Source organism: Buteo buteo, chromosome 15, assembly GCF_964188355.1.
Source record: "Buteo buteo chromosome 15, bButBut1.hap1.1, whole genome shotgun sequence".
NCBI lineage: Eukaryota > Metazoa > Chordata > Aves > Accipitriformes > Accipitridae > Buteo > Buteo buteo.
This window is the reverse complement of record NC_134185.1, coordinates 16,218,246-16,362,424: the sequence shown is the minus strand read 5'-3', so window position 1 is coordinate 16,362,424 and position 144,179 is coordinate 16,218,246.

The window sequence follows — 144,179 nt, the reverse complement described above, 5'->3', positions numbered from 1 at the left end:
CATTGTCGTGAGGCTGGACTACTCAAGGGCAATTCGGTGGCTTTAGTGGTTTCTACCAGCCCTCAAATGTTTCTTGCAGGGCTTCTTCTACTCCTCCCCCATTATTTCTTTTCTTCCTTTTTCTTAAAGCCTTCTTTTACACTAAACCAACATATTTATCCAGTAAACATTCAGAAAAGTCTGGTCAACATCCAGTGCTCGTACATTATTTTGGAAGAGGTCCATATTCATGGCTGCTGAAAAAATAAATACATTTAAAAACCTGCATAGTTTGGTTTTAAGGGTAGGAGGAAAGACCTCACTCTTTTCAACGCCTCCTATCTGAAGGCATCCTGGTCATTACAGGTGGGAATGAGAGAGCTGCCTCTTGTTAAGGCTACCTGATACTCCCAGTTAAAAAATCCTGGTTATAATGTTGCTAGATTGTGTCAACAAGGCCAAAATATTCTGTTGTTCCCCAGAGCTTTGGGAATGAGAACAAACATCATCGCGTTCAAGTTCCAGGGTGCAAAGAAAAGCTGTTACACAAATTTGGTCAAGTTAAAAAGAGTTTGGAAACAAAACCCCAACCAAACAGGTTGTATGTATGCAGCAAAGCAGCAGCAGGCATCTTTGAAGGTTGTCCCCTCCCTGAAAAACCTTCATTCGCTCACCTCTCTGAGTGCATGCACGCACCTTCCGTGACGGAGCGCAACGCTGCCGGAGATGCACACAGGCTGCACCTTCCCCTCCCGGCTGCTCTGCGCTGCTTCCCGAGAGACTCGTTATTGTCAGGGACACGGGCCAGACAACAGGGCTCCCTGGCACGGAGGTGGAGGGGAAGGAATGGGGTGAAAAAGGAAGGAGAAGAGAAGATGGAGACACAGATTCGGGTTCACCTCTGGAAGTTGGAAGGGGGAGAGAAACTATGACTTGGCCTTCAGATTAGGAGTGAGAGCTGAAAATGAGAAAAGTGGCGTAGGAATGGTTTGGTGAAGAAATCAGAGCTGACTGAAGAAGGAACCTGGGTCTGAGGATTGGGAGGAGGATCCTGCTGTCTGAAAGACAAAAGGAAATCTTACTGAAGGCACTCCGAGTAGGCAAGAAGTTGTGTGGAGAGCTGGAGTACCTAGGGCTGGGTGGGTAAAAGAGTCTTGGACTTCTTGAGCCATGCAGGGAGGATTGGGACATGGTGTGAAAGCAGGCACAGGCAGAATTTTCATCTACGATGCAGCAACGAGAAAAGTCCAAGGAGTGGGGAACGGATTGAGAGGGACTGGCTTCAGATGGTGTAAGTACCATGGCAGAACTAGCTCTTCCAGACACAGCTGAGGTCTTTTAGCGTGATGCTGTATGTCCTGCAGACATGCTGAGGGTGGAAATTGGGGCCGTTTGGAAATTACATACCTCCAGATCATAAGTACATTGTCGACACAATGAATAGAAGTGATTGTTTCTTTTTTTTCTGGAAATGTAACTCTCCTGGACCTTGCATTGGACCATATTTATTGTCTTAGGTTAGACTGCAAAAGACAGGACCATAGATAGGGCTTTTTGATTTTGGTGTATTTAGTGCTATTATGTCCATAAAGAAAAAGGCACATGCTACGTACATATAAATATATTTATTTTTATTTATTCAGAGACATGCAAAGATGGTAGCTGCATGCCAGGTGTTAGATGTGGTGTGGTAAAAATACTAGTTGAATTGCTTAGGGTAGCCCTCGTGTTTGCTGAAGGTACAGAAAAGGGACTAGAAATGCAGTTTAGGCCAGATACCCAGAAGGGGGCTGAAAGCTCAGCGTTGCAATGCCTAATATTTAGATAACCCGCTTTCCAAGGGAATCCTCATCTTGGAACTGGACTTCAGGTTATTGTAATTACAAACGTGATAAGTGGGCACCTCAGAAGGGGCACACTGACTGGCCTCAACCTGCTGATAGAAAATGGTAAGCAGAGGCAGTTGCTCTTCTCTTCTTTCTCTTCTCTCTCTTTTCTCTTCTCTTCTCTTCTCTTCTCTTCTCTTCTCTTCTCTTCTCTTCTCTTCTCTTCTCTTCTCTTCTCTTCTCTTCTCTTCTCTTCTCTTCTCTTCTCTTCTCTTCTCTTCTCCTCTCCTCTCCTCTCCTCTCCTCTCCTCTCCTCTCCTCTCCTCTCCTCTCCTCTCCTCTCCTCTCGGGTGTTTTTGGAGAGAAGGACGCAGGCAGTGAGGGTGAGGATCATGTCCCCTAACTTCAGATGTCTGCAATGCAGGGGCCATTTGCAGCGGATGGGAGGCACAGCTCATCTGCTGTGTTTAAGTGTCTGCTCTGGGATGAAATGCAGTGCCTAGGGTAAGTAACTCAGATATAGCTGACTACACCATGGATGGTAAAATTTAGCAAAATTAATGTGACGCCCTAGTTAAAAAGCTAGGCATTTCCAGTGATAAATAACAAGCTTTGAGGATGTAAATTTTGAATGTGGTTGTCTCCAGGGACAATTCAGTGCCTAGCCATGTGTATCTAGAAAGTTGCAGCAGTGTAGTTTTCCTTCATATCTGGTTCTGTTGACGTAAAAGATCAGAGCTCCTATTTGTGTTTTCATTGTGTTTCTGCATGGGCTGCTCTTTCGACAACCTTGAAGCAGAAAGTGAGTCCAGTTATTTTTGAATTCAAGCACCAGAGCAAAGTGGCAGTTTTCTATGGGTTCATCTTTGGTGAGGCAGGAGGAAACTACCCCTCTTGCTATTAACTTATTTGAATGGGATCTTGCGAAATGTCTACTGAAAGGCAATGTTCACATGATTGGGATAGTTAAAGTGGATTTTGATGAGAGGTAAATGAAGGAATATGCATATACATAGGAATACGAGTCTCCCACACCTGAGGTATTTTTCTCTATTAGTTATGGGTGAGATGTCTTTTCTGCTTGACATTGCTGTCACTTCAGGACATTTTTGGGCAATGGGTCTGTGAGGCATACGGATAAAAAAAAAAGCCTTTTACAGCTAAATTAAGTGTTGGCATCTCTCACAGGACTTTATCACCATTTTTTTTCTCCTTAAATCTCCTACTCCTGGATTTATGTAATTAAATGACAATCTCAGCTCTTGTGAAAAATAAAAAATATGGTTTCTATACATCATGATTCTAGAGGGATGCTTTAAAAAGTGATTTGAAGGTACCCTGAATGTGCAGCAACCAAGAGAGAAATAAAATGAAAACCACATTTATTATTAGGAAAAATCTTGAAACTTTTAACCGTGCTTGTCATTTTCAAGTTGACTTATGATTTAGATTAGACATTAAGAACAGCTTTCTAACTTTCAGTTGGAAAGCACAAGAATAGATTGCCTAGAGTGGCAGTGGGAGGATTTTGAAAATAGATTGGACAAATGTCTGCCGGGAACGGTTCAGCTGCAGTCGATCCAGCCCGGTGCAAGAGGATGCGCGAGTGACCTCTAACTCCGCGCTGCCGCCCGCCAGGCTCCCTGGAAGCTGGCAGGGGTCCCCTCCGCCCGCGCCGGAGCCCGGCCGGGTTACGCCGAGGCGCGGTGGTCGGTGGTCGGCGGGCGCGGGCGGACGGGCTGCCGTCCTTCCCGGGACGCGTGCGGCGGCCGGAGTGCCAGCGCTGACGGGAGGGCTGTCACGGCTGGGGTTCGCCCCCCGCCCCGCCTGACCTTTCCGCTTGACTCCTCCGAGCATATTTTTGGTTCTAAGCAGTTCCTCTGGGCAGCCAGGAGCGAGGTAGGGAGTCACCTTCTCTGCAGACGTTATACATGAATAAACACCTTCCTAGGCTTACTTAACCCCGGTCCGCTGTGTGTCTGTTTCCCTGCTGACACACCATTAGCATCTGAAGCATCTATATTTCCTGAATCGCAACAGAGATAACTTATCATTCCAGCTGCTTATCTCGGACCTGCCCTGTGGATCTGGTGGAAAGATTTCCCCTTTGGCACGTAACAACAGGTGCCTGATACTCGCTTTGAAATGTTCCCCTTTTTTAAAAAAAAGAAGATTTGGGATTCTTCCCTCTACATTTTGCATCTCTCTTTTCATCTCTATGCCCATATAGCTCAGTTTATTATTATTGGACCGCTGGCCCCTATCTTTCTGGCAGTGATATCAGTTCCATGCAATATACGCCCCGGGAAGTTTCGGATGCGTTAGGAGCATCCTTGCATTGCAGTTGCCAAAGTTGGTGTGCCGTTTAGAAAGTGGGCCGGGAGGGGATTAGGTACATATTCAGGAAACTCTTCTGGAAGCTGCAGGAATATAGGAGTACAGGAACAAGTGTCTGTCTAGTTGTTTTTTCATGTCTCTTTTTTCTCTTAACAACTCCTCTGGGTATCAAGCCAGCACATACTATGTTACGCATAGGTTCAGTTCCTGGGAAAAGAGTCAGCAGAGGCAAAAGTGCCCCTAGCAGCTACTGTGACGGCCCTGGAGAGCAGGAGGGTGGGACTGGAGAGGAGCGTACTCAGGAGACATCCCTTCACAGTCCCTCTTCCAGGGAGTTTAACTCGGCTCCCCGGGGCAGCCGGGTGCAGCACGGCTGGAAGCAGCTCGTCGGGCGAGCTCCTCGGCACCCCGTCTTGTAAACGTGGTAGGCTGGGGCGTGCTTCTTGTCCCCGCTGCAGCCTGGAGCTGCCAGCGAGCCCCCGGCGCGCTTGGGGCTGCACACGGGTGCGCTTGCTGGTGTATGCGTCTCTGCAGAGCCTGCTCCCCGAAAGGTGTGACACCGCTCGGGGGTTGCTCCTGTAAACTGCTGGCTCAGCCTCGATGCCCGTGTTTATGCGCACCCCTATAGACTTCAGTGGGACGTGTTAGGGGAGCTGCTGGTTTAGAAATGTTACGATGTTTTTATCGTACCTTTAGGTAAGAAATTAGACACACTCTAAGGGAGGAAGAAGATCAGAGCAAGAAGCAGAACTTTATTCTTGCTATACTGAGTATCGCTACCCCTAAATCACATGTTTTGTCATGCCATGAAATCTTATCTGAAGCGGTGGAAAGGAGCACATAACTAACCACAGATTCGAGATTCATTGGCTGGAATTTTATCATAAGAGATACGAGGAGCATGATAGACACACTGGTGCTATCACCTATAGATGCGTTCCTTGGTGCTTTTCATCATAAGATGCTGCTTCCTCTTGCTTATATAGTTTTGCCATCTGTCTTGATTTGAGTGTTTCTGTGCTTGATGTTTTCATCCAGATCAAGATCCAGGAGACAAGTGAAAATATAAGCAGCCTATCTTTCATTTCAAATGAAAAGCTTCTTGAGTTTGCAAAGTTGCAAAGTTTGCAGGGGAAGTCTTGCAAATGCAATGAGAAAGTTAAACCACCTTAACTGCAGGTACCTGCTTTTACTGCTATTTGAAAAAATCATGGTATCACAGCTAATCTATGAGGCTTTTTGTGCATGGCCTGATTTGTAGTTACTTAATGCCTGGGTCTGGTGGTATTGTTTATAGCTTTGCCAAACTTATAACAATGAAAGAGCTTTTTTCCAGCTAGTCTCTGACTCAAGGCAAACTATCCTGGAAGCAGTCAGTTTCATGGTTCAATCATTTCAGTGAATGAAATTAAAGGAAAACGATATATTTGAACATCCTAAAAATGTATCACAATTATTTTATTGGGAAGATCTAGCACAACATGCTTAGGTACAGAAACTCAGAATTTTGTAGTGCAGGGAAGAGCCTTTAACCAAACTCTGATATTTCTGAAAATGTCAGTTTACAGCTGCTTGTTTAGTGTGGGCCAGATACAGTCCTTGTGGGCTCTGTATGCATTTAACATGCTTCAGCCTCTCCCCTCAGCCGATCATGACCAGATCATGGATGGAGAAAGAGATCCCAAGTGAGTGGCTTGGAGGAGGATTTCCCTGCAACCTCTCTGTGGTTACTTTATATTTCTGTGTTTCTGGGTAGGGGAACTGCCAGTAAGGGTCACCCTCTAGTGACCTGACATGTTTCATCTTATGGGGTGAGGCTGGAGTACAGAGAGGGGGAATTACCAGACGGGTGGAAAGATGGAGGGAGGATGGGGCCTCAGACAAGGGAAAAGAGGAGAAAGGGGACAGAAGAGACTGTCTGGGTGAGAAACTGGGTGAGATTAAGATGACAAGGGAAGTAGCAAGGCCCAAAGTAGGAGGGCATACGAGGCTGAAAGGTGTTAGAGGGAGAGAGGCCAAAGGGCTCGCAGCTCCCTAAGGGACCCGGGGTAGGATCCAAGAGTGCCACCTCTCAGCATTCGTGTTCTGACTTGCAAGTAACAACGGACATGCTAGCCTTGCACGTGGTCCCATATGCCTCTGGTCAGCACCACGTAAAAGACAACAGCCTGTTACTGCCATTATTTCAAGCAAGGAATGGTGCCACAGAGCTAATTGTGAGTGGAGGACTTAATTCTTCCACCCAGTGATACATTTATTTTAAAACAAGTAATAAAGATTTCCTCCTCCTGAATTCCATCTGTCTGAGGGGTATGAAGGTTGAATAATTGAGCCTTCAAAAGTTACAGCATGCCAGAATTAAGTTTCTTCTCTTGTGTATATAAATTAAAATGTGCTTGTGTGATCACATATCTGGCCCCAGTTGACTAAGACTGGACATCCAAAGTTGAGTGATTCCATGTGAAGAGTTTGATCAAATGACCAAATGCTTTTTAAAAGGTTTTGATTGCATATGGCAACGATAGATAAAAACCACACGTTGTCTGTACATTATTTTCATCCCAAAGCCTCCCTCATAACGTGGGTGGAACACTTCGTTCATCATTGAAAATTAGCCCTCACCAGGGTAGAACATCTGACCTGTTATTTGCTGGAGCACAAGCTCATTACACTCAGTCTTCTGGTGGGAAGCGAAAGAAACCATCACCTTTTTATTTTGTTGGGGAGAATAGAGAAGAGCATTGTGTAATGCAACATTGAGCTATCCTCACCTGGTGTCCCAAAACTTCTCAGTGTAGATGAGCCACGGACTCCAGTTAATGTTATATTTTTCCCTGTCAGGATGGCTGGTGCTCACCCTGACCTTCCCGGCCCTCCAAGAGGTGAGGTTGCTGGAATAGGCTGGAATAGGAGAAGTTTCCGATGGCCCAGCTTGTCTGTGCGAATGGGCACAGAGCAGCGAGAGCAGCCTTATAGCCAGGGCCCTGGTCTGGCTGCTGGTTTTCCTCTTCTTTCTCAATCGCTTTTCAATCATTCTCCAAAGTGACAATTTGAGGTGGGTAAAGCGAGAGTAACTCTTGGGAACAGAAGTTTATTATTTTTCTGGCCTTATATGCTTCATAATTTTCAGTGAGGGCACAGCAAAGGCAGAAGTCTTGGTTGCACACTGAATATTCAAGAGACCGTTCTGCATCTACTAATTCTTAAGTAGAGACGAGCCATTGCTGCACTGAGGAAAATTAGGTTTGTCAGTTCATTCACATATTAAAAATAATCTTACAAATCTGCATTCTTTCCATCCTACCTATAGCTCCTCTATCTCCATCTTTGCACAGCATAAGCCCCAGGTTACCCGGGTTCCTGCAGTACAAGCAGAACGCACGGCTATCTGTTCAATTTTAATGAAGAGCATTTCCAAAATTAATTACCGAGAAACAAATATTAAATGACTGTTCTGTATAACATAGGAAGAAGAATTATTGTGGAGGAATGAAGGCTGCTATGAATGTGCCGTTGTGCTCTGGAATGCAGCCCCCACGTCCTCCCCCGGCCCCCCGCCCCAATGGAAATGTAATAGCGACGAAAGCTCCGCTCCTCTCACGATTTAGATATGTGCCTGATTTCCAGCAGGTGGATGATGCCGGTGATCTGATGTGCCCTGAATTAAGCACGTCTGGAAGTTTTTTCTTCTGAACTGAGACCTCCAGTTGCGTTATAGTGAGGCTGGCAGTCACTCCAATTAGCTCTGGATGTGACTGCGGGACCCGGGTCTCCCCAGCGCTCCGGCCCCGCGCCCCCGCACAGGCTTTGCAGAACCGCCGCCTGAATCTGATTGCTCTCGCGCTGGGAGAGCTCTTGTTCCTCTCCAGTAATTCTTCAGCATGCTGTTTAGGATTTGAAGTTATAAAAAGCTAAATAGTAAGTCAGTGTTAAACATAACATTTTAACTGTTTCCAGTGTCTTTTCTTTTAGTAAAAAGATACCCCTATAAAATAAGAAACAGTTCACTTTAAAATGCTTATGCAGGCAAAACAAGTTTATTATCTTTCACCCTGATGTTTTATACATCAGTTAGGGTGGGGATTGTATGTGTGAATCTGAAAAAAAAAAAAAAAGGAAAGAAAGAAATGACAAGAAAAGAAAAATTGAAAGCTGTATGCTGACAGGTGTAGATGGGCTTAGATAACAAGGCTTATATTGCAAAATCTAATATGAAGATGGGTTATATCTAGCCCTTGCCAAAATTAAAAAAAGGAAATCTGATCAGCACGGTAGGCAGCTGAGTCTGACCCAAAGACTTATGGAATAAAGTGCCATTTGCATCCTTTTTCTTTTCTGCAGCCTCAAAGCAGTAATAAATAGTGCAATAGAAAAGAAGTGGCAATGAAATGCCTCATTTTAAAACTTTTTTATATTAATCTCTTTTCAAAAGGAATAAAATAAGAAACTGAAGGTAAACAGTTCTGTTTAATATATAAAAAGCATATAAAATGTGCTTTAAGATTTATGTTTTTATGTATATGTGTTTATACTTCTTTGATGACAGTAAAAACCATGAGAATGAAAAAGAGATCTTCATTTTTTCCCCCTACGCATTTTATATGCATCTTTTTTTCTAAGGTATCCTGGTGTCAGAAATCACTTGCAATATACATGATACAGGGGTTTACTGTGATACACAGTTTTACCAAATAGCAGAGTAAATAGGAGACTGTACGTACAGTAAATGGAACCTAACTATTATATTATGTAGTAGAAGGAAAAAATAAGACAGCCTGTCTCCTTCTGGCTGCGGTGTTTGCCTTCCACAGCAAAACTCCTGGTTACTTTTCTGCCTGCCACACAGACCGCAGCGAAGCGGTGGGCGGCCGGGATGGCGGTGCTGTGCCAGCTCCCCCTGCCCCAGCACCCAGCACGGCCACCCAGGACAGCCGTTCAGAAGGGTTTGGCCAGCCTCTCGGGGCTGATGTTTTAAAAGAATTTGACTTTTACGTATATACCTCACCCAGGGGCTGGATTTTCAGAAGAGCTTAGCTACTGGATGCTGAGCTGCTTGGAAATGCAGATGTTTCCTGTGGGTGCCCATGCAGACAGGGGCAGGTCCGCGGAGGGCTGCAGCCCACGAAGCCATCTCCATCCCCAGGGGACACTTCCAGCGCAGCAGTCCCAGCCAGGAGGGTGGACACACATGGATGGGGCTGCCTGTCCTGCTGGCTCAGCCTCCTCTGGGCACCGCTGAGGAATGCCGGAGGTTGTCAGATACAGACCCACCCTTAGCGAAGGCCATGGGGTTTTTCCTGCTGATTTGAAGGAAGGAGAGACTTCTTCTGACCAAAAGAGTCAATACTCATTACTGAAGCCTTTGAATAAATCTTTGAATGAAGCCTAGTATGTCCACAGCTACGAGCTAGTACATCCGTCTACATACCATACTGCTGTTCATATGTGAAATGATGAAAAAAGTGTGTTCTTAAGGGCACTCGTAGGTTGTACAATGCTGCGGTGAAGCTTTTATTACATTGATTCAACTACTTTCTGCAGGTTATGTAAAGTAATCTTTCTGTATCTCATGGAATTTGCATCCTGGGAGTGATTGATACTCTAGGTGTGATGAAGCTGACTTCCATTCCCTACCACACAGGTGTGTGATGAATCCCGGTTTGAGGTGTGCTATTATTTACTGCCAAGGTTATTTCATAAATTCAGTTTCACACTTCTAATTCAGACCTGCATGCTTTCTGTGAGGAGGGCTCTTATTAAGTCATCATTTCTCAAGCAAACTAAACCAAACTAAAAGGCACCAGTAATAGATTGTTTTTATTCCACTCCATAACTGTGTGAAGTATTGTTTTATTATACATTACAAGTGTGATTATGTGCGATGGTGTCTTTGGATCATGTCAATGGATGAGTGCCACTTTTCATTGCTAGCTTTAATCTGGGTGTAGATCACTTTTAGTTTTCTAGGAGATTTGTTAATGGGATTGTGAAAACTAACACACAAACTGGAAGGGGGAAAAACAATCTCTAAAACTGCCTGAGAGGTTAGTACTAATTTTCAGACTATCTGAATATTGGTGGATGTATATCACTTGCCATTAAAAAGCCAAGCCTGCCATGCAGCAATTATTTTCCATTCTAGGGACAGGGAAACGACAAAGTTTCTTGGAGAGCATGCACTATTACTGCTGGCTATTCAACAGTAACCACTGGATCTCCTGCCTTTGCTTTACAGCAGAAAAAGTATTTGCAGTTGGTCAGGTAGTTGCAGAATTCAGCCTCTCTTACCTCTGCTAAGCATGAAAACAGGGCAGAACTTTCAGAAGCAGGAAGGATGTCTGGTCTTTTTTTAGCCTAGAAGCAGGTTAGAAAGGATGAGAACACGCTTGTTGGGTAGACTCAGTCATGAAACAGCTCTTTTTGCACATTACCCTTCAAGCTCAGCTTGGAATAGCCTGCCTACTTATTTGTTCTTGATTGATTTGGAGTCTTTCAGGCATCTGAAGAACATCAGAATCATCCCCATCTTTTTGTTCTCTGAGGTATAAATTATACAGTATAGTAATTTTTTCTTTTAAAGCTTTATTTAGAGCACTCAGAATGGTTTGTGCCCTGAATCTGTGCTCTGCAACAATTTTGTTCTTGTGTTCTTGTTCCTCGTGAGGCTGTCTCTGTCTACATGGGAGACAGCTGGGCAGCTGCATGGCTCTGGCTGTGCCTTGTGAGCTGAGCAGGCACTGCATCGGCTGGATGCTCAACACAGGAATGGACATGAAGTTCATAGGTGCGTTTGTCTTTCTGCTAAGTCTGGCCTCATCCAGCGTATTTTATCCCTTGCTAAACTGTATTACATGCAGGGTTGTCAGCACTGGAACAGGCTGCCCAGGGAAGTGGTGGAGTCACCATCCCTGGAGGTATTTAAAAGACGTGTAGATGTGGCGCTTGGCGACGTGGTTTAGTGGTGGACTTGGCAGTGCTGGGTTAACGGTTGGACTTAATGATCTTAAAGGTCTTTTCCAACCTAAATGATTCTATAATTCTATGATTCTATGCACCGACTCCTAGGTATCTCCTCCAGAGAGTTTATTTGGTAGATTAAGGCCCTTCTATAAGTCATTGTCCCACAACTTTCCATGAAAAATATTACTTCACTGCTTTAAAAGATAAGACCAATTAAAATTTCAGTCAGTCTCTCTCTTCCTCTTTTCCTACACACTGCTTCAGGTATACCTCCCTTTGAATGCATCTTACCTGGTTTCCATACCACAGTCACACTGGTTTCTTTCTGTACAAATACAGGAAAAGTGTATTTCCAACAGCTATGGCTCACTGAGCACCTCTTCTCCAGAGTCAACTTTGTTACAAGTTTCTTTCTTTCACCCTTAGTTCTGTCCTGGCCCTCTTCAGTTTGGCTTTTGTCTTGTCTTTTCCAATTAACTAGGTAAGCCATTTGTCCCCTTCCTTCTAACAGCCAGATGGGACACCTCTGTACTCTTCTTGATACTCATCTTTGATGTGAGCCTCTGTGGCCCAATTCTGTTGTTATGCTTGGCTGCTGTGGAAAACGCCACCATGGAGCTTGGAGCCTGGTCTGCATCGTCCCACACAGAGACCAGGAGTACCATATGCAGTGGTCCTTTATGTCTGAAGGAGAAGCTGTAACATGATGTGGATGAGAGGCCAAGCAAGGAATTTGTGGGGAGAAAAAATATCATGACTGCATAGGTGGGATAGCACTGCTACTTCTCCTTTTCTCTGGTCTCCTCCTTCTTTATAGCCTCAGGTGCACGTTTGCTCTTGCTCTGTCCACGAAATACTGCTGTGATTTGTAGTGTCCCTTGCACGCCGCCTTCTTCTGTAGAAAGGTAACCCAGAAAGTGATATGGTCAGGGACACAAAGGCATACCTTACCTGGAGCTGGTAATTGGCCATCTGAATTGTGCTGGGGGCTGCCCCTAAGTGCTGTGCAACGAACTCAACAATTTTTTTTTTTTTAATTATTATACTTGGTTTGGAGGGGTGGTAGTGGTAGAGCAGGCAAAGTAAGAACTTGGCTGGTGCTGGGTGTGTAATCCACTGGTCCCTGCTGCACAGAATTGGTGATAAGGTGTGACAAGCAAGGAAGCCACAGAGAAGGGAAAAATCTCAGCAGGAGCTAATCGGCTCACCTCTGCCACTGTTTCTTTTCCACTGTGGGAAACAAAATGAGACTTCTAAAATGACTTTGCCATGGTTCTCTAAGACCTGTATAATTAACTTTCCAGCTGATGTGCAAACCATATTTTCTTTTCTTGGCCTTTACTTTTGTAGATTATTATCTCACAGTGTGCACTTCTCACTTCAGTTTCTGCCTTCTGGAGAAGGAGTCTACCGGCATCCGAACGCCCATTTGTCCTGATGGCAGGGACATTCAGTGCAGCTCTCCAAACTAATCTGTTTGCAGCACAGAAGCCTGAAGTGTGGAAATGTTTGTGGTGTGAATCCAAACCAGCTTCTATTACAATAAAGTATCATGTTCTACGTAGGTTAAGAAGTAGTTTATTTTTCTCCTGGTTTGATGCAGATCTTGAACAGTTCTTCCACATCTCTCTTCAGAAAAGATAATTCATATGGGTAATGAAGTAAGAAGCGGGGTCAGATGCAGACATGCATTTTCTGTACAGATAGTGGGAAACCACATAGAAAAATCAGTGCAAAACCCACTCATTATGAAGATGTGAACATAGCTGATTTGCTATGTATTTTACCACTTTTAAAAAGAGAATATGTGTGGCACTTGCTTAGAATGGATGTTTGGCATTGCTGTCAGAGTAAATCCATATACTTCCTTTATATTAGATCACTGTTTTATTTCAAGAGTTACATGCATACAGGATGACAGCAAGCTGATTTTCCAAATTGCTCTGCTTTGTTACCGTTAGCTTCTGGCATTAGGCCATCCAGATACTCTGTTTTTGAGATGTGCTCTGCCAGTTCCAGAGTTGTCCCTCCAACTATATCACCTTTCCGAAGGTCAGTTATGCTCCTACAGTAAGTAAGTGGTACATACAATTTTTTTTCCTGTTTTCTTTTTCATAAATAATAATTCTGTAGCAGTATAAAGAAATAAAACCACGCTGTCTCCCAACATAGTGCTCTGTTGAGAAACCATTGAAAACAACCTATAAAGGACATGGGGTTTATAATTGCCTCCAGTTTCTTGACTCCTGTGAATATTCTCTACTGCAAGGATCCTATGAAATAAAAGGTTTTTTGAATAAAATACTTCTCAAAATCTTTGGTTCTCAGCGTGAGCTGCCTGGCATACCAGGAATCACCTATCAGGGTAAGTGTTTTCCAAGCAACAGAGTGGGAGGATTGGACAGGCTGAGGAGGCAGAAGTACCAGGGAGGGGAAAACTTGGCTTTCTGTTTTGCCAATACTTTCTCAGCTGCCAATTTCCACACAGAGCTGCAGATGCTACACAGGAGTGGAAACTTTCAGATAGTGTCACACAACTCTTGAGATTCACTGCCACTGAAAATATAATTAGAGATCTGGTTATCCAGCTAGAGGTCAGGAAGCTAGAGTTAATTGCTAACCTGTTTATCCTACTCAAGGGATAAAGCACATAAATACAGTTAGAAACTGCTTAAAGCCTAAGAGACCTCTGCTGAAAGCCTGCTGCAGGCTTAAGGTAACTGTTTTGAAAGTGCCTGAGGGAATGAAAAATGTGGGATAGCGTGCGGGCCCCGGCACAGCACCCGCCAGCTCCGCACCAGCAGCCTGCAGAGGTCCTGCTTTGGCCACAGCCCCCTTACAGACGGTGTCCCTCGTCCCTCTCCCTGCTAGCCCAGGCAAAGTCCCTCTATTAGCCAAGGCTCTGCTGGAAAGGGGTAGATATATTCTAAGCAACTTAAGGGGGGAAGGTCCTTTAGAAAACCAGACTCGGGTACTCTTGAAAAAGGTGCCCCAGACTTTTGTTTAAGCGGCTGCAGTTTACAAGCCCAGTCCTCCAAAGCCTTACTTGTGTGAATAGTCCTCACCCTTCAGCCTAGCGTGGCTGAAATCAATGCCTCTTCATGCGCCCCTTTCATGCTTAAATGGCAGGAACCACAAGTCGTTTGTTTCCTATCCTTTCAGCACCTGATTTCATACATTAAAACCCCCACATCTATTTATTCTGAGTAGGCAATGGAATCCCTTATGCCTGTACAGTGCAGCCCACTTTCAACCAGAAGATTTTTTGTTACCCCTTGTTCTTATTAAAATAACTCCTGTGCATATAAAGACTTTGATTATCAGACCCACGTAATGCAGCCAAACTTGAACAGGACTTCCACGGGGCTGGGGAAAGTCACTCCACCACTCCCCAAAGGCAATCTTCTTCCCGTGTCTCTCCTCTCTCCTCTGGAATATTTTTGGGCTACAGCACTTGAAAGAAGCCAGAAGAATTATTTTTAGATCAGGGAAATGTCATTTTATTTTTACTCTCCTCACACTGGAAAAACCATCCCTTTTTTTAATCAAAGTTTTCAGAAATGTTTTCCTCCAGCACAGGTTGAGCGTGGTGTTTCTCTCCCCTCATTCTCACCATGAAAAGCCAGCAGCCCTGTTCGAGCCGCTCGCCTGGGCTGCCTCAGCAGCTCTTAGGTATTCTGGGAGGGAAGCGCACTCTCTGCTGGGAGAGGTGTTCCAGCGGGGGTCCCAGCACTCTGCTGCACGGTGGATGACGGGTCAGCCCACCGGTGAGACGAGTCTCCCCCAAACCGCGAGGGTTAGGAGCGATTGCAAAGCGGAAAGGTTTTGGTGGCTTAAATGGTGGCCCTCAGCTGGGGCAATGCTTCTGCCTCTGCATTCAGGGTGATACTTCGGTATATGCCAAACTTTTAAGTATGTGCCCACTGACTCCAGAGAAAATTAAGAATGTGCTTTGGCCTTGTCCTCTTACTGGCACACCCACCCTAATACACTGTCGGGGAGCGTATTATTGCCTGTTGCTTAATACAAACATGATGGAGTAGTTGATTCATATTATTTAATAAGAAGATGACTGACTGTTCTGCATTGTCTGTTTGTGTCTTAGGAGCAGTAAAATGAATCCATTAACTTATTAACTTTTATTTTGAAATCTTTCATGGAACTGTCATGTTATTTTGATTTGAGTAAGCGATTCATCTTTTTTAACAACTATTTTTTTGGTCCAGGGAGACTCATGTACTTCTGTTAATAGGTCAGAATTATGAGACGTATCACTCATGTTCAGAATCTTTTTGTAGCGTATAGCTTATTAATAATAGATTTGAATATCAAAAATAATGGTATGCTGTTTCAGCATTTAATTTTGGGGAAACATTCAGAAGATTTCCCCCTTGTACTGGCACAGTCAGTGATGAAGATAGAGGGAGAGGAACTGTACTGTAGGTGGGAGCAGAGACACTGCAGCAGCTAATGTGAGGTTGAGCTTTAAATTTTTATGACAATTCATAAACCATTTTTCTAGCCGAGACCCTGGCTAATCGCAGCCTCTCCCTGACAATTTCCTTGTTCTGATTCTCATGGATTTAATAGTGTTCGTGGGGGGTGAGCTGGGTGAGATAGCTCGCTCTTGTAAGCTGCTTACGCTTGTGTACATTTTTCTTCGGGAATGTCATGTCTTCAGCAAGCTGTTTGCTTGCGAATGATTTCTCTCCTCTTAATTCTTGTCTGTCTAATGGTTTTACTAGTGGAGGGTGGACATGTGGATTCAAAGTGATGGTTCAGAAGCCTTTGTTCTTGGCAAAATTGTACTGGGTTGTTATCTTTTACATCTGGTATCTCTCCATGCCTCTTCCCTCATCTCTTTTTCACCCCGGCCCCACTGCCTTGGGGCTCTCTCCAACGCTTGCCATATCTTCCTTTTCAGATTTACTCTGTGGGCACTGCCAAAACTCCTCTCATCTCCCATCTTGACTAATGCCATCTTCTCCTGCGTACGTCCACGTAGCAACTCTCAACACCTGGCATCTCCTCACCTTGCCCTCCACCTAACTTTCCCACCAGGCAGGGAGAAAGATAAGACACAACAAATATGGTTTAACTAGTCTGAAACTTTAATTTCCTCAGCTATAAGCTTGCCAGCAATAGCTCTTACATGGCAGGTGAGGACTCCTTTTCTAACCCCTTTCACTGGTGGGCAGCTATTGGCAGCCTCCTAAGTCACTGCTCTTCCCTTTGGAGGGCAGAAGGGCCCTTGCTCCTCACTGCTGGAGCAGGGTTGGGTGACTCAAGGGCTTGTCTCTTCCAGTGTTAGACAGTTTGCTTAGTAATTTTTGGCTCAATTTTTCCACTTCCAGCTCTGCTTTATGCCAGAACTGGTGCCCTGTGTGAGGGGGTTTGATGTTGCTTTCTATACTATGTGCCAGGAAGGTGGAGAAGATGGTGGAGCAGAACCTAATTTTACAATCAACAGAGCTTTTTCCCCTTGTGTGGCGATGGTGACCTCTGCCTTTGGCAATGTATCCCAGTTACCCCTGTTAGGATCATCCTCCTGGCTGGTCGTTCACATCAGGGTTCTCCCTTTTAGCTCGTACCATGAATCTCTCTGCCAAAGCCCCACTCTCCACCTTATTGAATACAACTTTCCTCTCCTCCTCAGTAAGATATAGAGCAGCTCCACTCTTCCTGACTGCTGTTGTATCTTAGTGTCTGTGCCATCTTTGCCAGTGTCAGCAGTCTGACGGTCCTGTCTCTGTGCACGGGCTGTCCTTTCTGAACCGGCTAGTTCACGCATTACCACCTCGCCCCTACAATTCCCTCTCAATGCCATTTCAGCTGAAAAGTCTGCAAAAATTGGCTAGGTACAGGACCAATAAATACTTCAAAAAATCTCTTTTCGTTGGAGATGCCTTTTGAAGATGTTTGGCAGCGCCAGGGCGAGGGAGAGCACGTTCACCCCAGGGTGCTGGCAGGGGCGGCCATCGAACTTGCGCAGCCAAATAATTGTGTCCCCAGTGAACGTCAGCAGTCCTGGGACTCCAGTGCGCCCACTTTGACAGGAGTCATTTGCAATTTAAAATGCCTTTTGCTTGGAGCACAGGATTTTGGCATGGACAGGAGTTTAGTTAGGAGCGAAACACTTTAGTGCAGGGACTTTTCTTTTAGTGAATTTATGCTCTGCTCCCACTGTGGAGCTTCACGTTTGATTGCTGTGTTGACTACGTAGTATAAAACACACAAGAACAAAAACTTGATGTATGTATAAAGCCCATATAATAAATGCTGCTGGCCCTGAGGTAGCAAAGTGAATTTAAAGGCAGAGCAGAACTTGTCCTTACAGCTTTTTCCCCACCTGCTGCCCCTTTTTTCCCCACTGTAATTCTGCCCCGCGCAGGCACTGTGCCCAAATATTCTCAGTGCTTTCCCTCCCCGTGGTTTACATATATTACACATATGCCTTACAGTAGCGAGCAGCTAAAATTTTTGTGTGGCTTACCTCACCCTCTCAACCAGGAATTTCATAAATAAATCACTGTCTTTCAAACCCTTTTTGCATGTTGCATCTGTCTAAAGCGTGTGCGCTTCAATAAGTGTGCCTGACAGAGAAATTAAAAAGAAAAATCATCTCCCAAACAGAAACTATAAGAGGCATGTTGAGCTAAACACTTGCTGCACATTATTACAAGGGGAATGTGATTTGAGAAAGAGTGTTTAGAAAGTAAAGGTGACATTTTGTTTCCCTGAGCTCAGTGGGCCAGAACTTCACCTGGGGTAAATTGACATAGGTTCATTGAAATCAATAGCTGATTTGCACTCGCTGGGACCAGTCCTGCTGAGTTTTAGCCATTGGTTATTGAAGGGCTTATTTTTTTCCTAAGGAACTAAATATTTCTTCATAGTATGTCTTGCTGTTGGGATTTATTCAGTTTTGCTGTGAGTAATTCAAAGAGATTGTCCATTGAGACTCTTTTTCAGTAGAAATGTGGATTATTAACTAAACAGGTTTTTTGAAGTAAAACATATACGCTTTTCCTGGAAAAATTTGTCATGTAAATAGATGCTTATAAAAAAAAGGTGGTTTTTTTGGTTAAAATTGAAAAATTTCAGCTGAAAGCGACCCCACATTTGATCTGGAAATGCTGTGCCAGTGCCTGATGGGAAGTGTAGTTTGGGGATGTAAAGCCTGTATTTCCCCCTGTACACCGTATTTCCCCGCTTTGCAGCTGCACCATGACCAGGACGGGAGCCTGTGCAGCTCCGTCGGAGATCGTGGTCTGCGAGGCCAGCCCGTGGGGGAGCGGGGGTGCGTGAGGCACTGCCATGCCCGTGAGGCTTTGCAGTGATATGCTTACTTTGGAGGTTTTGGCCATTTTCCCTTTAGCTGAAGACTCACTGACTTGAGAAAGCCCGGGAAAAAAATCCCACCGCAGCCCATCTTCTTTTTCATCAGCAGTCTGAGGCGTGGGGAGTGGTGGGAGGAAGAAGGAGGCAATCCCTTCCCCATCTCTCAACCATTCTCAGAGGCATCCTCCTCGCTCTTCTCTTGAGCGCTCTCCTCCTGAGGGCATTTGGGCAACGATTAAGGGTCCTGGTGGAGACCCTGCTTCTTCACAACCTCTCTGAGCCAGGCAGGGCTGCTCCCTCCCACCCTGCCTCGCCGGCAGCCTCTGCGCCTGGGAGAGGAGGGAGCAGAGCCTCTTCCAGAGGGACTCTGTGCTTTTAGGGTCAGGCAGTGCCCCAGCACCCACCGCCAGCCTCTGTGTCAGGGGGAATGGGCAGGTCTTCTTCTCACTTCAAAGTTGCCACCTTTGATTCATACAGCTGAGCAGCGTACGTGAGCGAAAGGGCAGGTTTCGTGTATCTTCTGGTGAATAATAAGCCTTTACGCCATTCCTGTTTTCATTCGAAAGCACTGCGGATAATCTGAGTGATGCTTATTTGCAGCAAGACCACTTTACACCAGGACCTTAAAATGGCAAACGCTAAATTTGCCCTCTCTTTAAGACCTTTGTTTATTGCCAGAAGGGGTTAAAGTCACCCTTGTGGAAAGGAAAGGAGAGTTTATTTATTCCAAAGGCAGTTTTACTTAAATCCTTCAGGAAGGTTGATTTTTCTATATATAGTTTTATGTTTGGATTGTGCTCAGAAATAGCAGTATAAATACTAAATGCATTCCTAAAATGTACGTACAGCCTTCTCTTTGGTTTTTTTAGGAGACAAAACACGGGATGGCCCTACCCGCTTCCCGCTGGACTCAGCATCCCTCTCTGCCTCTCACCTTGCTTCAGCTGTGTGTAAAAAACTATTCACTGCAATGGCCTCAGGATCACCAGAAAAACAGCGCCGTTTAAAGAGGGCATGTTCATACTTAGATGGAGCTTTACTGCATTCTAATCGCTACATCCTTAAACCTATAAATATACTCTAACACTAAAATCAATTTTGAACTTTTTAACTTGATTTTAAGGCCATCTTTTTTTCCCTTTCCTTAACTGAATTGGGAAAAAAATACCCAAGCAAAAGTCTGCATAGTGATTGTGCACTGTAAGTTGCTGTGCTCTTTTGCATAAAAGATTTTCCATATTACAGCAGGGGGCCTTCCCCTGGTATGTCAGTAAGAAGAAGAAAATTCATTTCTTACACCCGCCTGTCATTTGCCCTTTTATGATTGAACCGTATACCGTCAGACAACCACAAAAATGACAAAAGCTTTTGCAACTGAATACATCTGATAATTGCAGTGTTTGGCTAAATTTAGGACTACAGTGGTTGATACCGCAGTGTCCGATAGAGGAAAAAAAACCAGAAACAGTGTGTAATCCTATTTTACAGTCTGAGAGACTTTAGTGATTACCTTACATGATCCATCATCTTAAACAGTGTTTCTATTTTGTTAATCTTCTAGATTTTAAGGATTTTTTTTTTTTTAAATACAAACCAAGCCTCTAAACACTTCAAAGAAGCAGGTACACATGGGGTTGCCTTTTCAGTTTATGAATTTTGAGGTTAAAGTGAATCACCTTTGCAGAGTGCCTGCAAAGCGTGTACAACCCCTGGGGTTTGTGCATGCTCTGAGGCATGAGAGCTATGAGATCTTCCTGAGAAGCAAATTTGCTGTACTGGTACTGCAGAAAGTTATGAGAAAGTTATAAGAAAGGGAGGTTTTGCAAATGGACCCTCCCCCCCATTTTTCCTTTATACAAGGGAGACGATGATTATGTGCTGCCTTTGGAAGCGTCCTGTGCAAGCAGGTTCCAGGTGTTTGTGTTAACCAAGAATATTGCATTTATTCAAACAAACCAGACTCAGCAATTGGTGAGTTTTAAAATTTAGGTGGGAGCCATATGGTCTAGATGACCTTTAAAGGTCCCTTCCAACCCAAACAATTCTATGATTCTATTTTCTGTTCCAAAGCTTATTGGGAAGATTCGACCAAGACTCTTTTTTAAAGGGTACCAGTTAAAAGCAGGTTCTGTTTTTGACTTTGGCCAAATTGTGTTGAAATTTGCATTTCTAAGAATATGAGAATAGCATGAGAAATACAATTGTAGAATAGCTCAAGGAAACATGCTCAAGATGTTGATGTATCCGTAAAACTATTTCAACAGATCGAGACAATTTAAAGCAATATAACCACTCCCTGTTAATCTATAGTAATCATTACATGACTTGATTAAACATAATCTGGCAAAATATACACCACTTGGGGGACCCTGCTCTGCACCTTGCCCAGGCAAAAGCTCCAGTGAGAGGCTTTCATCAGCTGTGCAATGTTAAGGCTTTGAAAACTTCACCAGTCTATAGTCTAACACGAATCGATATAACTAATAGTATTAGACTGATATTACAAACAAATCATTTTCTTCCAGAGCAGAAAAATCTTTCCATCAGATCATGAGAGGATACTGAAGTGAGAAATTATTTTATATGAAGTTCTTTCCAATGGTTATCATTCGTATATGTAGCTATTTAGGGTTTTCTGAGTGTAGTTTGAAGTTCTTGTTATTGATTTGATGTGTTTTTATGTATTTTCATGACCTTTCAAAACACATTGTTAAAAATTCTATATTTACTTTGTTGCTGTATAAAGACATTGATATAATTAATATTTAACCCGCATACCTCCAGCATAAATCCTCCCTTCCTCATCCACGTCGTACACATAGCAGTCGGGAGCACTGTCCCCTTCCTTTCCTGCTGGACTAGACAGAACAACCACGATCAAAGAGGGGAGCAGTAAATAAAGAAAGGAGTGACGGAGGTGGCAGGCACCAGTCATGTTGGAGGAAGGTACTTAAAAATATTTGTCAAGTTCCAGATGTATCTCAGTCTCATGATTATTAAACTATCAGGAAACTTGGGTCTGGAGGACAATGAAAAGATATGTGTATTTGTGTAGGATGGGGGAGAAGAAACTGAATCCAGAGCCTGGTGGGTGAGCGATGGGATTTGTCTGGGCCTGATTCAGTGGCACCAGGAAGGGACCAGGGATGTCTTCAGGGCATTTGTGCCAGTGGGACCCGGTGGGATGTTGAGGTTTTCACCCCCCCTTCTAGCACTTTCAGCTTTTAGTTTCCTGTGAAAAGAAATGATGAAGTGGACCACAATGTTAGCTGAAGAAAATAGAGATCTTCAGTGCATTTGTCAGGATAAAGCTATTAACGGGACTGTACTGTGATGAAAACTCAAGTCTTTGACTTTAATAACGGCTGATGATAATATTATTAATACGGACGTTTCACACTTCATTTTTATTTCAGATTATATTTTTAAATATTTAAAATGGGCTTTAAAATATGGCTATTATTAGGACTTATCTGATGTTATGCTAGATTGCCATGTCCTTTGGATATAGTACATACACACAGGAGCTGTGGCATACACTCCATCAAATATCCTCCCTGGAATTCAAAATGCAAATTATGGGACACTAAGATTTGAAGTACGATGTTTTTAATGTAGAGTATGTAAAAATTATTGTTTGGGCTGTTACACAGCCTTAATGAAGGATGGATGATATTTACTATTCCCATGTTAGGATTTTGCTGCCTTGGTACTGGAAGGCTGGGGTGCCTCTGGTTTCTAACGGGGCTTAGTCATCCTCTGCACACTGAGGGTTGTCCTACCCAGTGTGCTATCAGGCACAGTGCTGCGGCACAGGATGAGTCCCCATGACCAAATGCCCAAGGGCTTTGCTGAACTGAAGTTTTAACCTTGCCGGAGGTGACATAGGTTACGGAGCCGATTGATTCCCTCCCTCGGTTGCATGAAAGCGTTTGTAGGAAGGAGCTATAGGCAAGGACGGAGCGTGCAGTCCCAGCAGCAGCTGGAGGACTGGGCTATGGAGCTGGGGGAAGGGGTGCAATGGGGCCCAGGGGGTCCCAGCTCATCCTCGCAGCAGTCGTGCTGTGATTTTGCGTTCCTTGTGTTCACGGGCTCGGGAAGCTGTTGGGAGCCTCACGGCCAGTTTGGATTTGCGGGAGGAGAAGACCTAGCTACTATGAGCTGGCTGAAATGGGCCTTGAGGTAGCTTGTCGGCATCAGAGGGGTGACCAGCTGCTGCGGCTTTGACAAGCTAAACTCAAACTCGGCGTCTCTGCACCAGAGTCACTTCTGCTTGTCTCGCAGCCAGGCTGAGCAGGGCAGATGGAGGGCATGTGTCTTGCTGGAGGTCAGACAGTAAGTCAATAGCTTTACCCAGCTGAGATACCGGCACCTTTTATTTTCTCAGAACCATATGCTCCTCTCTTTTACATCTTCTGGGGGTGGCAGATGGGTAGAAGCCACCTCCTTTCAGAGCAAAGGTGGCTGGCGACAGGGTAAATGCCACTACACCTTCCCAGAGGGTGCTGTGCTGTCTGTGCCCCTTATGTGGTAGAGAGGGGTCTGGGGAAGATGAGAGTCATTAGGAACATCCATTTATCTTCTCTTCTAACCTTGCTGGCACTGCTTAGCCTAGCGCAACACAAACTCCTGCTTTTCACATGGTGAGGTTTTCTCAAGGGCTGGTTTAAGTCCATGGGTCAGTAAAACTAGTGGTCACCCGCCACTCTTCTGGAGATCCTGGGGGATATTCAGGGGGTAACCAGAAGATTTTGTACTGTCAGATCAACAAATGTCCCAAATGTCTGTCTGCATGGACATAGTCTCTGCCCTTCTCTGGCTGACACTTAGTCCTCTTGCCGTAGCCATGGGATGAGGCAGCACTGGCAGATAGTCAGGCAGAAGTTCTGCCTGACTGAGGAGAGGAGTTTTCCCTTTGAACCAAAACTTTGTGCCTCAATGGGCCCAGCTCCCCCATCCCTTCACCTCCTTCAGGATCCTGCTGGCTGCCCTGCTTCTGTTCTCTTCCCCAAATGCCGGCTCTGCTGCTACCACCCCTGTGCCCTCTGCAGCCTCTTCGGTGCTGCCACCACCCCTGGGCTTGCAAAGGCACTGGAGCCCCGTGGGCTGACAGAGCTGGTGTAGTGACTGTCCCCAGCAGAGTGTTCGGAGACACCCGAGGTGGCTGAATCAGGGTCTGGAGGGGGCCCTGGGTTTGCTCAGAATCCCCCCACTAACGAGCGTCCCCCCGGCATGCCCTGGCCCGGGTGGCAGGCACAAGTCGTTGGCAGAGACACCAGCAAGGATTTGGTGTTGTGCTACAACAGGGCATCACAGCTCTGAAGAAGCAGGAACCCTCTTGCCTCCTGAAAACTAACAGCAACTTTCCCTGAGAGGTTCGTATTTTACAGGAGGCATGTCAACTTGCTGTCCTGATTATACAGCTGCTAGCCTAGTTCTGGGAAACGAGTGCATGAAAATGAGTGCAGAAAATGAGCCTTCTAATAAGGCTCAAAGACTTTGAACTTCCCCTATTGTCACCGTAGGTCTTCCCCTACTTGCTTAGCAGAGGGAGAACTATTCAGCTACAATCAAATAATGCAAATGACCTGAAGGAAATTCATCCTAGAGACACTTGCTGGATACACTGCTAATATGGTTTCCTCTCTTTCACTATTCAACCAGAATCTAGGATGACCTTTCCAATGAAACATAAAACCTACAATGTGCACCCTTACTAATGTATTCTAATGCAATTAGTTCATACAAAAGGCTTGTTAAATTTGCAGTATCTGCTTTCACCTTTACAATAATTGCTAGTGATCCCAAACCATAAGTGTGTGTCATTCTGCAAGGCTCCTGAACTGTAAATAAAATGGAAAGTTTATTTGATAACTCTCCTGCCTGCCTCCTCAACAGTCCTGCTTTTCTCACAGAGGTGTTTGCCTGAAGTCTACCAGAGGCTTAAATCTGGCCCGAGAGAGGGTCAAAAGAAAAGACAGAAGCTCTAGTGAGGTATTAGGGCAGAAGCAACACTGCCAGTCTACATCATTGTGCTTTTTGGGGGGCAAGAAAGGAAATGCTAAGGTTAATGAGAAATACGGAGGCTTACGATATTGCTGGGTAGCAGCTCAATTTTGCTGGGGAGATGAAGGAGGGCGCTCCTCCTGTGGTCGCGCTCATCGCGCTGCAATCCCTTCTAAATAGTTTTGTCACACACAGAAACCCATGAATAATTACCTCCTTATATCTCTTGAATCGTGCAGGAAAGTTGCCATCCCAAATAAATGTCCACTGTGCCATTAAGCTGCCGTGTGACCGAGCTCTAAGGGTTTCTGGAGGAATGTGACACTTGGGTGGGTGGGATGGTGCCATCAGCAAGTCTGGTCCATTAACCAAAGTCAACTCATCGAGCTCACCGGGATAAAGCCAGCATCACTGGCTGAGGCAGCGCTGGCTGGCTTCTCCCTGGTGGCGCAAAATCCACCTGGAGTGGAATGACAGTACCGCAAAGTACCCTGAGCATCTGGGTGCTTCAGAAGGGTTTGAGACAATAATTTTGGCCTGTAAAATGAATAAAGGCGACATTAGTTCAGTGATTCTGCTCCACAGTTTCTCTTGTTGGTGAATGTTGCCCAAAGTGTCAGAGACAGAAACAGGTATGATCTTGCACTTTTGCTCTGAATTGTTACTATTATGTGAATTGCTGCTATTGTTTTGGTAAACCTTACTTACCCCAAAGTCTTTTTTCTCCTCGGAATAACTTTGCTACAAGCAGAGAGTCACTGCAATGCACTGAAACAACGCTGCATTTCCATTCTCCCATTCTGGCATGTAAAGTCACAGGAAATAAGCTTTTCTAAGGGACTGAGATGAGGTCAGGGAGAAATAATACTTTTTTCAATTCAGTAGCTTTACGTGCTCAGATAGGGTGGAACCAGGGTCTCCCACCACCCTCCTGTGAGACCGAGCTAGAGGATCCACAAACCCGGCTGGGAAATTCTTTGGCCCTTTTTGGAGCTAGGAAATCTGAGAGGAGGTACCTAACTCCGGGAGAGGACTCCCACAAAGGATGTAAGGTCACACAAAGATGGTTACTCTGTGGTTGGTTCTCTTCCCCTACCTAGAAAACTTCTCAAGGAGGAATCTGGAGATTTTTTACATTTGCCTAGGGTTTCCAGCCACGCGGCAGCCCCACCACTGCTAGCCCTGCAGGCAGGCTGTGGGCACGTACACCTGTACATAAGCATCCTCTGTGGCACAGGCTTGGGGAATCCAACACCAGAGTGAGTGAGGGCCCTGCAGAGTCCGAGTCCTGCCGCGTGCACTGGAGACAGGCTTAGGTCCTTCTTGCGGAGCTGTTTTTTCTCCAGATACTAAAACTACCTCGTACATGCCGCTGGCGGCAGGCGTGCTCTGCAGCCAAAGATCAACCCCACACGCAGCAGGATGCCCAGGAATTTCATCGAGGCAGGGCTTGGTATTGCTGCCGGTATCGCCATAAAGGGATTCACCCAGAGTGAATCACAGTCTCAAGTGAAGTCTGGGGCTGAGCGAGGAGCTGGGCTGAAATACTGCTAGACCCAGGCAAGTGGTTTTGTTAGGGCTAGACTGGTGCTACTGCAAGGAGCTGAGGAGCAGTTTTGTTGAGACAAGAGCTGACTCGGTGTGCCCATTGTGTAAATCTTGCCCCTTTCCTTTGCGTTCCAGTAGGTTTGGTTGAAGAACCAGCAGATTACAGATGATATCAAGGTATACGTCGGCTTTTTATCACATTTATTTGTATAGGTTCTCAGTTACAGAGAAATAAATGAATCCAGTAAGCACACAAAGGCAGTTTATCCTTCTTTGTTACAAGCTTTTTACTATTCACATTCTCATGTGTCCTGTGTTTTTCAGTGCAAAGCCTTCTCCTTACTGTCTAAACAGGGAAAAGCTGGTATTTATTTATTTTTTAACATCAATATTTAATTGTGGGCAGTTCCTAATTATCTACTGCTAATTTAAAATGGGAAGATGGAGTCCTTAATTTGACAAACTGCTGTCTGAAGCCAAGGGGAAATGCTGCTGTGCAAGAACTGTGACCTGCACATGATAAGCAATAGGTTTTCTTTGGATTTTCCTTAAGCGTAGTATCTGCAATGGCTGACTTGAAAATCCCTCCTCAAACAGCAGTAACGCCAAAGTATTTGACTTGGCTTTCTTTGGTTGTTGTTATAAAAAGGGAAGGAGGAGCAGGTAAAATGGGCAGGTATAAATGGGTGAAATCAATGCAGCTACACAGCTGGGGATCTGGTCCTTTTGTGTCTGATAAGGAAGAAAATAACTCTTTACTTTTTATCCCTGAGGCAGGTCAAGCGCTGCCTGTTGCTACAACCTAAGCGGCTTTGACGAGTTGTACTGTTAGTTCAGGCTCTACTTTCCCGAACCGCGCGTGCCCGTGCCAGCGGTGGGAACTGTGGCACGCCGTGCCCAGCCTCGTGCCTGAGTTTCCACGCTTGGCACTTTGATCAGCTCGCCCCAAATTAGAGCAGAGGCGTTAGCCAAAATGCAAGCAACCCGGGAATTTGAGCTTGAATACAAGTCAGAGCTCGCAGGACTGTGTTGGTCATGAAAGCATCTTTATTCTTGATCTGCAGGAAAGATTTCCTCGTGCTGTTTTCTGTGCAGAACTGATGGGATCGGGATTACTGTCTATCAGGCGACAAGGGAACCCGCCAGCTCACAGAAGGTATGTGATTAGAGGGGACCCTAGGGTAAGGCGATTCCCAATGGGGCTTATAAGGGAACGCGTACTGCTGAAGCAGCACACATTACTGGCTTCCACTGCCGGGAAGCCGGGGCTGGCATCACTGCAGACACTCCCCACCAGTGGATGTTGCTGCAGGCACATCAGAATTTCTTAATGTAGTGAAGAAGAAAGGGGGAAGAGGACAGCAGGGAAGAGAAATCAGGGGAAAAATGTATAAAAAATTCACTACATAAATTAGCTGCGCTTCTTGCAGCAAAACTAACAGTTTCTTTTGAATGTGAATTCTGTTGCTTCTCTTAACTAAATGCCTAAAGGAATTGTATCACATAATATACAAGGGTAATTATTAAAAATGCATAAATAGTCTTGTAGGTACAAAAAGTTGCAACTTGTCTCCAGCAAAACATTAAAAGGTTTGCATATGTCAATGAATTACAGGCTGTTTGCTTTTAATCGCTGCTATTTTGGGAGTTCCTGTAAGGATGTTTTTAGAAGAAACACATTTGGTAATTGGAGGAGGCCGCCCCATTGTAATGGGCAGTTGAAACCCAAAGGAGGCCTAGTGAGGATTATTCAGGGTGTCTAACGGTTTTGGCTCTGGCTTTGGGTGTTAAGTATCGGCTAACATGTTTATGCCTGGCCTTCAGATGTCCAAACACAAAGGCTCTTTTCTTCTGCTCCTGGCAAGAATCCAGGCCAATCTTAGAATATTTGCCCATCCTCCTCTTCTGTATCCGACCCATCATTGAGGACAGTGTTTCTCTTGGAGTTTCATCTGAAAAACACTACAGCAAAGGAATGCTCACTGACCCAGAAGCCCAGTGACAAGAAGAGGGAATTATATGTGTATGAATGTCTGCCTTTGGGAAAAAAAGCTCACGGAAAGAGAACTACAACAAATCCAAAGTTTCTTTCCAAATTAAGCAACCTGGATTTTTTCTTTTAAAAAGTCAGATCTGGTGGGACATGCTTGGATAATTTTTTTTAAGGCAAAATATTATGTTAAGACAGCCTGCTTACTATTACACCTCTGAGATTCAAGAAAATGAAAATGTACGTTTGTGCTCAAGAGCACAGGCATCAGTTCAGATTGATACTTGGAGATTACCCTGAGCTAGAATAATGTATTTATGACTAGGGTCAAAGGGATTACCCACATGAATAAGGCCTAGCAGGATCAGGCTCTGCTGCTTACAGCCAGCCAGGAATGGATAATGTGATATGAAAACAGACCTTTTTGGATTGTTTTCTTCAAGCTTATACATCTAATTTCTGTCTCTGTGTTTGAAGCTATTCAAAGCATTTGATGCAGTCCTTAATACTGGTCAATATTTTCTTTTTGATTCTATATTTTTGACCCCAGCCCTATAGTTCCAGCTGATGGAAAAAGAGATGAATGCTTCTTGCAAGCAGCTAGAAGCCAGTTTTTAAGGACTTGAGTTATTTGTAAGAGAAAGGATTACCAATATGAACATTGCAGGATCAGTCCCAGGGTTTGTCATCCTCCCATGTTTATGTTAGAAAAGGTCAGACAGAGAAAACCTGCATTCAGCTAAGTCCTCGTGTTTCTCAGTTTCCACAGATACACACAGTATCTGTAACATACCTTCTCAGTTTAAAGTCTGATGCGCTACCATGAATGGCAATGATAGAATACAATAAATGCATTTTACTGACTAACAAGGTGGGAAAGCAAATGAAAGGTATTCTTAAGTCTTAATCATTGGCTTCTGTATTCAGGCTTTGTTTCAATAAGTGTAATTTATCAACTGCTTACAAGAAGTATTTAGTTATTGAGAGTGTTTGCATGCTGTGTTGATGTCCTTCTAGCATAGTTAATGTGTTTGTTTTTATGACTCATAGAAGAACCCCGAATCTTTTGATGTTCACACAACTCTGTCTCTGCTGAAAGAGCCTCTCCTTTCCTTAACCCAGATCACCAGTCAATGCACCCACCTCCAGATTTTCAGCAAGGAAGAGCAACGGAAGCAAAGTTAACTGGCAGAAAAGAGCTGGAAGGCAGGTCGCTCTAATTATGCAGGTAGTGTTTCCAGTGCTGCTGTGTCTGCCTTCTCCAGTTAAAGAGTGATTTGGATGGAAAGACTGAAGGACCAGCCATCGTTAATGCCCTTACAAAAGTTGCTCCCTCTCCCTCTGCTGCTGAAGCAAAGGCAAAAACTCCAACCGATTTCAAGAGGAGCAGGATTGGGCCCTTAGGCTGTACATAAGTGTCTGTGTTGGAAAAGAGAATGTACAATGTTGGATGCTTCTTATAATATAAGATTAGATCAAATCCTTTCAGTGCCCTGAAGCTTTATACCTTAATGCTGGGCTACCTGTGGCAGATAGCGAGTGAATGCCTGTCAGCATGGATCATCCTCTCAGCGTTCACTAAAATTGTACAATTCTCGTTTTGCAGCATTTGAGATCTTCTAAAAAATAGAGTCTAGTGGGAATAGAATGTAACATCAAGACAAGTAGCTTCAATTTTTACCTGATCATTGGCATATTCAAGGTATTTTATATATAGTGATGCCTGACAAGCAATCAATGGACAGCCAGAAAATCAGTTAGTTGTTAGACTTCTCATAGAGGCGCATGAAAATTATACGTAGCTAGTCTGAGAGAACAGTTCGCTAGGCAAGTAAACTGGTATTTTCAACAAAGGCAAAAATATGCTGATGCTTATCAGGTGAAAGACATTTCCTCCATCCCAGCTCTAATCTGCCCATGAAGGAAGCGTTCTCTCTGGAGTGTGACCTTATCTTACGAGCACTCACTCGGTGCCCACAGCTGCATGGAGCTCCATAGCGTGTCCCCTTGCCGTTGGTCTTCAGGCTGGATGACCGACTCTAGTGCCCGGGCTCCTGGGTGGTGGTGAGCACCCGTGGCCTGTCCCAACCCCAGTGAGGGCAGAGTCATGGTGGGAAACTGGGAAATATGGTGATTAGACCTGATTAGAACAAAGGAGAGCACAGCAAAATAACTACACCTTAGTGTGTTTTGTAGGAGCCTCCCTGGAGTGTTTGGATGCCCAAATCCTTCTGACTTTGGACAGCTGGCTGGACCTTCCCCAGGTGCACTTGTGCGTTCGAGGACAGACCTCTGCCTTTGCGTTTCACACACTATCTCACCTGAAAGGCCACACTGTAGGGACCTGAGGCTTCCCAGAAGGCAGGCATGCCTTCACGCCAAACCTACTGGGTTACGAGTGCGACGGGCTGGAGCAGGTGGCACAGGGTGGCTGAAGAGAGCTGCCCAAACCAGCGCGCCTTCTGCCGTCTTGCCTTCGCACCCCAGGCTGCCCCAGGCAAGAGGGTCAAGAGGGTGCTGCTACCTGCGGAGCTGGCCGGTGGCCTGGGCCAGCAGCACTTGGGCTTTGCCCTGCCTGATTTGCGGGTGTAGGCACTTCACTGTGCCCAGATGTTCTCACCAGCCCTTCACCTTCCAGCAGAGGACAAACCTGCACGAGGCTGACGGCTCACAGGCTGAGGTTACGGAGGTGAACTCTGAAGACCTCTGGCTTTCTCTCTGCCCTGCACTTTACATAGGAGTTGGGACAGAGCCGAAATGGGGCAAAGTGTTTCCACCCCACACTTTCATGACTGGAATTTTGAGCCATTCATTTTTTTTGGAATTAAAAGCTGCTTTTTACATAAGTAATATACAATAAGTCGGTGAATACCAATTAAAAGCATATTTCACAAAATTAGACTTTCAGTTGCCTGTTCTGTTGAATATCAGTCGGTAATAAGCTTTCCTCATTTCCCTGAGCATGTAATTTTTCCCTTGAATTCTTGAGTCACTGCTTTGATCACTTCTTGATTGCTTAAAGGCTGTGAGTCAGTAATATTTCCCAGTTTTGTTGTCACATCAAAGATCTTTGAGGGGCTTTCTCCAATAGAAGGCAGCCAAGATTCCTGGTTGACATAGTTCATCACCATGCCAAAGCTATGCTGCACAAATGAAAATAGGGAATAATGCATCACCTTTAGCCATTCGTGTAATCATTTGAATAATATGTATCACCTCCTTAAATGGGCCAGCTGCTACACAGCATTTTTTTTTCTCGAATTTTTACACTTGAAAATATGGAGGGCACACATTAAACAGGAAAGGTGATTTTTACCCAGACGTGCTGATGAATGGAAGCAAAGGCAGTTGCTTTCCTCTGTTTACAGATTTTTGCTGTTGCTTTATTCAGGCATTTATGACATGAACAATTCTGGCATTGAAAAGCCTCACATTTTTACAGAAACATCATTTAATGTGATAATATGCAAAGCATGACAAAAGCCTCGAACAATATAAACAATTTGCACAGGATTCAGACTTTCAGTTTGGTACAGCAATTCATATCCCACAGTGGCAGTTTCGATCGACTTAAATCGTTGATGTGCCTCACCACAGCACGCCAGATCCTGACCTCCTCCCTCCGCTTTGGCTCGGGCTCCTCTTTGGCAAAACTCAGGCAGATTTCCAAAGAAGCTGGATGTGAGCAAAATGAGAGCCAAATTATCATTGAGACCGACAGAGGGACAGGGTTTTCCTCTGCTTGTGGGAAGGGGGAAAGTCTATTTCCCCACCCGCTGCGGTGACCCAGGTGGCCCGTGGGGGCTCTGTCACCGAAGCCTCTGGGCTTTCATCTTTGGATGCAAAACCCTACAACGCTGAAGGGCAGGCTTCGTGCCCAGCCCTACCTGAGCTGCCTGAATCTTCATTTTCCTTCCCTGGTGGGAGAGCCGGGGCGTGCCTGAGCAGCCCTTTGGGATGCATTGGGGGTCCCTTCTGCCACAGAGGGAGAAACGGGTGGGGGAAGAGACTTGCTTTGGTATTACCTGAAAGCAAAAGGTCTCTCCGAAGAAGGATGTGAAGCTTGTGGCAAATTTAACTTCTACAGGAGCTGCGAGTATTTCCAGTGTGAACTTCGCTGCCATCATTCCTGGAGCAAATAAATTACAACGGGAAGGTATTTAAAGGAACACTGTCACCTTACAGCTCCTACGTTGCAAACAAACAAATGCCTTTCCTTGTGTTACAAATCCCACCTTAACATTATTAAAAGTGAAAGAATTTTTAAAAATCCAATTTACTTGTCACTCTTTCTGCTCTGTTTACTGGTTATGTTTTCTCACTGTGGACAATAGAAATCAATGAAGTCAGGTTTGCCTGCGTTTGAGTCACTTTCACTTTTAGGTTTTTAGGTTTAGGGCGGAAAGTTCAGGGGAATGGTTATTTCATCAAATACGACTGTTTTCACTTGCAATTAAAAAAATCAATGGCAACGTTTCTATTCAGACATATGTTTTGTAAAAGTCTGCTTCTGTGAGATTTAAACTTTGGACCAACCTTGGCAGTGTCCTTTGAAAGATGGAGCTAAGTAAAAGCTAGTGGTAATAAAAATAATACTTTTCATTATCATGGCAGATGGGAGACCAGTTATGCAGCAGGACCCCATTTTTATAGGTATTGCATAAATAAGGGATAAAATATGGTCACAGCCTCTGAAACAAGGGGTAGATACATCCCTAACGAGAACAAGGATAATGAGATACTAATATTCAGCAGTATGAGCCATGATTTCAGCAGCCCAAGAAACCACAGTTCTTGTAGATAACATGGCAAAGGCTGTTCTGCAGAGGAATATGAAAGCAGATAAAGGAGTAAGTTTGCAGATATTTACATGAGATTCTCATAAGCACAAGGGGCAGCTTTTGATCAAAGGATATAAATCTGGGTGAATCTAAATGTGTTTTTTTCCTGCGCTGGAGTTCCCTATTCTGTGCTGCTGCAGGAGGGCTCAATTTAGGTCCTCATAATGGTATGCAAAACTTGCAAAATGTATCCCAGCTGGGGCATGCTCTCTAGGTAAGGCTTCCTTCTTGCTCCAGCAGGACTTCAATTCAGGGAGTTACTAAAAGAGTGAAACACAGAATAGCAAGTGCTGTTTGCATTCTGAAAAGTAGCCCTAACCTTCTGCTGCCACCCATGTCAGGAAGGATTTCAGGATTGGGCCTTGAGCTTCTATTTATTTCAGGCTAGCATGTTCCAAAGAGATATTGCCAGTAAAATCTAAATTTTAGTAAAAGTACATAATTTGAATAATTAAGAATTGGTTTATTTATTTAAAAATGTACAGTCGATTCAAAGAATTTCCAATCTAAAGTATTTTTTTTGTTCATAACATTGTAGTGGAAATGTCATTGATTCCAAGGAATAGGTTTTGTGGTTTACTATTGACTGAGATGACTAGTCAGAGTGCCCCTAGTGACCTAAAAGACTCGCCCTTCTTCCTTGCTGAAGTGTGAGAAGTGGTTGGACACAGAAGTCTCTTCTAGGCGTGACTAGGCACTGTTAATAGGCTGGCCAGTAATTCACGTATATGGACTACTCATTTATACTGTGTTTGGTGTATACTGCATAATCCCGCAAAAGGCAAAACAGCAAAAGTAGTTGGTCAGGGATCGATTGGTTCCTTGTCTACTTAGAGAAGTGATGAAACTCCCAAATCCAGGCCCCAGACAATAGAAAATTGTAGCTCCAAGTTTCAGATACCAAGCATCGGAAGATGCCTGGATCAGAGTCCTGCATTGTGCTCCTTCTGGACCGAGCGCTAAAGGTCTCACCCCAGAGGAGCTGGCTCTTGTTTAAAAATGCTGAGAGTACAGATTTCGTCAAGTGAACACCGTTTCATCAAGTAGCTGTCTGCATGCCTTTCACTCACTGCTCCTCCTGACGAGCTCATGTTCTTACAGGCAGCATCTAATTGCTATAAATACCTGCAATGTATCATTCACTTCTCCTCCTTAACATAAAACTTTGGTTTTAGAGGAAAACGGCATCTGTTATTCCTGACATTTCTAAATCTCCCGCTGTCGCTAGATGACACCAGGCAGGGTGGCAGGAGGAGGAGATCAGGTTGCTCCCAGGTAAGCTGGCAAACTGCTCTGCAGACCCCGCGGGGCCACCAGGTCCCCTCTAAGGCTATAGGTATCATGGGCAGGAAACTCCCAGACAGTGAACCCTCTTGTACTGGCAGACTGGGAGTTGTATTTAAAGGGGGGAGAAATGGGGGATAAGAAAAGAAGACCTTGTAGAAAATTCCAGTCTCTATTCATAAGACTTGTGACAAAAATGACCTCATGTGTTTCATAGTGCAGCAAACAGAGTTGAAGAATGCAGTCTTGTGGCCAAGAGGAGGGTGTTTCAGTGACCACTTAGGAATATTTGAATCATACAGTGGCTTATTTCACTGTTCTTTCTTATTCCTGACAGCACAGGGTTTAGAGAGCCTCTTTGAGTGGGATGGAGACACTGAAGTTTTAGTACAGATAACTCAGCTGCACTCTTTCATTTGTACACAGCTTTGCAGAAGGAGGGACCAGATTTTTGGCCTTCCAAGACATCTCATAATCTGTCTGTGTCAGTCTGTCATAGATTTAATCCTTTGAGCTATGATCCCAAAAGCCCTCAGGGACCAAATTTCTTGGGGAATGAAACACTTAACACAAACAGAGTCTTCTGCAATTGATACTAGAAATGCTTTTAAAATTATTTTATTTCCTTAAAAGAAAAAAGAACCTGTAGAGATGAAACCTACTCACTCCCAACATTGCTGCTATTGTATGCAGTTGCTACAAAGCTTAGAGTGACCGATGACTCTTCTCTTTGGCCAACATGTTTGGAAACTTCCCCGTTGTCCCATTTTCACCACACAACACCAGTTACTTTGTCTTTCCAACACATCCTAAAAGCGAATGGGCATGTAAGTACTGCCTGGATTGCCCATTTTCTCAACCCAGCTCCCATCCGAACCTCTCCTAGGAAAACAAGCCTACGGGTTCTTATGGCCAGTTTCAGGCTCTGAGGCATGAGATGACCATTTCCTTGGCTTCTTATGACTCTGGAGATCCAAAACCTCTACCAACAGTGGTACTCTTAGGACATAACAAACATATTTTTTGGCCCTGACGTCGTCAGCTTCTCAGTCCTCAGGGATGTTTCCAACTCCTGTATTTTTGACTTTTTCCCCACTTGCAACTTTGCAGAGGTCTACATTGGGATGGAAGCGAGCGGGAACTGCAAAGCTCCTCTCCCATAATGAAAGCTCTCGTAACTGCCTGCTTCTGGCTCTTTGTCTGCTTTTTGGAGAGGCCCTACCCTCCTGTGTAGACACAAGAGATTTCAGCTGAAACACAGGTCTCCCCTTTGCTGTCTCCCCCCTCTTCCTGAGACTTAAGAGGAAATCGAATGCTGCAATATAAGCATGCAGGTTACACTTGTATTTAGTTCAATGGCCTCTTCTTTCTAACAGTTTACTTTGTCTCTTCTAATTCAAGCATGTCAGTAGCAAGTATCATATCTGTGACATCGATAATAAAAATCCCATTGTAAATGCCAGGGTGTCATTTTCCATTCTGCCTAAACAATCCCGAGCTTTGTACTTTCTGGAGTGGCCTCTGTCTTTCACAGGTGACATTTGCAAATGGGGATCCGCATGTGTAAACCATGCAGCTAACCGTCTCATTTCCATACGTACAGGTCGGCATAAGCGCACTTTGTGTCGATGAAGAGGCTGGTCTGCGGCAGGCGGAAATTTGGCTATATCGGATTTACCGTGAGGGAGCAGGTCCTTCTCCCTTCACAGGGGTGTAAGCCTGGTAGAGGTGGTGGAGGCATGCTGTGTGGCACCCGACGACTTCAAGGACAACTCCGTGCTCTTTGTTTAGAATGGAAAATTGGAAAACCATCCACAAGCTTGTGTGCTTTGACTCTGAAATGCTTTTCAAGACATGCTTTGGCCCGGGGTGCCAAGGGAAGTTGCTACCTGACTTGTGTGGCAAGTAGCTGATGGTGGCACTTCCAGAGCTCTGGAGCAGCTGGACCTCTCTTCAGGCTCTTAGAGATGTGGAAGATGCAGCTCCCAGTTGGGCAGGGCTGGTTTTGAGCCAGCCAGGACCTTTTCTGCATCACCACCGTGGCTGCTTCTGGGGGTCTGCCAACGTTGCAGTGGCAACGTGGAAGGGACTGTGCTCCCTTCTCAGAAGAAAAGAAGTGATTCATTTTCAGAAAATGGAGCCCTTGGGAAGGCTTAGTTTACTGAATAGGGGGTCAAAATTGTGTATTTTTGTGATCTTATCCTTCTTAGAATTACACCATCATTTATATACTTTCATAAAGCACACCAATTACTCTAAATATGAACCAACATATACCAAAGTATCTAAAAAGGAACAATTACGAGACTATTTGGCATGGTTACAGCATCTGTGAAAAAGACATCTTTTATGTGTAACACAATTTGTCCAGAATTAATGAAAATATCCAGGGCTGTTTTTATGAAGTAATTTGTCACATTAAACTAAAAAAACCTAAGGTTATGTTGGACATGAAAAGAAACTCCCCGAAGGTCAAAGCAATTAAATATTGGAACAACCCATCAACCCAGAGGTCACTGAGGCCTCATCTAATGAGAACGTTCAAACGGGAGGAAATCCTGCAATCGTCTGTACTCATTTTTTCGCCAGGTTAAATACCCATTTGAAGTCCTGGCACAGCACAGCCAATGGAAAAATTCCCATGGGCTTGTTTGGGACTGCTTTTTTTTTTCCCCTGGAATTTAATAAAACCTTTGTATTTCAAACAGATCTGGAGTAGTTTGCATCTTCTATGAATTCCTGTAAACCAAAAGACCTGCAAGGAACCTAGCAGTAGCATCTTCAGTAGTTTTTTCTTTCTTCCTCTGTATTAATATTAATAGCTAACATTTGGCTGTTGTGAACAGATTCACATTTAATTGTTTCTGAGGGAATGTGTGTGTTCACAATCAAAAAAGAACTACTGCAGAAAGCAACTTTAGAAGAGAATGGTCCAACAAGAAGAGAGTTTTTAAACAAATCTGGCAAGACCATAGCACGCTTTTAGCATTCAGTCAAATCTTTTCATAGTTTGGAAATCTCGGTAATAAAAAGGACTTGTCACTAACAATCTGAGAATTTGTGTGCTGCCCTAACCTTCTGGAAGTAGATATAATAAGATTTATAAATACCTCTCTTTTAAAAGTGATTTAGAAAAATGCCAGGTAAGCTCACACAGATTTGTGGAAAGAACTAAGTGGGTTAAGTGTTACAAATTTTTTTGTGAGCCTCAAATGGGCAAACTGTTTTAGAGCTGGTAAGGTTAGCACAGCACAGAACAGTTCCTTGCTGTTTCTTCCCTTCTGTGCTTTAATGCCTTGGTGTTTTCATTAACACTGCTCCCTCTTGTTTTCCACTTCTCCCTTCTTTTTTTTTTTGGGGGGGGTGTGTGTGTGTATGGATATCTGATAAGTGTTGTGCAATACCAGGTTGTCAGAAAATTATGTTCTATAGGTTATAATTTCCATCAGCATTTCCCTGCTTTAGACCAGGTGTTTTTACTATAAAGAAAGCCCAAGAAAAATGGAACCAGTGTCTTTGTGAAAGATTGATGTATTCAATATATTTTTATATTAGACAGAAGGATACAAGACAAAATAATTGCTTGGGAGTATGTACCATCGTCTGTCCATGTACTGAGGTCCATGTGATTCTGTGCAGGGACTGGGGGTAAAACCAATGAAACAGGTTGGAGTTCATTATGTAGTGATGAAACATGATAGCTTTTCGTTTGGAGCAGCTTAAGTCTTGATCCAGTTAGATTAGGAACATGCATTGTTTATAAGACAAAATTTGGTATTTTGTGCTTATTGGCTAAGTGGGATATAGTGCATTCCTGTTTTCTACACTTGACTGCTTGTCAACTTTTAATTCAGATTGAACAATAATGGTATTCTGTAGTGTGGAGATGGTGTTGCAAGTAAGGATTGCAGTAATCACTGATGCTGATGTTTTATCAGCAATCACCATATACAAATGGGAAATGGCTCAAAACACACACTTCATAATGATTCATCCATAACCTCACTGGTAAATAATGATATCGTTGCTCTAACCATGTCAGACATCATTTGTGTCTTGCTTTCCTTCCACAGTTGTTGAGTCTGAGGGTTCATTTTAACGTGCTTTCTCCAGCAGAACAGCAGACACATGGAGCTGGCAGTGATGATAGGGCTGAGTTGAAAGTTTTCCTTTTCTTCCCCTGCAAAAATGCACCTTGAAATAGTATTCGTGCCACAAAGAGGAGAAAAAGCATTTGGTGTTCTGAAATGTAGTGGTACTAGGACATGGAAGAACATTTAGGAGAAGGAAAATTAAAAATCTACATTCAGTGTTTTCCCCACTGTCAGAAGCTCCACAGAAAATCGGCTTGAGACACCGATTTTCTTAAAGGAATGAGGATTTAGACATGACACAATCATTAATATTGTCAATGCATTAAACAGCTCAGCAGCATTTTATGTCTGAGAAGTTTTTTTATGTCCTGCCAGTGCTTTTACATGATACGAGTACGTGGTTCAGCCAGGTTTCAGGCAGTGTCTGCAGGGGAAGCGAGAATTTGGGGCAGCTCTGGACAATTGCTCAGGTGTTTAGCTTTAAAAAGAGTATTTTTTAGGGCTAAATTGGTGCCCTTCAAAAAAGAATAAATCAGAAGGTCCCAGCAGATTAAACCCAGCATTTTGAACACTACTTTAAAAATTATTTTAAAAGATACTAATCAACAGTTTCCAGAACATGAGCAAAGGCTGAATTCGTATTCTCTCTACCAGGCAAGTTCAGAGCCCCGTGGAGCAGGGCAGCGTGGAGCGGGTATATCCATCGCATAGCCTTAACCTCACTGTACCAGGGTGAATGGGACCATATCAATGCCAAAAGGGCTCCTGCCTGGGGACAGGGAAAGACAATCAGGGAAGGTTTCTTTCCCCCAAGAGTTGTTTTCTGCCCCAGATATTGCTTCTTGGAAACGTGCGTCAAGAGCAGGCATCGCAGTGACATCTCCCCCTTCGATGTCTGCAAGGTACGCATTTTCCTCCGAGCTAGTTTTCATTGCCTGCTTCTCCTGGCAGAAAAATATGCACTTTTAGGGCACAATTACCCTTTTCGACTGCTACTTGAGGAGCAGCATTGCTTTTTGCTTAGGTAAGTCCTACCCCAAAGGCTTTGTGGAGATCTATGTTTTCTGGGGTTCCTTCTATTGATCCATAAGGCCTTCTCCTTTTCCTCTTTCAAATCTTTCCTTCAGACCTTCTTGTCTAAGACTGCAAGGCCATGCAAACTGAAAGGACAAGTTTTAAATGAACACACAGCAACAGCTAATGGAAACCTGACCCAGGTTCTGTGACCAGGTGGTGGTTCTGCGTGAACCAGAGTGGAGGAGATGCCTCATGAGCTCAACCTCAGCCACACAGTCCCAGAGGGAAGCATCATGTTCTGGCTTTCATTTCCAGTGGTTGGCTATGGAAATGGGAGTGATTTTTAAGAACTTATTCTACCCCACCAGCACAGCCCCGTTTCTTCCAGCTCTTATATTTTTTTCCACATGGTTGGTAAAGTCCTGTGTAAAGGGTATTGAATTTTTCAGGTGTTTGTAGAAAGGGCTAATAACAATCTTGGACCCAGGCAGAACAAGAGTGTAACCCATGCATTGAATAATGACAGACACCAGGGAGTGGTGGCACCGAGCTCTCAGGGGTTTCCAGGAGTAACTGGGGAACCTGCCTGCTTTTGAAGCTCTTCCCCTCCAATCAGTAAATGGAGGAAAAAGAATGAGTTTTTGTAATAGGCATGGGACTGCTAATAAAAGTTTGTCTTGTTGACATCCCTTTATTGAAATTTTTACATGTGCCTTTTCATGTGGAAGCAAGATTAAAAAAACCTTAGCACACTAGTGTTTTATTGGAGCCAGGAATCTACACCGTGCCAGGAGAAAGATAAAAATCTAACCCAAATTCTCATCCACAAGTTGGAGGTGAAGACTCAATCATCTTTTGCAACAGATACCATCAGACAAAAGTGATCTTTTAAGAAGAAGCTGACTTTCTGTTGACAGAGATGGACACAGACATTGAATGATCTAAGGGCCAAAACTAAAAGAAGAATGTAGCAGGATCAGCAAAATGTCATGGTTAATAGTATCAAAAGCAACCAAAATAATTAAAAAGCAATAGGTCAGTCACATTGCCACACTCTGATGACTGTAATAAATAATTAAAAATTCAGAACAATGCAGCCTCAGTATTATGGAAATCAAACTGGACTTTAGGGAAATTTTTTGTGACTGGATGGTCAAACACACAATCATCTTTCCCTTCACGTGTGCACAGCCCCCCCCCCCCATCCTTTTCCAAGGTCTTAGGGATGGGAGGTGAAAGAGAAGGTGATAATTCAAGATGATTAGGAGACAATGGTAACTTACTTATGATAACTGAATAATAGCAGCACAATTCAAAACAGATAAAACATAATCACAAACAAGCTGTAGGATTACCCATGTTGAAATAAAAGGATCAAACACTCACAGAGGCATTGATTGCACTTCAGGGTATTTTGGATCTGGATCATGTAAAGCTTTTGCATGAACTTAATTTATTCCCATTAGCTCTGAGAATGTCAATGGAGCAACTCCAGCACATCAAATTATATGTCTGCCTAGACTGTTGCAGTATCAGATTGTAGGGTGAATCTGACCAAGACAAGTCAAAATAATCAGCTAAGAGATGGTCAGAGAAGAGAGATGGGATATACAAATAATTAGAAAGCGGCAGAAAAAGGCAGCAAAAATTACTGCAGAAGCTTCAAAAAGGATTTTTTGAACAACTTGAAACAGCTTAATAGGACTTGAAAGCTAGCTAGAATTTTGCTTTCTTAAAGTGACACTGTCAAACAGTTTGAGTGCATTGATATCTTATTATATTTTATATAACAAAATTGAAATTTGGTTTTGATTTCTTTTCCCTTATTCAGTTCTGGAAACACAGAAATACAAGTATCCCGGGAAGATGAAATACTGAGTCACTAACATCAAAGACAATGTTCCCATTGACTTGACTTCCCAGCCCCCCGGCCCCCGCGGGCAGGAGCAGCCCTGACTGTCCTACGGGGCAGAGGCGCTGTTGGGGCAGTGCGTGCTGCGTCAACAGGGTGCCCTGCCTCCCGTGGGGCCCTAAGTCAGATGGGCATCCCTGGCCATTTTGCTATCCACGGTTAATTTTACATGGTCAGATGGAACAGCAAACCAAAATACAGAGAGAAACACATATTATAAGTCCTTACTCCAGTAAGGAGATTGTAGCTCACAACTGGCCTTATCGACAATTAGCAGGTATGAAAGAAAGCAAAAGATGCATTTTGACGTGTACCTGAGTTTCTCCCACTAAGATTGTCAAAGGAAAATATATCAAAATCCTTTCTGATCTAGATGGCACATTAATCAGTACTTTTCTTGACAAATCAACCATTAAACAGAATGATCCATTTCAAGCTTGGTGCATAAATCCAATTTAACAATTTGTCAGTAGAATGGAGGAGTTCAAAAATCTTTTAACCAAAATCATGAGTTATACTACTATTAGTTTTGAATTAAAGTTTAAACGTGCTAGAATACAGCAAGACATAAGACCAGATTTCATGTTTGTTGCAATGGCATCCATTCCAGTTATTCCACTGAACTCCATTGAGTTCCTGACAATTCATACTTCCTGCTGAAGCTGAATTCAGTTAATAATCTGATTGCTGGTAGATAGCACAACATATTATTCTTACTGAAATCTTGTACATCGCTTTTCAGCTATAGATCTCAAAATGCATACGTGACGCTGAAGATCCTGGTTGTGACTTTGCTGTCAGCAAATCTGTAAAGATATCAAGACTCCTACAAAGATTTTGAGATGTTAGTAGAAATACATATGTCTCAAAGCCATAAGGGACAGGAGTAACAATAAACACAGTGGGTCAAGTTCACTGCTGATATTGATGATGGTATAAATAGCAGTGCAGATAAGACCTCATATTGGTATAAGTGGTTAAAAAGATAACATACTGGTTCTGAGTTAAAGAATCCTGTGAAGCTGAAACTAACAACTATCAGTGGAAGAGGACAATGCACAGATATCAACTAACCAAAACATTTCCTTCACCAACATCTTTTTGTGTTACAACCTTTAAATGCCACCACTGGTGCAGGAAGACTGCAGAAGCTAGCATCTATTAATATCAAATATAAAAAGTTGTTGCTGGATTTTCTGCTGCAAAACAGAAAAAGCCCAGTGGAGAAGCAGGATGTTGTTAGCATTAAAACATCTGGCGAGGTCATGATTCTGCTCTTCTGCATGCATCCCTTGGTCCTGTAGTCTTCTGTAAGCTACTCACTTATATAACTTACTCATTTTGGCAGCTATAAAATGACTTATCAATTATGCCTATCTAGCCAGTTTACAGCTGCTGAAGAAATTACTCTGGACCTTAGATTTTGTTCAGCTGCTCATTTTTTTTTTTAAATTTTTGCCCAAGAAATTGATTCATAGGAAAATATCTCCACACCTTTTCCCCCAGTCTAGCAATCTTATCCACAAATCAATTCTACTAACCTGTGATTGCATTTTATTTAAAGCAAAATGATTGGTTGGAGTTTTGATTCAGGGAAAAGTAGCAAGATAGGGAGAAATCTGATGTCTTGTCAATATACATCAATTAATGTTGCAACGATACAAATAGAATCAGAAAAGAGTGGTACTACTGCTCCAGTTTGTCCCGAAACAGTGTAGCAAGATACAGTCACCCTCAAAAAAAAATTGGTTTTACAACTTTTTTTTTTTTTTCAGAAAAGGATTTCAGAAAAGATACTTGCTGCAAGCAAAGCTAATAAGTTGCTCTGTTAGCACTGAGATTTACAAAAATTGATTTTCTATTGCACTGTGTCTTCTGGCTGGATCCTCTGGTGTCTAGCAGGGCTCAAGTAATGAGCAGAGTGTATGCAGGGGTTGGGTTTTTTTGCCCTTGCAGCTAACTTCTCTGGCATCTCTTGGTGGGTACATGCAGCCTGTAGCCACCTTCTCAGCTAGGGCACCAGAAAGACCTCTCTCTTCCACCATTTGCTTCATGAAACATTTAGGAAGAAGGATGGCTTTGAACATTGTGCATTTCTGTTGCGTTGAGCTGAAAGTGCCAATGAGTTCAGAAGGAAGGTGGGGTAGAGGGGAAATAGTATCTCTCTCATTCATGCACACATGCACACACATACACACCAGTACGTGCAAAACTAGCATGACCATGCAAGCTTTATTTTCTTAAGAAAGCAAGATTCAGAAATTCCCATTGGCTTTGCAGCGCTCTAAGCCAGGAGCATTGCTAGATATCACTGATGGGTCAACTGGGTTGATACTAGAATTACATTGAGAGTTATGCTAAATGTGTTGAGGCCCATCTTACACAGGGTATTATCTATGTGAATTATAATGAGTATTTCCTGGCTATGCAGGGCAAACCCGCAGGGCATTGCAGGGATGCACGAGGTAGTGGGGCCAGGGGAGTTGGGATGCATAAGCCTGGTGTAGCGGAGAGCATCCCAGTTGTAGTTTTGATGTCACATTACTTCCAGTTGACACCAGGACCAGGGAGAAAAGAATCCAGCAGAGAAAAAGTCTGTGGCTCAACGGGTTAAGTAACAGGCCAGCCAGCGCTAACCCTGCCCAGAGGGTGGTGAATGAAAGAGCGTCATCCCCCTCTCTGTTCCAGCAGTGACCAGGATTCCTTTCCCAGACCGCCCCCAGGATTCCTCCCGCAGAAGGAAAAGGGAGAAAAGCAAATCCTTTCTCTCTGCCGGGCGCAGCGGGGGCATGGAACAGCAATCCCCCGCCCGCGCTTCCCCTCCTCATCCTCGTCCTGGCATGTGGCTGCTCCAGAAGTTGTGAGCTGCTGTAACGAAATGCAAATGTATTTGCAAGACTTCTACTTCCATTGAGGAGAAACACAGCATCCAAGTGAGGGAAGGCACGCGAATGAGATTTGCTGTTTAACAGTGTCTGTCCAAACAGAAAGACAAATTAAGATCCCTTTGAAAATGTGATCCTTCTCGTTCTTTGAGCAGAATAAATAAGAAGGTGACTGCAGCTAATAATACTTTTCTAACCCTGCCACCTGGGGATTTCAGCATGTTTTGTGAACTTTCCTTACTTACCTCTCTTAAAACCCATCCCAGCAGATGGCGAGTACTACTCTTCTCATTTTGGAGGGGGGAAGACTAAGTGCTGGTGAAGGGTTTTGCCCAAATCCTCCAGGAAACCTGTAGCAGAGAGATATGATCAATTATTCTGCCCTTTCACGTTTGTGTCATTGTTTCCTTTTACTCCAAGTAACTTCAGAGATTTGCACTATAACAAACATTTTCTAGGGCAGTTTCTAATACCCTGAGCCCACTGAAGTGTACCATATCTACTGAAGTCAAAAGACCATCGTCAGACTAAGGTGCTGTGTGAAGCTGTCCTCATTTGGCTTATGATCAATAGCCCACAATAACATTTGGGCTAAGAGATTATAGACATTAATTTTGCCTCAGAGTTACTTAGGATCATTAACCAACCCAACAGAAAGTCAGTGTATGTCTCTGTAAATTGAAACCAACTTAAAACCATCATCTTCTTTTTGACATCTTAAAAAAATCTCCTTTACTCTTTCCTGGGGCTTAGCACAGAAGACATGGTTGGAAATGCATTTCTCTCTAGTGTATTCCATCTTCTTGGTCAGTAAATCCTACTGGTGCACACAATTCCTGTGAAAACAGAACTTGGTTTGCTTTTTTTTTTTTGTTTGGAAGACCTTAGTAGACACTGGTGATTGACAGAGTGGCATGCTGGCCAACAGCCAGTCGCACAAAACATACTGTACTGGTTGCAGCCTTGTTTCGTGGGTACCCACTGATAGACAGTTCTGACACAAACTAGAGGGGTAAGTATGAGCAGACTCCCAGGTTTGGTCTTTGTCGATCCAACAGTGGAAGTGCAGCTGTAAGTGACCATTTGTGATTTTCTCAAGAGTTTTCATTTAAACCTAGGTCGTAGACCAATATCTTCTCAGAGGCATACCCAGGTCTTATCTGGAGATGCATTTGTGTCCCTCAGCTGAGATCAGGCGCGCAGGTTTACAAGAGATCATTTTGGGTCAAAATGTTCCAAAAGACCAGCTTGGACTTGCTTCTGCCTGTCAGCCAGAGAACAATCTTCTTTTTTCTGCTTTTTCCCCCTTTCCCTTTCCCTTCCCCCTTCCCATAGCATATTCTGGATAAAATTGATGCCAAGGCTTATGGGGTAAAAAAGAAAGAAAAAGGGTAAAAATAGTAATCTGGGTAACAACTGGGTAGTAGCTCCTCCTGCTGCAGGCATCCCGGTATATTGGCTGGGATAGATATCACTTTCTCTTCAGCTGGTTCTGGTGAAGAAGCAGGTGTTACCAGACTTGCAGAAAACTTATTTGGGACTGCCGAGATGCCTTCTTCCCCCCATGTGGGACACCATCCTGTCAGGCACATGACTGTACTGGTCGACATGAACCAGTGAGGGAGGTGAGGGACCCAAGTGCTGGGGCACAGTGTCACGGCTCACCTTCTGGTTTGCTCCTCGCACCAGCAAACAGGATCACTGCAGAGGCCAAGGGAGAAGAGACCCTGGCACTGAGCTGCAGGTATGGAAGGAAGGAGGTAATTGTGGGGGATGAATTCCCAAATTATCTGGCTTGGCGCATCTGGCTGTATAGGTGCAGCATCAGGGAAGATGAGAAAGCTGCACCTGCTTACACCAGAGATGGATTTAGACTAAAAGACACAAAGAAGCAAATCTCAGAGAGGCAGAAATCTAGAGACAGAATTATAGATACCTCTGAATCCCCAATGTATTTTTAAACTTCATTTTAAAGGGAAAACAATGGGAAAAAAGCCTCAAAGGCACATATTTAAGTGTTAGTTTCACAGTAATACCTCCTTAGAGATCTGACTTTATCACTACTGAAAGGAGAAAGCAGAAAATGGAATTGTTTTTGTTGTTCTATCATGTTTGTGACATGACAAAAACGTGGAGTTCTTCTGCCTTTTGCTTTTCACCTTGTTGAACTGCTGTCAGACTTCTGTAAATCGTTTGCACCATAAACAAGCTTTGTAAGTGAAAGGGCAAGTGCTGAGAAAAGCCAAAGGCAGAGATTTTATATTGAATCTTTTCCTACAGAGATAACTGGCTTCACTGTGGACCAGCTTCACCTAGATCCAGGAAGCAGAGCCAAGCATCATTGAAGACAATAGTCTAATGAAGCTGAAACAACAACGAATGGCCAAGACTCTGAATGTGTTGGCTTTGTTTTCAGGCAAAGAGTAAGATAATTGCTGCTGAGGGGATTTGGTTTTGAGCAAGAGCTACTGCCTTATTTCTCCATAGCATTTCAGCCACAGATGCGTTGCAGACAAACTCCTGGAAAGACAGACATCCCTTACATAGGAGTACTACCTGGAAACTGCCTGCTGTTGTGAAGCGACGACTGTTCCTAATTGCAATGTAAAGTTTGCACCAGTGATGGGATATCAAAACAGGAAGAGAAGAGAAGAGGATGCTTTTTGCTTGCACATGTGGCAATTACAGCATCAGTACCCAGCACAGCAGGCAGTTCTGCTCCTTTGGCCGGGAGCCAGCATGCAAGAAAAAGGCATTGGCATGGTATCGAGCATGGCAATGACAGGCTGGGATAACCCCGTACCTGTGGGGAGCGCTGCTTGTGTGACTGTAAGGTGAGAGGCTTAACGAGGGAACCCGCTCCTGGTTTATCTTGCTAGGTGTTGCTGTAGAAGCACAGGAAGAAGGCAGAAGAGGTAGGGCCACACAAATAAATGCATCTTTAACTCACTGAAGATCGCATGAATTCAGGTACACACAGTTTGTGCCCACAGTGTCCTCTTTGCAAACGTGGTACACCTGATAGATGGGGAATAGTATCTAAGGAGCTTGAGCACCGTTACCGATCTCATGTTTGTGCATAAACCCAAATCCACTTGTGCTGGAGCCCACTAAGTCCAGGCAGCCTGACATATCTCACGCAAATACCTGCAGACTAAGGCCAACTCGTAACTCCAAGGGAGAAATTTGTGTGATTCAGTAGTTCATGGTGCACAAGCCTTTCTGTCTTACACACTTAGTTCTACTTTGGTGGTTACATCTGGGACCTTTTAAAAAGTCATGTGACACAGTCCAGTGCTAACTACTTTCCTTTAAACCTCTTTTTTTTTTTTTTCTTCCATTTTACTATTACCCTTTCACCACTGCTTTTGTATCTCTACATGATTTATGCAACTGGGGTTTTAATACAACAATGAACTCTTAAAAATGTTACAGACTTCAAAAATGGACAATAAAAAGCACAAATCCATATCTTAGAAAAGAATAAAAAAAGACACCGAGACTATAGGTAGTATAAACCCTTCCATGAACTTGCCCTGGTACCCCAACATGCTTTTGACCGCACCTGATTTGCAAACATGAGATTCATGAGAAACACAGAGCCCTGTTGAGCCCTGTCCACAGTGGATGGACACAGAGTCATCCAGAGCAGGTGTAGCTGTAATTGTGATGCACTGAAAAAACAGGGAATGTTCAGGAGCTGTTGAACTTCATGCTTGCTGTGTGGTTGTGGCGCAGGGCAAGGAAGGAAAAGAGCAATTTAAAGGAGAGCTGCATGACTTCTTTCCTGCTAATAAGTTTCCAAGCAGTACTTCCTGGGTAAAATTCCAGTGTACATATATTAATTAGTAAATGTTAGCAAGTTGTACAAAAAGATAATTTACGTTATGTTTTGAATTAACTCAGCTAAGGATCTTATTTTGCCATATAGCTCAGCAGGTATTTGAAATTAGTAGGACTGAACCTCTAGGTCCTGTTGAGAAGGTGGGAAGCAAAGCTGTGTGTAATATCCTGCAGCTTGAGTTAAATATTTCTGAATCCTTTAATCAGGTTGTTTGGAAATGGCTAAATCTACTCTTGGTTTTCCTTGTAACATCCAAGAAAGTGGTTAAGTAAGTATCTTGGCCATTCACTTTGGTGCCCACAGGTGAAGAAGAGGCACATATAAAGAGTTATTTGGAGAAGCCTGAGTTTAACCGGTGCTATGAAGCCCCAGAACGCCATGCACTGCTGGGCACTCTTGACGGGGAATTCTGCCTATGGAGAGCTTAACATTTTGACACTAGGGATTCTTCATATAAATCCATTTTGAATATGGAACATGAATGAATTATCTGGTGGTTTTTTCCATCTTTACTGAGGAAGAAGCTAAGGAAGTGCCAGGAGAAGCTCATCCACCTGAGCCCAGCTAATGATAGGAACTCATTATCTTCTGCTGATGGGGCATTCAGATGAAGTCTGCTGGGGCAAAAGGATGGATTCTGCTTAAAACAAAGCCATTTTTTCCTATCTAGCCCAGAAAGGGGAGATAAATGAATAATAGATGATCTGGAAGGTGTCATGTGCAGGAACAGAGAGAAGGGCCAAAAGGATCAAGTTTGTAGCAGAATGTCTCCTCAAACCAATGGACAAGTTGAGGAGGAAAGAAACCAGAAGGAGAGAGAGATCATAAAGATTTGTTTTCTTTAGATCTGTACATTTCTATATCACTAAAGATAAGACAGTGTGATTTTGAAACTCCTGATTATTTCATCCCAGATGGCTATCTAAGGTAAGTGACATGAATTCCTCTGTGGAGATGTCTGCTTCTTGCCATGGACTATATATGGACTCTAGGTATACTTAGACAATTAAAGCTTGGCAGGAGGAACCTCTCCCTCAATACTCCTAATTTTTCCCTCTGACTAACAAGCCTGTGGTTTTCCTAAGTGAAACTGGCAGTCTGAATCTTGTCCCCAATGTGTTTCTTAATTACACCATAGCTGTTAAGCTGTAGTAATGTTTCTTGAAGAATGGTCTGAAATTAAAGCTAAGAATAAACTCAGATGGCCTGCTGAAGCAGAGCCTAAGTACTACTTTTTAAGGGCAAAAACCCCAAACACCTTTATCTGAGGCTCTAACTGGTTATGGAGTGTGTAATGATGATGAGATAGAAATAATATGCATTTATAGGATAAGGAGTTAAATTATGATTGGCAATAGTGATCTTTGGATCCCATGTGACTTGAAGATGCTCTGATGCAGTGCACTGATGTCCACTTCATTCAAACAGGCATTAGAAGTGCCATTACATCTTGTTTCCAGAAGTTGCAACTGACCCCAAAGGGAGAGCTTGGCTCCAGCCCGGGGTCAATTCTGCAGCCACCGGTAATGCTAAGGTGGCAGGAGATTAGATAGAAATGTACGTTCAATAAAATCAAAAGGATTTTGTCTCTCTAAAGGTTTGGAAGAAATGAGTTTATAGATAACTTGACAACTGTTTGCCCTATGGACATCATTCTTTAACTTTCATGGAAGCGGCGCATGATGTTATCCTGTAGCTGTCCAATGAAGCAGACGAGAAGGAATAGGTGATTTTCCTGGCCAACTCTGTAGCACATTTAATAATTTTTTTAGGATAGATCTTCTACGAAATTCGTATCAACTTCAAGGTTATTTTTAATGGTGGCTTTACAGTTTGCCAGCTACTAATGGTATTTCTTTGGAAGCCTCCAAACCCATCCCAAACCACCACTTTCAGCCATTCATTTAATTGTCTGTCTAAGAGATTGTAGCTTTGAAGACAAACTCCCACAGCTTCGAATCTTCTTGATCCTTCTTCGACTCAGCTTGACATTTGGATTTTTCTGTCTCAACATTACACAGCTGAATTACATGCATTTTCTTTTAGAATCAATATCTTTTTGATAATTTTCTACATGGCTTAAAACTCAGAAATAAATTGATTACATAGTCTTTTTAAAGCCAAATTAAAGTTAAAGATTAAAAGCTAGAAAGATTCTTAGTGAGGAATAGAGTAATTTCTAAAATATTTTTCCTTTCCTTGCATAGCCTTGCCTTGCCTTCTTCCCTTGCCTCTCCCTCTCCTAGACAAGGTGTTTCCTTAACAGAAAGCTATCACACCAGCAACTAGGTGTTTTCAATTATTTTTTTCTCAGATATTTTTGGGGACTTCAACTTGAAAGTTGATCTGCAAATTGTATTTTGGGTTAGAAATGCTGAACAGACTTTCTGAAAATCCCCATTTATCATTACTGAGATATTATTAGTTAACCATCTTTTGAAAAGACATTTCTTGCCCTAGAACTCTGATACTCTGCATTACTTTCAGGAATAGATTTCATGCTCACTTTGCTGTCTGAATATCATCTTCTTTGCAGGAAGGACAGAATAAAAGACCTGCAATAAACAGCGTATTTGGTGAATTTAGACCTTTTTTTTTTTTTTTTTTCCTCCTGTTGGGACTACCTGCAAACAAAGCTGTCAGAAATGAAAAGATAAATAGCTTATTACTGGTCACCAGAGTACGTGGCACCACATCTCATGGGGCCACCAGTACAAACCAGCTGTTGCTTTACAGCATGTTTCTAAAGGGAACATTGGGCGATTACCCCAGGTGGATCTATTTTTCATGCAGCTGAGGGGCTGCAGGGAGTCCTCACCTCTGAGGGTGTTCGGCATGGAGGGACCAGGCAAGGCTGCTCCGAGAGTCCCTGTCACAGGTCTGTGCGTACGCTGAACTTTGCGAACTTGTCTTCTTGCTGCTGCCCACGGTCACGACGGGACAGGTCATGGAAATCTTGTGTGAGCTATTTCTTTGTTAAGGGCGACATGTTGACACAGTGGAGCGGCATTTGTACAGAGGAGCGTCCTATGGTTGGCACTTGGGGAGCGTTTCCTGAGACACAGGCGTCAGCAGGACGTAGGTGATTGATTTATGGCAGACTTGGACTGACATGATGAAATATCGCGGCTGCTGCTTCTTGGTGGAGGCAGAGAAAATAATAGGGCGAGGTTAATTCATATCATCACACAGAACTGGAATAGGAGCCCAGGATTTGCAAGCAAGGACCGGGACCTTCGTGGCACTGCCTGGCATGCAGAGCTTGCCCCGAGTCTGTCCCCACAACAGCTGGCTGAGGAAATGGATACAGCAAGATATTGGCACTTGCTTTCATATTTGGGATCCTTACATTGCTTATCAGCTGTATTTCAAATGTCTCTCTGCTGCCAGGAGGAAGGTTGGGCTACAAGCACTAGCAGTCTTTGAGGAGGAGAAGGTGCTGAAAACAAGATGGTGGTGGTGGCGGCAGCCATCTAACGTGGCCAGTGACGTATCCGTGCTTTTGATGTGCCCTGTATGTTTGCTAGGTTCAAGCAGAGTATTTTTATTTGGCACGGTCTCTGAACACTGTAAGTTATTGATTTGCAGGTCTGGTACAGGTAAGCAGAACTTGTCTCCCTCCATCACTGTGGGAGTGTATGGAGAGGCAAGGAAAACAAAGGGCTCCTTGCAAGTCAGGGTAGTGTAAACACCATGTGATGCATTAAGGCGAGACCTACATAGTTTGAACTGTTTTAATCAATTTTTAATCAGCTTTTACTACACAACAGCAATTTATTATAGGTTTTATGTGATTATAGGCTTACTGTGATTTTACTTGCTCGCTTACCAAAGTTTTTATGGGCTTATGGTGATTTTAGGTTTTATGTGCTAATGACATTTTGCAACTTTGCTAAAAGCTTATCTGTACAGCTTCCCCATTCCTCCTGCCTTGGCAGAAGAGAATGTTGCTACAGGCTGTCCCATTTATTAACAAAACTGTTCAAATCAGAGAAAAAAATAATGTAAGTGATCCATTACAGACTTGTTATAATAAGCGATGTGGGTTACAAACACTGTGCAAATGCATGCACCTGTTAGCCATGTGTGCTTGCATAAAATATTCAACACTGTGAAAGGACAGGGCACCGATGGAAGCTCTAAGCCCTGAGCGGCAGTGCTTCATCTCCAAAGTGCTCTTGTTCCTGGAAAAGTTGCCAGGCCAGGGAGGCTCGTGCAGTGGTGGAGCCATCCCTAGGGGCCAGGGTTGCCTCCAGCCATTCTGAAGTTTTCCACCTCTGCCACTGAACAGAAGGAGCTTCTCCAGCCCAAAGGGTGGGGGAGAAGAGGATCCCACTTGCTCAGGGACACTTTCTGAGGTTTTGGCAACTGGACAGCCTACTGGGGACTTCACAGCTCCTGGGGTGTCACCAATGTGGTCCTGGCAAGAGGGAACTGCTCAAGAACTTCATTGACAACCTGCTGATACCATTGGGCTCAGAGATTTGGAAGGCTTACTTCAGTAGCAGAGCAAAACTGAAGGAAAAGTGGAGCTGTCTTAAAGGTGTGGACATTTCTGGAGATCTTGCTATAATTGCAGGACCAGTAGTACCTCCATCCCAGCGTCTTGAATTCCAGTGTGCTCCTATAGCGAGCTAACGGTGGTGAAACCGCAAGCACCTTCCATTCTGGCTGGAGTTGATCAGGGTCTGGCGCTGGTAGGGGCAGGGTGAAGGGATACAAGGCAGCAAGTAGCATGGGGGACACGGTATGGTACAGAGAACTGCAGGTATGGTCATTAGGGACTTTATAGACCAGAGTCTAATCACCCCTACTGACACTCTCTGAAGTTTGTTCACGGTTTAGCATGTGGGCACTTCCTTGCCCACAAAGCAAGCCCACTGGTTTGGGTACACCTGTCTCCTCCCTGCACCCTCCAGAGCATGTTTAAAAGTTTTGAAGGGAGGTTGGAGGCCCCTCGGCGTGCCACCACTCTTGGAGAACTGAAACTTCCATTTCAAAATGAACTTTATAAAGGGACCAATCTAATCTACCTACAGCATAAAGCCCTCCACTGCCCAAGAAGAGTGTCAGCAGGAGGATGGCACAGTATGTCTGAGGACAGTTTGGAGTGACCTCGCAGTTCAGGACTTTATCTGTTCCAGGCTTCCCTTGTGCTTGTCTAGATACAGGCAAAAGATGCTGAGGGCTGTCGTGAGCAGCAGGGTTATCCTGGCTTTGTTGCTTGCTTTGCCTGTGTTGCAGCCCAAGAGAAGTCAGCAGGCTGCTGCTGAGCGCGAGATCAAATAGCGATGGCCACGGCGGGGGACAGCAGCCGCCAGCTCGGCTCTGCAGAACTTCCCCCAGGCTTCTTGTCCCGGCTCCATCCCTTCTTCCTTCCCTCCCTGTCCTGGGGCAAGAGCTGCCCCAGATGTCCTCTGCCTGGTAGGGAAACTCCACTGTGCCAGCAGTGCTGCGACCCTTTGGGCTGGCTTTGGCTCTGGGTTTCTCTCCACTTTGCTGGGTGGAAGGCTCCCAAAAAGCAGTTCAAAGACCTTGTAAATAACCTCAAACAACCAAATCTACTTTAGTGGTTAGCACTGCGTTTTTGTCTTCTGTTTCTCTGTTCAGTGTTATAAGGAAATAAAACGTGAATTAATCTTGTAAGCCAGCATTAATATGAACTCCATTATCTGTTTCAGTCACTCAGACTACTAAGGTTGGCTTTTAGGCTGATTCTTGTGTCAGAGACGAGAAAGTTACACAATAGACATTAGAGAATCACTTTAAAAAACGTCCACAATCCTGCATTGAAATCCCATCCAGCAAGGGAGAGAACCAGCCCTCGCCTGGCTGAGATGCAGTCACATGAGTGTCCAAAACAATGAACACACAGTGTCGAAAGCTGAGGCCATTGAACTTTATGTCACTTCCCAACTGCAGCATTACTCATAATTTATGGCTATACTCGCCTTTCAACCTTTAAAACCTTTTCCCAAGTATTTGCAGCATTCTCACATAAATATTGCTACAATAAGTAACATCAACATTTAGTAGCTGTTTTTCAAGAATAACCGTGTGACACTATTATGGCATTCCATTAAACCAGCTGCAATGTGGGGAAGGTCTAAATCAAATCATGCCAGCTAAAGGTAACGTTTACACATATACAAGAGAACAATGGATGGGAAAAGTTTATTCTGTGTTTCAAGACTTAAATGACAGTTTTGTCTCCTTTCATGGTTATGCAAGATGTTTCTCTCTGGTGAAATGACCCAGAGTGGACACAGACAGCCGCTTACATTCCAGTGCTATTTGTTACCTTCTCGAAAAAAATTGCAATTACAAAATCCAAGCTTTAGTTTATTTATTTATTTATTTATTTTCTTTAGGGAGAAAACCTTATTTCAAAGGAACAGGGAATGTTGTCTTTTCATTGAAGCTATCAAATACTGTGAAATGATTAGTAAAAAATTCCTTGCCAGAATTGTTCACTGTCCAAAATGCATTAAAATGACTAAACGTAAATGACAGATAGTTAGCTTGCATATAGATACGTGCTTAATTGCCCTCATCCTTCCTGTCTGAAGAATGCACTTAAGCATATGCTCATTTAAACACATATGCTTCATTTCTGTTTAGGTCAATAGGATTTGAGCATGTGCTTAAACATAAGCAAATGCTTAAGTGCTCCTCTTGAATAGGAATGCTTTTCTGAGACAAAGCCAAAGAAGTACTCTCTCGGAATATTTCTTCTTACCCTGGCCCACCTCTTGCTCCAGCTTCACTGATGGAGCACTCCTTCTCCTCCTTCCCAAAAACCAGCTTGCCCCCCTCTCCTCATCCTCTGCCACGCTGCCCGTAGTGGAGAGAGATGGAGGGGAGGGAGGCAGAGCTCTGGGGAGGAAGAGAAGAAGGGCAGCTACGCCGAGGAATTTGCAGCCTTCTCTGAACAGGGCAAACGTTGGCAGTGCGTGATTCTGCTGGGAGGGCGCGAGAAGCCAGCAGCACCTTGCTCGCGCCCAGCCTGCCGTCCCGCAGGCGCAGGGGATGGGCGCAGTGCCCGTCTGACTCCCAGCAGAGCCGGCTGCTTTCAGATTGCTTTGCTGTAACTTTTTCTTATGTCCTGCCCCAATTCCTTCTCCCTGCTTGGCGCCGTCCCCCTGGCAGCCTTCCCGGCTCTCCCCGGGCCGCCGCGGTGCCTGGTCGTGCCGGTGTGCCCCGATGGAGGTGTACGTGGGTGCTTCGCTGCTGACAGCAGAGGCTCAGCTGCGTGGCTGGGTGGGTTTCTTGTGGGAGAAGCATCAAACCGCACAGCAGTGTGGAAACCTTCCCAGCAAACCACAGAGCAAGGCAGGGCTTGATTTCTGCTCTCTGGCCGGGCTGCAGAGCCTGCCCGTCTGCCCAGCCGCTGCTGCGGGTGACCTCTGGCTGGGCGGTGAAAACCTCGTACAAACGCGTGCTTGCAAGAGAGCCGGCGGTGTTCAGTGCTGTTTTCAGATGCACTTGGGAGCTGTATCTGTTGTGCGTTATCAGTTTAATTAAGATAAGGATAAGGAGTTTATGCTATATTCCCATAAATGACAGGGCAGGGATATGAATGATTTATATGGTATTAATTGTACTTGCGAAGCATAGGTCTGTCAATATGCATAAATAAAACCATCATCTGAATCTAAGTAAGGGAGTGAAAGCACAGGATTTTTTTTCCTTAACAACTTTCCAAAATTCCCACTGTTTGCAAAAAACCAACATGTGCTGGGCAAAAAGTTGGAAGGGGCAGAGGCTGGACCGCCTGGGTGCTAATTAATAAATACATGTCCAAAGGCAACTTTGGGGAGTGAATTTGATTCAGTGAAAGAAGCCTGGCTCCTCTCCCTGCCCTGCAGGTAATGTGTTTGCCTGTGACGGCAGCAGATTATTTGTTCTTTTTTTTTTTTTTTCCCTGACATCGAACTAAAGAATGCATTGTGGGAAAACTGTCCTGACACATGACACTCTGCAAAGGAGGATCACAGCGTGAGGCAGCATCAAGGGGCTTACTTGGCCTTGATGCACTCTTGCACAGCATGGGGTTCCAGAGATGAGTGTCTCTTCCAACTGAAGCACTGGTGCAATTTGCACAACTCTCATGAGAGCGCACGGTGAAGCTGCTCTCAAAGCCCTCATGTAAACAGGGCTGGGGAAAGAAAAGGGAGAGTAAAAGAGCCTGCACCATGCACGGGAAAAGCACAAAAGGAGATGGTTCAAAAGAGGCTGAGCTAAGGAGGAGGGGACTTGGGAGGGAAGCGGGGTGGAAAGGGGCAGAAAATTAAATCCAAATATTAGAAGCAGAAGGGAAAGTCTTAGCAATGTAATCGGATGCTTAGCACCACTGCGACAGGAGCGGTCAGAAGAAATGAAGTGTGGGAAGACACTGGATGGCAATGCGCAACTAGAGGTTCAGCTTTCAAGGCAAAACTGCAGCTGAGATGCGCTCTGAAGACTCTGTGCCTCAGATATGCAGCCCTTAAACTTCTTCAAAACCCCCTAAGTTCAGATAATAAGTTTGCATAAAGAGAGGGAGGGAGGGGAAGGGAAAAAATAAAGCTGGCTGTAAGTGTTCCTCGCTAGCCTGTCTCTGAGCAACAGGCCCTCCTGTACTCACTCTCCCTTGTTGCTCCTGCTTATCATAATATGCCACTTTTGCGCATCAAATTTACATTTCAAAAAATGCTGTATCGCTGCTCTAAAATTAATTATTAATCTTTCATCAGTCCCTTCCATAGATACATTTTTAACTTTGATTTTGCTACCCGTTCGGGGGAGGGAAGGGAGAGGAATGGGAGAGGGGGGCGGGGGAGAGAAGATCCTTTAATCTTGTCACTTTTCTGTGGGGTTCTCCTCTTGTGTGCTGCTACTTCCAGCCCTGCGCGTCCCCTAAGCGCTCTGGAGGTACAACTTCAACTTTTCTGCTCGCTCGGAAAAGAAGTTTCCCACATTTTGAGAGCAGGAAATTTTCACCCTGCAGGATGCAACGCAGAGAAGCGACTACTCCTCTTGTTTGACCTGGCATTTCAGCCTCAGTAAATTGAAGCTGTACTGATAAATTGAGCCTCAGGCTAAATAGCGAGGTGTATTATATGCCTGTGCTGGAGAAAGAGATCTGGCTGGGATTTATATGGCCTACCCAGAGTGCAGTATGGGCTTATTCATCAATCAGCTCATCACAGTGACTTGTAGGGTATGGTCCGAATACGGGCTATTTACTGGCAAAGGTAATCAAGCACTGGAAATGCAGCCATTTGCTATTAGTCTGTCAAAGAATAAGTCCTTCTCTTGCCTGCAGTGGAAAAGAAAGTGGAGCAAGGAGAGAACTGTGTGTCAGATGAATACTGGAGAGATGGGAACTGCTGGCAAACTCTGTACCTGTCCCCACCCCTGGTCAGGGTTGTGCCAAATGCTATAATCTACCTGAAGGAGGGGCAAAGGGCTCGGACAAGATGCAAGTAGGATAAGAGATGCTTTTACGGATTACAGAATAAACACATTCCTTTTTACCTCTATGCTGCAAGCCCACTGATCACTGCCTTCATAGCCAAATGCACGTGTGTGTAGGCGTACACGCACACGCACACACGTGTGTGTGTGTACTCACCCCCTTCCTCCAGAAATGTACAATCTGGACGTTCATGAAACTGAAGTGCTGTGTGTAGGCTGCTTCCTTGAATTAAGGTGGGAAAACTTGCTGGACTCCATCATATGCGCTGTATTCTGCTCAAAAGGGACAAAAAATTATGTCGTTGGAAGACAGATGTCATCACAACATGGCATCTAGTTAAAGGCCAAAGTCTCCCAATTATAAAGAATCACACTTTACATTGCACTTTTTATCTTTCTATTCACATGTACAGTCTAAGAAATATGTACTCTTTTCAGCAGCTCCTTTGTTGTTATTTGCTGGGTGTATGTGTGGGTGAATGTCTTTCAGGATGTTGAACTTAATCAGAGGTGAATTTGGATCAATAGACTATCACTTACTAGAAAATCAGATAAAGTACAAGCAAAAAATAAAGCTGAAAATGCAGAGCAAACCAGACCATGCTTGTTTTCCAAACCCACCCCTGCTGCATGTTTCTTCCCAAAATTGTACTTGCCTGGTTTATTAATTTATCCCTGTGGTCATTCCCTCTGGACTGTGCCTGGGTTATGCAGCCCTCTCTTTTATCTAGTGCCAATCAGCAGGTGCACTGCAAATGGTGCATACTGTAGCACCTTCATCTAGGCTGTACTTCATCACCAATAAATTAGCATTTGCCTGGACACAGCCAATAGCTCTCACAGCACACCTCTACATAAACATTATTGTGTCTGCCTTTCACAGCTGGAGAAACTGAGCCAGCAAAGTTGCTGGAGGTGAGAGGGAGTCAGCAGCAGCCCCGGATCAAAACTGAAGCCTTGCTCAATCACAGCTTTCTTCTCCATCTTCCAGACAGCAACCTGAATACAGCTGCACATCTATTCTCTGTGATTTATTCTGTGTAACAACACTGATTTTTTTCAAAGCAGACTTTGATTTCAGTTTGTTGACACTAGTTCTGCATGTATGTGTAATTAGGTAGGATTGTCAATGTGCTACAGAAAGCCCACTTTGTATATTGTGCCTCCACAAACCACCGGAAATGAAGTGCAATGATTCTCCTTGCACATTCTTGTTTCGAGGATGCAAAGCAAGAGTGAGTAACTCTAAACGTAGGTCTTGTTTCATAAAAATAAACAATGCTTATGTGGATGTGTGACAGATGTTACACCCTGTTGAGTGCATTGAATTCCTTATAGCCAAATAAAAATAGCTAGATCACGTAGGCTTCAGAGTAAGTGTGGTTTCAGCAGGAATGCAGCTCATGCAAAAATCCAATATTGGCCTTGGGAAATGTCCCTTTTTGTCCACATAAGAGCTGAATAATGTTCACAGCTGAAAATGCTATGGATTCTTAATCATGCACAGGCTCTCCTCAATCAAAATACAGGCACCACTTTTCAATGAGTTGCCCTATCTGCCTGCCCAGCTCACCAGCCCAGCGGAGGAGCTGGATGTGTCAGAAGAAGATGGTAGAAAGACTTTTCTTGCCTCTCAGAGTATTCTCTTTTCTTTTGCAATGCTACAGTAATTTTTTTTTTTTTTTCATCCCAGAACCTTTCTGAGGGTTAGTCTTAAGCAATTTTTTTCAACAGGCCTAGGGTATTCCTTTGATTTTTTTTCTGCTTTGTTGCTTGGGGCAGGTCTTTTCAGTAGAGTGGAGCCATAAAAACATTCCCTGATGAAAAGAGGTATGGCTGGGGTGGACAGGAGAAATGAGTGAAGGCATTAGGTCTTCAGCATTTGAGACATGATTCTCCTGAGAAAACAAAAACAGCCCAGTAGCACTTATCCCATATGTCCTAGCTACACAACACCCCTCTCACTAGCTCACTCACCCTTATCCTTCCCCACCTGCATTCCCCTTCATGCACCACGGGCCTGTGTAAAGACTTTTGAGCAGTTCTACGTTCCCCCCCGCACTGCTCTTCCCTCCAATGTGTGCTGCAAAGAGACCTTTTAACTCCTCGTTCCTGCTCCTGGCTTTGCTGTGGGGTGAGGACCAGGGCTGCAAGTGGCTTTTCCCACCTATGGGAGGGTCTGTGGCCGACCCTGAGCCCCACTCCTTGGGTGAAGGAGACCCTGACCTCAGGCTCGCTGAGCCCAAACTCCACCGGTGGTTGTTAACCAGTCCCACAACTGCTGAGCAATTGTTATCGAGGGCTTGGTGTCGGGGAGCTACCAATTTTTTACGTGCAGGAAAGGACAGTCGCCCAAAGCCGGCTGCCTGAAGCACCCAAACGTGCTGCCCTGCTCCGGGCCCCGCTGCGTGGGGAGCGGAGCAGCTGCAGAAAGCCTCGTGGTGTCAGCAGCTGCCTCTCTGCAGGGGAGCAGGTAGTCAAAGGCGGCATCCTTCCGCAGCTTCTTGCTGTTTCATCCTCCCCATCCTTCATCACACACTGAGCTATGCTCCGCAGCACTTCTCGTTACAAAGTGAAGTGATGACAAAAAAACCCCGGACTGAAACAGAGCCGTGGAAGTTGCAGCAGCTGGATGTGCAAGGGCAACCGGCTTAGGAAAGGCAGAGGCGCAGGGGTAAGCTCTTGGAAGTTGGAATGCAAAATTGCAGTGTGCCTCTCTTCCCGGTGACTACGAACATGCGCTCCCAGCCAAGCGTTTCCTCCATGATGGACACCGGATAGCTTAAATGAAAGCCCAGTAAGTTACCTAGGAGGTTTCTCTGTGGAAATATTTTCAATATAGCTGACACATTGCAAGTTCACATCCTAGCTGATAAGGTCAGCATCTTCTTTGGCTCACACGCTTGCCAAGCTATTTGTAAAGGTGGGCCCATACGCTGAGGTTAAAAGGATGTATTAATTAGAGGGCCAAATCTTAAAGCCTGAGGACGAAAGAGCATTGTCAATCTCACATGCCCCCTTTGGTGCAATCAGCCTTGGCAAATGATATCCAATTGGATTTAAAGGGACCCAGGAGGTCTTTCCGCCTCCATGGAGCAGTAGGAAGAGGAAATGTTCCTTAATTTTGAACTTCATATCTGTAAGTGAGTTTCTGGATGCTTGGAGAAAGGCAGAAAAAGCATCAAAGATATTTCACATCTCTATATCCCAACCCAGTGAAAATTCAGCTTTCTGCATCCCAATCCTTTCTCAGTTTGGGCCCCATTTGCCCCACACTGCAGGAAATGCTGCCGAGTCCAACAGTTGTGGAGTTTTCCCAAGCGTTGCTGTGCTGTTATGGGCTGTCTCCCCTGGGAAAGGGATTGTTTGCCTCATTGGTGAGCGCGGGGCTGGGCCATGGGGCTGCAGCCTGCAGAGCACCTTGGGGTGGCACGGGCTGCCTCTGGGTCTGAGCGGTACCCGCAGACATAGGGCTAAGGTAAGGATTACAGGACTGGTCTGTCATCTGGCTGATCTCGCTGCAGGGGTCAGGATGGGGCCACGAAGGACCTGCAAAGCTGCAGACCTGCTCCAACACACTTGGTGTTAGAGTTCTAGTATTAGACAAGGTGAATCTTTATTTTGTTATGACTGATGATTTGTTGACCACTCCCTCTTTTTTTTAAAAATACACCTTAGATTAAGTTAAAATATTCTCCAAAGAAGAAAAGAATTTGAAAGTTGAAGAAAGCTATCAGAGCATGTGAAAGAAAAACATTTAATATTTATTTGGTGAAATAAACCAAAATGAGGAAGGGGGCAGGACAGAAAGAGAGGGAGGAGGAAAGATTAAAAATAGACTGATTGCAAAGCGTATCTAAATATTTTGTTAAGTGCTGCATTTCCCTCTTGCCCACACAGGCCTGAAGAAGATGGTTTTGTAATTCAGGCACAGCCATACCCTGTGGGCTGGGAAGCAATGTGCTTTGGTGAATAGGAACTAGGTGGGAAGGTGGGCGCTCCTCCGTGCTCAGTGCTTCTCTGCTTAGACTCTGCTGATGAAGTCTAAGGCCCGAGGCAACTTCTTTCCACCAGTCACCCTTTCTGAAAGAAAAAGAAGGGTGGTAGCAAACTCCTCAACTTTTTATCCCTCTGTTTCCACCAGGAACGGATCAGGTATGGTGGGATTCATCTCTGAGGATGAGCTGAATCGCCACCCAGAGATGCCTGTCTGCCTCCACTCTTTGTAGAAAGAGGTCAGAAGCCCAATCTTGAAAAAGCTAAGATAAAGCCTCTTCCCCTTAATATTGGTAAGAGGCAACACCTGAAGCACAGTAAATGAGTATAAGCCTGCTGTAGCCAGACAGGCACAGCCGTGCCCTTGTTCTGGCAGCGGTGTATGGTGGTGGAAGGAGAGGCTGGCTGGCTGGCAGGGGCTCAGGAAAGATCCCCTGGACAGAGGTGACCATGTACAAGCCTGCAGTGGGTGTTAATAATACAGGGATGGTAATAAAGGCATTCACAACAGGGTTCCAGTTCCAGAGCTCCTGTAAGAGTAGTCTGAATGTCCTTGCCAGAGCATCTAAAAAAGGAACTTGAACTCAGGGAAAAATTTGCACGGTGTCCACCGGTGGAGTCAGACCTATGTGGTGGTAACTGTGGAAAGCACTTTGTGAATTAGTATCTGCACATTTACAGATGTCTATGAGACACCTAACTAGGTGCCATCAAGCATGGCTGTGCTAGCATGCTGGCCATTAGGGAGCAGAGAAGAAGCTAGCAGCAAAGGCAGAACAGTTGGGCTTGGCACCATATTGCAGCTGGGAGCATCAACAAGGAATGAAGAAAGGGGGTGCCTGCTCCATGTGCCAGCACTGGCAAGGGAAGAGCAAAATGACATCTAACAAGGACATCTCACTTCTACTGAATAGTCCAGCAGGAGAATGCTGGCAATTAGGAAATAAAACATAATTCTAACTGTCCAAAATCAAAAGCAAACCAAATAATGTCTGAGACCAGCTGGAACTTGTCTAGGCACAGGACAACATCTTTCTGTGTAGGCCACCACCACCTCCAGACTGTTTTGCTTTCTCCTGAAACATGAAGACAATCTGTCTGTTTGCTTTTTTTTTTAATGTGTGTTGAACGGCTTGGCCAATAGCTGTGAAACAATATTTAATTATTGGCAAAAGCAGCTTTTATTTACTCTGGAAACTGTATTTTCATATACTGCATTTTTCTGCCTTTGTATTTTGAGCAAGTAATCTCCCTGGGTGGTCACAATGCTCACCCACTCGAACTCTCAAGTCCACTGCACCTGCACATGGCATTCAGATGGTTGCCCTGTGAGCTGTTGGATTAAACTACACTACCATTTTCTTCTGCAGAATAAACTTGTTTTATTCTCTTTTGTCCCTGCTCTGCCGTGCCACATTTGTGCTAATTACATTATTTCAGTTGTCTCAGGAGTCGTTTGGAAAACAAGAAGCGCCAATGTTAGCTGGACAAAGGCATTTATGCTTTATTGGCTGCTCTTTTCCATGGTGCATAACGCTAAAGCTGAACAAGTAGGCTAGCCCTAAATGCACACAAATCTTACCATCCGCGCTTAGAGCTGCCAGACTGGCTTCTGCCTCGAGCAGGCAGCAGGGGGAGGTTTGCAGGGTCCCCCTGGGTGCAGCAAGAGGGCTGTTCCCCTGCATCCTGGTGCAAGCCCAGATGTCTCAGAAGGGCCCTCATTTATGAACAAGCACAACCTTTGCACGCCACATGGATCAAGGGCTTTACATTAGAAATGGAGTGATCCTAGGCAGACTGTTCCCCTCCGTGTGCCCCATGAACCCTTCCTGTGAGACGGACCCTCCTGGGGGCTTTGAAACCTGCAGATGAACGCTAGGGTGTAAGTGCTCGCATCCGAAAGAGCGTATGAGGAACACAGCTGCCTGGCACAAGGCTTCCTTTCAGCGATGTTAGGAAAGCAATACAAAGAACTCACATTTTCCTTCAGTACTCCACCTAATAAGAAATAATACTTAATTCCTATATAACATTTCTCAGACTCCCAAGTGCTTTACAAAAGGGATTGGTGTCAGATGAAGAAATGGAAGCAAAAAGCACTGAATGTCATCCCCTGGGTCCCTGAGCTCCCCTGTTTCATCTCTAGCCACTAGGTCCAGTGCTTAAGCAGGGTAGGAGGACTTTTGCAAGACTATGGGGGACCTGGTGCTCTTTCAGGTGTGCTTTTGGCTGCCCTGAATAGTCCTAGCCTGTGCCCAGTACATGGAACTGGGAAATGACAGGGACACCGCTGGTGCTGAGTATAAGGGCATAGAAACTTTACAGGAAAACCCGAATGTTTAATTAACTTTAGCACCTTATAATCATCTATATATTTTTCCTCAACTACCCTTATCCAGACACCATTATTCTTACTGTTCTGTGGATGAGAAATGGCAGCTTTCCCACCTCCAGAAGGGCTGGTGAGGTAGGTATAGTCTGTAGTGGCAAGAGGCTTGTGCTCACTCCCTGACACCCCAGGCAAGCAGCTGTCCTCTCTCCAGCCCTTCCTGCCTAACATTGTAAGCAAACCTATACATGGCTGCCTGCAGAAGAGCTCTCAGCAGCTATAGAACAGGCATCACTATTTGCCCCTTAAAGTAGTAATAGAAAGCTAATTAGAATGGCAAGTAAAGTGTACAAAAGGGGAGAAAAAAAAAAAGCAAGCAGTGAAAATGGAGTTTCATTTGACCATACAAATAGACAAAGAGGTAAAACTTGGATAGCAGCAGAGGGGTTTGAAACAGCTTTTGGTGCATTCAAGCTATTGCCTCTTCACTCCTGGTGGAAAAGATCGCATATATCATCTTACAGTGTTTATTGTTCTAAATAAAGACCTACACCGATGGAGCTCTCACACTGACTTCATACTCCATTGTATTGGCTTCTTGCTAACACTTATCAGCTGAAACAACATTATAACAGCATAGAGTCAGAGGAGTGTATTTTACAATGCCACTAGGAGACTCTGTGTGTGTGTATGTAGGGGGAAATACACTTTTATTTCTTAAAAAAAAGAAAGAAGAAGATGATAGTACAAAAGGCAGAAGCCTCTAATAATTGGAGCCAGACCTGCTGGTTGACCAGAGGTAGATAGTGACATGCAACTGTTTTGCAAAGGCTACAAGTTAATAATTCTGTACCTTTTCTAGTTACAGCAAGGGAATCCTTTCAGGACATGCAAAGGACAAAAGACACAGGAAGGATGAAAGACCTACTTTGTGTATTTTCCTTACAATTTCTCAGGCATATGCCCTGTGAGCAAGGGTGTGTGATTGCCTGAGTACAAGAGAGGACGATGCCCTGGAAATCAAGGACAGAACAGAGTCTTTGCCATTGTTTTATCACATCCCAGTAATAAAGGTAAAGCTGCACGGTCAAGCATGGAGGAATTCTGCTACTGTTCAGTCTACAAAACAATCATGACCCATCCACTGTCAATATGAGAAGTGGTCTTCCAGTTTTTTCTGACACTGTAACCTAAGTTACTACTTACAAGTTACGAGAGTTCAAATATCCACTGTTAGCAGTGCCTGTTAGCAGGCTGTTTGCTGCAGGCTTATGAATTAAGTGTGCAAAGGTTTTCAGGTAAACATTAATGAGAGAAAAAGGTCTGGATCCATTGCAGTTTGAGCAGTGATCCAGGAACCCATGTGTGTCCTGCAGCACCTTTAGTGGTCTGCATCATGGTGTATGTGATACCACGAGACCTTAGGAAAACTCAGTCGGCAAACTGAGCTCTCAGATCTTATGAGGGCAATGAATAGAATGGAGAAATGTATGATGGAGCACAGAAAAAACCCACAGAATGGTTTATTTGCACATTTCTTCCATGTGGCATAGGATCCATGACAATTGTGTAGCCTACACACAAACTCAAAACTTAAACACCATAAACACTGTATACTGGGCTGCATCAAAGGAAGCGTGGCCAGCAGGTCAAGGAAGGTGATTCTCCCCCTCTGCTCCGCTCTCATGAGACCCCACCTGGAGTACTGCATTCAGCTCTGGGGACACCAGCATAAGAAGGACACGGACCTGTTGGAGCAAGTCCAGGGGAGGGCCACGAAGATGATCAGAAGGCTGGAGCACCTCTCCTATGAAGACAGGCTGAGAGAGTTGGGGTGGTTCAGCCTGGAGAAGAGAAGGCTCCGGGGAGACCTTACTGCAGCCTTCCAGTACCTAAAGGGGGCCTGCAGGAAAGATGGGGAGGGACTTTTTACGAAGGCACATAGTGATAGGACAAGGGGTAATGGCTTTAAACTGAAAGAGGGTCGATTTAGATTAGCTGTAAGGAAGAAGTTCTTCCCTGTGAGGGTGGTGAGGCACTGGAACAGGTTGCCCAGAGAGGTTGTGGCTGCCCCATCCCTGGCAGTGTTCAAGGCCAGGTTGGATGGGGCTTTGAGGAACCTGGTCCAGTGGAAGGTGTCCCTGCCCATGGCAGGGGGTTGGAACTAGATGATCTTTGAGGTCCCTTCCAACCTAAACCACTCTATGATTCTATGATTCTTAAGATGGAGTAGTTGCAGCCTAGCTGAGTTTTATTAATGCTAACCAGTAAGCAAAAGCAGTTGCTCAAAAGCAACAAATACATATGTCCAGTAAACCTGTTAGCTTGTACTTAATTTAAAACATATGGTTAGTCTCTCATATGATAAAGCACTTTCTTGGATCAGGGTCAAAATGTCCTTCTGAGGCAACAGTGAGGCACCCTATAGATCTACAGAAGGGAAGGGATGTACAGAATAAAGTGGATTTACCCCCAAAGTGCCCTAAGTATCAGGATGCCTATAAGAGACCAATCCCTGTCATCCCTCCTTTCAGACTTAGAAACACTGAGCTTGCCCATATTAGAATAAATAGTGTGATCATCTGAGAAAAGCAGCTATATGAGAGCCTCTGTATACATCACACATTACCAGCAGCAGGGAGAACAAAGGGTGAGTTTAGAAAACTGCAATTTTGGTTCAGTTCAAAGAGATGTGCTACTGATCCTTCCTAGATTTCTTTCTCTTCCAAATGTTTCCCAATTATACATAATATTTCCCAATTATATATCATTTTCCCATTAAGTACCACAAGTGTTTTATTATGGGCTCTGCAAACTGACCCTCAAGGAATTACTTGACAGTTTTTCCTTAAATGAAATGAAACGAATTTTCTCTCCTGAAATGAAACAGGTTTCTGATGGATTCTACTCTTCCATAGTCAAATCTAAGCTGATTTAATTGCTCTTGAATAAGATAATACAAACTCCGTTTCTGGTTTAGCTGTAATCAGAGTTAATAAACAAAATAAAAAGGCAGAACTGGAACGGGTCTCTGGGTCACTGATCTGAGTCCTTTGCCACTGACTTCGATGTTGTGTTTTCCCTTTCATTAACTCATCAGGCTCTGACAACTGCAATGTCTTAGATAGACTTGATGGCTTTCACCCCCAAATGAAAGTCACTTCCTCAAGGCGATTCCAAGACAATGACAGGATAAAATCCAAGTATCTTGAGTCTCAGTCACTCACTCTAATGCCAAAACCCCAACATGTCCAAAATAATGTTGAAGGTGGATTATGCTCATAGACTGTGTAGGGGAAGAAAAATGTATTTTCTTTTTCCAATTCACTGGAATTCTCATGAGACAACAGTGACCAAGATAAAAGCTCAGCAAAGACAAATAAAGCAAGAACTCCACCTCTGCCTCAAAAGATGTGAAAATAATGTTAACTGGAGAGGGCTTTGTTTTGCTTTCTCGACAACAGAGAGAATGTTAATGAATTACACTGTTAAGTGGGACATAATCTTGTATGTAAGGGATCAGGGGAAATTTAGATATGGGACTATGTCAGATAATGAGAGGCAATAGGGAGTTTTTGGAAGAGCTGAGGAACTGGCATGTGGAAATAATAATTACAGATTTTACAGTATTTACTGAGAAATGCTATGGAAGAAACCTCTTTGGTTTTAACTGTGAACCTTGGTAGAAAGGGAATTAGGATACCTGGTGTTAAAATCTCCTCAAATCCCTCAAAGGTTTAGTGAAGATCTAATGCTTTGGCTGGTACACTGGAGTTTGCTTAGCTGATACAAATTATATTTCCAGGAAAATTTGTACATTACAATCCCAGATGTCAGCCAGATGATACAAGGATATTTTGGCTTGGAAGCCTCTTTTCTCCTTTTTTTGTTTTGTTTAAGGAGAAAAGAATTGTTTGTGTGCTGTTTGCAAAGATTTCAACATGATGTCTACTATTTTAGCCACTAACACAAACAACCTTGACAATCAGAATGTATTCTTTTCATCCTTCTTCATCCAGACAAGTAAGCAGTCATCAATTACAATCCCACACATGAAATACAAATTTAGCACTATGGAAATGAAAACTAAAGCAATTTGTACCTTTACTATTCCAAGGGGATTCATTCTTGCTCTGTTTACTATGAAATATTTCCTCTCTTGAAGTCAAAGTTATATCAATGTCACCGACCTTAAGTTGAATCATAGTAATAAGATGATATCCTGGCATTCCTGGCATCATCTCCTCATTACTGAGCTTGCTAGTTAGTGTGTATTTTAAAACAATGCTCAAGCATTTGTTTTCCTTAGGTTGCAGTCTAGCTTGATTTATTTGCATTGATAACATCAAATTTAACAGTAAAAAAAGCATTTTAGAAAACCTGTTTTTTAAGCGATGTCTAGTAAACAAATTAACTTTACCAGCAAAATAGTTTTAAATGTTTCTTTACCCACTACCTACTTTTTCTTGGTAATAGCTGAGCCATGGCACTAACAAAAAAAAAAAAGCTAAAATGCAAAAGCATATGAATGTCTGTAGAAGCATAGGTTTCTGTGCACCCTATTGTGAATGACTTGAAAAACAGAAAGACAATTCTGGTTGGAAAAGCCTATTTCACTTCCAGTTCTTATCCTTCTCTTGCCACAGAAACAACCAGAATATTAATATGGGTGTTCATTCTTCTACTGCACTGGTCTGTCATTTTCTCTATTTATATAGTTATTGGTCCCCAGTAACATAGCGTTTCACACACACATATGTACACACACACACACACACGTACACATATACACACTGATCGCAGTGCATTACAAATGCAGGGTGAGTAGAGGAGGGGAGCTCTGTGTCATGCTGGCTCTTGCAGGAAAACATGCCACATAAAATGCAATAGAAACGTTATAAATGTGCACCTCAATCCCCAACACACCCAAAGGGACTCTGCATTTCCACTGCTGCAGTGTACATTTGGGTGTATGGGCACAGTTATACTGAGCCTCTTGACACTTCCCCGTGTCCAAAATCAAAACCGTTATCACCTTGCTGCCCAACCCCCACGTCTGAATACACGTCTGCAACTCCAAACCAACTCCAGCGTGGTGGACGACACCACTCCAGATTTATGTTCATTTAAATGGAGGAGGCTTTGGTTGAAGGGCTACATGGGGCGCCTGCACCCTCTCTCCTGTGCAATGCTGTTCCACTGCTCTCCTCCTCCTCTTTTAAAACTCTCCTGCTGGTGATAACTGACAACGCAGTGGCCAGCACCAATTCTACTGATAGGTGTTGTTCCTTATTTCCCTTCTTCTCTCTGGTCTGCCCCATCTATTGCTTCTTGTTTTCCACACAAACTGCTTGCAACAGGGATCACCTTTGGGCTGCTCTGGCATGAGCCAGATGCAGTGGGGCTCCGAAACATCGGTAGGCTGCCTGGCAACTAAGGGCCATGCTCGTCCTTCTTTATTTTAGGGAGTAATGGAGACGCCTAATTTGGGAACGTGTCCACACTGCAATGGCTCTTTCTCCACTGAGGTTAAAAAGGCATTTTGTCAAGACGATTAAGCCTTGCTAAGGTCTGGAGAGGTTTCTAAGTGCTTATCTTGCTCCGTGGTCTAGAGAAGAAGCCTAGAGCAAATATGCCTCACAGAGCATCATAAATTAGGTGGGATACTCTGGGGCTTATGTAACAAATATAAAAAACTCCAGGTACCATATCACCAATCCAAAATAACTATGCTCCCTGCGCAGGGCACTGTTAAAGTAGCACAATGACACTAATTTTGTGTGGTGGGCTGGCATGGAACTATCATCCTCATTTTCCTTGAACACGAGGCCAGAATTTGAATCCAAACCCTGATGGGCTTTTCTATACAGTATTTCAAATTGGTGTGTTTAGATGGGAAACTTAGAACCACTGCATTAGCGCCTAGTACATTTAGCTGAACCTGATGTCTCTATTTTTGAGCATATGGTTTATTGAATTGTAATACTTTTCAAGATAATTCTGACTGCCCTATTCTGAAGGATTTGTATTCTCAAGTAGAACATGCACAAGAATAAAGATTTTGATTGCAGCTTTAATATCAAAGTAATATGTTTCAATTGACTAAGCAGGCCACTAACAATTTAGATAAAGGGATGCAATATAACAATTAATGAGCTATACACAAATTCCTCATTGTTCATTAACCCTTCAGAGGCTGCATATCTGCATATAGCTTATGTTTTCCCTTCATTTTGCCAGCACTCTAAAACATGGCAGAGTTCTCAAAATATGCTGCTAAGAGGTTGTTTTAATGTACGGTAAGTGATATGCATACACATTACGAAATAATATGTACAAAGCACTGGTAATGGTCCTAACAGAGGTAATGGAATTTACTGTAATTTCTACAGGGTGAAATTTTAGTTAATATCCATTATAAAATCAGCTATCTCAAGCAGAGCTGGGTTTGCAAGATCAGTCAGCCTGGGGCAAAAATCTACTTGAAAGAGCAGCAGGATAGGAAAGCTTTCAGGGAATGGGTTACCCATTCCCTTATTCTTGACTTCAGCCCCAGCAAAAATGAAAACAACCCAAGGCCTACTCTGTCTGTGCATGGAATATTTTTCTTCAGCAGCATGGTAAACCCCTCATGCTATTGTCACACATGTTGCAGCACCTGGTATGCTCTGGAGAGGTCCAGATCCAGTGGTCATATGATTTCATGAGAAACATTGCTTTTCTCGTGTAGTTCTTTGACCTTGTGGGTTGTGGTAAAAAGGCTGGAATTACAAACCTGGAAAAGCATGAAGAAATTTTTGTCATAATAGTCCAAATTCTTTCTTCCCTTTTGTTTTCCTGACTCTGCCAAGCCTTCTTCATGAGGTCCTTGGGGTGGGAGCGTTAGAGTGGGTTGCCACAACTGCTTCTCCCTTTGGATGTTCTCACTCCTCCCTATTCTTTTGGCTCTATTTGCATATTTGCTTGATTATTTGACAGAACTTTTTAGGTTGGAAATGGCAGATGAACATAGATGTATATTAGCTGGAGTAAATAAGAGTATTGCTACTGATGATGGGGCAAATATAGCACAGTAGGCTATATTTCCCTTTTTAACAACTCAGAACTTTTCATCACTGAATTTGACATTCAAGTGACCTACATAGAAATGACATAAAATTATCATCCCTGTTTTACAAACGGGGAGCGGAGATATGAGGCATTTTAAAGTGGTTTTCCCAAGGACACACCGTGAGTCTTTAACCGAGCCAGAACTCAAGCGAAGGGCTCCTGGAGGCCATCCTAGCATCCCATCCTCCTGGCAACTGAAGACGCTAAAAGGCCATAAAATTGTATGAGACAACTGAGTCAATCATGTCCATAATTCATTCACTTGAGCTTTGCTTTCATACATGGAAACAGGGCTGATAACACAGGGCTGTTTTCGTTCCTGCTGAGCAGTGCTTGCACAGAGCCAAGGGCTTTGCTGCTTCTCACCCCACCCCACCAGCGACCAGGCTGGGGGGGCACAAGGAGTTGGAGGGGACACAGCCGGGACAGCCGACCCCGACTGACCGAGGGATATCCCAGACCATAGGACGTCAAGCTCAGCATATACAGCTGGGGAAGAAGAAGGAAGGGAGGACATTCGGAGTGATGGCGTTTGTCTTCCCAACTCAGCGTTAGGTGTGCTGGAGCCCTGCTGTCCTGGAGATGGCTGAACACCTGCCTGCCCATGGGAAGTGCTGAATGAATTCCTTGTTCTGCTTTGCTTGTGTGTGCAGCTTTTGCTTTCCCTATTAAACTGCCTTTATCTCAACGTATGAGTTTTCTCACTTTTGCTCTTCTGATTCTCTCCCCACCCCACCAGCGGGGAGTAAGCGAGCGGCTGTGGGGGGCTTCGTTGCCAGCTGTCAGATGCTCTGTGGCCACGGCTTCCTCACAGCTCACGGACAGGGAAGCATTCCTTTTGCAAACTAAAGGTTCAGCCCAGGCAAATTGTTGTAATTTTTCCCTAGACAAAGAAGGAAAGCTCTGCGTTCACAAAGGACCAGACTCCCTTGCCCCAAGTAGCACTCCACTATAGTAAAGGTACAAAGTATATCCTTAAAAATAAGTACTGTCTCATAAAATATAAACTGCTTAGCATCTTGGTTTGAAAGCATTTCTAGTTGCTTTTGAAGGAAATTAATACGGTAAGACTGCATTATCACAAGAGATTTTGACTATGCAGGTTCTTGTGGCTTTCTGATATTTGTGCATGTAGCTATTTCAGTTATTGCATGTAACATTTGTATGTATGGCACACATTTCATTGTTCCCGAGGCTCACCAGTACCTTGAAATTAAAAATTTTTATTTAAAAATATTTGTATACAACTAAACAAAATCAAGATAGACAGTAACAAAGTTCAAGGTGGACACAGGCACAAGCAAATAGAAAAGGAGGGAGACAAAAAATAACCCATCATTTTAGACCTGGGGTTCTTGACTACTTTGGAAAAAAGATTTCAGAAAAAATCCTACTCTGCATTTTTTCCCCTGGTGCATCAAAGTTAAAAATCAAATCAATACCATCTTAGTATTAGACGGTGGTGACAGCATGCAGACATCAGTGCTGTAATTAAAAAGCCATTCAGCTCAGTTGGTAAAATGTAATTTTAGCTGTAGTCACTGGCTGTTTCCAAGCAATCTATTTACCCCAAAATGTCCTCAGGCATGGACTGAAGAGTGTGAAATGATCGAGTTTTAGTTATCCTCATACATAACAAATTTCAATTATAATTCCTACTGTAAAAAATGTTATAATAATATTACACTGAAGTCCCTGCGCTAACTGGCACCAGGGATAGAAAAGCAGAAAGAAACTTTCTCTGCTTTACTGCTCCCATTAATCTCATTTTACACGGAACTTCTTCCCTGAGCCTGCACAGGGTCTAACCCCAGCTGCTGACCGAGGCACCATCCTGTGCTACCCCGGTCCATGGCCCGTGCCAGAGACCATCCTGGAGAATGATGCTGTGAGATTTCCCCCCGCTCCAACAGGGACCGGCAGAAGAATGTCCCTCATCACTTAAAGACTGGCAGAGCTCTGGCTTTGGATATTGCTCACAGAAAAAGCTTAGGGCCACTCATTAAAGTAGCAGCTAAATTAATGGTAAGCAAAGTTAAGGAAAATGCACATAGCATTTAACTTTCTAGATAAAACTATCAACCAATTAAATTGAATAGCATGGCTGAATTAAATATTAAACTTATTTACAGATAAGAAAACTGAGGCAGAAAATTAAAAGGCCAGTTTTGAGGGTGGTACTTCAGGTTTGCTCCACAATTGGCATTTCTTTTGGGTTAACTTATTTCTAACTGACTGCAAAAGGGAAATATAACCCCCATTTTTAAAAAGGGAAAAAAGGAAGACCCCGGGGAACTACAGGCCAGTCAGTCTCAGCTCTGTGCCTGGCAAGATCACGGAGCAGATCCTCCTGGAAACCATGCTAAGGCACGTGGAAAATAAGGAGGTAATTGGTGACAGCCTACATGGCTTCACTAAGGGCAAGTCATGCCTGACAAATTTGGTTGCCTTTTACGACAGGGTTACAGTGTTGGTGGATAAGGGAACAGCAACTGATATCATCTACCTGGACTTGTGCAAAGCATTTGACACTGTCCTGCATGACATCCTTGTCTCTAAATTGGAGACCCATGGTTTTGATGGATGGACCACTCAAGGGATAAGGAATTGGCTGGATGGTTGCACTCAAAGAGTTGCAGTCAACAGCTCCATGTCCAAGAGGAGAGCAGTGACAAGTGGTGTTCCGCAGGGGTCGGTGTTGGGACCGGTGCTGTTTAACGTCTTTGTCAGCAACAGGGACAGTGGGACTGAGTGCACCCTCAGCAAGTTTTCTGAAGCTGTGTGGTACAGTCAATGTGCTGGAGGGAAGGGATGCCATCCAGAGGGACCTTGACAGGCTGGAGAGGTGGGCCTGTGTGAACGTCATGAAGTTCAACAAGGCCAAGTGCAAGGTCCTGCACATGGGTTGGGACAATCCCAAGCACAGATACAGGCTGGGCGATGAGTGGATTGAGAGCAGCCCTGAGGAGAAGGACTTGGGGGTGTTGGGTGATGAGAAGCTCAACATGACACAGCAATGTGTACTTGCAGCCCAGAAAGCCAACCGTATCCTGGGCTGCATCAAAAGAAGCGTGACCAGCAGGTCAAGGAAGGTGATTCTCCCCCTCTACTTCACTCTCGTGAGACCCCAGCTGGAATACTGTGTTCAGCTCTGGGGACACCAACATAAGAAGGACATGGACCTGTTGGAGAGGGTCCAGAGGAGGGCCACGAAGATGATCAGAGGGGTGGAACACCTCTCCTATGAAGACAGGCTGAGAGAGTTGGGGTGGTTCAGCCTGGAGAAGGAGAAGGCTCCAGCGAGACCTTATTGCAGTCTTTCAATATGTAAAAGAGGGCCTACAAGAAAGCTGGAGAGGGACTTTTTACAAGGGCGTGTAGTGATAGGAGAAGGTGTAATAGCTTTAAACTCAGGTTTAGATTAGACATAAGGAAGAAGTTCTTCCCTGTGAGGGTGGTGAGGCACTGGAACAGGTTGCCCAGAGAGGTTGTGGATGCCCCATCCCTGGCAATGTTCAAGGCCAGGTTGGATGGGGCTTTGGGCAACCTGGTCTAGTGGAAGGTGTCCCTGCCCATGGCAGGGGGGTTGAACTAGATGATCTTTGAGGTCCTTTCCAACCCAAACCGTTCTATGATTCTATGATTCTTTCTAAAATGCTGTGTGCCCACAAACAACCTTATTGCAGCTGTAAATCATCTGGTAGTCTACTGCACATTATGAAACCCACGGAAATGGGCCTGTTCTCAGTGCCACAGGGGTGCCTTCATCCCCCTCCCCATCTCCATCCACATCCCCATCTCCCTGCACTGACTGCGCATCTGCTCGCTCCTCCCGCTGCTTGGCCGGCTCCCGGGGTCATTCCTTCCCCTGCACTGTATTGCCCTGCCATGGAGTTATCCTGGTGGGAGCCACCTTGCTTGTTAAAAGCAAACACTGCCTTGGGACCCCTGGGTTGCCCTTCTTCTGTTTACTCAGCAGTCGAATTCACTGTGCCTCCAACTCCCTCACCCTGCAGGGGGACAGGATACCCCCTCCCCAATCACAGCAAAACCAGTTACCTCAACACATGAAAGTGAGGGTTTTGATGTGGTTTATAAGCACTTCCAGAAGCTGACAAGACTTCTGCCAGCCGTCAGAAGGTCTGTTGCTGTGTTAGGTAGGTAACCGTTCTATCTGCCAAGGGTTTCACCACTTCCTCCACGTATCCTCGTGGGGCTGAATATGATGCAGGCCAGGAGATTGGTTTTGAAAGCCAGAGCTTATCAGTCTGATGAATCCAGAACCTGGCAGAGACTTGGAGATCCAGTAGGTCCCCAAACCACAGCTTGGACTGGTTGGCATAGGGAATGTAAGTGCAGTAGTAAAAGCAATCATTTCTGGTAAATATGGAATACAAGTCTCTTTCTTTCACAAAAGGCAGCAATAAAAGTAGAAGCAGTGAGATAATATATTTGCTTAATTCTGTGCTAAACCTTACAGCGAAAAGGGGAGATGTTCAGATAAAAAGACAAATTGCACTACAATATGCAGTGCAAATAAATATGCAACTTGGCATTTCCTACTCTCTACTCTTGTCATGGTAGCTATTCTCTCACCTCTGCCCAGTGAGCCTAGCACTATCAAAAGTAGTGGTGGGCAGCTAGGAATACCATATATGTTACAAGGCAGATGGTTTGAAGGACAGCCACTTCGACTGCAGTGTCAGATAAAGAGTTTAGAACCATTTTCCTGACTCAGTTTCATGAGTGCCCTCAGCCTTGAGTTGATACGTGGTACCATGAGCTCAATGGGCCAAACCTTACAGCACAGAGGTTTCCAAAGAGGTTTTAAGGCCCGTCCTGTTGGGCTGCTCTAGGATGCAGGTTACTGTACACTGCATCTTATGCTGACCTGTGCTTGTTAAAAAGTGAGGACATAAATTAGAGAGTGTGCCCTAATCTGGCATGCAGCTGACTCCTGTTCCTGCAGCAGAGAGGGGCTACCAGGCAAGCAGCAGCAAGAGGGTGAATTTTCTTTGTTTCTCACTACCTCTCTGCAGAACTCTTCCTTCCTTTGGGGGAGATGCTGCACTGAGGCATCCTTCACAGGAACGTCAGCTTGCAAACACACATACAATTACTGGCCTGTCTCTGCTGCTTCTCTTTAGGTAGCCAAGTCCCTAACAACCCTATTACACCTGGCATTCTCTTTCCATCCTCAAAAGTTGCCACAGTTGCTCTGTTCCCTTTCCATGTAAGTTTCTTTCTTATGACAGCTCAGAGGGTCTACCAAAATGGCAGATCTTTTGACATCTCTGTCACAGTTTACCGTGGTCAAGCTGACCAAAACCTGAGAAGAACAAGCATTCCCACATGTATGAAAAAAATCACAGTTTTATCATTGTTTGCATGGCCAGGTTAAAATCTGGGGGCAAAGCTGCTTGGATTTTAGTGCAGCAGCTGACACAGCAGTGACCATGGACGGGGGTGCTCACAGTCTCTGGTTTGCATCAGGGGGAAAATGTACCCAGAGAGGAGAGGACGTGTTCAGACAACTCTCACACACATCCCAAGGGAAGGGTGAAATGATGGAGGAATACAATGATGTCTTCTGAAGCACAGTAAATGGGGGACAAAAGGACAGAAAAGGGTTAGGGAGGGCTCATAAGGATGACTGAGAGGCAAACAGACCACTCAGGTGGCTTTTAAGGAGGGCATAAAGCCTCCCTCAGCCTTTGGGTGTAGTGCAGTGTCCAGCCTGTCACACTGCCATATTTGGGAGCACACATCTCACTATTCCTACAACCAGGCAGCAAGGAGAAGGGGAGTCCTGGGATGCTCCAAATGGACGCAAGCCCTTTCGCTGTCCTCTGAGCAGAGAACATCCATCAGCTTCCCACCTTCATTGCTTCATGTGGTCTTGAAGGCACAAACTTATCTGCACATAATTTATTTTTAGGTTTTTAAAAGATTCCAGCTTACTGTATTGACATACTTTGTTCACTATTTCTTCCTGCTGTCAATAGTTAAAACAACATTAACTGACATTGGATTTGTATTCATGGTATGTTTCTTGAGCAATTCATTAAGATGTCCAGGTTCACTGCCATAAAATCCAAATACGGACTAAAGTAGATCTCTCATACAGTCTTGCAGGAGCCCCATGTGATGCACAGGAAGAGCTCCTTACCACAAAATGACCAGTACCTTACTCATTAACCACATGTGCCTATTTATTCAAAATTATGAGCAAAATGTGTTCTTCACTCTTTCCTAGAAGCCCTCTTCATTGCTGTGTACAACATTCAGCTGAACAAGCTGTCAAGTGGGAAAAGGAGTAGGAGGTGACCAGTTTTCCCTTCATCCTTTCAACTAGTGTGCAAACCAGCACACAGTAACTATCAGGGGGAGCGCATATTTTTTAGTAGCCTGCAGGCTAAACATCCCTCCTCCATCTACCTGTCTATCTTCCTCACGCGCATTGCACTGTCACTCTGAAAGTTCTCAGAATATGCAGAAAGAGCTCTCAGGAAAGCCCTGGGCAGCAGAACTCAACCTGGCTCTTCCAGAACAGTGAGATGAATACCAGTGCTTCCTTTGCCCATAAATATGGGCAAAAAGGTCCTTTGAGAAGTGCAGTAGACAATGCAGTATATCTCAAGACTGAAAGATCCCAAGGTATCAAATACCTACACTGCAGATTGCTGATATTCAGGAGAGTATAACAGGGCTTTTATACTGTTTTTATATTGCTCCCTAGACATCCCCTTCTGGACACTGTTGGGCACAGGCTACTCAATCAGGTGGCTCTTTGGTCTGAGTTGATGCTAGGTGTTTTCCTAATATCTTAAATGATTTCCAGACTACTGAAACACCTTAGTATTGGTGAGTCTTCTATGATAAGCCTTGCAGCATGATGAAGATATAGCCTAATCTGCTCACAGGGTCCAAAGTCTGGCGCCTAGGACACAGAATATACATATTAATAACCTCAGTACACTTTGGCTACATCTATATGGGTGAGTTAAACACGCTCAGGACTGTTTTCTGGCCAACTGGCCTGGAACAGCTTGAGTCCATATATACCCAGACTGCCTAATGGGAACGGTCTCTGGACTGACCTAACTTCTGTAGCATGTCCAGGAATTGCTTGGGAGAGCGCTAGTTGGCCTGGGTCAAAACTGTGCCAAGGACCCTTCTAGCAATTTAATGGTTCAGACAATCAAGCTTCAGTGCCAGAGGATTTTCATCTCAGCTGTTTAATTTACTTGGGTAGCATTAGCCTTTGGGAATCCAAGAGTCTAAGCTCATTGATAGCCTTCTATATATCACCTACTCTTATTATCAAGAGTAATAGCACTTTCTTGATAGCGGCACATATCTCCATTAGAACAGCTTTGAAATGGTCTGCTCTGAAGCAGCAATCAGGAGTGGCAAGCTTCCAGGTAGTCTGGCTAAGCACCTGCCTGTGCTATGGGGCTCTGTGCCATTTCTGTTCCAGGATGACATTATCCACATCTCTAGCAAAGTGGGCAAAAGTCTCCCCGAGTCCTGAGTCTACTGCCAGTCACTCTAGGTCTGAAGCGCCATTGTCCCACAGTCCCTGACAGTTGGACAGGCTTAAAAGCACTAAATGAAATTGTTCATGGAAAGAAATAGGCCATCCGCCTTCACAGCTCTAGCCTCTTCCTCCTTAATACTTTGGTTCAGAGCGTGGGCGTCCATATGTTTGCAGTGACCTGTTTGTGGCTGGCACCCTGGCAATCTTTCCTCCAGTGTGTCTGATCCTGCCCTGGAAGCGGAGCTGGCTGCAGAGAGTAGAGGGATGCTGGGATGAACTAGGACAGCTATGGGAGCTGAATTTTTTGATGCTAGAGATCCTTTGGCTTCAGATGAAAATCTCACTAAAAGCAGCATGAAACACCCTGTGAAATGTGAACTTTTACCATGGAGCTAGCAAGAACGTGGCTCTGCACTGTGTTTGTAACTCTGCTCTTTAACAGCTGCCCATGTGCTGTTTCACCATTCTTTTACCAGACGGCAACGGCACTTAATCTGAAATAGCAGGACTTCTCTCAAAAAGTACAAGTACAAAAATGTCCCACAGAATGCAACATGATGTAAAACCGATGGCCAGGGCGATTTTCTGCTGACGTGTTTCCAGGCCCTCTGACTAAGCAACAGTTGGGGGCACGCAGCCCCCGGGTCTCAGACCGTGGCGGGGAGCGGGGACCCCCCACGGCAGAGTGGCGGTGTGGGGAGCACGCTGCTCCAGCAGCCCCGTCGTGGGTCCCACCTGAAGCACGCAGTTAGCCGTAGCAATGCCTCAGTTCTGCATTTCAGACTGGTACAGTTCTCACAGAGGAAAGGTGGGAATCTTTTCAGTTGGCTTTGGGGGAATGGGGTCAGGCAGGCTCTCATCCCTGGGAATGCATGAGCAGAGGGTCTCCGAGTCGTGGTGAGAGCTCAGAAAATCAGTGGATCCCCTTTTTGTCTTTACAATTGAGACAGATTAGAGACAGTGCACCCCATTCTTGGCAAGTGCATGTTTCCATCTCTCTCCCAGCTTCGGCTGAGGAGGGATGGCATCCAGCTCAGCAGCAGCAGCTAGACTCGCACTCTGATGTAGGATAGTTGCATAATGTCATGCGATCTCTTCTGTTCTCCTCCCTCGCCCCACTGGGGATCTCTCATGATAAAAACAGTAAAAGGCTCTTGATTTATTTTGCTGACTAGAACATTTCATTATATTGATTCAGCTCATGAAAGCCCCACAAGGAAATGGAAAATAGCCCATTATTTTTAATTTCCAATTGGAAAAGTTACAACACATTTCTATTTATGATGTGCGTGTTTTTTTTTTATCTAAATCATCAAATTCAGCACTTATTTTTAGAACAGTCTATTTCCATCTTTAAGGAAAGACTAAGGCTTGAACTTGTGGTTCTCTATATCGCAAGCTGCTGAGGTTCAAAGAGATTATTCATATATATTTTGCACAGAGTTGGTGAGGAGGTGAAACTGCCAAATATCCTGAACTTCTCTATTTTGGGAAAAATGGTGGGCTAGGATGATCTTATAAAATGTATTCACGGCTTAAATTGAACAATTTAACACTCTGAAGCTTAAGTAAAAAATTAATAGAAGGCAAATCTTTGAAGTGGTGGCATGTGTGTAAGCCTCTTGTCCCCTGCAGCCAAAAAAAAAAAGTCATCAAGGCTTCAGACAAGCAGCATTAAGCATTTGAATTCTCCATAAAAATATTCGTGATGTAGAGCAATTACTTGTTTTTGATATTAGAGAAAAGTTGCTAAAATGTGTTTATTTTGCCTCTCTCTGTATAATATCATTTGGAATATGTGCTTTGCATGACTTCTGCCTCATGGTAGATTCATCCTTTATGGTGCAATCATATACCCCCATGCACATACACACATATACATATATATTTATACACACACACAGAACAAATAGAGTAGATGGCCAGAAATTCTTGGCACGTACTCTGTTATTTCTGTGTTGCTCTTGCTTGAAGCACATGTTTAACATTTTACTCGACTTGAAAACTTAGTAAGGTAGATGGATTAAGGAAAAAAAGCCAAAGGTTGAAAGGATGAATAGCTTAGAGAATAAAGCTTTGGGCACTTACAGTACTGCTGGCATTGAATGTAAGGAATCAGTCCTACAGACCTCAAAAGGATGAGGAATGAAACTCAAACACACCCGGTTTGGTCAGCCCCAAAAACCTAACTGAACAAAGACATCCCAAACCTGCAGCTTGGGTTAAAGAGCTAAGACACTAATCCAGTACAAAAGGCTTTATTCAGACTGTTTACCCTTTTGTATGTATGTATATACAATCAAAACTAATTTTTTTTCAGACCCTGATGTGAACCAGTGCTCTATACAAATCTGGGGGGAAAAAGTCCAGCAAGTTATTTCACTGACAAAAGTGGCCTTTATGTTGCTTCAAAAGTGGCCTTTACTCTTTGCAAAGTTCCTTCAGAATAAGGTCTGCGAGGAATTTTGTGGAAAACAGAGCTACTTTACAGTATTTTCTCCGGATTGACTCTTTAAACATACTAAATCTGTGCTTTGTTAACTAAGCATTCAAATGTAGAGAAATCCAAAGAGCAGGTCAACTTTCTGTCCCTAACGACAGCTTTCCCTCTCAGCCGGCCAATGGCCTGGTCACACAACCTAACCTTCTGCCCTGGAAGATTTATCATCAGCTTTGCATACGTCCTTGTCGCTTTGAACTAAATGGGGCTGCTCAACATGCCTTAAAATATAGCGCCTGCGTATGCCTTTGCTTGACTGAAGCCCAAGAGTTATTAGTGCCAAAAGCTAATTGTAGATGTTTTGCTCTTGTTGGTGAGTTCAAAATTTAGTGCAGCGTGTGTCTTGCTGCCTTGATTAAACTGTAAGCTCTTCAGGAAACGGGCCACCTTTTATTCTCCGCAGCTTTCAGTGTACCAGGACTTTCACTTCAGCTGGGGTCTTTAGGTGCTGCCATGATACAGATAAATAAAAGACAATATAAAATGGTACCAGCAAAGAAAGTGGAAGCATCAGGACCTGTCTACAGAAACCTTCTGTGAAAGATGTGAAAGGTAATAAATAAAGGTAATTTAACCCATCTGAAAACAACTGTTTAAACCAGCAATTAGATTAGAAATAAGGTAAAAAATGGAAATCTTTCGATAAACATTTTCTACCCTTTTCAGAGAAGCAGTGCAAAGTCAATGCCTCACTCATCCCTACCAAAGCCTTGCTTTGATTTGTTCCTTCTTAAATAAAAACCAAGACAACCTAGGTGATTTTTGCTGCAAAGTGTTTTTGCAATGCTTCTCGAGAGAAATCCATGCCTGTACTAACAAACCTTACATTCATCTCCTTAACTGGTAAAAAGACAAGCTTCCAAGAGTTTCTAGAAGCTAGAAATGGATCAAATAAAAGTACACATGGGTCCAAACCTTCTGTTTCTTGTCTGTGGATATTAAGTATATTGCTGTGAATATAGAGCTGAAAGACTATTCAGATGCAAGAAGGCAATACTCAATTTTTCCTCCCAAAGACAGTTTCTTTGTCAGAATTAGAGGAATTCTAAAGGGCTTTTCACTCGCACAAAAAGCTGCCTGCCAGCAATGATCATGGTTAAACAAAAAGCATGTCCAATAGAGCAAGCCACTCATGTGACTATCATTTGCAACGCAGGTACTGGGAGCAAACGCTGGCTGCATACTTTGATCTAAATACACCCCAATTAAGGTTTGACTGATTATCTGTACTCACAGAGTGGAGGTAGGCAAATTTAACAAATGGCAACTAGGAAACTTGGGTTTATGGAGTAATTTAACAAAGGCAACATAATGGCAATAACATAGGAGCAGCGGACCACCTGCTCCTCTGCTGGGTTCACTTTCTCATGGACCTGTCACACTGGAGAGCTCCTCGCACAAATAAAGCAAGAAATAAGGAATTCTCCTGGAGAGCAATTGTTAAACGACCAGTCCTGAAATACACCCTGATGGAAACTGATATTAAGTGACATTTTTAAACCTGTTTGAGGAAGTCAAAGGTCTCATTGATTACAGCAGAAGTTTTAACCAAAAGATGTGTGAAAACAACGCTTCTCGCTTTGTGAATTACATGTGGATTTTGCCATGACAGTATCCAAAAAGCTTTAGGTGCAGAAGAAAATCTTCATGAAAACAGCCTACAGAAAATAATGGAAAACATTAGCCTTTCTTTAAGTTCTTTTATAGCACAATTTAACATTTGTCAGAGATTTAGAGCTTTGTTATTTGAGTAAGTTATAATTCTAATTTAGTTTTTTTTGCCTTGTGTTGGGTGTTTTGGCTTTATTAGCATATCTGTTTAATCACTACTGAGCAACACGGAATGAAATTTTGAAGTAATAAATAAAATAATACATCTCTTAAAAAAAAAAAGCATATTGTGCCATGAGACTGATACCAACGGCTCTAGAAGATGAAACTGCAATATGCAGTACCTTTCTTATTTTGGTGGATGAGAGGAAAGAGGCTAAAACCATAATGGAACAGTGGTAGGATGCATAATTAGACAGAAGGCTCTGGAAACAGTATTAGTATGAGGTTATTTCACATTTGTAAACAAAAAATGGGGAAATGGGTTCAAAAACCAAAGTCGCTAAGAGTTGCTCCAAAGACTGTTGAGATAGGATATTTTCCCAGAACATTTGGCCTGGATCCTAAGGGACTAATTTTACTTTCACGTGACCTATGGACGTGAGTCAGCACCTTGGGTAAGCATTTGAAAACAGATGCCCATGCACCATTTGTTCCCTTCCTCTTGCCACTGATATAAATGACAATTAATATGCACATCTGAACATGCATATTCACTGCGGGACTGCAGACACTAGAGACCTTTGCTTCATTGTCATAATGTGTTTTTTCCCATGAGTAAATTTACTGCTAATTCTTTCCTCTCACAACTGAGCATTGTTAAAAATAGAAAAGAAAAAAAAAGAAAAAAATTATTCAGACACAGTTGGTGAGAAATCTTAAAGTTTTGATTAAAAAGATGTTGACACAGATGTTGTGAGAGTTCATGTCTGACAGCCTCCTCTGCAGACTGGGTTTCCTGGACAGCGTAAGTGTAGGACTCAACTCACCTCACTTCAGAAGTCTTCAATGTAGTTGTCCTAACCACTCTGGTCTTTCTTCAGTGTGGATAGAGAAAAAAAAACCAAAAGACCTTTTCAGAGATCCGTTCATGTTAGGTTTTTTAGACAGCTATGCTGCTCAAATTGCCTCTAGAGGGGCCTGTTTTCCTCCATTACAGTGAAAGTCTAAATTGAGGAGCTTAAGTTCAGACGACTAACTCCTAGGCATCTGCTTTAGGGCAGATCTTCTCTTACAGATATCCATGGAGTTTCTCTTGTGTGTCAGGCAGGCTCTGGTCAGTGTGTGCTGGGGTTCTGAATGCATCAGAGAAGCTTGGACCATGAAGGGAAAGGAGATGGCTCCCAAACTCCTAAACAAATGATGAGAATAAAAGGGATCTGCTTGGAATGGACCTGGCTGTGAGAGGTTCAGTTCTGGATCTAGACCTGGACTTTGGAATACGATAGCCAGTGGAAAAGAGTGGGGGCCAAAATTTGGATCACGGCTGGTACTGTTCTGCCTGGGCTCACAAAATGTCTCAGGTCAGTGCTTGGCACTAAGCACCATATGCAGCAAAATGCCTACACACTGTGGAATCAGCTCAGGGTCACGTGTCAGCTTAAACTCACAATTTTTTCCATTTATCAGCTCCTGTCACAACTGGAACATTACTTTAAGGCAGCAGAGATTTGGGGTGTGTGTCTGTTAATCTTACTTTACTGTGAAAATGTTCATGATAGTCCTTTTACTATCAAGATGTAATGCTGCTGATTAAATTACAGATGACACACTACATCAATTCTTATTAGAGATGCTCAGGTCTCTGAGTATGTACACTCATGTGGCTGATACCCCTCTTGCCCATTTCTCATAACATTCAACCCAGTAATTATCAGCAAAGATTTCAGGCCAGACTTGAGGTAGTCATGCATTTCACTGTCAATCAAGGGTTTTATTTTTTTTGGCAATGTTTATGTGATATCAGGGTTCAGAGGTTTTTAACCCTACTTCCCCTGGTGAACTATTACAATCCTCTGTTGGATTTTGCTGGGGAAAGAACATATCCTATTATGCTGCCATCAATTCTTCATCTTGTAGCATCACTTCACGATTCACAGATATGATATCGTTAAGGCTGAAATTCTACTGTATGTTGAACACTTTGTTTATTTCAATAAGACCTGAAAGATCTTGGGACTAGTCTTCAGATATGATGAGACCTGTCAAGCATGACTTCACCAGGTTTTGTACACTAACGATATTTTATTATTTAATGATATTTTAAGACTGTACTACATACAACTTGTTCATAACTAGTCTGAAAAAGATTATCTTTTGCAAATGGTTATCTTTCACCCCTTTTTACCCAAAATACAAATACATTTGGCTGAAAACTGAAAATGTTTCATTTTTAATGCAATAGTTCAAATTTTCTATTAGGATAGGGGAGAACTTTTTGTGAAGAAAAGAAGTAATGAAACAATCAGGCTGTTCACCAAAAAAAAATCCATTTTGGTGGAAAACGTTTGGCAGGGCTATTTCTTCACAACCCTCTGAACCCTACACATGTACTCTATGAAAACTTTATAAGTCCTGGATAACCTCTATAAATGGATAAAGTGAGAAATGTAACATGATAGTTCCTGAAAGCAGCACCTCAGCTATTTTGGTTTTATAGTGGCACTTATGCTCCTTTAATAATAATAATAATGATAATAAACCCTTTTCTTTTTTTCTACCAAGTCACAATATGATGAGAACACAAAGTACCCCTCAGTATAATTCTGCAGCACAGACTTGGCAAAAATTTGGAAGCAGTGCTGTGACAGAAGAGCTGAGAAAATTACACAGATAAAACTGTTGACAAAAGTAATGTAACTCTTAATAGAGATGCTATAAATAGAAGCCACCAAAGTATTTTGACCTATAAAAAGGTGGTCCTTTTGGATAAAATCCACTTATATACACATAAAGCAGAGTGCATTTTTAGTACGATGTTGCAGAGGCACAAGGGCACTGACATAGTCCTAGAGTCACCTTTTAATAAGTGAAGTGTTAGGGGGCTGGGCAACCCATGGGGGTGATACGGAGCCACTTGCTTCCAGGTCACTGCTTCGAATTTGGCCCCGGCTGATGCCAGCTGAGAGCCGTAACTCTTTGATGACTGCTTGGTGGCCTTGAAAACTTCCCTCTTGGTTGGGTTCAGCATGAGTGGTTGTTTGCTGCACTGGCGAGAGTTTTCATGGTGGCAGGTTTGGCATGGGGATGGTAGGGCTGGGTCTGGTGGTCTGTGCAGAAGGGGGTGGTGAAAGTAGGGCATGTTGCTTCTGCGCCTGTAACTCAGGGTATTGACTGCTGTGCTGGTGTAACCACGTTGGTCAAGAAGCTCCCCACAGTGTCTTGAGGACACAGAGTGCTTTATTCTGCATGGCTGTTCCTCAGTATAATTCCTGAAAAGTTTTTATTTAGTGTGCTAATCCTAAAAATGTTTTGTTTCATGAGTAGGTCAGTCTATCCCCCCACCTCCCATACCGTGCACCACCTGGGAGCCCAAAAGCAAGCTCACCAAACAGCATAACATTTCCTAGCTATTTATTTATTTGCTACACTTACTTTCTAATGGAGTGTGCGCAGCATCATATTTAAAACATGACCTTAGAAACTTAAAAACACATCCGTTTCTCCCAAAGAATATACAGCTGCCAGAGAAAAGGGGACATTCAGTAAACTGCATGTCACTATCAGCTATTGATAGCCAGTGATTTGTTCTGAATCCAAAGGCTAAACCAAACCTCATGCTGCTGTATGTCAGATGCAATTGGTCCAAAGTCAAAGTTTTACAGCTCAGACAGGGCGCACTTTATCCTTCAGGCTGCTACTTAAGATAGCCATGACCCTGAGGAGAACCAGTCAACAAAACAGACAGACAAGAGGATGTGATTTGTATGCATCCCTGAGCCTGCTCAAATCACCTCTGACCTGCAGGTCAGGCTGCAAATGACAGCAGAGTGCATGCACCTGATCAGACAGCACATTCTCATTAGAAAGCCTGGGAAAAGGGGGCAGCTACACTGTGTTTACTCATAGACCAAATGCAATCTACCCAGGAAATGAGAAGAAAAAAGATCAATTTAGCTCAACAGAAGGATGTGAGCGACATGTAAGTATGTTATGAAATTCCACATCAAACTGCTTATTCTTATAAACCTAGACGGGAGCTCTCTGCCTGGGTGAGGTACCAAGAAGACAGGTTAGCAACAAAAAAGGGGTATTTATGTGCTGCAGAATGCCATGCCAGGAGACTTCGCTGGGGTGCATAACCTCTACTCTAGTAGACTGAGATCCACGATCAGAGGTGTTTATAGGCTTGATTTGCTGCTGTTGCTAGTTGAACATCAGTGCGGTTTGCTGACTTGATAGTATATAGTCATCGTTGCTAATTTAAATCAGCAGTATGTGAATTTATCCAGTAGAGAAGGCTGGATTTATCCAGCAGAAGGGCAGTGTTCACGTGGAAATCCGGGCTTTCCTAAATTTGTTTGTTTGGATGTGGGAGCTTGTCAAATTATCAGAGAGATCAAAATCATGGTTTTGCTGCCAGGCTTCTGCAGAGTTTGGAGACAGCCAGTGCTGAGGTTTTGGTTTAGAACAATTTCCAGCATATTTGGAGTAAGTCTGGGATTTGAAGGGTGCATGTGTTTGGTGACTGTATTACTTTGAGCAGAGACTAAGGACCACTCTTCATCGGTTCTCAAAGTTTGCCTTACATTTCTTATAAATTTAATCTGGCATTAGACTGAAGGTTGCAGTGCTGCCACGATCCATCTATGCTAAACAGGCCTGCCGACAGCAGCGAGGGACCTGTGGCCTGGGTACACGGCGCCACTCGTGCAGACACTAAGGAAAAGTGATTTGTGCCTCCACTGTCAGGGGCTGCAAGGACAGCTCTGGCCTCGGCGTCAGGTCAGACCTGGGGCTACACGAGAATCGTGCTGCCCACCTATTGCCTTAGACCTAATGGAGATCAGCTCAGCACGCAAGTCATCTGCCTCAGCCATTTCTGCTTCCAGCCCTCGCCGTGCCACCTCCCTGCTTACTCCCACTTCTCTGCCCGGGCATGAGTCGTGGCACTGGCTGTACTGGACAGGAATTCCTGCACAGTCCTACTGCAAACCGACCCAGCATGGAGGTTAAATCCCCGCATGCAGTCCTGGAGAACAGCAAATTTAGGTAGAGTCCTTCTGGAGCCAATCTAGCTCCAGCACACACCAGAAGCGTACTACTGATACGCTTCTTGAGTGCCCTGTGAAGTTGCTAGTGAGGAGGTCAGCATCACGTCCTATAACCATTCCCTTCTGAGAATCAAACTGAATGGTTTTATCCAGTAGTGAATGATGCTCCCTGCTAGACATGGGCTTTTGACAGAAATGTGAGATGGGAAACAAGGCTGAAACAGAATTTAAGCCTGGTCCTTTGCTTGGATTGAGTGGGGACTCAGTGTGTGAAGGTTAGTTGTTTTGCAGTTTCCTCAACAGATCCACACGTTTATGACGGATTTTAACCATGATGTGCAGACTCATGTTTTCCTCCAGTGATATCCATGTCAGCAGAAAGGAAAGGAATCCTACACACTGGGGCTATTTTAAGAGGCATCATTCCTGTGAATTAAATAAGTGCATTTTTTGAAGCTCTTGATGTAAGATATCTGGTGACAGACACATTCTGGTGAGTAGCCATCCTTACTTTTTACATAGGTGTTGAACTACCACATGAACTACCTACCAGACAATCACTGAGGCCCATGAGTGTATTGCCTCTTGGTTGTAATGGGTTTCAGCATCCTGAGCTGGGGAAGACGGAGAATGCCTCTGACAGAGCTTTCCTGTGCAGAAGAAGAAAGAAAAGAAGCGTCCCTGTGAGTACCACGAATGGGGTCACAGCAGTCTGGATTCCTAGTAAAATCCTTTCCAGTGTGCTGGGCAGAGTTCTAGGGAGAAGAATAAAAATAGACTTTGTTGCTGGAATAAAATAAGAACAGAAGAACAAGAGAACAGCTGTACTGAGACAGACCAAGGGTCCTCCTGCTCCTGTCCCTGATGTTGTCTAGTAATAACTGCTTAGGGAAGGGTTATGAGGAGGACAGCATCGAGTGACCCTTCCCATGGCAGAGTGTCTCCACTTTCAGCTATCTATAATTTAGGAATTTCCTGACACAGACGTGGTATCCACTGGACTTTTCTTTCCTGGCTTTGCATAGTTGCTTTTTGAGCCCATTTGGGTTGCACATCCTCTTCTAGGGAGGAGTTATGTGGTACGAGGAGCCCGAGTACACTGTGTGTGAAGGAGTACTTTTTGTTTGTCTTATAGTTCTGCCCAGTAATTTCATTTGGTGCTTCTTAATTACCAGACCAAGAGATTCTGATTGGACTAGGAGGAAAACTCATGAAGTCAGAAAATCTCCCTGTCGTTTATCTTTGTCGTGGTTTCTACTACATTACAAGCCATGCAGTTGTTGGTAAGCTGCATCGTGCTAAGGAGCATATGGAAAGTACAAGAAATGACAACAGAGTCTGGAAGGAAATGCATTTTGGGATCGTTCGCACACCTGTACAGACAAGAGATTTTGAAAGCTTACTATGATGTGTTTGCAGGCTCTCACAAACTGCACAGCAACTTTCAAAGGCAACGAAAAGCCAGGTGTTTTACAGGGATCTTTTTCCAAAAAGAAGAATGTGGCCAAATATTGTGATTTCATCTGTGGTTATAATTTCATTGCAGTTTGTTTCTCTGTTTGTCACAATACTAACATGTATAATGGATAGGACAGAGATTATGGAGAGTTAAGCAAAGCAGCGTGATAGCTGTTTTCTTCAAGTTTCAGCAATGACTACAAGTAGTGTGGTTTATGTTTTTGTGAACCGCTGAGCTTTCCAAGTTTGCCGGACAAACCGATCGATTCATATGTAAATAAAATATATCGTATCCTATAAGAAAAGAGCAGTTGATAAAGAGGATCTAGTGCTGTGGGTCTTTATGATCAAGAGAGGGAAGAATTTCTTTGTGTCACTACAAAATGTTACTCTGTCCCTCAAAGGAAGGAGACAGAAGGCTAGCTCTATGCAAAAGCCTGACTGCATGTGACTGGCCCAGCAGGAGAAGGGCTGGCTCTCTTTCTCGGGCTCCTTCTGTTGCAAGACACAGATCTTAAGTACGTGCCGGATGCCTCTGCCTGATTTCTTGGGGGCATTCAGGCCGAGTGATACATTCTAAAACAAGAAGGGGAATGAGCAAATCAAAAAGGTAAAGCTGTTTCTCTTGAACTTCATTGCTCTGCTGAAAACGAAGCACAACAAATATGTGTGCATTTTACTCCTTTTTATGTTACACACTGATAATGACTCTTGTTCATGTTACAAGAAAAGATTTCATCCTTTTCCTCTTTCCTTTCGAGCAGCAGTCCTTACTTAAAATTATCTTGTCCCTTCTGAAATGTGCTTTTTCAGGGTGAGTGAGCCTAGAACGGCTTGAGAAAAAATACAGTCCTTCCAAGTTGGACTGCATCTCATCAAAGTGTTTTTCCCCTTAGGATTTTATGGAATGTTACCTCACTTTATGACAGTTCACATCACAGCGTAAATGCTGAACATTTCTGTAAGTGAGGCAATGCACTGTGAAATGTCAGGCAAACGATAAAATCAATAATCTGCAAGTTACCAAAGAGAAATGAAACTCATGGATGTCAGTAGTTTTTGGGTCAAAGGCAGATGCTCCAGAATGATGATGGCCAAACACTTTTGGGTTGTTTTTATATAAGTTTCATACCCAGACAGCACTGAAAAATGGCCCCTCTCTGAGCAACTAGGAGCATCTTTACATATGCTTCTTCCATCTTTTATTCTTTTAGCTGAGACGGTGGGATTGAAAAATTACTTGTTTTCTTTTGTATCATCTTTCTATGCCCTGGATGTATATACTGTAAGAAACTTAACCTGTATTCTTAACAAGCAGAGAAAGAAACCTTTGAACAATACCTACCTGAGTTCAAATGGTGTATTTCTTTTGCACCCAGATCTGACTGCAAAATCAAAAAATGAGGATTGGGATTTTGCTCGAACTAAAAAAATGTGAAAAAAAGATTTTAGCCAAAAACCAAAAACATTCATAGAGGTGTTCTCTGCAAGTCTGAAAATGGAAAATCTTGGGGTAAGCATCTTTTTGCATTTTTTCGGAAGTTAAATATTTGAAACCAATTTGATTTTTAAAGTATCAGCACTGAAGGAGCTTTAGCACAATTGTTCAGTTTTGACTTTCAGTTTTTAATTGAAAAACATAACATTTTTATGAAAGCCTCCTCCCTGCCCAGTTTCCCCTGAACAATTATAGCTACTTTTCAGCCAGCTCTATTTAATTCCTCAGATGGCCAGGTCCAGGAAAGAAATGCTATTGGAGCTTCCCATATTCACTTTAAGCATTAAAATATGTGAGGGGAGGTGTACTTAACACTGGGATTAAAGCAGTCACAGAAGAAGTAATGTAAAATTGACCGTTCATGTTTTTACTGAGCTTATTTATGTGCAGGCTTTTTGAAAATACCATCGGAGAGCTTGTAGGATAGGTGTAGCGGGTCTTGAAATACCTGCAGATACACTGACAGGCTAAACAAATGTAATGCTGGCAACAAAGTGCTTCAGCTGCAAAGGACGGGCACGGACGCTTTCACAAACCCACAAGAAAAAATTCCCTGGCAAAGGCAGGCAAGTGAAAACATCCCGATAGAGTGATGTACGGTGGAGGCTAAAAGGTCAATGGCTGCGGCCGAAAGTTATCAAGATAATCGTTGCCAGTGCCTTGATTGGGGAAAATGAGCACCGCCACGGCAGGTTTTCAGCTTTGCGTCCCTCGCAGCCCTGAGAGGGCTCCTCCGGCCGGGCATTATTTGATTAATCTACAAGGCTTTGGGCTTTGTAAGTGTCGCACCTGCGGTACCGCTGCTCCTCGGGGACTCGCTCGGCGTGCTGGCAAACACGACCCTACCGACATCAAAAGTTCCCCTTTCAGCGGCGGGTCCCTCCCCTCTCCCCGGGCGGCTGGCCGCGGTCTGGGGAACCGCTCGCTTTTTGTCCTCTCCCGACCCTTCTGGACCACATTCTCTGTTTTCATGCGGGCCATCTGCTCGCCGGGGAAGGGGAAACGGCCGCCGGCGGCACGGCCGCCCCTCCTGTCAGCTCGCGGCCTGGCGCCGTTACCTTTTGGGCCGGCCGCGGCCCGCGCGGGCCGGTGCTGGCGAGGCGGGTTTTGATTTCCGCTTCAAGATAGCGGCGAGGGGTCGGCCGGCGGCGGCGGCCTCCCCCTGCTCCCCCGGAGTGGTACGGCCGCCTTGTTCCTGACAGAAGTCTTTCTAAAGACCTGCTCAAGCCTCACTAAGCAGCTGTGAGTTAGGTCATTTTCCCAGGAGTTTTACATGTGGAAAACCGGGCATTAGGAAGGCCTCAAAAAAGGACACCATCTGGCCCCAGTGAAAAAAAGGATCATGACACTTTCTGTGGTACCAACAGGCCCTGATGAACCATAAAGGAATTCAGGCCTCGACTGTGATCCGATGGTGACTGGCCCGACAATCCCCCCCGTGACAGCCTCCCCCATTCAGCCCCGCAGTTATCTCATAGCACAATGGACTTTTGTGCCACGCTGTTTACTGGGGGCGTCGTCAAATCCAGTCGGATTTCTGGGCTCGGCTTCAGCGCCCCTGCTCTTTGCTGCAACACGTAACACGCATCGGGAGAGATAAGGACACAAAGAAGGAGGCTTTTTTTTTTTCTTTGCCTTTTTTTTTTTTTTTCCCCCCAGTGTTCAAACCCCTCGCATTTCTTTCACTGTACGGAGGAATAAAGAGTAAGGCTCTGTAGTGGATGCAAGAAAGATCTTTGCTTGGAATCAAGAAATCCGCCCCCCCCCCCCCCGCCCCCCGTTAAGTCAGACATCGTGGATTAAGGGGAATTTGCACTACTGTTTTTTAAAAGTGAAATTTAATTAATGTGGACCAGGATTTACAGCTTGCATGCACATCTTGTGAGAAAAAAGATGGACTTGTTTATTTTTTTTTTTTAAGCCACCACATCTCTACTTCCTCATTTTGATTTCAGAATAATTTCTGTCTAGGTAAAAAAGTATTTTACTATTAGCACTATTGGCTTTATCCCACTTTTCATTTTGTGGCCTGATTTCAATGGATGAGTGTTTAATACAGGAAGTGTCTTAATTAGTTTGTACACTGGGGCGCAAGAGGCGTACGGCCACAAGCAGAAGTAGCCCCCCCCCAGGTTGTTACCTTCTCCCTGCCATTCTCACCCCCCTGCCCCACTCCCACTGCAAGAGCCAGCCTGGGAAAATAAACAGACCCTGTAGCCTGCCCTCAAGGTCGCTGCATTGACCTTGAGAGGTTAGGGGGTACCAAAATCCAGAGACGAGGAGCCTGCAGGGAAAGCGACCTGCTGCCTGCCCCCCGACTCCCCAGTTTAACCTGGGGCTTGGTGGTGCTTCCACTCTCCAGGCCCCCGCGGCACCACCGATGGCGAAGACGCCTCTGCTGCCGATACCCTGAACCAGGCGTAGCTCCTGAGGTCAAACCTCACGGCTTCGGCATCATCAGAAAACTAGCTGGAGCTTGACGCAGCACGGACGTAAGGCCTGATGTGGCGGGTGGCTCCCCGTTGGGGCTAAAATGGGCTAAATTTGGCTGGAGGTTTTGGGCATGCTGTGACTCCCCGAGAAAGATCTAGTGCCGACTTCACGGGGACGTGATTGGGTTATGACTGACTTTCGTTCGAAACGCTGACAGACGGATACCAGCTGTGAATCTGGCTGTTTGTCCTGCCACTTGCATGTTTGTGTGCCCTCCAAGAGGGCATTTCTTGCGCCCAGCTTGCTGCCTTCACCCTTTGGTGCCGCAGCCCCGGCAGAGCCGGGTGCCCTGGGCGCGGAGGTGTGGCAGGTCGCAGAGGCGTCACAGGGAACCAAAACGCCATTTATCCTCCTTTTGGGAAGGAGAGAGGAGGGACGGGTGTGTCCGGGGGCTCTCGGCAAGTTAGTAGCAGAGACAGATAATAAACCACATCTCCTGGAGTATTAGCCCAATGCTTTAAAGTATCTATGCATGTTTGTGTTAAAACAGATCTCCAAACTCTTACCGGCTCGCTCGAGTGCCTAATTGAGCTTTGTACACACAAACAGAGGTAGGGTGGGTTGGGGAAGCATTTCATTGCAACGTTTCATACATTGCCTTAATTGGTGACCCCAGACATTAAATATTGGGCAGCTTATTACTTGTGGTTTCATTACACTCTGCTTATTACACAGGCCTCCCCAGCACAAAAGATGGACCTCTTCAAAAGGGCCCGCATTATCCAACACATAACCAGTAGCACATCTGCTGGCAATCAACAGTTTTTAACGAGATCACTCATTCTCTCGTTTTCAGCATTCTTTTACTACCCCGGGAAATGTTTTACTCTCCATTTCAAGAAGAAAAAGTGGGAAGAAGAAAACCTGCGGAGTTACTGCATCTAAGTAAAACATTGTAAAACTTCCACAGAAAGAGGACTCTGCTTAGCTGCTAGACCAGCACGTTGTTTGACAAAATGACGTATTAAAGACCAAACGTCAAAGTGATTTTAAGAAAAGGCTAGTTCTTAGAGGAATTGCTTTATTATTTTATTTTGGAGACAACGATCCCATTTCCTGCGGGTCACAGTCTGCACGTATAGCTATTGAGGGCTCCCAGTAAGTGGGGGATTTACAGTTTATGTGTGCCAGCTTCTGTGTGTACTACATTGAGAGATGTCAGAAAGGAAGAGCTTGACTGCAAAAGAAGGAATTGTGTGTGCGTGTGTGTTTTGAAAGGTCTAGAGATGAGGTACATGGCAGCTCGTCCACTTACTGAAGTGTTTTCGCAATTATGCACACAGTTATTTATCCTATTATGAGTTACAGCCTTTCAGAGGTTGCCTCTAACCGCTTAAATGAGAAAACCGCCAATGACACTCTGAGCCAAGAAGGAAGGAGAGCAACCCCTGACATGGGCGTGCAGTGATGGCAAACCCCGCAGCGAGCCCTGTCCTTGCAAAGGGCTTTGGGGGCTACAGAGAGCTCTGGCTAAAACAAGAAGGAGCGGGAGGAGGAGACTGGGACACCTTGGTTTGCGCTCCGCTCTACCGCCACAAAAGATATTTATCTAGTCTATTGGCAACTGTTTCAAACAGGAGGAAAACCGGGAGAAGGACTTTATCATGCAAATAGTTAAATGTTCTGTAATCTGGGGTACACGCTCACTTTTTATTCAGAAAGCCCTGCTCACTGTAATGAAAAATGTCAGGCTCTTTTAATAAAAGAACAATTTGAAAACTTGATATATCACAAAACCATTAATTTTAGCTATTATCTGTTTGACACTTTTCATAGCAACGATTTCACTCTGTAACATGCTTCCCGAGGATTAAAATGATTTTAAAGGATTAAAATGTTAATTAAAAATATAATAGAAATATCAATCGCTGAGAAGACCAACATAAGTATTTGTCTCTTTAACTGTATAATCATGCTGCTGCGGTTTCCTCCTGGCTCTTTACAGTTTGGAGCTCCAGTTCACGAGGAGGTAAATGACAGATCCAGGAGCAATTCTGTTCTTTAACTATTTGACAATGCATCTGTTTACACTTCACAAAGGCAGCGTTATGTCCTTGAAATTTCTAAAGGTCATTGTTAATGGGATCAATTTTTTTTTTTTTTTTTTTTTTGTGCCAACTGTGTCTTTCTTAGCTTGTAAGAGCACTATTCCCGGAGAGGGGCTGGAGGGGGTGGGAGCAGGCAGGTCCAGCAAATTCCATGTGACCAGTTTAGCTGCAATAATCTCTTTTCTCCTTCTGGTCCAAGCTACACATGAGAGCACTCTAGTGTCTTTCATCATTATTTGTCACCCTTTTGTGTCGAGCAACTTATATCCACAGCCATTCCAGCAATTAAAATAAAAAAGGACCAAACATTATTCACAGTGAATAGCTCTGAGACCAGTGACATCAAGTACCAACCACCCCATTGAAGACTGGGTACCTGATATCCCTGGAGTATTTTATGGAGGGAAAAGAAAATGCAAACCAAAATCAAATCCAGCAAACACACGGTTATATGGAGAGTTCAGAGCCTGATTAAAAGATAGGTTCTCTACAGCGATTTGTCTTACAACATGTTCTTAGTAACGAGAGGAGAGGAGAGCGGGACAGAGGGGTGAGAGGACAAGCTCTCAGTTACTGTACAGCTAACTTTAAAAGAGTGACATTTTCCAAGTTTATTTGTATGTTCAGGCACCTAAAAGGACCACAGGGCTACATCAACACCCACCTGCCTTCCCAAATGCTGTAATTTAGGAAATCTTCGTCATCAGTACTCTGGCAAAGTTAAGCTTTTCTGCGGCACTTGTCAAGAGACTTGAGCGTGCTTAAGTTACACAGAGACCCCCCTCATTTTCTCCTGTCTGTGCAATTGCCTTCCTGTGCATCTCCTGTGAGCAGGGGATTTGTATGCCTAGGGAGACACAGCTCCTTCCCCACCTGACCAGGTAAACAACTATTTATCTTCTAGAAGTTGATTATTCTCTACCCAATATATTCATTTTCCTTTCAGAAAGGCACAACCCTCCCTGAACAAATCCTTGGCTTCAATTTCTCCTAAAATATAAAAAAAAGCATATTCTTGTATTTTCAAAGGGTATTCAGGCTGAAATGACATCGAATTAAAAAAACCCAAAACACCCAACAGCAATGCGTTTATGTTGTATCTCTTAGAGCCTGGACGAATACACTAAGGTATGCACGATGGCACAAAGAGAAATGACTCTTTTGGCAACAAGAGGAGGCAAGAGATTCATCTATTCATGAAAGTGGTCTGATTGTCTAACCTTAGAGTTTTGTGGGGCTATCTGGAGATATTCATTAGTAATTTCTGCAATGAACAGATAAATACTCCACGGTGTTCAAAAGTCTACCATATCCTTTTATAATTGTTCAATTGGTTATTAGTGGCACTGTTAAAGAAATGTCTTTTATTTCTAATCAGCGTTTGTGAAGATTAAGTTTTCAGGTTCTGATTGTTATGCCTCTGCTGTATTAGAGAGCCATCTGCTACTAGCAAAGTTTCCTTCTTTTCAACAGGTAGAACTTTATAAGGCATCATAAATTTGCCCTTACCCTTCTTTGAAGAAACTGAACACACTGAATTATCTTATTTCTTACCACAGAGTGGAATGTTCCATAGCTCTGAATGAATTGTAATAGCTTTTTGGATTCTTTTCACATTTTTTCCTACACCTTTTTTGAAGTGGCTAAAGGAATGGGGACAATATTCCAGTAATGTTCTCAGTGGTGCTGTTTAGACGCAATTCACTTCCCTGTTTGATATTCCTCTGCTTTTAAATTTACTATTCCTCACAGCCAAAGCACTGGACTGGGAGATTTGCAATGGTATATAATATGGGCACTAAGTGGGTTTTTAGGGTCAGTGCAGTCCGGGCCAAGGGATTTGCATCTTGTGAGTGTAAAATTCATTTTTTTTGTTCTGAGATGCATTACATCATGTTTGGAAATATTAATAACCTCTGATGTTCAAAGGACACTAGTTTGTCAAGCAACCTAGATTGCTCTGTTCAACTGACCTGCCTCTATCATTAATTTAGGACTTCACCAACTTTGAATCACTAGTAAACTTTACTGCCAATTATTTATATTTTCTTCTGGAGCACTGTTAAAGGTATTGAATGACAATGAACAGAAAGCAGATCCTGGCAACACTGTGCTAGAAACTCTCCTACTGATGTTGCCCCATCCCTTACTTTGTACTATGCATTAGGAAGCTCCTCTCCAGGGTCTGGGCACTAGCCTTTAGAAACTAGGGGGCAAGCAAATGGATGGTGACTGTTCAAAATGTTCCCCTGACATTTGCCTACTTTAGTGACCCCTCCAGTATATGCAGCACGGATTTGGCACAGTGCTGCTTTTTAGGTGCTGTTGTTTGGGGGTGGTAGAGGCACTGCCCTGGCTCTGAGCTGGGGGAGCTCAGGGCCCGCAGCCTCTGGTGGGAGATTTCTGTCCCCCATGGACAGTCCCCCACTGAGGCAGGAGAGAAGAAGGCTGATGTGAGACTGGGAGAGTTCCCTACTATTCTTCCACTGGACAGGCTCTGTGCCTCTGGAAAGACTGGATACAGAATATATCCCCTGGGGCTCAGTCCATACAACCTGTCCCTGGTGAGGTTTGGGTGTGAAAACTGTGTGCCTTATACTGCCTCAGAGGGTGTCTGCCCTTCAGTTTGAGCTCACAGATGCAGAGGGAAGCTTAATTTATAAGCATTTTTTAAAGGGCAAAAGAGGAGAAAAAATACTGACATCGCCAAGGATATTTTTCTGTTTACAAATGACATGAATAAAATAGTGATATATTAAATGCACTGCCCTGTTTGGACCAGATGCTTTCGATTTGTGAAAAATGACCATGCTTCTCTCCCTAGGAAAACCAATCTTTTGCTTTAATGCGATTTATGAAAGAAATCACCATTTGTACATTACTTAAAACTTGAGGCACTGAAGAGCAATGCTGTTAGAAGTTTCCTCAACTTTGGTGAACGCTGAGCTGTTTGTTGAGATGTCAGCCACAAGATTGGTGGCTGGACCTAGCAGGTTGCATTCAGAATGGCTCTGTGTCTGTTTTCAATTTGAAAGGAACTGGCTAAAGTGTTGCAAACCCTTGAAGCTATGCATTCTGCATTACAATGAAAGTGGTGTCATTATACACATTACACTCAACAACAACTTCCTTTTTAATACAAGAAGGACATCATAATCAAAATCTGCTGAGTATAAAGCACAGGAAGAGAAAAAAAAAAACCCAAAACACCGGACAACACTGGATGTACCAAACCTTGTAGCCAGTGCTGTGGACACGACTTATTCCCAGTGATGCTCTCATAACTTGTACATAACAAAAATATTTGGATTTAAAATAATGCATTAGTGATAGCTGTCAGAAAGAACATTCAGGAAAGGTTATAGCATAACTCCTGTTTCTCTTCTATTCTCTTTGCTTTGCTTTACTTTTCGATGAAACAGTATATGAAGCATATATAATGACAAAACACATGCAATGCATGCACCACCGTACAGATGCAAATAGGAGGCATCAGTTATCTTGAAACAACTCCATCTGAATCACCATGACTGTTAATGTGCAGAACTAGAGGCCAAAGTCATACCAACACAGAAGGGTATGCACCCTTGTTCATTCCCCAGGAGGTGAGAAGTCCAGAGCTGGGGCTAGCAAACACCGGCTGCCTAGGCCCTCATGGTAGGTGACCCATTTTTGTTCTTTGGGAAGCCTCCTTCCTTTGAAATCCCATGTCTCCTCCAGCACCTATTCCCGTGATGAGATATTTAATCAGAAGTAGCTATTTCAGTCCTTTCTCCTCTATAGACAAACACCTAAATGAGCAGGAATTTGTATTCCTGGGATTTACTTGGGATTCAGTTCCATTTTCGTTATTTTCAAGAGGAATAAAAAGGGACAAAGAAAAAGCTTTCCTTTACTGGCAGAGTTGCACTGTGTTGGCACAGGGTGAAGTACCTGAGACCTCATTTCTTGGTGTCAGAGTCCCAGGGCCAACCTTGACAGTCTCCTGGCCATCCTTGACAGAGCAACATCTGAACCAAGACTCTGACCGAGACTCTTGCCTCTGGACAAGGTGGACAATAAATATTTTCCCAGCTGAGTATTAATCAACCCTTTACTGAAGTGCCATCAGCTGGTTTTCCCTGTAAAAAGCAGAACCTTAACCCCAGAAGTCCTCAGGGGTGCTCAGAATAAAATGCCCGGTTTCACTGTGCAGAAATGCCAACATCAGGTGGGACAGAGGACACACTGACCAAACAGCTTTATTTTGTTTAATTATTGACAGTAGTTTGCTTTTTCTTACAAAAAGATCTGCCACCACTTTGCTTTCTAGAACACTAATATTTAAAAGCATTTCCCTATAAACACCCTAATAAATTGCAGAAGGGAAAAGAAAATACTGTGGAGCAGATAAGCCTTCTCCATGTTTTTTTCATGCTTGTAAGGACCACCTTTCACTTAGCTTTCCACCATGTACTACTATGGAAGCAGCGATAGGAGAGGTTGTTTACCTGCTAAAGTTACAGCTTTTCTTAAATGCTAGATTTTGCCACTGGCTATTATGTTGTACTGGATGTGCAATGAGGACATGGTAAAATTTGTTCTGATTTTAACTGTACAGCAAAGAGACAAAGACTGAACACTTCTAGAAATCCTGCTTTATGTTCATAAAACTATTGCGGAGCATCTGAAAAACCTTAGATACAAGTTATTTTATGGAATACAAATCTGTGATTTTTTTAAAATGCCATTTCTGAAAAGACAGGATACTGCATAGTAGTAACATTTAAGTATGTTTTGGAGAACACAGTTCAAAATTAATTGGACTCAGAAGTTGAAATCATACCTGGTCATTCTGGATCAGAATGAGATGATGTGTATTTATATTATGTTCTTTTAATAGCCTCAGTCAATCCAGCTCTAGAGTATTCATGTTGTTGATTAGTTCAGTGTTTGATTCAGGTTTTTTTGTTGTTGTTGTTGACCCTTCCCCAAACTCTCATCTTAACATATTTCTGTGGCTGATATATGGATTAAAAAAAACCTACCACAAAACTTTGACAATACTGGGGATTACACAGAATACTAATGAGGAAGAAAAGAACTTCAAAATAAGGTGAATATTGAAGTGATGTGCACTATTTTAACAGGGATTCAAGAGCTCCTTTTTTCACACTAGTCTCACCACGTGCTGGTTATTTTCCTGGAAACTGGAAGACAGACATTTATTTCAGATGTGAAAAACTTTAATGAGAAGATAAACTTTCTTAATGATGGGGTTAACTGTTTCTCTGCATGCTACCATTGTGGACCGTGTTTCCTTATAGCTCTTTACTAAAGAATCCATGAGCCAGCATGGAAAGGGCATCGCTGCACTGAAATGAGGGAAGGCAGAAGGAAGGGGGAAGAATGGGGCTTGCAAGGAAAACTCCAACAGGTTCAACAGAGCTCTAGGATCAAGAAGAACAGCACATATAAACATATTATTCACTGACTTTGTCTTACTGGAAACATCACCACACTCTCAGGGCAGGTTTAGTTCTGCCTGACTGGGATTGCAGTTAATAGATTTGGCAAATCACAGACAAAAGGGAAATAGCAGTAGGTCTCAGCTGCTTGCATGTACCTGGCTATCATTCCAGCAAAGGGACATGGTGATATTTGGAAAACACACGGAGTGGGATTTGAAGGGATGGTGTTGTACTTTTAAATCCCTGTCACTGCAACAGCCTGTGGGAACGGAGCGCTCTTTGGTGCCAGCTGTTTTGGGAGAGAAGAGTGGAAGATGAGGCATGAGGGATCTCTCACTGACTTGCAATGGGAAGCAAGGGAGCCTGTTGTGTTCGAAAGACTCAGACATGGTACTTGGGCACCTCCTGCCATCGAGAAGACACAACACTGGCAACAGACTAAAACGTTTCACCTTTATTAATAATAGGACCTTTGTCAACTGCCAGTGCCCGCTTTCACAGGTAGTCCTTGGAGCAAAGGCAGGCATGACAGAGAGGTATAAAACATTTGAGGTACAAATCCTCATCTAATGCATCTCAGTGTTGACCTACTATGTGGTGGTATGGCTAAGCTATAACAGTGAAGGTCCTGATCCCCAGAGAGTGTCTAATGAGGTGACTTTGAAGTGTCTTACTTGGTCCTTCTCTGACGACCTTGAAAATACCTGTGTGGGTAAAAGAAGCAAGAGACTTTCAGTCATAGAGACTCGGGCGTCATTCAGTTGACCTTCTTGACTGTTCAGTACAGATTTCCAGAATATGTTGTCTGGTCCTTTAATTGGTGTAGCAGGCAACAGCACTAGCAACAGGACTTCCCTGCTTGCTTGGGTGGGTGGAGAAAACTTCCACTGGCTCTACTTCAGGATGTTACTGAGGCCAAGAACTTGTGAGGATCCAAAGAAAGGATTTATTGTTCATGCAAACACCCTGGTATTAGTCAGTATAAATTAACTATACTGATAGTAACTTTTATTTCCTGTGGCAGGGCAGGAAAAAATCACTCATTTTCTAGGTTTCAGAAGACACTTTGCATCTGAGAAGGATATTTAGTCATTACCCAGGGTACAACAATTTTTGTATTTCTGTTTGTTTCCTGAAGTCCACCCTGGTGGTTGCTCCTGCAGAAAACAAAACTGGGCTAGATGAACCATTTGCCTAATTCAATTTCACATGTCTCATATTTGTGACTGGTCTTGAGCAGGCCCTTGCACTGGGTGTGGGGAGAGATCTGCCTCTTGAGTGGAGCCCAAGAAGCCCCCATGAGCACTGGGTGCTGCTGCCCTTGTCCAGCTAATAACCAGAAATGGAACTGTGAAGAGGTGGACCAATCTTCCACTATAGCTGACAAAAAGGGGAGAAATTTGGGCGGGTGTAGTGTTTTCATGAATGCTAAGCTTTGGAGGGATGCAGAGAGCAAACCTTCCCAGCAGTGAAGTGATGTGGCCCCAAACTCTACCTCAGAACGTTGTGTAAATTACATAACCTAGTCACACACACGCACAAATCCACTGTGCCTGCAACGTCTTATTTGATGTTTCATGGAAGAGCTGATCCCTCCTCTTGGGGATCAGGGATAATACCAAAGGGGCACAGTGCTTTTTCTTTTGGCCTGGTGGGTAACAGGAGCTGGTGTACTAAATAAGTTATCTGCTAGGAAATGTAGGTGTGCTGCTCCTTCGGAGTGTCTGTGGGATGTTAATTCAGAAGTGGTGGGAGCTGATGGCTAGCGGCACTGCACAGGGCTTCTGGGGACAGGCAGAATCCTTTGCAGTGTACTTCAAAGGGGGTTCTCAGTTAAGGGAAAAAAAGGATAGATTTTGAAGTTTCTTTCTGCCAGAAGGCTTTACTGTGAGCCCCTGAAGTTCTTCTTTTATAATCAGGGATGAGATAGGTACTTTTTCTTTCTTTTCTGCTTAATTTGGGCCAATGTATTTTGAACCCTGTGTAAATTCTTGTGTGAGGAGAAGACTGAATGTGCTGTTTATTTCTTTGCTTTCTGTGTTGATCTAGCTTCTTTTTTATTTATTTATTTTTAATTAGAGATTGAGCCTTGAAGGATATTTACAAGGAGACCTTAACCACTGGTTTGACATTCATTCAGCATTCATTCCCGAAGCCAGTGAAATTATTCTTTGGCATTAAACATCGTATGAACGTAATGCTTTGCTGTATTGGACTGAATTAGTCACCACCTTCCAGACTGAGCCCCAACCTTTTGATACTTTCACGTTCACTCTTCTTGAGGGCGCATCAGATGTAAGGCCTGATCTGGGAGTGAATTTCCGCTGATTTTCAGCTCTCTTTCTCCCCTCTTCATCATTGGTTTCTGCCTAAGACCTCCTGAATGAAAAACAACTTTACCAAGCGAGAGACCTTCAGTTCTTGTGTTTTGAAAATAATGTTCGTACAGGATCAGGACTGGAATTGCGTGCTTCTCTTACACCTGCATCCAGTAATACAGTACTCTCCCAGGGCACAATTAAAATGCCTGTTACACATATGGCTGTAGTGGGAATATTCTCTGAGACCACAGGGGCTGGGGAGGACATGTGCAGCGACCCAGGCTCCTTGGTTCTGTGACCTTAGCAAGAACCTGTGAGGAGGTGATTAATTTTGCTGCTAACCACCTTGAATTTAATGGTTCGTTAATGACATGTGGGAGGGCAGTGGGATGTCTTTTGATGCCTCCCAGCAACGTCTTCCCAATGATATTGTGCTGTATGCCCCAACCTTCTCATGCTCACACTTGGAGAGGCTCGTGACAAGGGAGTCTGAAAAATGTCTTCCAGTTCCAGTCCAGAATGGGACACAAAGGGCCTGGAAGTAGACAACCTAATGCAAACCCCAGGTACAATCTTGGGTACAAATTAATCCAACAGTTCATTTCAGAGTGAAAGTCCTTCTTGAGTAGAACCCACTGAGATATATTTTGGATATTTAAAATGCATTTCCTCAAGCCACATCTGTTTTGGAGCTGGGAATATCCCAGCCTCTGCTCACAAAGCTCAGACTAAATGTTACTTTTTCAAAAGGTCTTACAACCCTTTTTCACGTTGGCATACTATTTATTAGCCGCTTGTACTGATCATGGTGAGGTCTGCAGGTTCATGCAATGAATTACATCTTGATATAGTAGGAAAAAGTTTTCTCCAGATGCATGCAGACAGCTTCCATGACCTAAAAATGCACTAGGGGTAAAATTCAACCCTAAATTTTCATAGAATCGTAGAATCATAGAACTGTTTAGATTGGAAAAAGACCTTTCATGGCTGGAATGGTTTTTGTATGAAAAATAACTGACTGTAAATGCTGATGCTAGATGATACTTTAAATGGCATCTTACCTATTTGTGTTCTGTGATTTTATTTTGGACGTATTATAAAAACAGAAGACTTTGAACTTTGCTCTATTCAGGGATAGGACTAAACATTTTCTCACAGTATATACAGAGAGCAAAGTAAGTGTCACGTTTGCTGACTGTTATTTTGCAGTCTATAGCAGTAAAATATAATCAGATTCTAAAGAGAAACGATGGTTCCACGTGAATTACTGGTGGTGCAGTTTGTGTTAAGCTATGATTTTATGTAGCTACAGTAACTACTATCATCTGATCCATTTTTAATTTTTAATTTATTTCACAGTCAACAAGGTTTAATCTCGCAAGAAGATTAAAAAAATACAATTTTTTTAAGGCCACCAAAGGACCAACAGCCTTCCATTTAATCCACCCATAAGCTGAATGCCTTGAAAAGACGTGTGACTTGTTTGGCGCTGACCCTAGCAGAGTATGATATTAATAGGTTATTGACTTGGTAGGTCTTAAACAGCCAGAGGGAACATCACTTGCAGTAGCTGCAATGCACTGGAGGTTTGTTTCATTGATTGGGCTGTTTAACCCATCATCTCCAGGCATTTAAACAATGATATACGCTTGACAAACCTAATATTTCATTCTCTATCTGGGGACCATGAAACAGAAATTAAAGGAAAGAAAAAGACAACTGGACAGATACATAGCAGAAAATGATGATAAATGAGAAGGAAAAACCCAGACAGATAATGGCCCAAATTTTGGACTGTGCCATAACTAAGAAATATATAAAAAATAACAGAATTTTCTAGGGGAAAGGTGGGGAAATGAGAGCAAATACATCTCAGCCCTGAAAGACTCAGAGTTAGCATGAATTCTGAAATCTTTGTAAATTAGGAGTTCTTTTGTTTTATGCTGCCATGGAATTTGATGGGGTAAAAAGTATGTTGGAAGACATGGCCCTTTCCATTTACAAAAAGTAATGGCAAAGATCAACAACATGCGGAGCACATACAGCATGGACTGAAGGAAAAGAATTTCATTTTCAGGACTGATGCTAACTTAGCAGTAAAGATAAATATAGTAACAACAATAACAATAATAATGGTGGGCTTCTGGTATGATTAGATAGAGTATTACACTGAAGGTCAATCTGACATATTTAAAATACCAGTTTTATCATGGGCTGTTGCATGTTTTTGCAGTTGAAGAAGGGGAAAAATTGGAAAACCAATTTTATTTTGCCACCTTTGTATCATACTTCCATTAGAAGAACACAACTACAGTATAGGGGGTCCTTGGTGTTTTTTACAACAATTCTAGGCAATATACTTATAGGAAAAGCACAGGGTGGATTCTGTTCTAATAAAATAGAAAAACCTCTTTGAGTCAGAACAACATTTCTACCATGTGCTAATAAAACATCAAATATAGCAGATGAATAGGTCTCAGTAGCAAACCTGGAATTCATTTAGTTAGGCTTTCAGTGTATAGTAGCAGTGGGATTCACTTCATTTCTCTCCAGACCCCGGAAAGTCATGCTGAATTGGGCATTGGGGTGGCAGGGTCGTGGGTGCACCTCATTTAGCTGCAGCCCTTTAAAAATGAGGCATTCACTTTGAGCTAGTCATCAACAGAGAGAGTGTGTGACTTGCTGAGGTTCATTGACACCTCCGGTAGCAACCTTAGCAAGGCACAAACCACCGCCTGGGGATTTTGCTCTCTTCCCGTTGACCACTGAGAGAGTCTAATCTTTAGACAGCTAAAATTAGTCTGGGTGAACACAGCCATTTTGGGATCTCTTACTCCCTTTGACTTTCCTTAAATAACCAAGTCACTATATGAGCAGAAATGCTGAGGCTTTACCTCTGCAAATGAAAGTGCCATAGCCACATGGAGTCCTAAAAAAGCTGAGGATATTCCCATACTGGAGCAGATCTGGCAAGAGCCACTGGCACTTGGTAAGTGCAGAGGAAAGGCTCCATGGTCTTCAGAGATAACTCTGATTAAAGTTACTGAGATGGAAAATGAAACAACAATGTAAGACTTACACAGCTGCTTGCATGCTGTGGAAAGCAAAGAGAAAACTGTTGAAGATGTTTTTGAATAATCCAGAACAACCCATGGGAAGAAATAGTTGAAAAATTATGAAAGGATTGTTACAATTGTTATTATTTTTAATTAGCCATTTCCAAAAGGCCTGAATAGAAAATAAAACCACTTTGGAATATGCATTGCCTAAATTTAGCCATCTAAGAGTTGGTACCTGGGCTAGTGTAGTTATCTAAGCTCTCTTTCTAATCAATGAAGATGGAAAGCCACTTTGAGAAGGCTACTTTCACTGCTACTAGACAGCCACATCAGAATGGGGTGACTGATTGACTGAAAAGACCTGTCTTTCTTTTTTCACTACAAGAAAGTAACTGGCCCAGGGGAGAAGACCAACTCTTAGATGTTTAAAATAGGGCTAGAGAAAATCCATTCTTTGTGAACATTTTCCATATGACTTCATAGCATCTGAACACCTCTTTTTAGCTTTTAAGTAATTTAGAAAAAAATGGAAAAAGAACTGAATTAAATTCAACAAATAAGAATAATAGTTTTGATATGTATGATTTTGCACAGTGGATCAACTGGATGAGTTGATGTGGGGATCTTTTACACCTTTAACATCAATGATTCTATGGCAAATTGCAGTAGTGAGGGATACTTCTACTCCAATACATACTTTATTAATATTTATTAGCACACTTGTCACATTCTGTATCACTGAATATATTATATAGCTTTTCATTTGTTTTCCTAGAAAAGAGAAAATGAAACCCCTAGATTTTACGAGCTAAAGTACTTCAAAAATTCTTGTCTTGATTTTAGAATATACAACCATAAGAAATACAGGACTATGGTTTACATGGAGCAAAAATCTGTAACCAAAAATGTGGTTTTCACTGGAAATACCAGAGGCGTTAGTGTTGTGTTTGCAAGCAAATGTGTCTGAAATGCCAAGTTGCACCAAAGAAGTGTGGTACCACAGGGCTTAGTAGATAACAGTTTTTATTTCCCATGTATGAAATCCTGACCGTGATTTTTACTTAATTCAATAGACATTTTCCACTAGCTTCAGGTGGGTCAAGATTCTACCTCCAAAGGACGCAGAAGCTTACATGGAAGAAAGTATTTCTGTTTTCATAAGAACATGATAAGAATGAAATACACCTATGTGAATTTGTAAGGAAGAATTTTCTTAATTCATTTTGCATAGGTCCATGCAGTTGAGGCTTATTTTCTTCTCTACTCTTCTTCAGTCATGTAGGCACCACTGTGAAAGCAGCCAGACTAACAGGTGATGTGCACCTGTATTTCCTCAAAACCACATGTCCTGTTCCTGAAATGCCAGTGCTTAACATAACAGTCATCTCCACACAAGAAGTTGTCCTGCTTAAGTTGCAAGTATATAGTCCTGCTCCACTGCTCTACAGCAGATCAGGGCTGAGTTGTTACCAGAGAGGGTATATAGATATACAGTATTTATTTAAAAGCTGAAAGCAGAAGTTGAGTATATATTGAGAGGGAATTGTGAAAATGAATGAGTTATTTTAGTAATATCACATAAGAAGGGTCAAAGGGAAAGGAAGGAAGGCCCGCTTTCTAAAAATATTTACTAATGGAGTCCTGAGCAGATGCTATGAAAACAGCATAAATGCTGCTGAACATTTACTATCATGAACACTCTTTAATATTATTAATTAAGTTTCCTGTACTAGCACCAGCTGATATTTATGTATACACTTCCCTCCTCAGTAACTGGGTAGTTGGTTAGGGCAGAGTGTGCACATCTCTTGCTGTTCTGAGTGACTGCACTAGCTTTCCTGTTGCTCAGTACAGCAAAGGCACAATCTCAAAAGTATTGCAATGATCAGCTAAAGCATAATCTTTACTTACTGCATGCAGATGTGCGAGACCTGAGAATCTACACAGAGATTAATAATTTTTAAAAATCTCATGTCATAGCAGAAAGGAAGATGATCAGAATCACCAGTAAAACTGCAGTAAGTAATGAAATGGGTAGGCCAACAAACTATGAGACAAAATACAACTCACAACTCTTTTTATTATGGATTATTCTGATTGTCTCTTACATGTGCCTATTTCCACAGAGAAGGAGCTCTAGACAAGAGCTCCAGCCTGGCATCCAGTCTCTTTCTGGTAAATGATGCAGTCTGCCTATTTTTCTCTAGGTCCTCTTATTGCTTGAGCACCAGCTTCATCAGGATGCTTGATACATAGATCTGCTATGTGAATTACATCATACCACCCTGATAAGTGACCATTGTAACTTGTGGTCTGCATAAGGCTATTGGAAACTTTTCTGCTATGTAAAGCTAACGTGGCACTAGATGGCACACAGGTAGGTGACCGTGGACGGCATATTTCCTACAAAGCAGCCTCACTGAAATCAGATGGAGATACGTAAAGCTGTATGTGTAAGTTTGAACAAATTTATGCATGAGCGATCCAATAGCACACTCTGTGGAATAAATCCCCTATTTTACTCAGGAAATGTTTAAATTAAGAAAGTTGTGTTGGAGATGTAGTGCATCTCTAAGACTGTAAGCAAATATATCCCACATGGTATCCATTTAAAATACAAAAAAACATGTTTTGCAAGATCAAGCTCCCACAATTATGTATCTATATGTAATTCTATGCAAACACAGTCTTAGTTATGCATGCTCCTGAACTACTAATGCTCCTGAGCTTTCTGCGCCTGGAGAAATAAGTTCCTGTCTGCTTTACATTTCTGGTTTTGTGTTATTTTACCCTCCATCAACAGTGTAAATGTTAAAAGTCCAGGTAACCAAGCACTTAGGCTCTGCTAAGAGTCACTCAAGAGAAACAGACTTTTCCAGAGAGTGATAGGAGAGCAGAGGGAGAGACACGGGACACTCCTGTCCCATCTGCCCAAGTTGATGGGGGGCACCCCTACCATAACGTCTGCTGGCAGGAGAGCTTTTTACCCCACTGCCTCTGGGGTAAGGAGAGGTGGAAGTGTAAAACTGTTTTGTCCTTTTGCTCAGGGCTTGAATCACCTCCTAACCTCCCTTTGACTTTCTTAAGAGAGAAAATGTAGAGCAGCAGTGAAAGGAGAAAAAAGTAGAGCATCAGTCTGGCAGCTCCAGGGACTGAAGTGAGAACCAGATATGTGAATGGAAAATGTGCCTTGAGCCACCCAAATCCTTTAACTCTGATGGGGTAAAGGGGTAGTTCGCCCCAGAGGGTAGAAAGCTCTCTGCTTCCCCTTGGCTCCTTCGCTGAGTCTCCAGTGTGATGGACACCTCTCAGGTGGAGGGACTCCTGTTCAGAAAAGAATGAAATGATGTTACTCATTTTTTCCCACTACACTGACAAATGGCTATTTAGAGGAAACATTATTTTGGTTGAAATCTGATCTGAATCAGTCTGGGAGGAACAGGCTGAAGTGCTTTTTAGCCATCCCTCTATTTGTTTCTAAATGTATGTATAAAAATGTGGGACTTACAGTCTTCTTCAAGAGTCACTTTGGCTTGGTGTCCCTGCTAGAGGTCACTAAAGTTAAAACAGAAACTTTCCCACTGAATCATTTAATGACTGGAAATTGGAGGTAATAGAGTTGAAAACGTATTCTCATTTCTGCAATTCAAAACCCTTTATCTGTGCCATGTAGTCCTGCTAGAAAGAGCAAAATGGCCTTTAACAAAGTCTATTTGCAGAATAGTAAGAAGTGTTAAGATGCCAGATGCATCTCATTATGAATTTTAATGAGTAGATTCACACCTTGTCTTCCATTAAATAAATTACATGGTCTTTTCCAAACTCTTATCTGGCAAATTCGAAATTTGTTTCTAAAAAGTAGACTCTAGGAGAGTTAGGACTGTTCCTCCAGGGCCCAGGCCCTGTGGTCCATAGTCTGCCGAAGAGGGGGAAAGGGTCATACTCACTCATGTGGCAACACCCCACAGCTCCTCCGTGCCATTGACAGAGAGCACTGCCTGGAACATGATTAAAAGTGAGAGTCAGAAATCAAGATACTCTGGACTGCAATTAAAAGAGAAATCAATCATGTAATTTTCTTTCTATCTCAGGAAGTAAAGAGCTAAATTCATCTTCATCATGCAGAAACCTCCAGAAAAAGAAAACAAATATTACAGTGGCTAGTGAAGCATATTCTGGTCCCATTATCACAGCAAATGCAATCTCTTTCATAACCAGACCCTTTTGGATAATGGTCGGAGATATTTTTTCTACAACAGGCAAGTATCTGAGTGTCTGAGCCTGAACTCTTCTGTGCCACTTCACCTCTGAGCAGGTTTGAAGCTTACAGGCTCCTTGAAGTTATAAGAAGGCATTGATTTCAGCGAGGGATGTTTGCAACACCGTACTCCGCAGGAGTGAAACTGAGGGGAGGAAAGAAGCTTCCCTTTCTTTGCATCCTGAAAGGAAGGATGTTGAATGCACTTGTTCAAACTACTAGTAATTGCAAAGATGAGTCTTAAAGTTGAAAATACAAGACATTAAGCTGCTTTGAGTCAATGTAGTTTCACTGAAATCAGTGACTGTGCAGTGCTTCAGAGAAGCAGAGGTCTTGGTCCTTCTCTGTTGCATAAACGTGTTTCAATTTTTCTCTATTTACAGATAGTCAGAATCTATTTCTCTAGAAATAGAGAACAGACAACCTCCCTGAAGTAAGTTCCTCGGGCATATGGTCAGAATTCCTCCTGTGAGTAAGAAAACCTGTGAAATGAATGGGATGCACCATTTTACTCTAACCCTTCCCCACTAGAAAGACAGGCAGTTCAAAAGTTCTAAATGCAGCAATGCAAATTGCATAAATATTATGGTTAACAGCTTACAGCATACATCCAGGCAGAAAACACAAGCATAGCCTTTTCATCCTGGAACAACCTGAAGCCAGTCTTTTGCCTAACTTTCATTCCTTCAGTCTACCCAACTTCTGTATTTTTGTACATTACATACAGCAGATGTTTATACCATTTTATTCTTCCCGATGCAGTGATGGTGTTTAATGAAAGCAACCATCACACACTTGCATATATGGAAGAGTGTCCTTTTAAACAGTACGCACAGTGTCAATAGACTAATGAATGATGCTGAAGAGAAGTCATGTCTTTGGTAGGAAACAGCTGCATTAGGTCAAGGGGAAGAATTCAGGTATCACATCAAAATCCTATGCATTTGCATGTAAGTGCAATGTGTGTGTATATATAAAGGACATTAATGAATAACTGGAGTTGGTTTTAAATACAGTCCATTGAATGCAGGGACTATCTGATGACCAGACTTTATCCACACATTCTGCATTTCCAGTTCTGTGTATTTTGCCAAAGCATCTGCCAAAATCTAGTACCTACTTTCTAGTTCAAAGGACAGAGCAAAAAAATGCTGGGTTTGGTTGTTTATTTCAAAGGGAAACTATTAGAAATCAATTACTACATTTTTCTGGGTCAAGGAAATACAGGTGGATTAGATGAACAGGAAACCAAGTGCAAGCACCAACTATCACTAAAGCACCACTAGTTAAGATACGGCAGATTTATGAGCTTTATTTTCTACCTTAGGCCTGTCATATTTTTTCACCTTTATGTTAGTTAATTGCAGAGTAACATAAATTAACTTTGGAACACAGCAAAAATGGGAACTTTATTTATGAATTTCTTGGATTTCTTTACCCCAAGCCAAACAACTAAATTGCTACTTAGCATAAATTATTTATTGGCCCTGGCTCAATACCATCCAACACCAGCCCCTGGAGGTCTGGGAGATATAAAAGATTTAAAGCATCTGTGCGACAGCATTGGTGCAGCCACAAAGCTATGTTTCTTTCCAGAAGGGTCCACTTTATTTTGTTGTAAATAAATAGAGCCTAAATTTCAGGGGAGGGCTGGGTAGCTTCTAGCAGGACTGTAGTGTTTTGCATATGTTAATTACCCACAGTTGCATGACAGAGAGACATACCCTGTTTGCACACCTATTCTGGGGAGACCTGTTGACAAAAGGATGCATTTTAATTTACAGAGAATACATGCATGCTTTCATTTTCTGTCACTTTGTTTTATGTATATATATGTATAAATACATTATGAAGTGATGAGATATACATATAGTCAATTCATAATCTATCATCTTTATCTTTATCTGTATATCTCTATATACATGTAAGGAAATTATGAATAAAGCCAGGGTTAACCTGCAAATGGGCATATGCCATTCAGTAGGTATTCATGTGTGAAGCTAATCTCTAACTTTAGTCTGGCAAGTATGTCCAAATAATACCTCATCTAGGCTGTTGTCTGCAAACTGTAGCTGATGCCATCCTGCATGGCTCCCCTGAGCTTGCTCTCCACCTACACACCACCTCCATGGGCATATTGGCTTGGCTCGTCCTCCTTTAGGCTCATTCTCCATCACGGTCTCCTCAAATTCTCCCCCACTTTGGTAACGGCAGAGGCTTCCACAGGACAAGGTGCAGGACCCTGGTATGCTGGTGCCTCTCTCCAAAGAGAAAGTCCCGAAATGTCAGAGCTACAAATGAATATGTAGGTCATAACTCAAGCTCTGAGGGACACCATACACTGAAGAAGAATTATCTGCACACTGATTCTTGACCATACAGCTGAGCACTTCTGAAAGTACATATACAGCATATATTTCATTGTTCTGAGGAAGAATCGGCTTCTACAATACTTAAGGGTACAATTTACTCTGTCTCCTGTTATTTTTGCAAAAATTGTCTTATTTCTCTGTCAAAATGTCAAAATGAGGTAGAGTAAAATTTTATTTAAAGTTTTAGAAGGACTTGGAAAGACTTCTAGAATTATAAAGGCCTTTTCAGTTCATTAAAAAAGTCCTATTTTTTGTTGTTGCTTTTGCAGTTACTATGTCTTAGGTAGTTGGTACTGGCAGTCAGAAATCCTACTACCTACTGTCTAACAAGGAAAGAGCAGATGCAGCAACACCAGTATAACGGTCTGTAACGACAGCCCCTTATCTCATACATGTACACATAGGCTTAGCTCTGCTTTCCTCGGCCAGTCCTGTTGGTTTGACAGTGAGTCCTGTTTTCAGGACTGCAGCTCAGGTAACATGTGCATAGTAGAGTCTCTTTATCGCTGGGCATGAACTGACAAGGCTATTTTAATACTTAAGAACAACAAAGTAAAAGTTTAAATTGCCGCCTCAATTCTTTTATATAAGCTTTTAAAACGTATTCATTTTCAGTTTCATTAGCACTTAGAGAAACTGAAGAAGATAAGTGCTCTGAGCAGCCTACAAGCAAGCAGAAAAATATTTACTTCTCTCAACATCTTAAAGCCAACACATACAAACTGATGAAGGACGGAGGAATGATGGAAACAGGACTGTGAGGTGATTCATGACTTGTTGCAGAGCAGAGCAGAAGAGCTGGGACAAGCAGATAGTTTCCTGTCTGCCAGTCCATTGCCCTATCCAGTAGAACAAGTATCCCATAAAAAAAGATAGCTAAAATCCTGAAAGACTGTAATAATTTTTAAATACAAACCCACTGCCCTCTTCTCTCCATGGACTTGTTCCAGGAACTGGAAAGGATCACAGGCAATTTTTGCGCAAAGAGTTATTTTCAAATAGTTAATAGACATGAAGGGTGAGAGGTAGGGATGCATTACTTGGAAATCGGCCTGGAACCTGATTCGGTGGTTGTCATCAGGGACACCAAGGGGACAGTCATGACATGCAGTGAGCAGTCATCATCTGGGCACACAAATAATATTTGGGTAGGCTGACCCCCAAGTACCATTAACAGAGGCATGCACCACTTAAACATATACATCCTCTTCTGAGGACATGTTTGGCATTTACAATATTAGTAACGGGAAAGAAACAGCACTCCAAAAATCCAGAGAATTTAAATGCAAATTGAAATATCAGATGATTTTTACTTTACTTCTAATATTTTTTTATTGATGTGAGTATTGCACTTCTCAAGAACTAGCTCATACTATGGGAGCTATAGAGATAATCAAATTATAAAAATGGTCAGGAGAAAAAAAGCAATTATGCAGGGGTGAGCATGCTGTTTTTGAGGCATATCCAGAAAATCCATAATCATCAATAAAGTTTGGCCGATGTGCATTCAATAAACCCTTTGTATGAACTCACAATGATTTCATGCAAATAATGATTTCTTACATACAAATTTTTCTTCTTCATCTTTCTCCTCTTGCTTTGACAGTATGTTTTTTAATCACATCCACTTTAGTGAGTTTAATTAATCAACCTGTGTCTCTGAAGAGTCGATTTTATAAAAGCTCTGCAGTACTGTAGAGGCACTGCTTATTTTCTCTTGGTGCTCATTCAGAAAGGAAGACCTCTAAACCCTATCTGGGGCTATTCACACTTACTGATTCCCCATTGGTAATTCAGCTCAGAGTTTGGCATCACTGCTCATGAGGTCTGCCAAGGAACCACATCTCCTGCTTCTGTGTTCAACACAATTTGCTCCTTGCTGGGTGTTTGGGATCTGAAAGTCCTGCTCTCAGTATGCCAAGTGTTTTGTTGCTAGTCATGTTCAACGCAATCCTTTATGACAGGAAAGTCAAGGAAAATCTTCCCTGTGTTTTAACTACAGTCTTTAAACAGCCTTAAAGGTTTCCCCATATATCCTTAAAGACCTTGTTTTTGATCCACATCAAAACTAACCTGTCTAGGCTCTGCTTCCTTGCTTATGAAGAAGGAATATAGAAGGCCATTCATGATCTGACATCATTCAGTACTGAACTGTTAAAAAAAATGGGCTCAGATGAAGCCATTCTAGTGGTGACCTAAATAAAGGAAGCTAGCTATGAATCAGGAAACTTCGTCCCTTGCTGACTATGCTTTTACTACGCATTTGTTTAGAGGCATTAAATTAATCTTGTTGCTTACATTTTTAACAATAACCCTTGCTCACATATAATTAAAATTACAATTTGCAAGTGAAAAATCAAAATAGCACCGTCTGAAATAAACTAAGATATCTAAAACCATCTCTGAGCTCTGTTTTGTGTTCCTGTTGACAGTTTTTCTCTCTCTGTACCGACATGAAAAATACCCCAATACTTCAATGCAAGCTGTCACACAGAATCCTCAGCTGCCAGTATCCAGCGTATTTGAAGAGTATGAGAAAAAACTGTCAGCACCAACAGATTCCCTCATAAAAATAATAATGAAGTCTTGAGAACTGTCAGTCCTTCAATTATGCAGCTATGACAGTGGCTGCACATTTGCAAGAATCCAACCTTGCTACCGGAGGGCATGAAAAGGCCAATCAAGCTTCGTCAGAGCCAGACACGGTCAGGCACAGTATTTTTGTTCTCTCCTGTACCAGCCAGCCATGTCTTCAGAAAGTTTAGCTTTAACTCTAGGATCAGCTTTGCTGACACAAAGAACCGAATACGTTAAACATAAGTGAATCCTAATCCTGACACAAAGTGCTCAGTGTTAGTCTTGCAGTACTCCTTGGATGAGGGCTCTCAGTGACATTAACTTAAGCAGCAGCTCTGACTCTGGCGGGTAGAGCCAGCAGAAAAATATTGTTTATTCTTCTACACTGTCTCTAGAAACTGCAGGTCAGGTACTACTTTTGTTAGGAAAATAACATTAGGAGGACATTTGTATAGAGCCTATCATTGCCTTGATAAGGCTGACACTGAAACTAGTAATCAGTGAAATCGGAGGCATCATATTTCTTGTTTGAAAAAGAGCAAGGTATTGACACAAAGGAAGAATCCATCTCAATTTGTTCTGGTATTTCCTGATTGAGATCTATCAAAATGGTATCTCTTAGTCATAACTTAGGTGTAGCTTTCAGAGAAAGCCACTGTCACAGCGAGAGATAAGGCATAATTATCCATGACTGGTAGAGCTCAGTCATTCTCTTTATGCTTAACAAATAAAAATAGATTCACTTTCTCATTGGTTAAACAAATGGCAACTATTAAAGCATGAAGCCTGAAATACGCTCTCTCTTGTGACGTTACAGTTTCCGCCTGAGCACTAACCCAGCATATTCCTCTGCAACTGGATCAGTCCAGTAAAAGGGATCAAATACCGTCTGGGTTTGCCCATTGTTCGTAGAAAACCAAGAGGTGACAATCGTCCCTGCCCAAGATTTTCCCCCAACCTCCCCTAGTGAATGGGTTTCCCAAAACGATCAGCCTGAAGGGAAAAACTGAAGCACCGAGGGAGCCAACAATAGCGTGTTTCTCCCTGCACATGTATGTAGCTACCGGACCTGAGCAGGTCTCTCTCTACAGCCGGCCATGCAATGTATGCTGATGCCAAGGGACAAATTAACTGATGGCATCTTCGGGCTACCTAGAGTCAAAGAAAGGCCACAGCATATTCTGCTCCTTCACATCATGGTACATGGCAAGGCAGCTTGACTCTTTTTCTTGTAGCATCCTGAACCACATATAAGATACTAAAAAGGAGTGAGAAATTGCTCCAGCCAGCCATACCTTCCTTTAAGAAAACACAACTACTTTTCACGGTGATACAATGTGACAGAGTTTCTGATTGTTCCTTCTCCCTCTCCTCAATAAAATACACACTTGCGGTACTTGGTACACAATAAGGATTTCTCTGGAGGGAAAATGTAGCACTGATAGGAGTGCTTCAGTTTAATCCTCCTTTCTTTCTTTCCCTTCTCCATTCCCCAGCCTCCTCCCACCTCTTCGCCCACCCTCCAGGCTCTTAGGGGAGTTTCCAGGTAACTAAAGGCTTGCAAAGCCAGCTCATCGGAGTGACAGACCAGACAACTGCAACATTTAGGAGTGAGTGACATATCATTTCTTTAACTCTCCTTTCTCCTGAGTCTCTCACAATAAGGCTCCAAGCCTTTCTTTACATTATATATAGTTCTATTAACTTTTTGGTTAGGAACTGGTGATACTGTATATGGCAGCAGGCATGTGTCAATGAATCGCTGTGTATTGGTGTATACCCTGGCTGTAGAATTATGACTTACTCAAAACCATTGAACAGAGGAGCGGTAATCATGGGTTTATTTTATTGATTTGGGACAAGAAGAGTAGGCATGCCATCCTTAAGTACAGCAGAAATTTCACTGCACCAGATGTTTCAATTTTTAAAGTGTATATTCAGCAAGATGTGACTTCTGTTATAGTAAAAATGTGTACCTTTTTTTTCCTTTTTTCTTTGGTGTAACAGCTGTAGGCAATGCAGTTGTGCTAGCACACAGCAGAGATGACCATAATGGCTGATAAGATCTCAGACAGGCCTATGATATCTAAAGCTACAGGCTCTCTGGGAGGAACTGAGTGTGGGGTGGTGGAACCCCGTCTTGTCAGACACTGCTGGATGCTCCTCACACGGGATGAACGTTTCAGCCTCAGTGCCGAAGCAAGTGGCCGACAGCTCAGATGGACCAGGGGCTGCGTCGGGATGAATTGATTCTACTCTAGCTGATCTCTTGAGTGTCGGGGAGGAAGGTGAGGCTCAAGCACCGACCCACCAATTCCACTCCTCCCATCCAGGGCGAAGACACACAGAGTATTGTGGGAGGGTTTGGCCCCATCAGCGAAGGGATTTGATACAATTCATTTTGGGAATTCTGAATAATTTCATGGAATGTCTAAATCTGAGAGGTTTGATGAAGGTCAATGACCGCCCAGCCAACTCTGCTGGGACAGACCCACACTAGTGCCAGACGGATGAGTTCAGGCAAGAGAAGAGTGCTAGGCAGGCTGGTGATGAGCTCTGCGTGGCTGGGTTAGCTTACCATCCCGGCACAGAGCTCCTCCCTGGCTAATTCACACCGATGAGCAGGGCTGCAAAGTGCTCTGGGTGACCTCAGGGAGCCTCCTTCCCCACACACATCCCCACCTTGCATTAACCCCACAAGTCTGGTTTTCTCACACTGTCCCCAGTGCACAGAGCTGCCCCCTGGCCACTTGTGCTCCCCTCCATGACAACATTGACAGTCTTCCCTCCTGCTGCCTAAGCAATGTTTCAGCATAAGCCATAGAATAGTTGTATGGGAAAAAAGCGCCTGTAACTCAGTAATGCAGAGGGAACTGAAAGTGCCTGTTATTACTCAGGAAGCACCAGGGAAGGGGACCATTTATTTAGCAGATGCCCTGACATAGCCCCTCTCTGGGAAGGATGTTCTCACCCACCCCTAGGGTGACTTTGCCGACAGATCTCTCCATCCTCAGGGGAACAGAGGAGGACTCAAGCACCTGCTCTCTATATTTTCTCTACAATCGCAGTGATCAAGAAGGAAATCATTAGACAGACCAGACTTCCAGCTCCCATTATTTTTAACAGGCGTTGCACATCTAATTTGAAATGCACAATGCAAATATTTACCTTCAAGTGTCAAAGGAGACTATAAAGATCTTTATGGATCTTCACACTTCAAGGACTTAATTCATTAAAAATAATTATACATATGTGGGGATTACTTCCACAGTGGAGCTGAGATATGCAATCAGTTGCCAAGTAGGAAAGTACAATGTGCACGCTATACGTCTGTGTGTCAGCTTTTATGCGAGAGAGGAGGGCTCTCGTACATTGGAATATATGTGTGTAAACAGGGCTGAGAGGAGATCTCGCTGGAATTCACCGCTGAATAAATTAGAGAAAGTCACTGTGTGGCACTGGAGACTCCCAGTGCTGCAGACAAGCTCTTTTGTGCTTGCCCACCTCCTTCACCTCAGCCTGAATACTCCACATGCCTCTTCATTTTAGAATGAGAGCAGTTTTAGGAAGAAAAATATTAGAAATTGGCTTTGATTTTCTTTGCCCCTCAGAGATTTCAAGGTGTCCAGCAATTTGTTTCCAACAGTGCCAGTTTTACAAGATTGAGGCTTTTAGCCTCAAATTTTGATCTATTCTGCAAGAACAGACACACAGAACTTTCCCATCCTTGATCCATGCTGGGTGTTTAAGGGGCAGATGCTGCTATTTTGAGCAGGTAACTGGAAAAAAATTTACTGCCAAAGTCAACGGCCGAGAGGAGGCAGTCAATTAAGTTTTCAGACACTAATAATCTGTTCTTACTTGTAAATCATGGGGACTCTGTTTTAAGTGCTCGGAAAACTTCAAGCATGAATCACGTAATAACAAGCGCCTTCTTTTTCAGAAAATAATGTTAATAATTTAGCTGTCTGGTTACCGCAAGGAGCATCTATTGATTTGACCTACTTGTATGCCACCCCCACCCCCGAACTGGGAGAGTATCTCAGCGCTCATCACACGCGCAAAAGAGTACCAGGGAAGGGACGGCTCTCCTTTCTCCCTGCTCATGCTTGAGGCGCGGCGGTTTTGAAGAACGGCTGTCATAAACAGGCGTTTATTTCTCCTCGTGAAGAATCCCACGGCCATTTACCTTGTCTCGCCTCAGAGGACGTTGATGCCTAGGCTCAGCCCCTGAGAAAGTCTTGCCACCTACGCTCGCCAGCCTCCCAGCATCGTCCCGGTCCCTGCGTGCCGGGGGCTGAGCCGCCTGGGGGGACCACGCTCAGGCAGGGAGGAAAGAGTCTCGGGGGATCAGGACAGACACAGGGAGACCTTGCAGTATTATACCATATATTCTTAACGCTATGTATTAACGTTAACCTGTGCTTAACGGGGAGACAGCTCTGAGAGGAGAGGCTGAGGATGAAATGGTCGCAGCAACACGTGCTACTTAGCGGATTTTCAGCTCAATTTGCACCAGTTGGCGAAGCCCTGAGACTATGGCAATTTAGTCCACTTTTTAGATAATGGATCTTATCTGTCTTTGTAGAACAAGTTTGCACTTCATAAAATCTTATAGAATTTCACTGGCTATAGTGACACAACCCAGCTGCTGTTGCTGGTAATGAAAGTTTTATGGCATATGAAGCGCATTAGGACATTATTGGGAATCTGTTGCAACATCAGACGTTTGCCTTTGATGTAAGAAAGGTGGTAAACTAATGATGAAATGTGCTCCGAGGGTACATCTAGTTTAATAGTGCCTATTACATTTGACACAGACAGGCATGAACCATGTTATCTTGCATTTTTGCAAATAATATTTATTCTACAAAGAAGTTCACGCATGCAGAATAAATAACACCTTCCTGGTGAAAGCATATAATTAGCTGAAATCCAAGAAGTGACAAATATTTGCTTTGCCTGAAAGTTACTGCATGAGATTCCCAAGTTTGAAGTATTTCAGAGACAGAAATGACAGCCTTCACAGTTTCATAAGTACTTGGTGCAGCTAAGTACTAAGTGACACAGGTTGCAGGTAGCAAATTTCTGGCTAATGTGGAAATTACGCACCCTGTTTCACCTCTCCCCTCTGTTCTCTGTTCCCTTTTGCCCTCTTGGAGCTCTGCGTGGCTCCATCCTTACAGGTAATTCAGGGAAGCTGTAGCATCTTCCAAGTATCATGGACTAGAGGCCACCTTGAAGCTGCCTGAAAACGTTTCTGTTTTGAAAAAAAATGGTTTTCGAATTGAAAAATGCTGTTGCAACGGAATTAACTTGAATTTCATGAAGTTCTGTCTATATAGTTGCTTTTGTTTATCCAGGGAAAAAATGAGAGCTTCTTATTTCAACACTCACAATAGTTTGAGTTTTTCGTTTTGTGATAACTTTCATTATGAAATCTTTAAATGTATCAAAATAAAATGCATCAAGTGACCCCAAATATTTATGAAAAATCCATCGTCTACTGATTTGATCTGATAAACCACAGGAGATTAATTAGACTTGGTCATGTGACTTTTCAAACACTAAACATGGCTGAAGGGGTTTTGTTTTTTGTAGTGTAAGCCTGTATTTTCACGTATTTATAGAAAATATATAACATATAGGGGAATTTGTTACATGGTAGCATTTACCACTGATATGATTACTTTACCCAAAATATGAAAATCTCCATTTCACCAAGAGCTATAAGGCTATTTTCATAATGAGAATAATTCAATGTAATTTTTCATCCATTAATTCAAAACTGCTCCTTTTTAATTGCTTTAAAGTAATTTGTACAGTAATTAAAAAAAAATTGTATGAAAATAACCTTTATTTCCCTTTTAAGTCAGAGGGAACTGCATACACAGAGTAATCTAGACCAAAATTTTCTCTAAGATATGGACTACAATGTCTTAAAATAGATCATATGCTTTCTCTTTTCTTGTACAAAAATGAAAAAAAGAGAGGACTTTCCCCCAAAGATACTCAGCACTGACTGAACTGCTCTTGTGCCCTGCTGCATCTTGAGGAGGTCTGACATATGTCCACAGGGTTTCTAGTTCCAGACAAATGTCCAGACAACTGAATCATTTAATTCTAGTGTTAAAATGAGAAGAAATTAAACTTCCATAAAACCCCCTAACCGTATCGAACTCGAATATCTTTCCTCACCCTGCTCCATTTATGCAAATACATTTATAATGTTTCATAAACCAGCAGCGTAGCAGCTTAAACGTTTAAAAATAAAACTTCTGCAGAGATATTAGCTTTAATTCATTTCAAAGTGCCCTTTTTTTCCCTATGGATTTTGTGAATTCAGGTTATATTGTGTTGGGGTTGGGAATTTTCTTTAGCTGTGGATTTCTGTCCTCATTTGGCTTGCAGACAGCCCTTTCACACTGCGGGGCTGTTGCAGGTGGGGAGCATCCGTGCCTCTGCCAGGCGGGAGTGTGTGTTTGATAAGGATGTTGACGGGTCAGAGGCTGTCACCATTCATCCTAAAAAGCTATTTCTGACTAACCGTCACAATAGAAACGCACTGTAATATGGCTACCAGGTTCAGTATTGATTTCCCATCTAATATAATATCATGATTGTATATTACTTGTTTTTGCACTTTATTATTCCCTAGGATGTTAACTTTGAAGTTTTAAAAGCATTTAGTTCTACAGCTGCAATTCTTAACACCTTTGCAGACTTCTATGCATCACTTTGTCACCCTCCTCTCCCCCGGGTGCTCAGCTGACCTGGTACAGGGGAAAAACCATTCCCGCTCACTTCATCAGGAGGTATCAGCTCCTGAAACACCAAAACACGGTTTTAAAAGATGTAGCACTAGTAGAAAAGGGCTTCTTAAAAAAAAAAAAAAAAAAAAAAAGCAGCTGTTTCCCCTGGAACACCTTTACGGGGTAAGAAGAGGAAGGTTCGTGGAAGAGCCCTGCGCTGGTGGGGACTTCAGGGGACGTGACTTCGGTGTTGACTCTCAGAAGGGGCCAAATGCTCTCCGCTGGTCCCTCTGCCGTTTTGGCATCTGGTGTCTGCCTTGCTCCTCTGGACTTTGAGGTCTTTGGGACATTCTTCTGCTGAATGCTCTTATCCACCCATCAGCTGGGTTCTCCTAAATGCTGCTGTAGATATCTATAGCAATCGAAGCCAGTTAGAATATAAAAATGTTTAATTGAATTCTCCTTTGTTCCCTGATGATATTCAGGAGGGCAGCACATGGTACCTGCAGATGGATGGCAGCTAAACAGCCATTTAAAGCTGCAAGCAGAAGTGAAAGTTTGTTTTCATTCATTTTCTCTCTCTCATTCAGATACAGCAAAACATTTATTAATCCTCCTCCAAACCATATGCCATATGTCTAATGAGTGGTAGGTTAAGTTAATAATATAAAACCGACCAAGTATAGCAAAAAAACCATTGTGGAGTAGGTGAAAAAGCTAATACTGTAGATCTGAGTTAAATAAATGAAGGAGACGAAGAATATGCAGGGTCAGGCCCTCCAGGAAGTTCAAATAAATACTGAGTCAGCTAAAATTTTTCTGGGTACTTGAGGTGCTCTCCTGATAACTTTTGAACTGCTGGCTGGGACATCTTCACAGCTTTTGTGAAGGCTCATGCTGCAAGTATTGCTGGCCCTGCTTTGTAAGGTTTAGGAATTATTCTCAAGGCTTAGCAGATATAGATATTTTTGCGGGACTTTATCACACAATTGCTTTAGGCTGTAAGGAACCAGTGGGAAACCGAACCAGGAGGTTTCCCAGGCTCACCTGTGGTATCTGAATTACTGAATGAACCCATGCTTGAGTTTTCCAGACATCTTCTATTGAAGAAGTGACATGACTGCTCATAAACTGTGATAACACAGAACATCTGCAAACTTAGCAAGGACATGCTGGAGGGACTTGGGTTTTTTCACCATTTTACCAGTTTTACTGGGTTGTGGTATCTCTTAATATCTTCTTGCTGGGACAGCAAATGCTGACTGTGAAAAATGAGTGTTGACAAATTCTGTGCAAATTCCTGTGCATCATTCAGTGCCAAGTTATAACTTGCAACGGCTCTTTTATTCTCTAGAAATTAGCCTGCAATGCTTGCCAAGCTACAGCAGTTCTGTGGCTTGTGCAAACAGGACTGGGAAGACACCATCATATTCATTTCACTTGGGCCCTAATTTGACCCAAAGATTTGATTTCCAGCTTCCATAAATTCAATATACTACTAACCCACTCCTCCAGCTAGGCCCTTGAGTCCTTTACTTGCTGGAAATTATGCTCCTATTTAATTATAAATATTTATAAAACCTCTGTGATCTTTAAAAATGTGAGAACTATCTTCGTGTTTATAATTGTTATAAAAAATATCCCAAACCCACTAATTGAATGAATCTTTCAAATGTGAGTAATTTTTTATTTGAATTCTACATCCTTATGTATTATGTAACAATTAGTAATGATGTGATGGATAATTTTTTTGGAACAGTTCCTGATTCCATTACTCAACTACTCGATCGACCAGTAATTATGAATCATATCTTTAATTAGCTGCCGCTCTTCAGAAACATATGAAAGCCAAGGGCATAAAGTAATTGGCATAAAAGTTTTCCTAATTAATTTATCTGTCCATGTGAGTAACCGGGACTGGAGTCAGGGGAACATTTATAACTCCAGGAAGGCCAGCCCTAAAACCCAATGTCAAACGAGATTTATAATTCTGAATTATAAAAAGAAGAACAACAAGCCACAAAATTACATTATCCCCAACTGCAACAATGCAGCACATAATGCGTTGTTCAGAGATGAGCAAAAACTTCTTATTGATCCAATTCATTTTCATCGTATTCTCTAGTGGGTCTTTCAAATCTCTCTGGCTATTTCCCTCATTCCACATAGTAACAGTAATCAAGCACATTAAGCAATTCATTAAACAACAGCCCCACTGACCACAGGGAGTATTACAGCTAACATTCATTAGGCAACTAGCAACTTTATTTAAGCGGAAGAGAGCTTGGGAGTGCAAGACTCAACTCTTTTGTCTTTCAGGAGGAGCCTGTGGCCCACCTAGGCAGTGCTCTATCTGCTTTTACCCAACTATAAAACCTTTAAGCTGGCTGGCGCAGACAGTGCCTTTTTCAAGAAGCTGCCTGGGAGAGAAGACAAAACGGAGTATGTGCTGGTTTAATTCTCAGCCTGCCAAAGATTAAGTTAAAATCTGAGCTCATTGTTAAGTACGGGTTGTTAAGATTTATGCCTGATATAAAAGTAAAACCTTACAGTATTGATATTTAGGTCCTATATTTTTCAGATCTGATTTCAAGAGGGCAAAAGTTGTAAAGCATCCAGGTTTGTTCATTTGAATATCCTGGCTTGCCTGGCACTTTGCAGTAAAAATGATATATATTGTCCTTCATAATAACAGAGGAAAGGCTAAACCAACAATGGAAAAAAAGCCTTTCTACAAACAGTGATTAAAAAAGAGTTAGAAAAGTTTCACTAACATTTGGCCAATGTGCCTGTATGGTGTTTCTGTCCTAATTAATGAAGGATCTAAGCTTCACATTTGTTGCAAAGTCCCTGAAAAGGAGATAATTCTTATGAGCAAATATACTGCTATTCTCTTGCTTGCTTATTTATTCTTTTCTTTTTTTTTGAAGTCAGACCATATTACAGAAAGGAGTAGACAAAATTAGACAATATTACTCGGCATTACTGTTTGTATAAGGATTCCTACAGAAATCTGAGTTATTTTCTTAAAAAGTTGACACTCCTAAAGGATTAAACCAATTTTTAAGTAGCTATTTCCACAGACTACTCAGTGATTCTATGGAATGAATATATATGCACAAGGCTAAAAAAACCCACCTTCTCCTTCCATAGTGTTATTATTTTCTATTACTCCTATGAAAGCATAACCAAGTTTGGCACAGTTATCATTAAATCATACAATGCTTGAAATGACTTGGCTCCTTCTGTGGAGTAACTTAGCATAACTCCCTTGATTTCAGAGGAACTAGATAAACTGAGAAGCTGATTCATTTTGTCATGGCCCTATTCTGGCTCTAAAAGCCTCCACTACGTCATTCATGTTATTCCCCATTGCTGGTAGAGAAATTATTAAGAGTATTAAAAAGAATTAATGGTGTTACTGATTACTGACACTTATAACTGGAGGGTAGAGTCAACCCTGCTATAATCTGAAAATACATTTCTGGGGTGTTCAATTCTTTGAAACCTGATGATTAAACCTGCAAACCAACTCTCCAGAGTAACCTTTCCTGCTAGGACATCAGCTTTCTTTCCAAACCTTGTATCTCATTGGCAAAATACCAGATTCATTCTTTCTAGCTCATATGTATTGATTAAGCATTTGAGATGGTGCCATCAGTAAATAAAAAAATACCCCCATTTTACTCAGTATTCTGCAGCAGCAAGTACAAAACCAGAGCATGTGCCAAATCTGACAGAGTGGTGCAGTGCAAGGCCCCGTGGAAACCTGGGCTCAAGGCTCGTCTCAGTCTTGCTCTCTGGGCTGTCGTGGCGAGCAACGTGGGAAGAAGTAGGAGGGTCCTTGCCAGAAATGGGATGTTTGTCCCCTCTGGATGGACCCATCCCTGGGGGTGGGAGTCTCCCACTGAGGAGAAACCGTGGGGCAAACATTGCCCTGCATTATGGAAGATGAAGCTTGCCAAGGGATGGGGCTTAATCCCAGAAGCTAGCTGGGGAGATCGCTTGAACCTTCTTTACCTGTTTGTAGGAAAGGGCGTCAAGAGGCAGATAGGTGGTGGGCCAAAATGCTGGTACGAGAGTGAGCTCCAGCAAGTGGTGTGGGCTGATGGGAGAGCACCAAAACCAAATACAGCCCATGAGGGCTTACTCCTTACCATGCCCTGCCACGCACAAGTACTACCGTTCGTAAGAAGCCATCAGAAAATAAGACGTTTATCTCAGTCAGACATTTTGACAGCTTTGTGAGCAGAATGCGTTTGGTTGTATGACTAAATATTTTGGGATAACGTGAACCCTGGGTCCATGTTTCTGGCCAGGCAATTCACAGCCCATACAATAGCTGAAGCTCTAACATTGTTACGAGATTTAAAGGGCAAAGAGGGTATTGTGCTCTTTCACGACACAGAGCCTACGATTTCAACTCTGTCAAACTACCCTTGGAAAACAGAGCTAGTAACTTATTTTATTAGCAACAGGAAGTATTAGAAAAAGTGTATCTAACATATACAGTTGACTGCTTGTATTTTCTGTACTCCATTCCAATACCAGCATATAAATGCGTTTGTACTGAGGTGGAGAGTTTATTATATACAATGAATGGCACTGAAATATCAGTTTTATCCTTCCTGTAAAAACAGGGGCCATAACTCATGACAAGTGCAGCCTCCAGATGCCAACAGTGTTATTGGTTTCAGGGCCAGGACCAGGAAGACACAGATAATTTTGCTAATTCCCTCCATTATATTATTATACTCTCACCTGCAGTGTGAGACAGCTTATCATGGAATCATGAGAGCAAAAATGCATGTCTAATGTTATATTACCAAAAATTGAATGTGTGCTGCAACTCTAGCACCTTTCAAATGTTATGCATTATATACTGAACTCTGGGAAAACGCAAAATATTTGTCTTATTTTTATTTATTTTTAGTATCTGGAATGTTTGAAGATCAACTTTTTATGTTGGGAACTCTTAAAGGTCTCCATCCTCATAATATCTGGGCATGGAGGTCCTTATTATATATATGCTTTCAGGACAAAGGACCGTTGAGCACCACCACAGGCCCTGGAACAAACTTTCCTGGTTCCTTCTTTCCTGTCTAGTTCCTGCTGAGTTTACCCCCTAGATGGGGACTACTTGGCTGTTACTACATAGTGACAACTGCTGTAGTAATGGAGGGGAGTTGTTGCTTCATTTATTAATACTACAGGACCACTGGGAAACTCGTTCTGCACTCTACAACCTTGATTATATCTCCCAGAATTAGGATAATACTGTAGTTCTTGCTTTATAGGTGAGATGAGGTGCAGAAAGGAATTTACTTGTCCAGAATTCCCATAGGGAAACTGTAATAGTGCACGGATGCAAACCAGGGTCACCCAAGCTCCAGGTAAATGCTGTAATCTCTGGACCAGTGGACATTTAATAGCTTTCAAATCGTCTTTTTTTCTTTTTTTCTTATTCTGTTTTTTCCACCACTTTTAATTACCTCATTGATTTCAAAGAGCTCCCACTGCTTCTTGGAAAACCTTGAAAAGCATTCATTTTTAGAAACAATTCTGCTGATGTGTAGTTTACCTTATATAGCTTTCTTCCTTTATTATTATGCAAATGCCTTTGGAAGAGAATAAGTGTACTTCTGAAGAATTGCCCTGCTAATATCACTTATTTGTGTCTGAAGCCATTCTCATCTTGCTCTTGTAAACACGAGCAGCAAGTATGGAACATGCAGGAGAGCAGACTACGAATCAAGTTCACGTTTTCCTTAAATATTTGTGACGGTGCCTTGAGAGTACTGACAGTTTGCAGTTCTACCTTATCCGAGGCTTGGATTTTATTTTCACTGAGTTTTTACAAAAACGGCCTCTATAAAAAAAGATTTGGCTGCATTAGAATCGCACTCTCCTGCTGATCTCTGGTATGACAGATAGGATCAACTGAGCTGCTTTCAATGACAGTCACTGCAGGAGGACAGAAAGGGAAGGGGACTTGCCATTACTTACAACCCATCAAAACACCAGTCTGACTTCATTAAGATCTTCACGGTGTCCAACATAACATTCACACAAGCTATCCAACAAAACACAGTCTAAATCACTATGCAGTGAGTGCAAACTGGTTGAAGACTTCTGTTTCAAGAACGGTCTCCAGTGTCTTTCTGCCAGGAGAAGATACAGGTGGGCCTTGCAACACATGGTGTGGTGACCATGCAAGGCTTGAGTGGAGGCTGGTCTCTTCATCATGCCCACGATGGAGGAGAACATAAAAGTCACAAGGGGGACGAGCGTGGGAGGGGTAGCAAACGTTGGAGAGGACAGGGTTCAGGAAGATACTGGAAATTGCCTGCTTGCTTCTACACCCATCTTCTTCCTCCCTTAGAGCTTCTTGACCTTAGTTTCCTTTGAATTGCTTTTCATCCCTTTCCCCTCTGCTGTCCCCAAACACAGCCGTTTAATAGAAACTAGCCACACACGTATGGTGGGTAATGTAGGTTGCCCTGGTTGCATCCCAGTGCAAGGGTTGAGACAGCAAATCTCTAGAAGATTTTAATGTTCCTACAGTGTTTTCAAGCCATCATTACATTCACTCTGATTACATCATCCAGTTTGGTTCCCCTCTCCTTACTCTATCTTGTCCATAGAGATTAAACTCTCGAGCCAGAAACTGTCACTGTGTTGTACAGTGCCCAGTACAGCAGGGTCTTGTGGTTGGCTGATCTCCAGGTACAAGTGTATAAACCCCATTAATAATAATGTACAGTTCGACTGCAGTTGATATGCACATAGGCAGTATAATCTTTTCTTAGCATTTAAAACCGCTTGCAACTATATAACTATGAACAGTTTCATTGTCAGGCTCCATACCACTAAGTCTCCCTCACGAACTCTCAGAGCTTCAAAGGCACTTAGGTGCCAAATTCCCCTTCATTTCACCAAATACCTTTGAGGAAATTGAGCTAAATTGCTAGGTTCTACAATGTATTTCCAAGATCCAATACCTACCTCACAGCTAGATTTCACCTGAGCCCTTCCCCTGACATACCTAATTTTGTCCTTGCATCAGACTTCCAGCTTTGGATTTGCAAGTGAGCCACAAAAGTGAACACACACGAATGCAGTTATCCTACAGGACTGAAGCCAAGTTAAGGTTGGGGTTTTTGTAATGCTTTCTAATGTCATGGATGGGAACTTAGGCTGGTGTCCCACAGATGTGGCCTCCATTCAGCCTCAAGTGACATGTCTAAATCATTAGCTGCTCAATGTGTGAATCAGGACTAGGACATTTGCTTCTTTCTAGTGGTATTTGGGGCCTTGTTGAATATGGTTGCAAGGTGCTGTCAGAGAAGATGCCGAGTTAGAACCTGTGAACAGAAATCTGGCACGGAGATCATGGTGAAATCCCTGTTCTGACACATTAAACTCCACTGTGCGAAGATCTGTGTCTTAAAAACTACCTTTTACATTTTAGGTCTCCACCATCCTTCAGTAAAATGTGAGTTATTATCAGCTAGAAATGAAATATTTTGCAACTTTAATTTTAAATCCATCACAGCAACCCTCTTTCTATCTACTAAGATGCTACATTTACCTTGTACCTGTTGGAAAAGAAGATCCAAATAGATGGAAATTACAGGAAGCGACTGACTTAATTAAGTTAGAGTAATAGTTTTTCAGCACTATTTAGTCCTCTGCAACACTTTATTAGTAATAAGTATACCTAATACAGTGTTCTATATTTTCCATTAGTAAGAAAACATGAAAACAAATTGTAAATATGGCATCACTGCAATGCAAGTACAGAATGGCAGTTTTTATCTTCTTTCTCTTTACCCCATTAAAAAAGGCTTAATGAGTGTAAATGTGGTTTTGCCAATTTTCTTTATACTTTTCTTTAAATTTACTGAAGTATATTGTATTGGTACTTTTTACTCTCTGTTTGAAAAACACTGGAGCAAGAGAACTACTTACTATAGCACTATATTTCGGTATCACCCAGTATTAACATGTATTTTCTGCACATTTCCTTATACTGGACTGACAAACACTCACACAAATCAACCCAGACAGTTCCATATAAATAACCTGATACAAAACTCTTCCAAAGAAAGCCATTTTCCATTTTCCACAAAGATATGCAATTAGACCTTTTTCACTGCACGAAAGCTTGGAAAGTTTGAGGGTTTTACCAGTTGGATCTAGGAATCATTTTGGCCTGACTGCAGCAGGAATGGTGTGTGAAGAGGGACTAGATGCACAAAACCCTTCTTGTCCGAGGTCGTCCTGGACTTTTATCCAGGAGCTCGGTGCACTGGCAGGTTTATGCTGTTTTGAGGGTTCCTGCTCCAGCACAGCATGGGAACCAGGGGGTGCGGAGAGATGGTACCTGAGCAGAAGCTGAAGTTCCTGCACCCCTGGCTCTCCCCTGGGAAACCTGGAGCAGAGCAGAGGACAGATTCGGTGGTGCTCTCAGCTGAGCCATTCGAACGCAGCCCTGGCACTGAGATTCAATGCTAAACATCTACGTAAAAAAGAAAATAATGCGGGGTGAGACACTTGCCCAGTGCTGCAATTCAATAAAGACTTCCTCTCTGAAAGCTTTACTTTCCTTTGCAGCCGCTCCACACATCATTATTTGGCACATGCTTTAGATCTTTAAAGTGTGTACGTGTCGGTTTTGTTCCTTTCAGCCAGTTCTTATTCTTCCCCTGCCCTTAACACTTCCCCCCGGCCGCTCTTCTCCCCCTCCCACCCACATCCACCAACTCCTCCTCCCCCCCACCTCTGGCATTACAGAACAACTGCCTCAAACTATATAAAACCCTTGGCCTCAAACCAGAGAAGACCTAAATGCAGGAAAGTAAGGATAAATTAAAGTGACAGGGTCTCAGCAGTGGAAATTAGTGCAACTCTTCTAATTGCATGTCTAGCCTGAATGATGGGATACTTAATTCTTACACATCCCAGACAATTGCTTTATACTAACATGAGCTCTGGGAAAAAGGCAGATTCCAGAGACATATGGAGCAGTAGATGGAGTGGAAAAATAAATCAGTTGTCCCAGCCACAGTGGAAAAAATGCTTTATCTGCACTGTTAATATAAGGTGTTGCCACCATTAAACAAAACTGATAATGCCTCCTTCATCCATTCTTACTATAAAAATAGAACATTAAATAATTAAGTGGCAAAGTGGGCTTTAGGCTCTATTTATTGTTACTTGTGCAAGAAATGAGCTTTGGGTGAGGAGGTTACATTCCTCTAGTTAGTGGACACAGTCCTAAATACAGGATCCCGAGAGATGTAGTCGGGGGAGCAGAATGCTCTACTCCACTTCTATAAGGACTGCTAATAAAAGGCTTCAAAACTAGCATGGGTTCTTATATCTATTTAACCTTTTGCCCCAAGAAGCAAAGAGCATCTGGTTAAGTGGAGAGTAAAAGCACAGCTACTTTTCATTATCAAGGCTTAGAGCCAGACTATGTGGAAGCCTGAGCTGCCAAGCCTGGGTTAAATGCTTGTTGCCTTCACTGCCTGAGGCCATCTAGCGTGTTTAGAAATGATTAAGTACTGCAGCCTAGAAAGGACCTGTCCTGAGCGTTCATCTCTGACTTCCAGCAGAAAAGAGAGCCTGGCAATGACAGAGGCAGATGGATGAGTCTCATTAGTATGGCGAAGCAGCGAACCAGACTGCCTTCACAGAGCTGTCCAAAAAAAAGAGAGCAAATTAAAATAGGAGCTGAGAAAACCAATGAGCAAGTGTTTTAACTCTCTGATACCTGGATTCATCTCCAGCAGGTTAGGCAGCTGGCTGTCTTTCCCAAGAACCTCTGATCCATAAGCAGGTGATGAGTGCTTGGTAGACACAGAAATTTCCACCTGTCCGTATTTTATTTTTGCATCTGTTTTTTGGCGAGCTTTGGAAAAATGTAGGATGCTTATCCATACTATACCTCACGCACACGTACTTGGAATATTCTGTAGGATGGCAAGAGCAAACTAAAGCATCCTGCACTTATAGTATTCTACTCTTGCTTAAATTATTACAAAAACCCACAAAGTATGATAATTAGGTTATGACAGAGAATTATGGCATACAACAACGGCATGGGGATGTTAAATCTCTTACATAAATAAATATTACGCCCACAAGAATGACGAAGATATGACCTAAGGAGGATTACTGCCACTCTGAAGAAGAACATCTTGCTGAGCAGGGCATTACCTGAAACACCCTTGCACAAAAAAGTAGCAACAAAAAAGTGCAAGAAGCCCCAGTACAAAAGTTTGGTAACTCAATGGCATCAGATGCACCACCCTGGAAGTCTTCATAGTGTGATGGACTGGCAAACCTGCAGCTATTTTGAATGAGACTTTCTGCAAGACTGATGGGAAATTATATCAATTTATTACCAGCTTTGATTTGTTTGAGTTGATTCAGGCAATGTCTAACCATGAGAAGAGAAAGAAAAAGCATGTGAATAATTCAGAGTGCAAAATTGCTGCATGCAAGGCAGCCATTTTGCCTTGTCTTTTCATGCGAGATGAATAGTGTAGCACAGTAGAAATGTACCTAATGTCCTTCATTTTTCTTTTGATGAGGTAAGTAGTATCAGAAGCCACAATTTAAAAGATGAACTTTGAAAGTGGTCAGAGATCTAGGACCTTCTCACTGTAAAAGTGGCAATATAACTGCCCCAACAAAAATACCACCACAACAGATCTTAAAAAAATTGGGATTTTGTTATAAATAAAACCATATGTTATGGTGTTGGTATCTGAATACTCAGGAGTATATTGCAGGAAGTGTTGAAGAAAAAGTTTCATTCTCCACTACAGGTCTCTGTTGTCATTGAGGGGATGGATGAAGTCACATAAGAAAAGGAATCTCATGGAGGTTTTTTTTTATGGAGTCATAGAAAAAGCCTTCCATAATTGCTGTAGAAAGTGGGATTCTTGGGCAGTCTTTAATGTCTCTGAAGTCTACAAGGACATGATTTTCAGATGTGTTAACATCTCTGTCCAGTCCCACTTCTTGTTTCCTACTCAGCACTTTTGGCTTGCGATACTTCCGTGTTTGCTCAGAGACTTCATTCCACCGTTGTCATCGTGCCCAGGAGAGTTTGGAAATAGAGATGTTAATTTTTTTTTTTTTAATTTGACTTTTTCTATTCAAAATGAATGAGAGATCAGTGCTCAAGGGGCATTAGGAGCCTAAATGTTTCTGAGGAGGTGGAACAGAATTACTTTTCCCCTCCAGTGAATATGAGCCATGACAACAAGGACTGGGAAGCTGTGGGAGCTGCCGCCTCCTCCCCAGTTCCTAAGTTATTTAGCATTCAAAGCAGGAAAGACGACCTGACAGAGCATCTTTGTCTTCCCTTTATTTTCACTTACCACCTTCTCCTCTGCGCTCTCTTCTACCTGCCAGGGCCAGGCAGCTGACCTCTATCCACTGCTCATTCACTTGTTCTGGGCCAGGCTGGGGCTGTTAAGGCCACAATTACCCAGGAGGAGAATATTCTTCTTTCTTAATCATCTCACAAAGATGATTATGGGACGTAAAAGCCTACAGAACTATTTCTTGTTCGCTTTTTTTGTTTAGCTAATAGAGATCAATGCCATTTTTTCCCCAACTGCTTCAATTTAAGGTTATGTTAAGTTAGTGATTAACTTTCAGGTTTCAGGGGAGACCACGGTGGGCAACTAATCTGAGCTGTGATATAGCAAGAGTACAGACAATACTGATTTCTTATATTTAATACGTGTTTGAACTAGAGCATTTCCTTTTCTGAAAATCTAATCTTGAATCAAAAGCTACTTGAGATAGTGAATTAAAAGCAGTTCTTAATAAGTTCTTCCAGTGGTCAGATGCTTTTGATATTAGATAATTATAATTCCTCGCTAATCTGAATTTATCGAGTTTTAACACTCAGCCATTCATCTGAACACCTAAGACATTTTGAAAGAATGGTGACTATAGTAAATGGTTTCGGCTTCAAACTGATTTTTCAGATGGGCGCTTGGAAGATGTAGGGCTTGCTAATAAAAGAAAGACTTTTAAATAAATTGCTTTAAAACCCAAGTGCTAGCCACAGAAAAGGACTTGGGTATTTAAAGGACACTTAAGCTTACATCTATGAAAATCTCAGCTGAGGTATCACCTAACGCTGGAAATACTAGAAACCACAGTCTCTGCCATTTTTCACCTTTACATTTCTCACAAGTGCCTCAATATTGCCAAGGCTGAACGATCGGATGCCTTGTTCATGCCTAAAGCCTAGCATCATCCACAAGTGAGATGTTCTTCCTCTTAGCTTCATGCAAGGTCTGAGATAAACATACCCATTGCACTCCTCCCAAGAGGAGGCCACTTTCTTTAAGACTCCAGATTAAGATAAGTTTCCAGGTAAGTCTCTGCTTAGAGGGCTGTTCCCAGATGCTGGAAGTCTTCATGAATTCTGCTCTTAGCCTCATGAGATCCAGTTTTACCCTAACTCTGTCTAACTCTATGCTTTTCCAGAGGGCAGGGTGTCCTCCTTCTAGCCTTTGAGACCGTGCCATTATGCAGATAGGGTAATCACTTCACTATTTGCCTTAACTTCACCACTTACAGTCCATCATAGGCTACTGCACTGTTTTTTCCTAGAGCATCCTCATTTTCTGCTCTTACGGTCCTGCCATAGAAAATTTCTGCTGATCGCAGACAATATTCAGGACTTGTTTTGGTCCTTGTCAGGACAGAAGTTTTGTCTTTTTCTTTATAAAAGGCAGCGAGGGAGCGGGCAGAGCCACGGTCCCGGGAGCAGAAGCTAACGTCCATACACTTGGTGAAGTGCCAGCTCTGCAGGGACAGCAGTGGCAGGAGGGAGGCTGGACAACCACAGCACACACCTGGTCCCCCCACCGGGTCAGACGGGAGAAGCGTTGGTGCAGAAAGGGAGAAAGGAGGAGAGCGCTGTTTGGAAAGCTCCCGTGCTGGAAAGTTGAAGGAGCACTGGGGAGACCATGGTGCGTCACCCGCCCAGGCATCACTGCTGGGATCCTGCTCTGAAGGCAAGAGAAGCAAACAAGATTACTGCCCTCTCTCGGGAATTTTGGGAACATGGCAGCCCATGGGGGGCTCTCTGTCTTATTGAGAGGCGTATCTGGCAGTGAGGAGAAGGTGAAGGGCGAAGGAGGAAACCGGGAGATGGGAGGGGGTTGGTGGTCGGAATCCACGTACCGCTCCCCCCACGGCACCCCGTGGACACAGACACCCGTCGTGACACCCGCGGCCACTCCAACATACGCCTGGCTGCACGTCGTGGGAGCAGGCGGCACGTCACTAAGCTGGGCAGATCCACCTGCAAAACACTGTTTAGCCCCTGCACGTTCGGGCAGGCTGACACCCAGCCGCCTGCAGCCAGCCGAGCGATGCAGGACCAGCAGAACCCGCACCCAGCTCCCGGGGGGGCTGTAACGGGAAGGGGTCTGGGGTCCTGCCACGACTTACCACTGGGGATGAGGATCTGCGTGCCTCGTTTACCAGATCTCACACAGAAGCAAGCTGCTGAGTGAAGGCTAGAGGAAAGAGGTATCTCCTCCAAAATAATATTTGGTGCCAGTTATAAGAAAATGCTCACGGACAGGGGTCAGGAATTATACTGCCGTGCTGACCTCTGAAGAAGAGAGAAATAGCGGTAGGTTTACAATCAGATTTAATTACATATTCCAAATTGACCATGAAATTTTATCATTAGGTAACTAACCTCTTTTAAGTAGGAAAGGTGAATGATGGAGTGAGACTGCCTCATTGACTATTATTGCTTTACCTGGATTCCTGTGTCTCCCTAATGCAACTACTAATCCTTTAGCTTAACTTAATATGAGGAAGAAGTCAGCTTTGTTCAATCCATTTGCAAAATGAGAAGATGCCAACTTTCCCCTTATACACTGGTATTTATTTTAACTAACAACATGAAAAAGAGCACTAGAGTTAATCACTTTCAATCAATGTCAACTACATTATTAGTTAATGGGAGTTTATGCTGCATAATATTATTTGTTTGCGAGCCATTTTCTGATGTGTTACATCTAGTTAAATGCCGTATCCTTGTGTATTTTAAATAGATAAAAAATGAAGGCTAGAATCAGTGAATTTGTAAACATTGGCATACAGAATTAATTTTACTTAATCATAATGAGGACATAAGTTAGTAATGTGAAAGTATGACTTATTTCTGCAAACCACGTGTTGTAAGCCCTACATAGAGTCATATTTTGCTTTTTAAGTCTTTTGCCAGCTGATTCTGAGCAAATCATTATTTCTACAATCTGATCTTTAAAATTTCTATTTATATATAAAAAATATTTATATATAAATCTAACAATTTCTACATTTTGTGTAGCTGTACAAGCTTCTTAAACCCCACACGTACACCCCATACTCCAGCCTCTTGCATGCACACCACTGTATTGCGTCTTCTCAATGTAATCTCATTTTTGTCATTTAAGGATTTGGGAAAACATTCAAAACCTGCAGATTTGCTTTGAATGAAGCAAACTCAAATCAGAAGAAAAGCACATTGCAATGAACTTGTCTATAGCTGAAGTGCCCAGGACTTTTGCATTTACCAGCATTTTCCACTCCTACTTTGACCTAATATTCCCTCTTCACTCCTATACATCTCCTTCTCCTTTGCATCATCCCAATAATTAACTAAATGGCTATGAGTAATAGTAGAGTAACAAGTAGATGGAGCTTGAATGAGAAAGGAATGAACTATATATGACATAACTCTTTTTCTTAAAACGGACTTCCTGTTCCATTATTACTTTATAGTACAACAAAAGCCTGACCTGAAAGTTAATAAAGAGAGCATGTTTACTAATTAGGCTTTATTCTCATTGGTCCATGTTAATTGCAAAATATCAATCTATCTCACTTATGAATATGCAAATGTATGTCAGAGTGGCACAAGTTTCCAGTACACAGTACTCTGCTAGCTTTAATTAGATCAAAAGTGGGTCCAGCTCAATTCAACAAGATGGGCCCTACTCTTTAATCAGGAAAATAAGTTTGTCTCCTAACAGTATCTCCTTTTGACAGTCAGCAAACACTAATTAACAGACATAGCTATATTAATTGCATTACTCCACTGTATTCTTATCAGCTAGCTGATGTTGCCTGTTTGTTAATGCAAATAGTTGCTGCTTTGGTAAAGTCAACTTGCAAAAGTCTTTCTAATGCTAACTAGCAATCAATGCATATAAGATTTCTAAGATTTCTGTAGGGAATTCTGCATAATAGATGCATTCTGTCTTTTGAGGTATCCACGGCCATTTAGTATAATTATTCCTTAGAATAGAGCTGCACCTATCATATTATCAGCTTTTTCGGAGGATAAAGAACACAACTTATTTGTTTAAGAACAAAGGACTATAATCATTTCCTTTAGGAATCACTAAGTTAAATGAAGATGTATGACCCAATGGAAAACTTGCATTTATAGTAATTATGTATTTTTTTTCCCTTAAGATTCCTTTAACGTCTTTTAAAAGGCAACTTACCGGTTTTACAAAGTAGTGACTTGACAGCCCTGGAGACTGTAATCCCATGGAATGGGTTTTATACGGACTGCGCTAGGCAAAGCCTCCCAGGCTGCCCTGTCCATAGGTTTTGCCTTCAGCCCTATTCTTTGAGGGCCACTGGGAGGGCCAAGAGGGTAATCCAGTCCCCATGTTCATTCCGCTCCTAAACGCTGAGATTGCCAACTTGGGTGTCGATTAATGCCACTTGCAAGGGAGTTTTCTTTGAGTAGACAATAGGCTGCCATGAGCAGGGCTGAGACCACCCAGCCCTTTCACACAGACTGCCAAGCAGCCACCCCCAGGTTGTTAATGTTTTGCCCATATGGCTACCACTGGTATCCTAAAAGGGAGTGGTGCAGTCATCAAATGACATCTCTCTCTGCAGCCAGCCTCAGCTCTCTCACCTTTGCCCGTATGCAAAGTGGACCACGATAAATGGATGATGATAAACATATATGGTGCATAAATAAAAACCACGTGCTGCTAAAGCTGGGTAAAGCTAGGCAGGCAGATTTTAGGCAACACCATAACTAATGTGGCCTGCACAAACTTATAACTGTACTTTCTTAATAACGGTGCCTTCTTGTACTTGGCTGCGGGAGGATCTGAAGTGAGAGATTACCCACCCAGTCCGAACATCTAGGGATAGATCAGCTGGAGACCAGCGTAACATCAAGTTGAGCTGGCGTTAGCTTAAGACCACAACTTTTAACCTTGTGATGCAGAAGGCAACAGAGTTGATTGGGCTCACATACCACAGTGTGTTAGCTGGGTGTGATGATACTGAAGGAAAAGCCACGCGCCCACTTTGTATTGCAACACCAACATTATTTCTACCAGTGGAGCCACACCAGAACAGAATAATGCCTATGATTTTTCCTGGTATAAGCAAGACTAACATGGTTTGGGGCTAGTATTCCCAAGTGGAATCTGCAAATGAAATTATTATGTATTATTTATATATTTACGGGTATACCTTCACACGGTTGACATTTTAATGAATCCCTACAGGGAGGGAGTGGAAGTGATAATGAAACCTCCATGTCAAAGCCTCTCCAGCTTTCCAGTGTAGCTGAGATCTGCCTTTATTCTCCCTCCACAATTTGTTTGCCTTTCCCTTTATTTTTTCTGGATAGGAAAAAGAAGTTGTAGAAGGATGCTCAAATACATTTAAAGTGTAAGATTAATAAGCTTATGTACAACAGCAGCATATTTTTCAGATCCTACCCATTTTAAAAATAATGTTTTAAATGTAGGTGCACAGACATAAGGGAAAATCTCAGTATTAGTTCTGATTATCTTTTTGCCCTTTTTTCCTTCTGATAGGATATTTGGGGTATGGAACCTGGTCATGCTGAGTCTGCGATTTCTAAAGTCAGTATGAAACTTGAGGACTGTCTCATGGCAGGATGAATTTTGTATAGGAATGCCAGATGAGCCTCAACTTCTGCAAAATATATTGTAAGATTCAAGTGAATTTTTGCTTTACCACCAGCTTTTTATGCACGTAAAGCTGGCTGTTCTGTGTAATATACCTCAGTAGTAGATTCATTTAAGTAACTTTGCTAAACTTTACGTGGCTAGAACTTTCCATGCTGGAGAGATGATATTTTTTTCTACAGTTCAGTTAAAAGTGACATATCATTTCAGAAGAGAAAGCTAGTGAAAAATATGTTTTCATATGTCAAATAATTTTTGTGGCTTAAAAAAAAAGTTCAGTAATGTAAGCTTTCAGGCAGGCACTTGATATTTGCCGGAGACAATCTTTTGGGGGTAAAAAATGTACCTACTGTTCTCCCTGTGAAAAATTTGCTTGAATTTGGACAAGTTAGAGCCTTTGAATAAAACCTACGTGCAGGTTGCATGTGTTTTCTAGATGCTTCTTGGAGGAGTCTTTGCAGTTAAATGTGTTGTACTTTAATCTCCATTAAGACATAGCAAGAAAGCCATCAAAAACTTCTAGCTCCATGGTTGGCTCAGCCACCAGGCTAAAAGACAAGCAAGAATTATACTCTGGGTTTCAGTGTAAAAGCCGGAACAACTTGAACAGTTAGGCACTAACTTAGGATGCTACTTCAAATCCCTAACAGGCAAAGAAGGAAAGAGAATCCAGGTGCTTCCGCTCCCAAACAATGGGTACGATCTGAACCAGACTCCCCCGCCAGGGCTGCCCACCTTCATGTATTCAATACTGAAACAGATACTGACTGTGCTTCTCTGGCCTGGTGACGGGGATCATCACCCAAGAATCAGTTCTTGCCTCACTCAATGTCGCCTCAGCCAGTTTGGGGTGAAAGCAGCAACGTGACGGACCGGGGAAATCCCTACCTAAAACAACTGATGTTCCCCGGAGAGGCTGAGGCTCAGTTCCCAGAACAGAGGGAAGTATCGCACCTCCTACCTCCCAGAAGGTTAATCTAGTGACTATGCCCTGGTGTAAAGGGGCACAGACACCATCTTCTGCAGCAGATTTTGGATTCAGCCTCTCACATCTTTTGTTTGTGCCACAGAAGAGTAAAGCAAAATACTGTATTAGCCTTTAAGAGAAGAATTTAAGTGAAATATTTCAGGCTGGTTTGCTAAGGAAACGAGGCTTCTGTCCTTTTGGCTCTCCACTTCCCTGCCAGTCAATCTTCTTAATAACTTTTTAGTCTGTTGGGCAATTTAACTCAAATTTGAAAGAGGAGCAGAACTCTTAGGGACAATTAACTGCATTTTTTGAAATCTGCAGCTGGGAAGTGGAGAGAAACCCAGCATGAAAACCCCATTGAAAAGAGGGCAGGAAGAACACGGATGTGATATGTTATGTGGCTTGGTAGTAGCCAGCTGCCCAATCTGCATATGCATGGCTCCAGATTAGCCAGGGTGTGTGTTATTTCTTGCCTGACAGATGTCAGAGCGTTTACAGAGGGAGACAGAACTATTGTGGTGGCAGTGAGGGAAGGAAACAGGATACAAATCTGTAGGAAACCAGGCTCCGTAAGCTGTGATACTCACAGGACAACTTGTTTTCCTTTTCATTTTTGGTAAGAAAAAATTACAAGCATTGTAGGGTTGTACCTAACCAAATGCTTTTCTTTTGCTCCACTTCCTCTGTCAGCTAATTAAAAACCCCTCTGTTGTGTAGCCTAACATTTTTAAAAAAGGCAAACTGTGGAAATATACACAGTAAAAATTGCACTAAATGATTTCCAGCATCCAGAGGACTAGCAGGCAGCATCAGTGTCACCAAAAGAAACAGAAGTGGCAGGATGAGGTAGGAAAGAAATTTGGGGTGTCTCGTCCCTCTTTCAGGGAACTGTGGGAGCAGTGGCAGGGAAACAAGACACCTCTGGGTTACCAGGGCTTGACAGCAGGAGCAAACAGGAAGGCTAGAAGATGGCAGCATGCTCTGGTGAGCTCTCAACACATAGACATGCACCTCCAAGAAATGGCAATGATCACTTCGTCAAATTTTCTTTTTCATCTTATGGCAATTAATCCAAGCTTTCTACACCCAGGCTGTTCCACTACCCAAATCAGACACTGGGTTTTGTTCAGAGGTTTTTTTTGGACATTATTTGGAGAAAAAATAAATTCCTCCACCTCATCCTCATCCTAACCCAGGGTCCTAACACAAAAACTAGCAACAGGATGAAGAGGGAATGACCAAGAAATGCATCCTGCTCCCTAGCTGCAGTCCTCCTTTCCCCACCCGTATCATCTGCCCCCACTTACATGAATGACAGGGTCTAAATATTCCTACAAACTGGTTACGCTGCTCTCACAGCACTTAGACTGTCCCTCCAAACCGGTGTTGATGTGCATCCCCCGGCATGCCTGGCAGAGTCTGAACAGGCTTCTCTAAAATATTCCCCAAGTTAAGCACAATTTTGTCCCAGCTCATGGTCTGTCCTGCTAACCAACCTTTTCCACCGCTTCCTTGTGTGTTCACTTACGGCGGGTTTCACTATTTAACAAACACCAGCGTCCCGTGACCCTGCTGTCAGAGCTAGCTCTGCTCCTCCAGGCTCAGAAGACATTACAGCCACACAGTCTCTGATAGAGCAGACTCCACTAACTGTAATTCACTGTTTGTCCCAGCCTTTATACATGTGATTTCTCTTTGTCTGCCTTAATCCAACACAATATCGAGTTCTTACAGATTCTTTGCTGAGCTTGTTCTCCTTTGGATTTAAATCAGGACTGCACCAGAGCTGCCTAAAGATTAATTATCATACAGAACGGTGCTTAGAACATGACTGACCATCCCAGCAGGTATCAGGTTATTGTTTAACTCTACTCCCTTGTCTTTGTGTATAAATTATTAGCTCTCATGCTTGGCATATGGTTACACTTAACACTTTCTCTTGTAAAAGAGAAAGCTTGCACTATAGCTCTATGGAAAATGAGACTGGCACAATGTTAGAGTATCTTGAGCTAGCAGCTCAGTGGAAGAGAACACAGCAAGTACCTTACTCCTCAGGTTGTAACATCTTTGGGGCAGGAACATTATGGGATTGTTTTAATAATTATTATTTTCAAATTGGTGTTTGTCCAGGACCTATTCCAGTTGTCCTGGTCCATGGCTGCAAGTTTAGGACCAGACTGGGACCAGAGTCATGGTGAGAAGTCGCAGCAGTCAGAGGAGCAGAAATGTGAAGGTAAGAGCAGAAGGAAGGCAAACACAATGTGAAACACTTTCTTGTGTTGCTTGTTTATTTCTCATTGTTTCTTGTGGGGAGCCACACAAGGAAACTGTCATGATTTCCTTCATTTTCTAGACAGATGCTAGCTAGGACACACCACATCAAGGAGTTCAGAAACAAGGACTTTTTCCCTTTAAAGGGCCTGTAACCAATGACATCAACCAAAGACCTCCCCAAAAGAATATTTTAAGCTTGTCTCATGGGCTTCCATGCTAAAGCCCAGCTGCAGAACACAACCAAATCAGTGGCACTTGGTGAAGATAAAAATCTTTGTCTTATGGAACACTCGGGTTTGTTTTTCTCTCTGAGAAAAATTCTGTTAGGGGCTGCCCACAGAGATTTGAGGCCAGGCAGAGACACCTACTTGTCTGGTCGAAAAACCTCTGTGACCCGGTCATCTCCTCAGCATGCAGCAGCCCTCTGTGTAACGCGGATCTGGACGTTTGGGATGTCATCGGGGGTGCTAAAACTTCAGAGAGGGGGTCTTGCAAAGACTAGAGGCTGAGCAACAAAGTGCATTTAGAAAAAACACTTGGTGAGCTTACTCATGATGTTGCCAACTTTCAAAGATATGCTGTCACGCCTGGACAGCACGTCAGAAAGCAAATTTTGGTTCCATGCAAACGACAAACACCTTAAAGCCCGCTGTGTACTTTGTGAGTGAAGCTGAATCAGAGCATTTGCGCTGTGGCTTGGTGACTTGACAAGCACAGACAGCAATGGTTGTGAGGAGCAGGGCTGGCTTCTCTGTGTACAAAAATACAGCCTTCATTTACGGTACAAATATTTGAAGGCAATTCTCAATAATTTCTTCAGCGCAAGAAAAATAGTTACCTCTAGCCATCCTCGTTGCCAAAACTTTAATCCTTATCAAATGGAAATCACCATCTGTCCATTAGATCAATGACTGGCACTTGGGTCTCATTGATTTAGGTATTATGGAAAAGATATCATAAGAGATACATGATAAATTAGACTCTGTCATGGATATTTGGTCAGATTTTGCTCAATCTTTCCAAATGAGATAATTAGCTATAGCTTTCTAATTTTAAACTAGTGTAAGTGTTACAGATTAAGTGACTGTAATCTCTCTTTCTTATCCACTTTTCTTTTCACATACATGCATAATGAGGCTTTTGTCTATAATTTTGGTGTCACACTAAAAACATTAGAAGACGTAAGGAAGCGGTTTTTCCCCCCTAGTTTGAGATGTAAAACTTCTTTATTAGTCAGAATCAATCATTATAAATAAATTCAAAATTATTCTCTCTGTGTATCATAAGTAAACAACAAAATGCCCCAAATAAGCTTCAGTCATTTGATCAAAAAATGCACAATATTTTTACATCTTAAACACCTTTTCTTGAAACAATCGCAATGCCACCCCAGATGTCTATCATGGCTGTCATAATTTTAAAATGTATGTGCATTTCTTTTAAATTTCTGTCATACCAGAAAGACAAAGTAATAACTGCAGAAACATGGCAACTGCCTATGTTCAAACATGTAATCTAGTTTTTTTTCCAAGCTGGCGTTTTTAAAGGTCTCGCAGGCACACACTTGAAAGCAGCTGCCATTGTCACCAGCTCTTTGAAAGTCAGTCCTCCCTGTGGCAATTGCAGAACCTGGCTTTGTTACAGCGGATGCACGTGGAAAGGCAGTGCTTCTTATTATGGGCTACACGGATACATAGATTTAATGCATGTGATTGCCTATTATCTTTCTTCCATCCGTGTCCCATCCAGCAGACTCCGAAGGCACCTTTCTCCCTTTCTCTGGGTTGGACCCATCGGTCCTCACAAGTTTTGAGCACAATTACGGCATCCTGCAGCTGACTGTTGCTACCTCACCCCTCTGCGTTCTGCTTTGCACCCCAATGTCACACCGGAGAGGCTTTTAGGGGTGCCTAGCTCTTTACAGCATGCAGGCAGAGGCAACAGCGTTGGCTTTGCTGCCAAAAGTAGCAACCGTCTCCTTTATCCCCCCTTCCTCATCCCCAGCTCCTCCGGGG